The sequence below is a fragment of the Poecilia reticulata genome, chromosome 15 (genome assembly GCF_904066995.2).
Source record: "Poecilia reticulata chromosome 15, P_reticulata-male-v2, whole genome shotgun sequence".
NCBI classification, from domain to species: Eukaryota; Metazoa; Chordata; class Actinopteri; order Cyprinodontiformes; family Poeciliidae; genus Poecilia; species Poecilia reticulata.
The window spans coordinates 12,805,010-12,909,391 of record NC_088844.1 but is presented as its reverse complement, the minus strand read 5'-3'; the positions used below and the strand labels follow the sequence as shown (position 1 = coordinate 12,909,391).

Here is a 104,382-nt window from a genome sequence, read left to right as displayed (position 1 = left end):
GTTCACTCTTGTTGGGATCATAAAGCAACGCCAATGATTCGCAACCCCGATCCTCAAGGTATTTCCTTGCCAGTACGCTGTCAAGTGGTGCAGAAGCCTTTAAATCACCAGTTTATTTAAGCCGGTGTGTGGTAGCAAGGAAACATGATAAACATGCGGTACAGTGGACTCTGAGGACCAGCGTTGAGAAATAATGCTTTATACCATTGCCTCCAACACCTTGATGATGTCAGGCTTGCATGCAGACTGCTAGAAAATAGAAGTCCATTCACAGAAAACCTCAACTCTCAGGCCACCAGCTCATCTGAAGGTTACATGAAGTTAGTAGCCTTAACTCTGCAGGAGGTTGGCGACCTCTGGACACAACGCAGCCCAGCATCCGTCGACTCTGCTCTGAGGTTTCCGGTAACTTTGCTGCCGAGTTGCTGTCATTCTCAATCCCCTTCCACTTTGCTATGCTACCAGCAGTGGGCTGTGGAATCTCGTTGGGACGGTTTCTCTGTGGCGAGCGACGCCCTTACCATCTTCACAAAGTCTTTTGCTCTTGTTCTACAATTGATTTAAATATTTGGCATCAAAACACATTCCTGACGCGAACAACGCTGCACAAGGAAGCAGTGTGTCTGAGACGTAGTCTTAAATTATATCCGTGACCGTTGCTCCGTGTAACTCGTGTTGTGAGTTGCCTGAAGCGTACAAAAGCCATGAGCTCATCTGAACTTTTTCAAATTATTGAGAGGCAATCTTTGTCTATGTGAACTTATAAAGTAACTAAAAAAAACTTTTGAAACAGGAAAAGTGTAGTCCGATTTAATGTCGGAGACAAAAAAAATAATTTTTTTTTTTTTTTTTTTTATTAAAATGATTGAATGCTTGTTACAGAATGAGTTTTATATGAAAACTGGGAAAAGGGAAGAGCTCAGAATACTTTCCGGATATACTCTAAATCCCCCACATGAGAGGAGAGAGCGGTGAAACCAGCGTGCCACTTCTCAAGCCGTAGAATTTCAAACAGAGAGAAATTCAGCCTCGACATTCAAAAAGGTTTTATTTGTTTTTTTTTTTTCTCCATATTTTGCCTTTTCTTTGCATTACACTCCGCTTAGTGAAGTCAGGCCTAAAATCCACAAACCGTCATAGTTACAACTTCAACTATTGTATAAATACAAAGCAACACATAGGTGATGTTCAAAACATGTATGACATGAATGAAACACGAAGGTTACAGTATGCAATGGCAAGAGGGGGGGGGGGGGAAGCAATGCAAACATTCACAGCAAAAAATTAAGGGATTAACAACTTATTTTTTTCTTCCTCTTTTATGTCAGCTTTGGTTGTAGGTGTTGCAATCTCTCACAACAAATGGCGTGGACGGGGTGGGGTCGACAAACAGACTTTACAGAGAAGGTGAACTGACATGTACCATCATGTGTGAGCCGGACAACCAATTGTTGAAGGGAACAAACGGAAACGAGAGAGAGAGAGAGAGTTATAACACTGAACGCGTCTCATCTGTCCAGGAAACGACACAAGCGAAAACAAAAAGCACCAGAATTTAAGCATTCAGATGAGGTACTAAATCCCATGCAACGATGTAAGTAAACTTCCCACTGTCAAGATTGGTTCTCTCCTTTACAGCAACAGTGTTTCTGTGCAAAAGTGTCTTCATCGAGATTGAGAGAATAATTAATAAAATTCACCAAAAAATAAAATAAAAAGAAATAAAAATTGGAGAAAAATATACATAAAGCTCTTATTAGCTCAAAGAAGTTTCCAAACAATAAATATGTAGAATAAATTCAAACACACACACACACAACTTCTCAGTTCAATCAGTCTGTAAAAAGTAAACTAAATATCCAAACATGTTTGTTAATGTGCTAAACCTTAGAGGGCAAATCTCCCTTCATAAAATATCTTATTTCAAGCAATGATAATTAATTAGAAACGTTTCCATAAAGGTGCATTGCTTATAATAAGGATATATAATAAGTCATTTATTACGATATAATCTCTGGTTTTCTGAAGATTATATTTATTGGCTTTGTCCTTGTCAGTTCAAACACACACAGGAAAAAAAAAAATGCTTAACAAGCCAAACTCCTGTACAACACATCGAAAAGATCAGGTTGGAAGTGTGCTTTTGTCAGTGCCCACGCTGAATAGTTATAAAGTGTTACCTTAAATAAATGCTGGTATATTTTCTTTAACTGTTTTTTTTTTTTGAACAACCACATGCATTTACATCTATGGATAAAGATTAGTTTCTTTTCTTCTTTTACATTTGAAACAAAGGGTCTTCTGCATTCCTGAACCTCTAACTCTCCACATCTTTGTCAGTCTGGAGTTGGTTTGATTAAACAATTCCAAGTGTTTCTGTAAGAATTACGTCCGAGTGGCTGTGTGTACAAGAAGAGCAGCCATGTCTTCTGTAGCTTTGGAGGTGTGAAAGGTTGAAATAGGGGAGCAGGGGGAAACAGGAAGAGAAAGGGTTGTAGTTCCCTGTCCTCTGCTGGAGGCTTTCACAGTTTGTCCGTGTCGAAAAAAATGAATAAAAAAAAACAAAGGAAAATCGAAATAAAACCAAACTGAAAAAAAAAAAAAGAAAGGTAAAAGAAAAATAAATAGAGAGGAGGGAGGAGTCCTGCCTCCTCCAGACCCGCTCCCTCCTTCCGCTTCAGTTCAGTCACTCGTCGTCGTCATCCTCCTCCTCCTCGCCGTCGGACAGCGAGGCGCAGGGGCGGATCTGCCTGTAGCCGTCCAGCCACTTTTCCACCATCTGAGTGACGAGCGGGTGGTTGCGGCGGCGGGAGCTTTTCTGCAGCGCCACCAGAATGCCGCCTTCTGTCACGCAGCAGTCCAACCACTCTCGAAGGAGCTTCTCCTGTTGCTCTTCGTTTCCCATCTGAAAGAACGCAGCGAGTCTTAATACTTCTGTGCTTCGCAGAAGTATACATTTAAGACGTGAAATATGTAATGCTATCACACATAGGACAGCGAGTTTAAATCCACACAATGGAATCGTTTAGATGAAAGCATTTTCACACACTGGAACAAACGCACAAAGAGGTAAAACTAGTCTTAGTGGTGGAACTCCTTACTTCTTGTGCCGACAGGAAGTGGATGTGAAGCAGCTTCCTCTCGCTGTCGACCAGGGGCAGGAACGTGACCGTCTCGTCATCGTCTGTGTTGAGGTTGGCGCCTGCGCCGCGATTGTCAAAGCCGTCGTTCTCCATGGCGACCAGTGCTGAGAAATGGCCTCGCGTGTAACCCAGAGCGATGGGGCTCTTCCAGCAGAAACTCTGCTCCCACAGAAGGGGCAAGTACACACCTGGGACGGACAGGGAGGGGCAAACACAAAGGGTGCTATATTTACATCAGCCTTTGTAAAAATATGAACTATTAAAATCAATGACAATTAAGAGGTTTCAACATTTGACGTACAATTTGAATGCAATTAATTGAAAGGAGAAATAAAGCAGTTATAAAAAAAAAAAATAAAACTATACCAACAACTTCTATAATGTGTAGTTAAATCCTGGAGCAGAACAAAGTTCTTTCTTGGTTCTGAGCTGAAACATTGTTTACACACGCTCAATTTTACATCAGAAGCTAACACACACCCACACACACACGCACGCACGCACATCAATAAACAATAAGGTTCTTATTGTGTTTTTGCGTCACATTCAGCTGCGAGTTGTGTTTGGTATTTTGTAATGACGACAGTTAAGATTAATATCATTTTTTAAAAATCCTAAAAATGGGGTGCTGTGGTGGTGCAGGGGAAAAGCACAGCGCCAGTAAGGAGGCCTTAGAGGAGGTCACAGGTTCGAGTCCGCCTGATGACCTTTGCCACATGTCCTCCTCCTCTCTCATTACCTACTTTCCTGTTTAACCGCTAACAAAAAGAATAATACGTTCAGTAGAACGTCAATACAGAAAGGGAAAAACAATAAGTACACCCCTAAGAGCTTTCACAGCTCAGATTTTAACAAAGAAAATCAAGGACAGGAGCCACTAAATGTGCTAAGAAGATTGGATTACTTTTTGCCAGTTAATCTGGAAATGGTTGTAATAGCATTTCCACACTGTATAAATTCCACCATAGTGCAGCAACAAGGATGAACAACAACTAAGAAACACTTAAGTCTCAACACATTCACATCAAGATCAGACTGACTGACACAGTGCTCCATGTTACCCTTCACAGACATCAGTTTGCTTGTCAAACGTGAACTATCCCAAGAATAACTGAACCAGCTCGGGTTGTTAAACATTGTTGCCATGGGGAACATGGCAACAATCATCTAAACATAACAAAATATATAAACACAACATGGAGAAGTTCAAGCAGTATGAATATGTTTTCCGTTCGAACGCAGTCAGTTTTATCCATGACTGTACTTAACTGCACTTTTCTCCGAGTGTATAATGTGCAGAAAACAACAGCGTTATCATCTGTTACTGTCATTCTATGGCCCGTTTATGTGCATTACGCTGTGATATTTTGATGTGATAAACTCCCACGAGTGCACAAACAGAATTATAGTTTTGATGGTCTTTTGTACATATGACAAATGGATTATGGGATGTTTCTAATCACTTGGGTTGTTTCAGCCCATTTAGACTTAGGTCCTAAGGTTTCTGTCTGGAAACTTGAGGATTTATAAGATGCAGTACGCAACTCATAAATCACGACTAAATAGGCTTGGCAAGATTTTGCAACACTATGGCGTTCTGAAAACAGAGATGCAAGTATCCCAGAGTTGATTAGATTTGCTGGAATAAGCCTCTGTAGTTGGGAAAACATCTCTGCTTTTGTAGCTCCTAAACGTCTGATAATGAATCTGAGTTTTGCTCAGCAACTCTCCAAATAAGTACAATGTTTTTGATCAACGTTCCTTTAAGGCATCCACATAGGAGCCGAGTCGCTCTGTGCTTTAGTCTGGCTCCGGGCAACTGTAAATCACTGGTCCATCAGGGAGGCTTTTTACCACAAGTAGTTGGCTCCCATTGAGGATTTTCATCAAGTCCAGCACAGCAACAGTAAGAGCAAATTGAATCCAGACTGTCTTAAGAGTTGGTTGTGGAAGTAGACTTCATGTTCACATGTGGCTCTGACTTCTTATCCTGATAGTTCGCACGTGGGAAATTTACTTGCCTTGTTGTATTTTTGCTCCTCTGACACTTTTTCTAGTTTTGAACCAAACAGACCAAAAAAAACAAACAAATAAATGAATGGCACTAGAGTAGGTTGAGTTTTGTCAAGCATCTGAGCTATGCGGACACATGTAGGCTGCGGATGTTTCAAAATAAAAGTCTACTTCCTCCACACCCATGGAAAAGGCTCGTCTCGTCGTAAAAAAAAAAAAAAACATCCAATTTTAGAGGAAAACAACATCGGCTCAGACAGAACTGATTGCTCACCTTGAAAACGAGTGTAGCCCAGTGTTTCGCCTCGGAAACTTTTGTAATACTTCACTCCGTAGACGATGATTGGCCTACGAAGTATGTGTGCAAGAACAAAAATGTGGGTCTGCTCCAAGCTGGATCCTGGCTGTGGAACAAAAGTAAAAGACACTGTAAAATTTTAAGAAAAGAATCCAGGAGGAAAGTAAGGAAAAACATAAAAGAGGAAACCCTTTTTTTTTATGCTGCCAATTGTAAAAAAACAAAAAACAAAAAAAACAAACAAAGCAAATGATTACCAAGCTCTTACACCCAGATATAAAGCATCCCACCCAAATGCCTGGACGATGAGGTCATTCAGCAGAGTGCTGATGACAGACAGAAGGCACTTTCCCAGGACATTACGGAGAATGTTTACGGTGGCGAAAAGCAAGAAACCTTCTTGCATAATTGATGCATCATTAGCGGACCGTGCTTTAAACACAACAACCTCCTGTCCTCCACAATAAGACGTCGGTGTTTGCTTTCGTGCACGTGTACCTGGCTGGCGAGCGACAGGATGAAGGCCCAGTCCTCCTGCCACTGCTCCTCTCGGAGGGAGAAGTGCAAGCCGAAACTCTGGGAATACCACGACTCCCACTCCTTCCAGCGGCTGTAAAACCTGCAAGACGCACAAACGGCTTAGACTGTTGCACTGTTTCAGACGTGTGCACTGAGACATGGGGATGTGGTTGTTGTTGTTAGTCTTGCTCGGAGTTTTAGGAAAGCTGCAGCTCCTTCCAAGTAGACGTGACTCAAACGAGGCTCATCTTTATTTACGTCTGACGCTCTCCCACAAACAAAGGCTGCTGTCTTTTTATTGTGGGAATGAGTTCTGAGCAGAGTTTGACAGTGCGAGAGAAAACATGGTTTCTATTTTCTTCTACTTACTCGCGCTCCACTATGAGGCTCACATTACTGCAAATATCTGAAGCCTTCACTGCACGTAGAATGCTGCACGGCGAAAATATTTTGGGTTAAACTTTTGAAACAAGGGATTATTTCTTTTCACTTCATTTAGGAATTTAAAAATGGCAAAACAATTTTTTGCAGGAACGAAACTAGAAAAATAGAAACATCCTCCTCAGTTTAAAAAGATTAAATCGTGTGCAATATGAAAAACATTTTTGTGTACATTTGTAACAGAAACTCAACTACCGTCTCATTTCTAGCACTTTATGCTGTTAATCTAAAATGTTAGTTTTTTCCCCCCCAACAATCACATTTTTTACATTTTACAAATCAAGTAGGCAGTAAAGAATAGAGAAAGGCTGTGTTGACTGCTGTGGCTTCCTGTCTGTCTGAACCTTTTCTGTTAGTTTTGTCTGCACATCAGTAAGTTGGACTGTCTGAAATATTTTACTAGCCCAACAATCACTGGGTCATATAAAAACAGAGAGTCACATCATCACCAGGATGAGAGTTTAGCAGACTTGGAACTTCATGACAGGTTTTGACTGGATCGATCTTTGCGTGTTATCAAATTTGGGAGTCCGTGACGACAAATGCCCAAACCGATCGACTCGGGTAGAAATTAGGGACTAAACGTCACAACCCGGACAACGCGCTTCCGACTTTAAACAACCAGGTCTATTTTTATTTGCTGGGAAACGTATGTAGTTAAAATTTGTGTCTTGGAACAATCGTAGTGTTGGACATGACCATAGGAGTGCATCGATCTTTAATTTTAAGTGATCTGCCATGTGAAATCCATCTCATTTATATTTAGACACAAAGCTTCTGTGTTAGGGCTTTAAAATTTTTTTTTTTATTTTGCGCTACGAGAAAAACCAGAACACATGACATTTTATTGGTGGTTTAAGTCGTTTTGTTAGTTTGTCCTCGGCTGACCTCAAAACTTGTGATTTTGTGAAAGCAAAATATTGCTGTGGTCTTTATTTTTGCTCAGAGGCTCAAAACATTCCTGTTGTGCAAGTTTTTTTAAAAAAAGACTAAAGAAACTGACTTTTCTTTAGTTTAGTTAATCCAGCATTTTGGACAGATATGTTCTGAACTTTTTCATTTATATATTGGAGCGGTACCTCAGGTGCAGCTAGAACAAGTTTTTAATTACTTCACGGATATTTTTCAGTGTTTTTCAGTGAAATAAGGTTAGAACATTAACACACGGCTGATTGGTAATCAGCCAAAATATTTCAATCTCTGCACACTTCGCTCTAAATCCTTCAGTCCTCTGGTTAAAATACAACTAACAGTCAGAGCTTAATTCAGCCTCCTGAACGGAGTCGAATCAGTCACGCTGGTCAAAGGCAGTTTTAAGAGGAAGCTACGCATCACTGCTGTTTGTGCTACTGCTGCTGAGTCTGCAGTTCTCACCAATGTGAGCAGTCGTGCAAGCTGTCGTGAAGAGTCTTGCGGAGCACAGAGTCCTTGTCATAGATGCCCCACGTGGCCTGCAGCACCGAGTCGAGGAGGCAGTCCCCCGCCGTGCGGTTCCAGAGTGCATAGAGCCGGCTGTCCAGTCTCGTTCCGAGCTCCAGAGACCAGTTGATGATGGGAGACTCTTCTTCGAGTTCTGACCAAGAAGGAGACGGCATCGGTTATGAGTGCTACTTTCAGCATCTTTACTACAGAACAGAACCCACGTGAAAGATGCGTGTTCACGTGGAAAAGTAAACAGGTTTAAAGCAAAGTCAACTTGGCTAACTCTTTAGTTTACTTTTACTGTTTACTTTCAATCCTCCAGCAAACACACATCCTTTTTTGGGGGGCTGAAAAAAAATTACTACAAGACCTAACATTTCCCATAGTGAAGTGATTTAACAAGCCCCACACAACCGTTTGCATTTAAGTAAATGGTGAAAGCTTTTTTTTTCAGCGTGCTACTATGTCTCCAGGCTGAACTCTTTAACATTCACCCAAACGAGGATCAGAGAAAACCCTGAAACTCAATTGGGCTCATTAGCGCAGAGTGAAAGCAGCACACATGATGGGAAGCAGAGCAACAAGCTGGCCACTAAGAAACAGAGTTGGCGGGAGGGAAAATCCATGTAACGCAACACTGCCGGCGTGGGGGCAGCCTCTTTGTTACTGTGCGCGGGTTGTGAAAGGAGTCCGTGTGTTCGCCTAGCAACCGGACCGTTGTCAGATAGGTGACACTTCAGCAAAACAGGCACAGAGCTGACGGAGTAAATTATTCACCTTTCTGGACGTCTCGGTCCAGCACCTCATCAAAGAGCTTCTCCTGAACCGCAGGAGGCAAGTCCTCAATATCTGAAAGGGAAAACAGAAGTAATACAATAAAATACATTTAGCTGAGACGAACAATATTTAACTTGTGGACTTTTTCCCTCGTTTAATTGCACAGTTTAATTAAACTTGAACTTCAAATGCAACATTTTCTGTACTCCACCCAGGATCAAAGCTATATGTTAACATTACTGGTAACATAATACATGCCCAGTAATATTTGCACTGTATTCTTTAGAGAGGTACAGAGAAAGCAATTCAATGTAATAAACTTCACTAGAACATCTTGTTTGATGACAAAAGAACTGTCAAAACTAAAAATGTAAAAAATCACAAATGGACAAAAATGTCCGACATTTATCTTGACGTCACGTGTGCCCAAATATCTGATCGGCTCACGGTGAAATCCCGGCTTATTTCACCTAAAGCCAACTTATAGTACAGCGGTCAGTGAGCTCTGAGCTGCTCTGAACACAGAAGCTTGTTCTTTAGCTGATATTAATGAATGCATAGCCTGTTTGGTAAAGAACAGAATAAGTTTCTCTGATGGCTGGAAGCCAATATCGGCACTTTCACGCCTGAACACATGGTAAAAAAAAAACACACAAAAAAATCAACAATTCTTAGTTTCGAACAAACAATAGCAGCCACACAATAAATGAATGCAAAAACAATTTTAACAAACATCGGAATCCTAAACGCAGTTTTCTTATGGGTTCAAAAGTAAACAGCTGGCGGGGTGGTATCGTCTTTGTGGAAGAACAATGCTGAAACAGTGAGGCGGAGGTAGCCTCCATGTGCTGGCTGTTAGATGAAGACAACCGGAGCATTATGCCCCCGTCAGCATGGGAACAACACGCCATTTCATACCCAGCGAGTAAACAAAACACGCATTCTGATACACACTTAGAAGGCCAGAGAGAAAAAGGCCAGACAATGCACTGCTGCTGCTGCAGTTGCAGCTGCAGAGTTTCCCCCCTGAGCATTCGCAGAACCCCGTCAGCTTCAGTAATGATATTCATGAATGTTTCTGCTCCGCCGGTTCGTTTGAGCTCGTTTGCTAGCCGACGGGCTGCTGACCTGCAGGCAGGGTAAAGGTGACCAGGTCAGTGAGGAAGTAGCAGGTGAAGTCGCCCTTGCGCTGGTGAAGAGAGGCCGCCACCTCGCGGCGGATCTGCTCCGTCAGTTCGGGACACACCATGGCCGGGATACACTTGGCCGCCTGCTGGGACACCTGACAAGAAGAGGGAAGCTTTATTCAGGGATATGTGAAACCTGAACGTTTCACACTATAGTTGGTGGTCACGTTTCTTTATCTGAGTTTTGACAAATGAATGATTTGATTTACTGAGATCTGAGATGAAAAGTTACAAGCTTCTGCTGGTATGAGATTCTTACAGCATGATACATTGTAGTATCTAAAAAGAAAAAAAAAAGACTAAACATGATACAGTTCCTTTAATTTCAAATAGAAAAGCAACAATTAGTCCTACCGCTTCCAAAATAAAACAATTACTATTATACTACAATGTTATCCTTCTATTTTAATTATTGTTTACTGATAAAAAGGAAATAAAAAAGTAAAAAATTGTTGGTCTGCTACCCAACACACAAACTGGATTCTTGTCCTGTTCCTTTAAGACGTTTCACATCTTCTTCCAAAAGCTTTTTCAGTTCTGAACGTGGGCAACAAATAAGGTTTACAAGTTTTCCATAGAACAATTACAATAAGCAGGTTGTTAAGGCCACTAATGGGGCTGTTAAATCCTTATGTCACTCTGTCTGGGTCTTTTTCACTCAACCTTCCAAATATCCCAACCAAAGGATGTCAACATGTGAGTTGTTTGGAAACAGAGTTAACTTAATAAGCATGATGGGTGTCATTCCTATCTTGTTGATTCACTTTAACACCATAACTATCTGTGTTTTTTTGCACCCAGAAGATTTTACATGTTAATTTTTTTTTTTCTCAAGTTCTTTTAAAATGTCGCAGATGTTTTTCAGCCATCTGACTCGCAAGGCACAGCAGAAGAAAGGCGGCACCGCGCCACTCCATGCTCTACACAGCCAGAGAAAATTTCACTTCTTCTGGCATCTTATTAAAAAGACTTTAAACTATTGGTATGAATGATAAAAACCTGGATATGCCTTTGTACTGATAACCAGCCACTGTTTGGTTAAGATAAAAAGACAATGAAAGGTAATTGTAAGGACTAAACTAATTTAAATACCAACAATAAAAAGCAAAAAGAGACATAGGGATATTATATTTAGGGGCAAAAGTGTGAAATGTGTTGATCCAAAAACACACCGCCAAATAGTTTCATTTGTTCTGGTTTTGAAGTTTGGGGCCAAAGGCTTTGAATGTTCGCAACAACAGCTCAGCAGACACTGCCATTTGAGCTAACTTAGCTTGAACCTGTCAGAGCTGTGCCGCTGCTAGGGCGGGAAAAAGAGCAGACCCGTCTGTGGTGCGCATGTAGGCTGCCATCAGATTTGAAACATTTTAGGAAAGTGATCCGGTGGTTACTCACTGTCCCTCCCCGGAGCAAAGAAACTGGGCCACTGGCTGAGTGGGAGGAGAAATGTGTATACAGATAATCTGGAATCAGTGACAGCAGGCAAACTGCAGCTCAACCGCAGCACATGTCTACGGCCGGCGGGGAAATGCTCACGCAAGATGTTGATGCACAAACTGAAAAGCAGTGCCGTGTGTTAAAAAATCCATTGTAAAACACCAACAACATAAAAGTATAGTGGCAATTGTGGAATGATTATCATAATGAATAATAAAAGTGGGCCTTATTGCTTTTATAGAGAGTGATTGTTTGAGGTTGTAAACAACACTGGATGCAAGTACCGCAATAATCAAAGCATAATTCAAGAGAAGTGGTTTAATCAGAGCTCCTCTGACTCTTATGGAGTCTATTTTTTGTCTTCTAATGTATATTAACACATAAAAAACTGTCTTCCAGTGTAATAAAATCTATGTGATCGCTAAATTATTTGTAGATAAAACAATTGTGTATTTCACTAATTTATTTATTACGTTTTACTGGGTATTTAAGACGTAAATATAAAATTTCCTCTTTAAGCATATGTAGGAAAGATCCATATCAAGCCTTAAAGCTATAGTATGCAACTTTTATGAACAATATGTTTGTTTTTTTTGTTTTTTTTTTTACATATTTTAGGATATGTCACTGGATATGTCACTATCCTAACAATGTAATGAGAATAATAATATGAGAATCTGTGGAGAGAAAAAAGCAAGTTCCTCCCTGTGGTCCTATTACAATCTGCAGAAATGCACCCGGTGACAAACAACCAATCAGGGCAAAGAGGAGTGTCTTAGCATTGTCAATCACCCTCCTGTACACGCTGATCACACCTTTCCCCTTGACCTAAAATGGCTGATTGGTTACAGTAAAATGCAACTCAAAAACCAGCACACGGCAGCTAAAAAGTAAAACCGCCTCACTTCTCGACTGACCTCTGTGAGCAGGACTGCCAGCATGTCCTGCCTCTGGAAGCGGATGGCCAGGTGAACCAGCGTGAAGCCGTCGTCGAAAGCCGAGGGTCTGTTTAAGAGCCGCACTTCGTCTGACGTCAGCTGCCTCGCTATGTCCCCTCCGGATGTCTTGTAAGATTCCACCGCTGCCAGGTCACCTTCCACAACACCTTTTAAAACAAATGAGCGGAGGAAAGGAGACAGCTTTTCAACAGATAATAAAGTGCGACTCAAGACAAATCTACTACAAAAGCAAAATGCAACAGTGAGTTCCCACAAAAGAGCATTTAAAAGCAAGTTTAGATTTTTTTTTTTTATGTAGGTTTTATGAAGCTTTTAACAGTTACTTGGAAACAGAATAAAGCAATTTTATTACCAATACTAAAGGAAAGGACAGCATGTACTCCAGCAAAATGCATAAAAACATAAGATGAGACTGCGTTTCATCCATGTGGTGGTTGTTGACTGTTTCAAAGTCTAGAGGAAGCGCGACAATTCAAGGGGGTAAGCTGTAATGTTAGCTGTTTAGCCCTTTTAGATCTTAGCAGGAAGGTTGAGACGTGTTGGATCAGACAGATGCAGGTGGTTTCTATTGTGCAATTCAAGCAGTCATGGAAAATAGCTATTGTTTTTAGAAAAAAGGACATCCTGAAAAAATACTTAGCGTCAAACTTTCCCTTGCAAAATTGTAAACAAATAATCTCTAAATAATCCCATGGAACGCGATGTGTACAAAAGGTTATGTCGTGAAATCACACGTCTGATGGCTAAGTGACAATTATTCTGTTATTTAAGGGTCTAATGTAAAAAAAAATAAAAAAATAGATTGGAAAAAGGTGTAAGAGTGCCTATAAAGGTCATTAACATCAGTCAGTAATATCAGTCCAATATGACCTTCACCGTTACTGTTAAATCAGAAATTGGACCAACATGGGCCAATTATTCATTCCTGTGCTCTTGGCTTACACAAAACATATTTTATTATGGCTAATTTCACAATGAAGCATTCATATTATTTTTGTCGTTCTTGTTTTCTTGCTTTACTGATCAGAAAGCTCAGCGAGTTCATAAAGATGTACTGCTTTATGGCAGCTGATTTTACAAGGCTGGTGTTCCTCTTTGATAACAAAAAAAAACAAAAAACAAATACTGACCCTCTTCCAGTTCATCAGCTCATAAAATCACCACTCAGGTTTAAATAGTTATATTCAGTATATCAGAATATGCGTTCCGCTGAGGCTCGTTTAGTATCTAATTAAAAATTTAAAAAAAGCAACAACTTTTAAACAGGTATTAAAAATACTTTATATTAAGTCCACATTGGCCTGATGTAATATTCCAATCATAAATAGCGTTTTCAAGTGGAAAAATTTGCAATAAACACAAATAAAGGCTTGGTATGATTAGTATGTTTGTAATTAATCTACATGATGTGCTTCACTGAATAAATACAACTACTGAGATTAATAAACTTTACAATCATATTCTAATTTATGGAATATGACTAAAAGTGAGAAGTGACAAAAAACCTTTAACTGCAACTGCTGGTCTCCTTACTCCTTACTTATATTATTAGGCATTATTTATTGCAATCTAGGCAGAACTTTGTGATATTGGTACCATAAACTGCGATCCTGCGACGTAAATTTGCCATTTATGATTCTGCCAAAATATGCATAAATGGCATTGACCAGATTAACATTAATAAAGTGTTGGACGGTGGTCCAACACTGCCGTCCAACACTTTTAAGAACTCTTCCGTTCTTAAACGGAAAAGTATTGACGCTTATGCATTCCTGACTCGGAATCAAGAGCAATATTCAATCCCACATCCCCACAAAGACAAATATTTGCAGCCAATAGTCCAAATTTCAGTTTTCTCAGCTTGAAGATATAAAAAGTGTTTATTTAAGTTTGAAGTTCACCAAAAAAAAACAAAAAAAGTGAACGCATGCTCGTGTAAACAATCAAACGCAGCTCTGCCCACAAGGTTACATGATGGGAATATTTTCTGTGAAACTTTGAACTCATCAACAGCAGCACCAGGCTCTAATAATACAGGCTGCCATGCAGTGAAATGTGTGATAAGTCTCAACAAGAACCATGTTTCCTTTTTTTTCCATCATTTAACTAGAACAAAACCATTTGTCCGAGTATATTATGATTGTTATTATGACAAAACCTAATCAAACAGGAAAGAGGAAACTGGTTTCAACGCCTCGCAGCTATACAAACAGGGTCTTCCCATTTCCAGTTCATACAGTAAATGCCCGAGCAGCAGCCTCTCGTACATTTTGACAGCATCAAACACTGCTGAGCTTTTGTTCTCACGTCAAAGGACCACACACAAAGCTCAGCTGCGTGAACTGTGTGTGAGTGGGAGCTGGAGAGACACAAAGTGGGAGTGCCATGTGGAGCTGGCTGGCGCAGAGCGAGAGAGAGACACACGAGAAGAGAGAAACTGTACAACGGCAGAATGGGATCGCCACCACTTCCTACAAAATACTCCATTAGTGTGGGTGTGCCTTTAGCCCTGCAGCCACGGCTGTACTTTTAATGGTACGCCTAACTAAAAGAAAAAAAAAAACACACACACACAAAGAAAACCATACACACAAAGAGATGAACTCGTCAAGGCGGATTGATGAGAGAAAATGGACCAATTTAAGTGATTGTGGTGTTCCTCCTACACACGGAACATCCAGTTTTATTAGTTTGCGTAGCGATGGACACAACAGGAACGCAGACAAAAACTATTATACGGTACAAGTTGGCACTTTGAGGTCTGTTCAACCTGCTAAACCACGCACTTTAACAGGGCGATGCACTTCCCAGGCTCACACTTGGAAAGAGCAAAATACCTTGGCTGTCTCAGGTGCTACACAAAGAAACAAGTCAATGCGCTCATGTGCATTAGGTTGTTTAGTTCCAATAAAATCATAGTTGGCAATAAAAAGGATGCCAAAACAAGCCAACTTGCCCAGAACATGTCAGAAATATACTTTTTTTGTAGTAGAAATTATGAAGCTAATGTGACATTCCTTTGTAGAAAAAAAAAGAAAAAGTCCTTATAGAGAAACCTAAAGCAGATTTCCATTAGTTTCTGCATTTTTTTCCCAGCATGGGGACATTTAATGCTTAACTTCGAAAAGCGCACCAGGTCTTAGAGTTTTGCCAAACTTAAAAAAAATCTAATTTCATTTGATAGACACCTATAACACATTCAGACTTGGTGCATAAAAGCTAGTTTATGAAGCATAAAAAAGGAAGGAAACAGCACTGATAGGTCTGAAAGCATAGAGAATAGCACTGCAGCAGACAGAATGTCACTCTCTCTGGCTGTATCGCATTACATTTCCCTCAAAAGAAAAAAAGAAAAACATTGTTTGGAATATTAATACTGTCCCCACTGATGTCTCGATGAAAAGAATTCATCTTATATAGTGCACCCTTCATCTGATCTTGCTACAGGCTGTACGATCAACACATCAACATATTAAAAAGTAAAAAAGAAGCTGAATGACGAACAGAGACGTAGAATTTGACTCATCAATGTTTTTAGAAGGTTTGTCGGATGGTTTGGACAGTCAAGCTCTTAGCCCATGTAAGATCAATGTAGGAATTTATTTTGATAATTGGCTGTTCTGAAAGGTTTTCTTCTCTTTCACCAGTGAAAAGTGCTGGAAGATGCTGTGAAAGCATTATTGCGCCCCCCCCTCTCCCTCCCTCCACCCCCCATCTGAATCTATTTTCCTGATGGCTGGAAAACATGAGCCACCAGAAGCTCCATGTGGATATGATTTCCGGACAATCTGATTGACTTAATCAGCTAATAATCAGCATCATGTCTCCGCAGAGCTGTGAATGATGATCACCGGTGTGGTTTTGATCATGAGGCAAAGCAACAGGGTATTAAAGCAGCAGAGATGATCTTGTTGTTCCACTGATTGGTTTTGAATTTCCCTTATTCATAAGGTTCTTGACACCTTACCATTTTAATTGTTTTCATATTGTGCATACAAGCAGACATTAGCAAAGAATTTCTTTGTCAGTTAGTATTTCTCTAAGTTCTGGTTACTGAGCAGCAGACAGTGTGCTGAGTGTTTGAACATGTCGCCTGTATTCATAGGAGCTTCCTTTGACCATACCTCTGTTTCCTCACACTAAGTAGGAGACTGTAAGTTGCATGTGACTCCTAGATGAGGAACGTTTAAAGGCTCAGAGTCTCTGAGGCTTAAACATAACGTTCGGTACCTGGAGGCTGTGGAATTAGTGAAATATAAGCAAAAATAACAATCAGGAGGTTTAATCTTTCATGTCTCAAAACAGATCTATTCAAAGCAGACCACACCAAACTAATGCAAAAATGGCTGGCAGTAATGACAATGGCCTGACATTATTGACCCCATTATTGACATTATTGACTATACTTCCATTGGTGTCTCTGATAAAGATTCAAACTAAAAGATTCAAACTTACAAGAAGTAAAAAAAACATCTAAGAGTTTAGTAAATGTATTTCTGTCTGTGAAACAAAAAATGATGTATGGAAATTAACAATATTTCAGGTTTACGTCAACTGGTAGCAGAGCATGCAGTTTATAAAATGTCTGACTTTTCAAATGTACTTTCAACCACCTAAGTTGGTGTTCATCAGTTCTGGCTCCAGGTCTTTAACACCTACAGGTTATCGATCTATCAATGCCTTCAAACACAACACAGTATGTCTAACAACAGTTTCTGTCAACAGGTCTTGGCCAGCTACTTGAGTCGCCGTTTTCAAGTCAAACCTTATTAAATACAAACTTTTCTCGTTAGACGAGAGCTGATCATAATTAACTATCAAGAACTCGTCATTTCAATTCTCTAAAGAAACAACAATATGTCACTTTTAGAAGGAACATTTTGGAATGAAGCGCTGAATGTCAGCTGAAAAATAATCATAATAATAAAAATCCTGTTTTATGCACATTTCTCTAAAATGTGATGTGCATGTTGCTCATTTGGTAATAACATTTTTATTGCTGGCATGTCAGCTGTCTAGTCAGCCATCCAGAAAAAAGTCGGCACTGCCATGGCAGGCATTTATCAAAGCATGATGTTTGGGACAACCACTGAAAGTTGGATAATGCTTCATTAATTCTGTCCAGTCTAAATACTCAGTGTGTTTTCCTTTAATCTGTCAATCCCAACATGGCAGCTGGAAGAAGAAAACTACTGACATTTACCATGAGATAAAGCGAAAATTTTGGTAGACTACGCACAATAAAAACCCCCCACTCATATTAAAGACAAGAATAACAACATCTCAATTATTGTAATCAGAAGCAAACAGGCTGCAGTAATGTAGGAATGCAGAAAATAAAAAAGATCTTTAAAACATCTTTGTTTGATTACTGAAACCGTTTGTGGTTTTAAGATTTGTCTTGTTAGTGTTAGGGGATTCCTACGAACAGACAGGGATTGAGACTGAAGGTTAAACTCCACACATCCTTAGAAAACAGAGGAAACAGGCTAAGAATGTGTTTCATTAGAAAGTAATATATGTATCTGGTCTTCTTAAAAGCTAATCTACCCTTCTTCCATGTGTCCATCAGTGTGTATTATGGGTAATCTGTTTGTAACTCTGTAAAGTCTGTTCGAACAGGTCGTCTTACAACTAGTAAAAATATCCTGCTTAGTTGTATTAGGCAAATACGATAAGAATCGTAACCCTTTTACGAGGCTGAAGCCTTTTATTTTATTTTTTTTTTTAAGTGAATATCACTTAAACTTGAAACTTACCAACACATGCGTTCAGGAAGAGCCAATCCGTCCTTCTCATTCTGTTCTTAATTTGCTTCAGTTTTTTGAAATCCACTTCCAGCTCCTCTTTGCTCCCAATCCCCGCTCCTGATGCCAGTTTGATTCTCTGGAAGTCCATGTTCACCTCAGACTCCCGTTTTTCGGACGGAGGAGACCTCCTCTGGCTGCTGCTGCAGCCCACCACTCCCCCCACCATGCACCCAGTTCCCTGCCCGACGACACCCCTCCTGTTGTCCCTGTCCTGCTCGTTGAGCTTAGAGGACGGCTGCTGGCTCTCGGGCTCTGACGCCAGCTCGATGGGTTCGGCAAGCAGGCTGTTGGGCCGGGGATGGTCGCACACGACGCACTTGAGTGCCTTGGCCCAGTTTTCGTAAGTGCATGCAGTGCAGGTCCAGTGCTGCGTGTGGGTGTTGAGCCTGTTGCGGTCGTTGTATTCCTCACAGGGGTCTGTGGCGGTGACGGGGGCAGCGGGGTGGCATCCGGAGCCCGAGGTCTGCGGCGACTCCGTGGGGCTTCGTGGCTGCTGGGTGTGATGTCCTTGACGAGATGCATGGTGACCATGCTGCTGCTGCTGCTGCTGTTGTAGCTGCTGCTGCTGCAGCTGCTGTTGTTGTTGAGCCTGTTGCCTCTGACACAAGCACTGGGTACAACGAATGGCTCGAGGCCAGTTCAGGTAGGTGCACATGTGACACGACCACTTGCTACTTGTCTCAGGAACATCGGCGACGCGGACGCGGGGTCTCGCGCTGGAATCCGGACATATCAGCAGGCTGGAGCCCCCCTGAGACGGACTGTTGCTGAGGTCTGCGGGGTCCCACTGATGCAGACTGGCATCTAGGGCAGGGCTGCTCTTAAAGGGCTCCTCAGTAATGATGGCACCCCCGCTGGGCCTCTGAGCGCGGCACATGGTGCACTTGATGGCTGATGGCCAGTTCTCGTATGTGCAGTATTCACAGGCCCACTTGGCAACCAGCTCTGTCATCGTCGCGCCGCCGCCGGAGGAGGCTTCCAGCCGTTCAGTGGGACTGGCAGCTCGGCTCTCAAGGAGATCACACAGCAAGCAGTCTGCTACGAGGGAAAACGAAAGAAGGGCAGCAAATTTGAGTAATTATTCATTATAATGAAAGAAGTACGCACAAAAGAAAAAATATGGCGTTAAAAAAAGGTTGCAAAAGTTGGGACTTCTATGTTTATTTTTGAATTCCTCTTAAAGCTGCAGCCTAGAGTGCAGCACTGATTCCTGATGGCACCTTTAGGACGTACTGTAAGCAGCATGCGCATGGCAGGCAACTGTGCCCTACAACTGAGCTGGGTAATAAGAGACAAGGACAGATGAAACACGACTCTCGGCGGGGAAGCGCGTGACTGATTAAGACACTGACAGAAGCACGGAAATTATGGATGGATTATGAGAGCGCGGCACCCGGGCAGATGCATGTAAATATCTCCCACCCCTTTATTATAACAGATAATCGGACTGCAAAAGAGGCAAAGTGCCTCTTTGAAGTTGTCCCGTGGCTCAATGAAGCAATATTACAGGGCTTTAAAAAGAAATCATACCCCTCGAACTTATGTTATGTGATAAACCCTCAAAAATTAGTTCAGTAAAAGGACCAGATTAATCTAATGCTTATAAAAATTTTATACAAATAAAATATAAAAATATGACAGCCTAACAGGATATCTTCGTACCAGCTGTTCACATTTAGAAACTGACCTGTCAGTCTGTTCTTGTATGCAACACCGCTCAAACTTAAAGGGGACACATTACATATTTTCCAGACACATAGTGCCATTTAAGTAATTGCGTTAACTTCAGTTGTTATAAAAATGCTATATATATCAAACTTAAAAGATATTTTACTTCCTAATTTAACACGTTGAAATTGGGCCTCTGCCTCTTTAAAAAAAAAAAAAAACTTCAGCTCTTTCTGAAACTCTGCCTTCAGGAAGTCATCACAACATTGCCTCATATATTAACCCTTTAACAGAAGTAGCTTGCATAATGTGCTCTGCAGATTTGTAGTTTCACCAGGTGTTTGGTAATTGCTGCTGGCTAGTCTGAAGGAGCTGAGAGGGGAAGTAAGCGGGGAGGCCTGGTCTGTGAGGCAGAAGCTTGGAAATTGCAGCTCTGGGGAGGAGCTGCGCCTTGAAGGCGGAGCCAGGTCCACCCAGGCATTTTGCACAACTGATTGGTTGCCGTGGGAAATTAAAGGATTTCTCGAAAATGCATGACAGAATCAAGGCTCCAGGTATGTTTTTGACGAGGGAATAACATAATGAGATGTAAAGGTCAACACAGGACTATTTTACGTAATAATTACCCTTCAATCGGATTAGATGTTTTGTTTTTCATCTTAAATGCCAAGTATGCAAATCTTTTGTGCACTTTTGGTTTACCTACTGCTCCGAGTATATTCTTTTATCAAAAGATCTTTTTAGAGTCTGTGCACTCCAGCTAATGGCTAATTGATCGCTAAGTTAGTTGATGATTATTTTAATATAATTACAATGAATCCGATTAATCGTTTCCGCCCTAAAACAATCCATCATAGCTCTGGCTGTACACTATAAGTTGTCCTGCAGGAAGGTGAACCTCTGCCTCAGTATCAAGTAATCTGGAGTGACTAACAGGTTTATTTTTTTCTGGGACTGCTCTGTATTTTGTTCCATCCATCCAACCTGACCACCAGCACGTTTCACTGTGAAGATGGTGTGTTTAGTGTTTTTATTTAATCCTCTGGAGGAAGCGCCTTTTTACATGTAGGCCAAGGAGTTTCAATTTGACCTCATCTGACTGGACAACTTGTTTTTTTGTGCTTGTTTTATTGTTTTTTGCATATCTTCTGTGTCCCTACAAAGCTTAATTTCTGTAAAGCTATGTTGTTTCATTGTGGTCATTTATTGTACTTTTACGGTCTACTTTCTGGAACGCCACAGTGTTTTATTGTTTTGCCATTTTGTTGCTGGTGTGTATTTTCCTGTGGCTTTCAGGAAAAAAAAAAAAACTCAGTGGTCCCCCAGACTTTTTTCTTTTTCTGAGGTATCCTGAGAATAGTCAGTTTTGTTTTAGTAATCCATCCATAACCCCAGATCTGATTTTCTCCCACAGTCAGTTATTACCATCATATGAAACTGGACCCACACCTCACACACGCTTTCCTGCAACGTCCTGCACAGTCCCTCAGACAGGAGAGCTGTTGGAAAGAAGTTGCCTCGCAGCTCAAAGGGGAGTAACATTACTCTGTTTACACCACGCCTCTAAGTTTACCAACACACCGTGAGAAATTCTGCAAATTTCTGCTAGCTCCCAGACACAAGACTCGTCGAAAACACGCTCATTTTCCAGCCAGTGACTTCAGACCTGTTGTTAATACTTTTCTGCTAAATAAACAAAGTAATTTAACTGCCCGCTCAGCTAAAGCCTTCCCCTGAAAGCGATAGTTTAACTACACAGCCTACAGCCACGCTATATCCCGAGTTAGCAGCTGGTGGCTATTTTACATCACAACAACCAACCGTTGGTTCGGTTGTCAGACAGAAATTACAGCCGAGCTAGCCCGCTAACATTACCAGATTATGTTTTGGCCGTAACCGCCTGACAGGCCCGAGTCAGTTGTACAAGAAGACGGCAATGTTAACCCTCACCTCTGCTTTGCTGTGTTCATACTCCTCGGTGTCCTGCTGCTTCCCCTCCCGGACGGAGAACCCCCTCTCCTCCGGTCCGAAGTCGGGATTTTCTCACTTGCACGACACTAACCGCATATTTACTTCTTTCTGTGGGAGGTTGCCGTTCAACTGGCAGTAAGTGTAAGGTCCAATGAACAATATCCCCCCCAAAGTCCCGTCCCTGTTTTGCTGGTTCCGACGCTTCAAATCATTTTAATCCTTTTTTGCCGATCAAATCCCAGGTTGCAGGGCTTTAATGGCGGCGGAACAGGGGGAGGGAAGCAGCCGAAGCAGGGTTGAAAAATACACTACAGGGGAGAGCAGAGAGGGCTCGGAGCCGTGTTACAGTCAGAGGCTGGATCAGGATTTACCACCTGAATCTGCCGACTTCGCTGATTGGTTGTTTTTGTCTGTATCCATTGGTAATGACCAATCAGATTCTACGTCTCCCATTCCAACTGTTAAAAGGCTCGGAGGATGCAGAACAGACACGAATGTGACAGCAATAAAAACAGCAACATGCAGACTTTATTTTATTTTTTTCTTTTTCTAGACTAGTGTGAGGTTAAAAATGAAATATTTAATTTTGTGCATCGTAATACGTTGCATTTGTGGCAAACTGCCACGTGGTATCTTCTCTAAAGGGATGATGTCATCGTAAAAATACTGCAGCAAGCAGTCTGCAGCAATGCATAACAGCTTGTGCAACAGTTCTCTGTCCGAAGTTATAATTGTCAACTGTACGATAATATTTCTGAATTGTGCATCAGAAAATCAGTTGCCAAATGTTTGTAAATACTTATATAAAAAAAAAACAGAAACAAATGAGAAACTGTCATTTTACCGCTTTGAGTAAGACATGTATGGAGGTCTAAAAGTTCTATAATAAACCACCTAATTATTAACTTATGAGTCAATATTTGACCATGTGAATATTTGTCCACATGAAAAAAATAGATATATGGTGGTTGTTTTTTTTAAAACCCATATTTTTACACCATTAAATTAAATGTATGCTGGTCTTAAGTACCACAATAATAATAAAAAATGACTTACATTTCTACATATTTATCTGCATTAAAAGCATATATGTATTTGTAGCTAACTGTTAACCAGTTGTTGTATTCATGTGTCTGTGAAGAATAATGTATGGAAGTACAAATGTGCATTATTCAATAAAAACAAATGATTTCTCAACCAAGTTAAAATTTAGAAAAGGTTGTAGGTTACGATAAATATTTTAGAAGAGTCAGAAGAATTTCATTGCAAATTTCAATATTATTTTACTAGTGCGTAATTATTTTACAGCCACATGCTGCTGTAACTCAACAATTAATTGTATTTTATCAATACCTGCACTTTAAAGGGGCAGTATTGCATAATGCCAATTTATAGCACAAGCAAGTGACTATGTTACCTTCAATTGTTATAGAAATGCCAAATGACTCCTTTACTAAACCTCAATGTTTTTCTTTTTACCTGCAGCTAGTCTTAAGGAGCTGAGTGGGGTAGTTGTGGGTGAAAGGTGCTCTGTGAGGCGGAAGCATGCCTGCTTAGAAACTGCATCTCTGAGGAGGAGCTGCATCTCGAAGGCGGTGCTCGATCCACTCAGATGTTTTGCACAGCTGAATCACAGCAGATTTCTCAAATATGCATGAAAAAAAATCAAGGCAACACTCCAGGTATACTTTTGATGAGGGAATAACATTATGTAAAGCTCAAACAAGTCAATTTTATGCAATACTGCCCCTTTAAAAGAAAGGGGAAAAAAGTATTTTAGCCTTTTTCTGTAGCCCAATAGTATCGTAGTGTCACAATAAAAAAAAATAAAAATACTAGATAAATCATTATTTAATAAAATTGAAACACGCCATCTGCTAAAACATTTTTATATATAATATACATATAATTACTTCACAATGCATTTAATTATTGAATGGCTATTTGTTTCCGCACATCATAAAAATATTTTACCCCCTTATCCATTAAAGTCAGAACGTGGAGCAAACACTTCTTCTTTACCAACTGTAAAACTGTCACAAGCCTGTATTATCTTTAGGATTTTTCTAAGGGGTGTTAGATTTATCACGCTGTACAAATACATTTTTGATTTGCACTACTCCTTTTGAAGTCAATTGTTCATGAATGATCCCCGTTTGTCCATCTGTAACACAGCCTGTCTTTTCACTTTTCAATTACCAAAGTTGAATTGAAATTGTACGGCAGTTCAAAAACACCATGTTTCAACAAAAATAATACATTTATAATTGCTTTATAATTAAAGCAATTCTAAAACTTAGTAAATATCCTATTTACTAAACTAACACAGCTGTACACAAGACAACCGATCTAAACTTTAAGGTTAATCAATGAGGTGCTAAAAAGTTTTAAATGAGCCACAGTGAGTTTCAATTATTTCATGGTGAACTACATGATGCAAAGAAACCATGAAATTATTGAATACAAAATCCAAGTGACTTCAAATTTGAATTAAAATGTACGCTTTTTTATATATATTTTAAAAATGCTTTATTCTTTTTATAATTTAATCTTTATAACTAATCATTTAAATATTTTAACTGCATTTTGCAAATGAGATAAAAATAACTGCGACACCGTCTATTTTATGAGCAAAATATGTTAACTTGTAGCCTACTTGCGTAAGAAAACAAAGGAGCATTCCATCACATATGAATGTCTTATTTATTATCCCTCGGTTTATACCACCTCGTTCTCTGTGCTTAACCAAACAAGTCCTTGGTCAACTTTCATCATATACACAAATCCAGATAAAATTCCAGAAGATCTAAGGCAGGGGTGTCCAAAGTCGGTCCTCGAGGGCCGGCGTCCTGCATGTTTTAGTTCTCTCCCTGGTGGTGATAACCACCTTTTCAGCAGGTCAATGTTCCTCTTAGCCCTTCTAACGAGCCATCATTTGATCCAGGTGTGTTAAACCAGGGAAAGAACTAAAACATGCAGGATGCCGGCCCTCGAGGACCGACTTTGGACACCCCTGATCTAAGGTGTGTGCACTGAACTTTGTGCTTTAAGGTGAGGTGATTATGTTACGGTCCACTCCACGGAGGAAGCAAAAGGTCACCTCGTACAGTGAGAGTACGTGAGTATACATTTGGATTATGCTGTAACTTGAAAACATGTCGATCTAAACAGTGTAGATTCTCACATATGGTCAATCTTCTGCACCAGGGAGCTGCAAAGGTTTCACCCGGGCCAACGCCCACGAAGCTTTTATCAGAGGGTGTGAAGAACAAAGATTATGAGGACAATCTCTGAGAAATGTTGCTCTATACCTTCACATCACTCATCTGAGACAAGCTTATACAGTACAGTAAGTGCTGTTTATATGTTATCCACTACTGTCTAATATACATTCATTATTTATTTCCTTAATTCAGTATTCCAAGGAAATTGCACTCCTGAAAAGCTCATTCAAGTCATTTCATTTTTCTTTGCACGATTGTTACTCTAGGTCATTTTGAGTGCCAGTTCCTAGTCAGTGATGCATTGGCATTACACATCAGGGCAAGGGAAAACTAAATAAAACAAAACACACAAGAAAAAAAAAAAAAGACATACCAACCGAGTGCCTAAATAAAGCCGAGCTTGTTCACAAGACAAAACCTCTCCTCTCCACAAAATATATCCGGTGCAGTGCAAGCATGAGTCCATGCTAAATTTAACAGTGTCTAGAAATCACCGGTTCATGCAAAAAGTGTTCCGCAACCCAGTTATCCACCGCTCCTGTGGGCGCCGTCTGCAAACGCATTGATCTAAATGTCAGTCATCAACTTTTTCTTTAAGGCTTCTCAGTTCGTTGGACTTGGCTGCATTTCCAGTTTCAAGCAATTAGGCAACCAAACCAACATTGCAACTTTAAGATACAAAAGTCATTCCAGACAGCAAGAGAAATAAACTCGGGATGCAGGTAGACAATAGGCATGGGCCATTTACCTATATGTTCATTGTATTCTGAAGTTTTAAAAAGCTACGGTTTTTAAATCTTGTAAAATATGCGAAAGAAAATGGCAGTTTTCAGAGACTTCATGATGGCAAGAATAACATCCAATCTGTAAATATTTCCAGTTTTCATAAAGTCACATTTTGCAAACAGCTCTCAGGGAGTCGTGTTCGTTAAGAAGCAGACAGTTTGCTCTCTATGTATTTTTTTGCTTTAGTTATGTTGCACAATCTAGTTTTTGTAAATACTGAAAAACTGTCTTTACTCAAGGTTATACTTTGAGAATTACTGACCTAATGACCCAAAACTCTTAAGACTGTGCTATGTAGAGCACAGAAGAGCTCAGGGTGGCACTCTCCTCTTTTACTGTGCACTGCCAGCCAGCTTCCTGAAAGAAGCTACAGCACTTTTCCCTTGCTTATACCAAACAAATTAAGCCATTTGTAACCATTTCCCATTACGAAAAGCACACACAGCACTAACACATAAATCATGGCACTGTCACAAAAGGAGTAGCGTAGTAGTCCATGCACCAAATTAAAATAACTGAGGTTTCAGTTATTTTTATGTTATTATACCTGTAACAGTCAACATAGGAAGATTATTTCAGTAGCAGTAAAAACTATTGCCTTTGCTTTGTTAACGAATTGATTTTGATCATTTGTTTTAAATCTTTTTTGAGATAAATTGATACCATAGTATTTTCTTTTTATTGAAATTGAACCGGCCCATGCCTATTACATGGAAAATATTTAGGCAGTGAAGAAATAGATGCAGTACCTTAAAGTAAAAAAAAAAAAAAAAAAAAAAAAAAAAAACCAACCCTCTGGAAGCTGATAATGGAAAAGACAGAAGATGTTTATCTACTTTCACTGCTCTACTAAAATCTTGATTCTGAGCGCAGACACAGACTGCCCAGAGTGGAAGGCACTGTATACTAAAGCAGGGTCATGTTTTATGGGAAGAAAAAAAATTAAATCACATTATCTAGGTCCACACACGCAACGTCGGCCCAAGCAGATGAGAATGCGTTAGCACTGCTGTTAACTAAGCAAACTAAGAAGGCAAAGAGATTAATTCCCACTGTTAAAATTGACACACTCCAGACGCCTTTCTTTACAGCTTTCATAGAGACGCTCCAGTAATAAAGTGTGTTGGAAGTGGCTATATGAGCACGGTCAGTAGTATTGAGACAACCAGCACAGTAAAAATGAAGGTAGCAGCCAGGTGTTTATATGAAAAACGAACAGACAGAAGCAACTTTTACTAGTGGCTCTCTCTCTGTGTTGCAGCAGCAAAGGGAACTTTAAGCATTTTGTTAGTAAAGCTACAGTACACCGTGTTTGCCCCGTGAACCCTGTACAATGAAAATAAAGACAGAGGGGGGGGAGAAAGCCGAGACTGTAAAAACGACACAATATGTCAGCATTGGTAAAGCAAAAATAGAAAGGAATCTTAAGTTTTAAGTGCAGCAAAACACATGAACATAATCCTAGAGACGAGTCACTAATATTCCCAGTCAAAGTAGAGAAACTGTTAATGTGACAATACATATACGTACATATTATGAATATAAAGCACCTATTATGGAAGTGGCAGAGTAAATTTGACTTGAAATCTATTCATCGTTTAAACAGGCAACTTTAATCATCGGACACTGTAGAACAGAGTCAAATAAGTCAGTAATCATTTGCCTTCGTTTAATATTAGTTAAAGGCAGCAGAACATGTCCCTTTACTTTCTTAAAGGGATTGCTCAAAAGGGGGAAAAAAAAAAGGAATTAAAAAATAAATTGTGCAAGAAGTAATGCGAAAAATGACGCTTCAGCTTTTGATGCAAACGCGACACAAAGAATGCAGAAAAACATACGTAAAGAGTGTAGAGCTGTTTTATCACAAGCAAGTTAGCCAACCAGCTGGCAGAAATTGCTTTGTTGAATCCACATCTGACTCGGAAATCAGACAGGTCCACATTTAAGTACCTTGAATGGCCTCAAGAATATATATATATGTAAAAAAACAAACAAAAAAACGACAAGTTTTTTTTTTTTTTTTTTTTTACCCCAGTGAGACATATCTGCAAAGCCTTGCAAGGATTCCCCTAAAATATGACCGACCTACACCGTGGGAAACCATGTGTGAATGCCTTTCACTTTCAGGACTGGCACTTCCTTTTGTCTACATTTGCTCATCTTTGATTGTTTCAGATTCCCACCGCCAACAGGTGTGCCGCTGACGTGTGTCCCTCTCTCATCCCGTAGCGTGTTTCTATGTCATTTGTGAGTCGCGGGCGTCGCCGTCAGGGCCGAGGGCAGCCGGTCGGCCTTGAGCTAAAACGCTGGCTGAGACCAGAGGCAAATGAGACCCTTCGCTCACCAAGTTCTCGTATTCACTACTGTCCTCGTCCGCGTCGTCTTCGTCCTCCTCCTCGTCATCGTCATCCTCTTGCCCAGCAGCTTGTCTGTCTAAAGAATCGGAGCTTGATCCATCGCCGTTGCCGAGGTACGGGGTGCTGGGAGTGCTAACAGGGCTCAAACTGGCACCGAGGCCCATGCCTTGCCTGAGACCGAGTCCCAGGTCCGTCTGGACAGGGGCCGGGGATGGGTGACCCGGTGAGCCCACGGCTTGGGGCCGAGGCAACAGAGCAGCCCTGGTCGGCGGGGTAGAGGAGGAGAGCAGATTGTCGTCTTGGGATAAGAGGTCAGTGTACGACGGGGGGTTTGGTGAGGTGCTGGGTCGCTCCGGGGCCGAGGGTGCGTCAAAAGCTATTCTGGAAAGAATGGAGGACGCCTCGCAGGGTTCCGTGTTCTCCTCAGGCGGGGAGCGGGAGTCCTCACGGAGTCCTTTACAGCAAACGGAGAGGAGATAAAGTTGCTCAAAGTTTTCATTGTGGAGGGAGAAACGCATTAAAACAAATCATCCACTGGTGAAGCATTTAGAGTGGTGTTAGAGAAAATGAAGCTATAACATTTGCTGTCAGATATTGTGCCCTGCAAAAGTTTTCAGACCCTCAAACCAAGAAAAAGAAACGCTTCTTAATGAAGTGAAAGGAAAGTTTTTGCCCATTCTTCTTTGCTCTGTCAGACAGGACGGAGAGCTTCTGTTAGGATTGAGTTTCAAGCAAAATGGATAAGGTCTGAACTTTGACTAGGCTATCAGAACCCATGTACAGGCCTGCACAGATGTTACTAAGGTGAACACCAACATTGCTGCTTTGAGAACATTTTAAGGTAATATAGTGGTAAAGGCAGAATAATGCAAGTAAACCCTCTCAAAAACAACAAACATTTAACACTTCAGTCTTGTACAGCCTCCAGCATGTTTTCCATCAACACTGACATCATCTCATAAACTCACAACTCTGTCCCTGTTGGTGAAGCCCACTCCCACAGAATGACGCTGCCACCATCATGTGTGATTGCGCATTAATGATGATGTAGTGCTTTAAGCGATGCAATGTTTTGCTTACAGGCCAGAAAGTTTGATTTTGGACCAGACCACTTTCTACATGTTCGTAGCATTCTTTCATGGCTTGTGTGAAACAATACTCCTTATGGCTTTCTTTCAACGGGTTCTATTCTTTCTGCAATCCAGCTCATTAGTCAGATTTGTGGAGATATCCCTTTGAATCCGTCAATCTCTTCAGTACTACTAGAGTTACAATGGGCCGCCTGATCCAAACCTAAATTGTGTGACATAAACTTGTTAGTTTAGGTGGACGATACCTAGCAATTTATCTATCCATCTATGGGTATAAGAACTTTTGCAAGGCACTGCATTTAATCTATTGGAACAATAGGAGTATTATTTTTGTCCTTCATCTTGTCTTTAGAGCCCAAAGTGGATACGTACTTCTTTCCTCCTCTGCAGCTAAGCGTTTCCTGAGAGCGATCTGCTGTTTGAGTTTGTTCACCTCGTCTTGAAGTTTTTCTCTGACACGTTCACTTTGCTCCACCTCTCCACAAACAGCCTGAGGATAAGAGAAGAAAGTGAAAAGCATGTTTACTGCCTCAACTGTTTTGCATCGAGTAGTAAGCAAAATTTCACACAGTTACCAAGAAACTCACCTGCACTTTGTCTTGTAGCGCACTGTAGACTTGGAATATTGTTCGGATATCCTTCATTACACCATCTTTGTCAAAGAACTCGGCGCTGAGGAAAAATTTTAAATCAAATCTTTATTTTGTTTTTTGCTGATACAACGATTGCAAAGTACAAATGGAAAAAAAAAAAAAAAAAAAGATCGTCAACCAAAGCCACATCTAAGACATTAAAATGTCAATACTGCAAAAAAATTTCCTTTGCATGCTGAGCGAGGACATTTGGACAGGAAGGCCTGACTAAATCCAAGCGGTCTGGTCGAAGCTGATCTGCAGTAGAAACAGTGGATCTAAGTTTAGACACAAAGACACAAGCCAACGCATGTGCTGGCTGTCGCATACCAGCCTTCCCCTGGGCTCAGCCATCAGTCCTACACCATCTATAGTGTTGAAAGGAAAGCTAGACGAGTGCATTCAAATTATAGTTACCCAAAAAAAAAAAAAAAAGCTAGCAGCCAGATACCAAAGCCAAAATAGTACAGCAATTTAAATAATAATTTACATAAATATTGATGCCAGTCAGCGATTCTGTCCACCCCAGTTACATAACTTTGAATAGCAGTAGGCTGAAACTCGCTCATCTCTCTCTCTCTCTCTCAGCTGAACACATGGAGGATGGCTTTAACAAAGGGATGCAGCTGTTCCCTGGATCAGATCAACTTCATTTTGTTTTATTGTGCCAATATTAACAGCTGCTGCAAGTCATTTTATGTTCATGTTTGGAGCGAAGAGCATGCCAATGCACAAAGGTGGAGCAGTTGCACTCCTACACCCTTATCGGTTGTTGTACAGTTGCCACCAAATTTATTAATACAGCTGGCAAGTTAAGATTTAAAGTTATCTTTTTACACAGACATCTGCCAAGAGATTAATAACGCAATGTTCAAGTCGAATAATTTGAGACAACTATTTTTCCTTTTGTATTGAGATTTAATAAAAAATATGACAAGTTCAAAGTAAATTATCCTCTTCTCAATAATCAATGGAAAACATTTTTTTTAGCATTACAGCCGTCAAACCCTTGTTGGCCATATATTAGAGTGACTGCTAATATTTAACTCTCTACAGACATTTAGTATCAAGTTTTGTGTACTCAAGTAAAAACGAATTCCATTGGTTCTGTTGTTGGATCTCTAGAAAGCTGTCATTTCCTTTGAGAGACATCAATACTAACAATCCAACACAATCTACTACTATTTTGGTGGCTCAAACACACATACAAAAAATTTTACGCAAAACGCAAAAACTCTCATAGTTAATATATTAATGCCGTTAGAAATGTGCTCTCAATTCAGTTTTACTTAATTATTTTTCTTAAAAAAAAAACAAAACAAAAAAACACTGCAACTTCCTGGAGTGACATGTGTTCAAAGCTCTTTCTGATCACAGTTGTACACTTTCTGTCCCCAGAGTGAACATGTGAAATCCCTTCAGGTACAGATGGCTGCAGCACTTTGACATATATCAGGTGATAAGAGTGACCAACTGAACTTCATTAGCAGTGCCTCAGAACTAGCATTAAAATAGGAGCCTGAGACTTACCCGTGCTCTTTGATGACCTTGGCATAGTTGAGTGAGGTGTTGGGTACTGAGGAGAGTTTGTATTCCTGCTGGCTTGTGTTGCCGAGATTTGGGATCGTGAGTATAATCCTCTGGTTGTACCTACTGAGAGGAAATGACCAGTTAGTCCCTGTAAAAAAAAAAAAAAAAATCTACTTTTCAAAACATTTTATTTTTTTTTTTACAACCAAAATTACAACTTTGCAATACATCACACACATTTTACTATTCAGGTGAAGGTTTTGTGTTTATGCTTTTTTTTTTTTTTGTTTAACTCAGAACCTTAAGATCAGTGTCTAAAATTAGAACACGAATGAGTCAAATTGGTGGGACCGTTAATAGAGCTGTGAAGCTGTTTGCAACAAAATTGACACTAAACTTAAAATTTTATCTGCAAACATTCCAGCTTTTATTTTCCCAACACCGTAGCCCCAACTCCTCGACCTAATTGATGATTCCTTTTCCTACGTTTCCAGTGTAAGCGACTAATACAGGTAGTATGATATTATCATACAGACAGCTAAAGCTACTAGTATGGCATAATCGCTTGTAGCATTATACTATTAGTCCACTAAAGGTTGAACAAAGAAAAATGGGCAACACACTTTCTAGGTTTGCTTCAGGTGGAGCAGCTTTGGCCTTGCATACCTCTTATAATCAGTCGGAATGCAGGTAAGAAACAGAAAGTCGTGGATTACCTGGACTTTTTGCCTAATCTTTTCTGTTTAAAATATGCTACTACAATAAAGGTGAAGTCATTTTAAGGCATGTAACATTTATTTTCCACAAGAGCCAATATATTTGTCTCTGTCGCCAAGTACTCCAGAAGTACAGGACGATATCGAAAGAGGTGTAGTTTAAATTCAAACAAAAGACATCTGCAAAAAGACAAAACTAATTCACTAGAAACAAACTGTGGCTAAAGAATCAGATGATCAGACAAACGTTCTGAAGAGATAATGTGATTCTGTGGCACCTTCGGTTCGGCCTGAAGAGCACATACTCCAGTGCGTGCGTGGAGCTGTTGGCTGTAGAGATGAAGCTAAAAAGAAGGAAGACGAGGTCGGGCACACCGAGCAGCTGAGTGAGCTGTTTGTGGATGATCTGCTCCCTGAACGTCATCTGCTGCTGCGTGTTCCTCCGGAATCGATACCAACCGATGACATTCTACACAATCAAAGACACGTTTGTTTGAAAAACAATTGGATTTCAGTCAGATGCTTAAAATACCGTACAGAGAAATGTCAAAATCCCAGTTTGCAGTTAATTTAATATATGTAAAAATATACATAAAATATAAAAACGAGTTTAAAAAAACCCCCCTAAAAAAAACTGAAATTTTTTTTTTGTTTTTCCATCAAGATGAGGACATCTGAATGTAAACAAAGAAATGACTTACTTTTCGCCTATCTTTAAGAATGCTGTTGAGATTTTCTTCGCTGATTTTACCTGCGAAGTCATAAAAGCTAAGAAGAAGGGGGGGAAAAAAGTCAGATCAAATTCATTCATCAGATTCATACTCCTCTTCTGCCAGACCTCCAATGAAATCTAGTCTCGTCACAAGGAGCCATCTACTGTCCACTGTCAATTTAAAATCACAAGGTGACTAAGACACCTTGCATTGAGTTCTTGCAGCAGATACCCACCAACATAGTAGATACAGTTTTACATGCACAAAAACTGGTTTTCTTTAAGTAACAAAGCCAAACATCTTGCAGCCCATTAACAAAAGATAAATCTGCAGATCAGGCAGAAACATTTTAACAAAAGAAGTTTAAGCGTAAAAAAAAAAGCAATTGCTTACCTAAATAAATGTGCACAAGGGTCATGATTATGAATTTCTGCAAGGGAAAGGACGACAATATCTGTTTTAGTTTCAAGTAATCATATCTATACTTTTTAAAGCATTATCCAAATGCAAGGATAAGTGTGGAAAAACACAGCAAACAAACTATACTTTTTTAAGCCATCATTTAACTTTATATGGTTGCAAACAGAAATAATGATAACAAAAAATTGAAGTAACATTGTTTCTGTATAGAATGGCTTGATTGAGCAGATATGTAGAACTCCGGAAACGATGCTGAAATGGGGGTGAAGGGAAGTAATCAATGATTAAATATCTCATTCACCCTGGTACCCTTGCAAATTAAATCCTAGAAAAATATGCTAAACATTGAACTGTGGTATGTTGACTCGCTTAAATCAGTTGACATCCATATTATTAAGCTGCTTACCTACTACCTGCAGCAGCTCCGAACTGCTAATCTGTGCATCACTGATGCTGACAGTCTCTTCCTGCCTTACATCTCCTAATAGGAAGCCCTCCTGCAAAACAAAATACATTTTCACGACCCAAAGTGGAGGCATAATTATTGAATTCACAAAACTGCTTGATAAACATTCGTTTCAACACAGGCATAAATACAAATTGCATTATCATGATTTATGGTGCCTTTAAACTAGACTCTCTTTGGACATCTATACACGTTTACCGTCATTCCTGTGTCTATTGTTTAAGCAGAGGGGGAAAATGCCCGCAGCTGCTCGTCTGGAGGCATTTACCATTAAGATTGTTTTGGGGAAAAAAAAAAAACACAACCACAGCCGTAAGCAGAATTTTGGTTTGACCTAAATACACAGAAGAGCTGAAATGTGTGGCATTGATGACCAAACATCAAAGGTGCAAAAAAAGGCAGTGGTCCACCTCAAGTCAAAAAATACCCTAAAGCTTGCTTAGTACAGCCTTTAATAGTTTACAGAAATACTGATGACATAACATTGCATCTAATCATGATGATTTATGATAATCAGTGTTAACCAAAGCTCTCCATCGAACATGACAAAGTTTGAGCTATTTTACAAAGAAGAGGAAATAATGTATGGCTCTGCAAAACTACCACAGACATACCACAAAACATCTGCAGCTTTAACTACAACACAACATAGATTGTGATTTGTATGTGCTACATACAAACGCATACTTCTTTAAAAAAAAAAAAAAAAAAAAAAACCCATCTCAATTCACAACTATGCACTACTTTGTGCTGACCCACAACATCAAAAGTCAAGCACATCTTGATGAAATTTGTAGGTTCAAGTATAGAGTCCAAGGGGAATGAATACTTCAAGGCACTGTAAGTGAAAAGACGTCAGGATAAAATTTAAGACCAACAATTTCAGCAATTCATTAGGTGGGACATTAATAAATTTGCCTTTAAAAGGAATACATTCAATAACTTTTCACAGCTTGTAAGCCGTACGTTTTACTCTTTTAAATTGCTTTAATGCTACTTGAACTTTAGCTCTGTTCTATACAATTCCTTTATCTGCACAGAGATGACAGCTGACAGATGTTTAGCCAGGAATGCAGTTAAACCTGTACTTTGCCTTGCAGGAGCAAAGCTCCTACCAAGGCCCACTTTTTAGACCTCGAAGATGTAAACACACCAGCTGATATTACCTCAGCTGACACGATCCTTAATGTTAAAAGTTTATTTTACTTCCATTTGTCACACAGTGTAACTCTTGACTTTTGATAGCAACCAACCGAAATCAATAAAACTAGAGAAAACAGAAGGACATTTAAAAACAAGTTGAGCAACAGCTATTAGCAAACTGGCTAACAAGCTAATTTAGCTATGCTAAAAATATACAAGAAAACAAGAGTTATAACTTTAGTTATTCAATCCTCTCGGCTAACATTTAACCGTGTTTCCCCTTTATAAAAACACAAGCAGCATTTTAATGCTCAAAGACCGATGTTAGGAGCAAATATCACCTGTACCGATACACGGAAGTCAGTTGACTTTGGCTACCATGCTAAGTAGCTAACTACTGGATATTTCCTGGAAACCTAACTTTCCATAAAGAAGTATGTATAGCTGTATAACCGGTGGTTATGCACACAGCATCCTACATTTATTTATACAAATGTACATTATTTCCTGCTAATGCAATACATTAGATTTTCAGAAGGTTGACAATCCTGTCTTCGTGTTTCTCTAACCATAGCATACAAGCCGGTAGATAGACGGAACCAGGATGACACAGGAAAACAACACAAACTAAAGCTATCAATAAACCATAATGCACACCAACGAACTACACAGACCTACGTGAGCACTAAACCGTGGCCATTGGAAACCATTTTTCGCCAACTTACATGATCTGAGTTGCTGTTAGCGCTGTGATAACACACAGAACTGAAAGTGTAGCCTGAAATGGATGCCGCCATGTTGGAAACATCCCTATCAATCCCAATGCCCCCTACGTTTAAGGATACGCTCCTTTGACGCAATTCCTTGTGGGAAATGTAGGCTGCCTCTGCTGTGAACCCGCAGCAACATGGCAGAACCCAGACAGGACTCACATGGTTGTGGAAACTGCTCGGATTTAGAAGAAGATAAATATTCCGATGATGATTTTGAAACGTCAAAACTCGGAACCAAAGAATAGTAAGAGTTGATTGTCTTAATGTTTGCACGAAGCTTGAAATTGACGGCTCAACGTGACAGTTAGCTGGGAGCTACATGTTTTTAGCTTGAAGAACTGTCACCTGGAGTATTTCGACAACGCATTGATTCACTGGGGACATTTTTTAAAATATGATGTATAAGTAGCTAGAATGAAGTTGAACTGTTAATGTAGCTTATTAGCCTAAAACACATAGGCTCGCTACGTCGTCACTAAACAACATGCATTTTCTGTTTTATAAGGCTGCAGCATTTTAGTGTTTGCAGTCTTGAGTGTTGTAAGGTTTTCAATGGTTTTCTTATTCTACAGTTGGGAGGAAGCATACCAAAAAGAGCTAGAGACGTTTAAAGACATTGGAGACGTTGGCGAAATATGGTAGGAAGAAGTTTTCTGTATTTTTTTTTGTGCTAATCACTCTTTATTAACAAATTACCGCATGGTTTTTTGAACAGCTTTTCAAATGCTGAACTATTTTGTTCTATAGTAACAGATTTACCAAACTAGGTTGTAATGAACAATTGAAGCCATTACGTTGGGGGAAAAAAAGTCAACCTCTATTTTTCTCATTATTTGACATCAAATCTGTAGAAACGTGTTTCTATTCCAGGAGAGTATTACCAAACAGTAATTTATTTCAGTATTTATTTCAAATTACCTTCTTCAAAGTCAGACATTTCCTTTGATGTGCTTTACCATTTTTTTTATGCATTCAACCTTTATTATACCAAGAAAATCCCATTGAGATTAAAAATCTCTCTTGCAAGAGAATCCTGGCAGTATGCAGAGGTTACAGAACATTCACAGTTTAGCTTTAAGATAATTCACGTTAACAACAGCAATATTAATATTGATATCGACCCAAATATTTATATCAATGCACTTAAATCGTATTATTTAACCAAACATGTTGCAGCAATGGATAAGAATGTTTTTGTATTATTGTAATCTTTTTTTTTTTTCTTCCTTCCAAGTCACGTTGCAATCCAGTTTTAGTACCTGTCTTTTTATTGTGGTAGAATCTGGAAATCACATTTACTGATGTGGTTAACTTCCATGGACCTTTTTTTCCCTTTCTTTTAATTGTTACAATTTTACCTTTACAAAACAGCATTGTAACCAATCATGTCTATTCGCGCGCTCTTTGGATTTTGGTTTTAAAAAGCTACAAAAAAAAAAAAAAAGACCATAACTAGATTCACCAGCAATTTCTTCAACTTGAAATTGTTTTTTCTTCCTTTAAAGGTTTGGTGAGGAAAGCATGAATCGTGTCCTGCGATGGATGCAGAAAGCTAAGATCCCTGAGGATGCTGCCATTCTCGACATTGGCACCGGAAATGGGGCCTTCTTGGTTGAACTGGTGTGAGCAAAGTGAAAAAAAAATCATCTAAATGTCTTTCATGTCTTTGCTAAATATATAATTTTGATAATAAATATTTTAAAAATGTTGGAAGATTTTCTAAAAATAAAAAAAAGTGCTCTGACATGTAAATATGTTGCTGATATATTTTACACATTTTTCATCAAAATGTGACATGCATGAAAAGAAAGGTGTAATATATAGTGTTAAAATGGTATTTAATTGTGCCATATTGTAGTACTGGCAAAATTAAGCTTTTCTGTTAGAATAACTACATCACAGTGAAAGCTTAATATGCGATACAAAAAATGAGAAAACCACACAATTTTTATTTTATTAAAAGCATTTCATTTTACGGTAAAAAATCTTTATTTTCTGTCAATTACATTTTTAATGAGTCTTTAATTGGTTAAAAAGGTTCACTTTACATAAATAGAAATCACAAACTTTTCCACTAACATGCTATGTGTCAGCAAGTCCTATTGGACCTGTTTTCAGTCCGGGAGGACATTGTTTATTCCCTTTGCAAAGCTTATTTTTTGCGCAATACAATTGCCTACCCTTCCGAGAACTCTTCAGGAATTTGAACAATCTGTGTAGTTTGTAAAGAATTTTTACTAAGAGGAGAACAAGTGGTTCAACCTATCCTTTCACAAAAATGTATGTAACCTTTTACTAACATTAATCTTAATTCGATTTTTTTTTTCTTCTCAGGCAAAACATGGATACAGAAACCTTACCGGTATAGATTATTCTCCAGCATCAGTAGAACTGGCCCGAAATGTTCTGCAGGCAGAGGGCTTAACTGACGTCACTGTAAAGGTGGGTTGAAGTTTGTCATGTAATCAATAGCTCTGAGCATGAAATAAATGCAAAGAAACATCTACTGAGATGCTAAAGATATTAGCTGGTGTGCAGCAGATGTGAAATTGGACTGTCATATTCATAATTCTGTATAATTACGGAATGGCTTCCACGTTTATGGTGTAGTAAATGTTCTTAGCGTGAGGAAAAACATGAATGTCGCTGGCATTTTTATAAAGAAAAAAAAATGGACATCAAAATATACCTTTCCCCAGCTGCTCTATAGTTGTTTTCACTCTTAGAAAGTTATACAATCAAAATGGCTTCTTTTTTGTTTATATACACAAATCTTTATCAATGTCAAACACACCCATAATCCACATTAAATGCCAGTTTTGTTTTGTAGATATTTTCAGGTGATCTTAAAGTACCGTTTCTTGTGTCAGCAAACATGAAGTTAGCCAACCAAACCCACAGAATCATCTTGACTCAGCTTATTGAAGTATCTTTGGAGATCACTGATGTTTTGACCTGACCTTTAAAAAAAAAATAATAATAAAAAACTGCAAAGGGTTGTGAACATGTTGTTAGGCATCACCAGCATAAAAAAATTACCAACACATAGAAAATGAAAAAGCATCTGCCAGGAAGTTTCAAATGAACTGTGGTTGGGCCACTCAGCTAGACAAGGTTTAGGGATAGCTTAAAAAAAAAAAAGAGGTAAAACGATTCTGCATCAGCTGAGATTAAAAGCATCTGCCTAGTCACCCCAGAAGAGTGGCAGCCAGAGAATCAAAATGATCTGGAGAAATGATGTTGGATGAAAAAGTCATACATAGATGATTGTAGTACTTACTTTGTTAAATTATTTGAAGTATTTTACCAGAACATTAGCGTGGCTATGTGAAACTTTTGTTTTCGTTTTTTTTTTGTGCAAAATTAAGAATCACCACACCTAAGTTGTCCACTTAAAATCTGTACAGATACCTATTGTAAAAAAAAAAAACTTAAAACCATGTCTCATATTCACATATAAGTTTTAGAATGTGTTTTTAGATCGCATAAAATGATTTTAAACTCATTGAAGCTTTGGCAGTAACAGTTTTAGAAGGTATGAATACTATTTTGATGCCCTTTATATGGATTCATTTATGTAGAACTGCACAGTTTTCAGCATAGAGTGAGTCTGAGCCAGCCAATGTTTGAGAAACCTTTGCTGTGTTTACCGTGTGGGGTAGTTAGATGGGAAGGGAAAAGCCTTGAAGGTAATGGAGGTCTTCCCACCTCAAACCAAAGTGGCACCGCTGTCCACATAAACCAGTATCAAAACAGCTTATAGACGCATGGTGGTCCATAAATTGTGTAATGACTGTTATCTCTCACATAATGTGCATGCGTTTGCAGCTTCGCCATGGGTGTCCGGCTAGTTTTAGATGACTTTCTGCTCCAACACTGCTGATTCAAATGGTCCTAACTGCCTCCTGCTAATGAACCATAATTTGATTCAGGTGTGTTGAGCCAGGGAAAGGACTAAATCACGCAGGACACCTGCCGTTCCCTGCCGTTCCCGACTTTAGACACCACTGTTCTACATGAACACACCCACAAAGGTGTGCTCTCTGCCCGGGCAGGAGGGCTGCCATCAAAAGTCAATATTGACCCCCGCTGGATAGGGGAAGCACAGTGGTGAGAGCATGTGAGAGAGAGGAATGTTGGCATCGCTGTCATTTATGCAGTGTTGGAGGTTGCCAAAAATAATCAGAGCGTGTTTGCCTTTTATAGGTCAGTTATAGTTCTGAAACCATCTCAAGTCCGCCTCAGTTCACATTTGTGCGTCTTTTAGTTCTGCATGCCTATATGTTGGTCATCTGCAAAAAAATATTTCTAGATTTCTAAGCCCGGGTCTAGCCAATGTTGATATTCCTTCATGAGGCTCATAGTTTGTGGGACCCGGCTGTTGAGTATGTGGCTGCTGGATTCACACTGGAGGTCTGGTATTTTGTGCTCTGTCCACAAAAGGCGGTTCACTCTCTCAATAGTGCCACTGTTGATTCTGAGGCTTGTGTAGAAGTAGTAGAAACATGACTATTTCCATTTCCTACTGTGGAGTGGACCAGCAAATTTTCCCCTTTCCACTATTTTTAGGAGACGGATTTCCTGAACTGCGGTGGAGAACTCGCGGGTTTTGATGTCTGCATTGATAAAGGAACTTTTGATGCAATTAGTTTAAACCCAGACGACAACAAGGAGGGCAAGAAACTGTATGTCCACACCCTAAGAGACGCTCTTAAGGACAGCGGCATCTTTGCCATCACCTCCTGTAACTGGACAAAAGAGCAGCTGCTGGAGAGATTCTGTGAAGGTGAGAGGAAATCCATTGTTTCAGATGTTAAGACGTGCTCATGTGTTGTCGAGTTTGTTTGAATATTTTCAACTTTAAAGTTTATATTTCATAGTGTATTCCTGGAAAACAGATCTAAGCAGAGGTAGAGGGCCTCAGTAGGAAATGATGCAATTTTATGTGACAGTAGTGGTGCATGATTGTGATGGGGGAGAAAAACTAAACATTGGTTAAGATTTGATGCAAATAAAAGTCTGAAAAGTGTGGTGTGTCTTTGTGTACAACCATCCTTGAATCAATACTAAATCAGGCAGTTGTGGTGTCATAATTATTTAGGCCAAGAAACAGCAAATTTATAGCCAATTGCCACAACCTGCAAAATGAATGTTCTTGTGAAACTAGAAGTAGAATTAGAAGTGAATTAATACCAGAAAATTCTTCTTTCGTTATTGACTTCCAAATCTTTTAGGAGAACGTGGGTTTGATGGAGTTTGGCTTTAAAACATTGTATTTCAATTGTTAGCTTGCTAGAGCGTGTTTAGGTTAGCAACAGCTGTTGCTTAGCTGACTTTTTAAGGGTGTTAGTTTGGTCACTTAAATGCAAAGCGAATTGACTTGCCTGTCAGATCCACAACCAAGATCCCAAGACGAGTTTAAAGTTGTATAAAAAGTTACGTTTTTAAGCAAGTTGGGTTCAGTTCTTTTTTAAATAAGTAGTCATGAAGGTCTTATATTTAAATGATTATGGTCTTCAATGATTTACATTTAACCAAGTGAAACTTGGAGAAATCGTGCTATACATGTGAAATTCGTAATACTGAGATTGGGGGAAACGCTAACTATTTTAAGAGCTAAAATTGGATTAAATAATACGAAACTACACATTCAGATAAATGCTAGTTGAGCTGAAAAGGAGCTGCCAAACTTTGCTGATCGTCTCTGGCACATCAATATTTTTTTTTCTCCAGTGCTGTCTCTCTGGCATGCAGCAGCTTTATCTCAAACTGTTTTGTTGTCTAACTCTCAGTCCAGAAAAACCACATACAGTTCCTCAAGTCACAATAATTACTTGACAGGTTGTTAAGCTGCAGGGAACAACGGCTTGTACAGTTAAAATTTAGGCAAGCATCCACTGGTTGTCACTCGTCTCCCTGCAGTCACTCTGGAGAGCCTGCAGGGGGCCGAACAGCCTTGAGATCTCCTCTTTCACACTGACAGCTTGCCTTTACTAGACCCCGGGAAGCAGCACAGATGGTGGACGGATGGTTGTCTCACTTTCCTGCCGGCTTAACCTCTTTTTAGTTACTTATAGCCCAAAAGAAATGAGTGACTGCTTGTGTTTTGATGGGTATTTCTTAACTTGGCAGTATTCTGTGTTTTTTTTCTTACAGGATTTGAATTTGTACAGGAGTTGCCTACCCCGAGCTTCCAGTTTGGAGGAAGAATTGGCAACAGTGTGGCAGCACTAATCTTCAAGAGAGTGCGTTGATTGAAGTTTCTCAAGTGAATGTTTGTCTCTTTTTTTAATTTGCTTTTTTTTCCCATTTGAGACCACATATTTTAGTTTGATCTTTTGTACAAATCACGTCTATAGTGTATTGCAATAAAGCAAATCCACAGTAGTCGACTGGGATTTTTTTCTTTATACTAAATTGAGTTTTTATTGTTTCAGTTCACTCAGATTTTTTTTTAATCTTTCAGTTTGATTGTTGTATAGTAGTTAGCATTGTGTTTAAAATCAAACTAACACTTTGTTATTGTGACTTTTTTTAAATTTTTTAAATCAAACAGAAGTCTAGATTTAGTTTGTACCTGCAGGGAGACCTAGCAGTCCATTCATATTTAGCTGAATATTTTTCCTCATTCCATAAATTAAAATGTAATCCCTGACATGTCTTTGTAATGTTTTCTTTGAGAGTCCCAACACACAGGAAGCCAGTGTTCTTTCTCGCTAGGTTGTAAATTAAATTTGCCTTTCCAACCACGCAGAGAATAGGCCCAATCTAATTTGTTAAAATGAAAACCAGCAGCACTGGGGGTCCCGAGGATGAAGATTAAGAACCTCTGACACAATGAATAAACAGGAGGCCGTGACTTCTGTGGGAGAGGTGCTTGTCTGCCCTCTTCCTTTCTCAATGGCGCCATTAATATCTGCCAAGCGCTGGATGCTAATTGCGAGCTGCACAGGCGAGCGGCCCGATGGGAGCCGTCTGCGTTGAGACACTGTTGTTGGGTAAACACATCCGAGATTTACAAGAATTACTGCCTGGAAATTTACAAGACTGTGGATATCCTGCCTGGATAACGCATGTTATGCCCACATTTACAACACTGAGATTTTCCCATGAAGTGAAACGTCCTGTGAGGAGTTTCTGCTCAGTTCCTCATGCACGCTCAATACATTAAAGGTGTCGCATTAGGCAGCAGATTATTTCAGACTCGTGCCAAAGTGACACAAAGTCTTAGTCTTGTTATATTTGACTGCCATGTGACCTGCCAGGTTCACACTCTTTGATACAATTCTAGTTTTCTCTCTAAAGCACTTGAGGCTTTTTTTTTAAATCTTATTTTTTCTTTCTCCATTGAATGTGTACTGTGAAGTAAACAAGTTCCACAGCAGGAGTTTGTGACATCACTGGAGGTTTTGCTAAGCGTTGAGCAACTTGTGGTCATTTTTAACAGATTCTGAAGCACTCGGGTTGCTTGCGAGTAAATTGTTCAAACTGACCCACTTATAATGATGAGCCAAATAATGGATGTTGATTTGGGTGGCAAAGCTGAAACAAACTATGATGATGACAATAATTGACTTCAAAACTTCAACAGCAATAAAATAAAAAAAAAATCAAAAGATCTTGAATAGGTTGCCAGCAAAGTCAATAGAGGAATGGGCTTATCAGCGGAGTGGGGACATTTGATCTAAAGATTTACAACATTACAAAATAAATAGAAAAGCTGACTGACGGGTGTCATGGGTTTGATAGATTTTGTGGGGAAGCCTAATTGGTAGCTTTAATCAGTAGTAGCAGTACAATAACTAATGTAATTTATGTTAAGGTGGACATAACGGTCTTTTAAACTGAAAGAATTCTTGCTAGTGTCAATATGCAATATTTTTTAAATAAATAATTTTTACAGTTTTAGGACTGCTTCTTTTAAAAGTTTATTATTAGGTTAAAAGAGGTAAATCAAACTTTCACAGAAGATTTACCAACCTAAACAAGTTTCGTGTCAACGTTTTAAAGTTTCGCTTTTATTCCACTCATGACCTTAACTTGCAAAAGAAAGTTTTTGGACTTGATGCCACAACCCACTGGAGGACTTGCCAGCAACATTCTGTGCTTTCATTTCAACTTCTCAAGCGTGATCCTGCAAATATTTATATTTTTCACCTCATCTCCCTGGAAACACGTTTGAAGGTCTCCTAAAAGGATTTTTGTGGATTGAAGTGAATTGCTCCAGCATGTAGCGGTGAACTTTTCCATAGCAGGATGTGGAAGTCTGTCTGACAGTGAGAAACATTCACACTCTGCCTTTTCGAGTATTGACTGCCCAGGATTCAGTAGTTCTCAATGTGTGGTGCATACGCCACTGGTTGCACCTAGGCTCCCTTTAATGCTACTCTAAAATGATTTATTACAGTTTTTATTTTTTCTTTTGTGTTTTGCACATTAAATGTGAAGAAATTAATTGTGACATACATCTAAACAGCACCCACAGCCAAGAAACATGAGCTATTAAGCACAACGTCTTAAAAACATTAAGCACAACTTCTTAAAAACAAGAGTTCTGTGAAAAGGATTTTAATAATTCTGCAGCTGGAGATGAATCAGTGGTTATATATGTATAATTTTTTAATGTTTTGAAAAACTGCTTCAAATTGTTACTGTATTGAGGCACAGTAACAATTTGAAGCACTGAAATAAACAAAGGAGGTGAAAGGCACATGCCTGTAAAGCAGGCTGTTGTTCTTTGGCCTGGCGATGTAACATTTTGATTATCTCCATGAAAACCAAACAAAGGAAATCACCTCACAGTCATACTGGTTTACCCATCTTACAACTGGTGGCGTTGCTGTAGGATTGATTGATTGATTGATTGTGTGTTTCCTCTGCTAAGTTACAGCAAAGATATTTGTAAAACAAAAAAAAATGTAGAAAGCTTTTATGCAATTTTGATAAATCTTTGATAATCTGTTTTGATAATCACAAAACAGATTATCAAAGTCCTATTATCATGTCCTATTTTGCATCTGCACCAATTACAGAGCAAATTTTAACTTGTAATTCTAACAAGTACGTGTTGAACAGGCGCATAAAGTGAAACTGGTCCATTCCTGAAAACGAGGATTTAGGTCTCCACTAGTTACCAATAGTAGACGATCCAAGATGAATGTAACTAAAAAGCTTCAATTGGAATTGAAACTGAAAACCCTGTGTATTTACTTATTTTGCTCACAAAGGGAAATCAGTTGGGATTTGCCATATCCTGACCTCCGAACAAACATAGCCAATTAAATGAATTAACAGCCCTGCTGAGATATCTGGTTGGATTTTTGTTTGAATAATGTACTTCCTTTTTTTGATATACATAATATTTAATCAGTGCATGGCATACTATTTCTGACTGCAACCATAACTTTTCAACAGAAAGCTGTGACTTTCAAATAGTCAGCTGTATATAAGGAAGTACATCATCAGATAAAACTATCATCCACCCGCTATTTAAATGATGGGTTGGTGTTTTTATTTTATTTACATGTAAGAACACTGGGCCAAGTCATGTAATTCAAACAAAGTATAATGGGTTATAGGCATAAGGTGGATTAATTGTCTATGTAAACTTCTCAAACTCATTTCAAAACGTACATTAAAATAAAAATAAAAAAGGGCATCCTTTATGGATTTTGAGACTTGGGTTGGTGAAAAACCTCAGAGTTTTCCATCCCAAATTCTAGATTTGAGGAAACAATTTGTTCTATTTTCCTTCACTTAAAAATTGGAAATGTTTGTCTTCAGAGTAAACTGGCGTGCACAAGTAAAACACAAGTCTTACTGTATTTCTGTATTAAAATGTCTGTCAATACGTCAATACTTTGAATATGTTGTGGATTAATAATTGTGACAACTTAGTGTACGAGAATTACCAGCGGCCTTTTATTTACATTTTCCAAACGTTATTTCATCCTGTTTTGTTGCTTTTCTGAAGAACAGCAGCTAAACCTAAACAAAATTTAACCTAGTGAAGTGTAACTATGTCGTTTTACATTAAATATACACTGCGTAGTAAAAATCAGCAGGAGCTGTGGGAGGAGAATCGCAGCAGAACGGAACATACCAACGCGCGGGGGGGGGGGGGGGGGGGGGGGGGGAAGTAGTGGTATACTGGTTTATTAAAACCTGGTTAAAAGTAGGTATTAGTGAAACATTTTGCCGTTAATAGTTAGTGTCAGCCCTTTACGTGTTAGCCGCTGCCTTGTGTGATTTCATATAAGCTTGTTCTCTGCCCTTCGTGCCTCTCGGCTCCCCCTCCGCCGTCCTGCTTGATGTGGACGCGGATATTGTTACGATCAAGTGGAGTCTGAAGCCTGCAGCTCTGTTCCTCGCAGTTCTTCTCACTCCTGAGTGGAGGACGCTGAACTGTCGGCTGCAGCTGCGAGAAAAAAAAATCTCGTTTTCTCTCTTCTTTTTTCTGAAGATGACATAACTTCAAAAGAAGACCTCTGCTGACCAGGTAGTATTCACTCAGACTCGTAGTTGTTCTAACAAGCTGCATCTTGATGTTTCTGCTTGAACTGCTCAGAAGTTTACAGTGGCTCGTGCTGGGTTTCCCCTGAAGTCCAGGCAAGATACTTAGGGGGAACTAGAAAGAAAACTTGTGCGTGTGGTTGTGTGTATTTAAATTTTTATTATTATTTTTAATTCAACTAACATAATCAAAGTAGAGAGATACATACTGGATAATGACGGCTTCAGTGAATGACTTGTTTAAAGTTTGGACTCGACCAGTTTTAAGGCTTAATAAATAGCTTTAAAGGTTTAGGACTGGTGCACACAAGCACTTATAGATAACAAACAGCCTTTCATGTGACAGTCAAAGCAATGAAACTGAATCTGCAGATACCGTACCAGTGTGCAGAGAGGCAGGCTGGCAGTGCGGTTGTTCTGCAGTGTATATTGACAAACAGCTCCTCACCACAGTTGTGAGAAGAGACCGAGAGAGAGAGAGAGAGAGAGAGAGAGAGAGGCATGCTCAAGCTTTGTTCCATATCTCTCACTCAATCTCCACCACATATATTTTTTTTCCTCCCTCTCTACAGATAAAAATCTTCAATCACTAATTATAAAGGTTTTCTAAGGACAGTTCTCCAAAAGATGTTTTGTTTGTTTTTTTTTGTTTGTTTTGTTTTTTTTTTGCAGTGATTTTGCTGCTACACCAGCAGGTAAATGTGGCAGGGCATTGATCATATGCACTGGTGTTCCATGATGATTATGCCTCTATATGGCAGTCGTATACAATAAACTTGCGTTATTACACACGAAACTGAAACCACTATAAAAAGAAACGATAACAATGTTAGTACAGTAAATCATCTGCAGTTATTCTGAATAGGCCGCCTACACCAGCCTCATTTTGAAACCTCTTTGTTGCAGCCTTGGATAATAATCCAAATGGGGGCACTCAGAACGTGGTAGTGAAGTATTCAGCGGCCCGTGTCATTGGGCGATTTATTAATTTTTTGTGGGGGGGTGTTTAGGAAGTCAGCGTGTTGACTTATGTTTTGCCTTGCTTAACATTTTATGACTGTTGGTTGATCTTTTGTGGACACCACAAACACAAGAACACAGAGAACTGGTTTTTGCACCGTAATCGGAAATACCTAGAAAAGGGGCCTTTCGGATGCCTCCGTGGCAGCGCTTGGGCCGTAACGTGCAAGGAAGGGGGACAAATTCGGTCAGCAAAACAGGAAATGTCACAGGCTCTTTCGCAAATCCTGCTCTGCGAATGGCCCTTACGAATAGAAAATGAAGCCAAAAGAAGTTTAAGGTCGTCACAAAGCATAGTTAGGCAAAAAGATTTAATCTCATGTCAGCTCTAGTGTAATTACATTTGAGTTGTTGATAGGGGTGATAAGCAGAAAAAAAAAACAAAAAAAAAACTGGTTTGTCTCGAAGATAGCTTGCGCAGAGTATTTCTTATCTGTGTGAAAGAATTTTGATGGCTGCTCACTCCTTTGATTTCCAAAATATACCATGTCTGCAATGTCACAGCAAGGCATGCCGTGCATTGTATTAAGGCATTCCAAGGTTCAAAAGAAGGGCAAACTTTCTTCTGTCTTAAAGTGCTTTTAATTGTAACGTAACCACTAGAAGCTGGATTTTACAAAATGAGATGCCAAAAAAAGAAGTGACTGAAAGGTTTTTCCTCTGTGCCTCCCTTTCAAGACTTCCTGCTTTGCACTGCCTGTCAGCAGGCTGAAAGAAAACTGCAACACCTTTGTCTCACTTGCAAGAAGCTAAAATCTTTGTTTTTAACACGTCCCATTTTCAAAAACGCATTGACATTTATTGTGTGGTGATGAAATTGTGATGGCAGCATCGTTCTGCAGGGTGCAACCCATCACTCTGACTAATGGGCAGCATGTCTGTTCAGCAGCCAAAAGTGTTTGCTTGTTTTATATTTTTTTTGTAGTATCAGTTCATTTCAGCTTGTTTATGCTGCACACATTTAATTGCCAAATCACAACAGTGGTCGACATTTAACCCCCCCACCCCAAAAAAACCCAAACAGAGTCAATTTGGTCTATAGAACCATAATCTAAACATTATTTCGGCTCAGTATGATCTGTCTGAGAAAACAAAGTAGACACACAAAAGTGTGGTACCAAAAAATCAATACGAGAAACAAAATAATAAGTAGCAACATATACATGGATGACATTATTGGGGACTGTAATACTTATTTTAGTGGTTGTAGAAAAGTTTGGTTGCCTTTATATATCTAATAAAGGCAATTGGATCAATTTTTAATTACCATAATACAGTGAAGCCATGGAATTTTTAATCAAGGTTATCGCACTGTGAGAATCACGTATCTAGCCAACGCCTGTTGGGAACAAGCAGTCCAGATCCATCAGATCCTGTCATGTGAATCTGTAAACCTGTTTTCATGGCCTGTCTGATGATTACCCCCCTCGACCCGGTCCAGCTCTTTGTCTTTTAGCTCTGCGCTCAGGTTTTGGGTCACGTGCACAGGGGGTTGAATTGGCTGGCTTTTAAAGGTCAATTCAGTTTATTGATTTAATAAAACGAGGCATTATTGTTCAAACTCAAGCCAGTTGTCAAAAGGTTTTAAATGGCGTCTCAAGTTTAAAATTAGTTCAATTTTACTCTGCCCTTGAAGTATCCAATTACCGAGTAAAGAAAATGCAATCAACCATTTAACAGAGGTTTCCTTTTTGTTTTATACTGAGTGTGGTGGAGGCTTCGCAGCTGTACTCAAAAGTGGCCAGATACCCTGGCAAATCATTGTTCAGTTGCTGGCAGTCACTTTAATGAAGTGCAGCTTTGGCGTGCAGCACTTGTACTCAACAACAGCTCTGGCACTGTTAGTCAGCGGGCTTGTTTTTGACATGCTGGAAGCATAATTTATGGCAGCAATCTAAGGCTGGTGTCTTTTTTCTTCTTTCTCTCTTTTTTTTTTTTTCAAGGAGATCACTCTGCGCTGCACTGTGTGTGCTTAAGATGCTAACATTTGCAAGGCCTTTGTGTTGCAAGCAAAAGGTCCTATTAGAGCTCCATTCTGCCAGTGGGCAGCTGTGTGCCTGTGGCTGAGCGGGCCTCTGCTCCATTCAGGGTCTGTGTGTGCGGCTCCAACTCGCTCGACATGCTGACGCGCACGCTGCCACTTTTCAACCCTCTTTCGTTTCGCGTCGCCGTTTCTACTTCTGTGATATTCCTGCAAAGATTAACGCGACACGATTATTTACCATGACTGTCTGCGCCTGCCCGTGTTAGATTGACTTTTCTGGGGGACCTGTAGTCCAAGTCCAGCCCTGCTCCCGACGTACTGACACACATATTCGCTCCGAACTCTACTTGTATGAATTCTGCTATTCTTTATTGAACGTGTTCCTTCCTCATTAACATAACAGATTTGAGAGTCTGGCGTCTTGTCACCCACAGAGCCTAAGACCTACATCTGAAAAGAAAAGAATGGCTCGGAAGAGAAAAGAGGCAGACTTGCAACACAAGAACTACCCCAACCCCCTAAAAACCAGACTCCTGAGATGAAAAGCTTTCTGGGATGCAATAGAAATGTTCCCATCAACACATCTCACTCTTGTTCTCATAGATAGTGACAGTGAGGAAGCATCTTGAGTTCAGAGAGAGAGAGAGAGAAAAAGAGAGAGCAGTTTTTTTGACTCTCAAATGAGGATCTGTCCCCTCGGGGGCTTAGTTTTTGTTAGTTCGTTTGCATATCCAATGTCTGATGCTATTGCAAGCTTTGTGTGTGTTTAACCTGTTTCTGCTGGAAAACCCCATAGTCCAGGTGAGCTGGTGGTTTTGCATTTTCTTTCTTTTTGTTATTGTATTCTCTGGTTTATGAACAACAGTGTTTTGCATTCCTGTCTTAACCATTTTGAAAAGGCTTTTTTTCTCAAAACTCCAATCCCATATACCCTCTTTTTCTCATACAGTTTCCTATTTGCCTCTGATTAAGAAAGGAGAACTGAAAGCTTACAGCTTTATTTAGTGTATTTTTACAGCCTTTTTTTTTCATTCTGATGACTACCTAATTGGGAACTATAAGAATTAAAATACTTACGCTAACAATTAAGACTAGTGAGAAGAGACACAGCATTTAGACCTTTTCTTAAAACTATCTCCTGCAGTTGATAGATGAAAACACCTTAAATCAATGCCTCAAGGTTATTCTAAAATATTTGCCTAAGAATCACTGCTCATTACTTAGACTATGGGTTAAATAATCATTTTGTAATCAGAAATTGGTTTGGGACCAGAATTGGTCGACAGATTTTACGATAGAATACAATTTTAGTGTTGTCTTTGCGGTGCTAGTACAAGCTGTACTCAGCAAATCCTGCTAACTGGTCTGACAAGTAACATGGTTCCAGTATGTTTAACAAAAGGAGCAATTCAATTTTACCTTTGTGCCAAATTGCTATCCGTGTTGATTGACGGTGGGGCCAAGAAATATCTGCAACATTTCACATTGTACTAGATTTCTAGATGTTCTAGTGAAGACAGTAGATCTTTGTCGGTGTTGGTGTATTTTTCTAGCTCAGTGTGAAAAGGACTTTAATCTGACATTATAAATTATTTCAAGTTCTTTGAATATAATTATGTGGTTTTCTTGATCACATTTCCTTTTTTTCATCTATTACGATACTCTGTATTTTTGTTTTTAGTTAATCATGATGAGATCACATGATGATGAAGAAGCATGAGTCTGAGCAAATAATCTCCACGGTATTACAAGTTTTATTGCCACAACAGCCTTTTCATACATTTGTGGATGTTAAGTTCCGAGGATTCCCTCCACCCCACAACTTGCTGGAAAGCTCCCAGTCGTTTCTGTGCAACCTTCAACATTAGAAACCAGACCTCAAGTAGGTAACTAAAAGCTTTTCATGTTTCCTGTAAAAAGCTTGTGACACTTTGTGTGACATCCTTTAAAACTGTCACTCTTTGGCTTGATAACAGAGCCACTGTCACCTGATAATCCTGCTCTTACAAGCAAGGCCAGTTTTCATGGAGACTTGTAATGCTTATGTTTGAATCCACTTTACATTTTACAGGTTATTACAAAAAGCTAATATTCAAAGAGATACTTTTTCTCAAAAATATATTTGAATGTAGGTCACACTTAAGAAAATCTAGATTTTTCTGTGGCCACTTTTTGTTGCTGTGAACTTTTTCACGTCAGCTCCACATGGGTCAGAATGACCTGATGTTCTAACTTTGAGTCACAGTACCGCAGTTTCACAGTGTTAACAGGATAATTGAAAACAAATGTTCTGTTGGGTTCAACTTAAGTTAGTTGTCAAAGTTTAAATGATGTCTCAAGTGACACCCCAATTTTAAACTAATATTAGCTGGTTCATTTATTCTGATTCTCTTTGCTCCACACAGCTGGAGTTAGCTTTAGTCACATCATCACTCTCTCTGGCATTTCATTGAAATGACTTCAATTAATATTGTGAAAAATTTACAGTTTTGAAACTTCACTTTTTAAAACCTTTGGTTACCTTCATATGGCTTCAGCCCATAAATCCTTGTAAACCTTTCCAACCAATTCAAGTTTTTTTCAGACCTCATTCTAGTCTGATTCTGGTCCTTTTGTAATTCCTAATACTCTATAACATGGCAGTTGTTGTTATTTTGGCTTAGCTACATGGACTAAAGCAGACATAGAAAAAAAGCAGTAAAATCGATGACTACTTTCAAATCCATAAGCTAGTTGTACAGAATACTACATCTTTTTGTTGCGTATGAATATCAAGCTGATATTTTAAATTAGCTAGGCTATCTGTGTGGGGAGCTAACATGCAGTCATCTACTTTACAACAGTGGTGGAGCAAGTACTCATAAAATTTACTTAAGTAAAAGTACAAATACACAGTCAAAAATGTACTCAAGTAAAAGTAAAACTACCACATTAACAAGTAAAAAAGTACTGGCTTTTAAAAATACTTAAGTATTAAAAGTAAAAGTACTTGCTGAATGCATTACCTAATCCCTAATACAATATCATTAAGTGAACCGATCATATTTAATTTTAATACATTAGAAATGTGCCATTTTAATGAACAATGCCACAGATAAAGCATGTTTTTATTGAGTTTACTCTGTAACATAGTTTAGACTTAGATATGTGATTCTATGCATCATAATTTCAGGGATGGAAACATCTTGTCTTCTGTTCTAACAAAGCATGAACTTCACTCTTTTTGCCACTAGTGACATTTATTTTTGAAGTAATCCAACAGAAAGGGTGAAAGAAGATGGGTGGGGGAGGACATGCAACCGAGGAGCCACGTAGCAGAGTTGTAGTCAAGACCACCTACCCAAGACCAAGTCAAGACCAGCATCCTGCGCTACGTGACACAAAAATAAGTTTTACCTATCAAAATTGCTACTCAAATTGTTCTGAAAGATCCACACTCCCATAAAACACATAGATATTAAATACTTAGAGCTGAAATACATTTTATCAGTAAAGATCCGTCCAGAAGAATCGGATCGTTCCTGAATGTCATATCAATGCAGACTTTGGTAACAGTGTTGTCCCATATTTGCTACACCTCAGTCAACACCTCCACACAATAATTCAGGGCATGAGTGACAACTCTCTTTCATAGCAGATGCAACATGTGTGTCTCAGTCAGTACAGCTAGCTTTGCTAGCATCACGTCCACAGATCTTACCTTTCTTTAAGCTTTCCTTCGAAGTAAAAGTTGGACGAAGTCCCCACTGTCTGTGAAAGCGAAGCGCTGCTGATTTTACATGTCGCCATATCTTATGATTTATGCAGCGCTATTATATTACTGACGATTAGACAGATATCTTCTCCCGCTCGGAGGAAACCACTGCGCATGTCTTGGAGCTCCGTGTGCGAGTAAAGGTGGAGACAATGGGTGACAACAGACACGTAAGTCATTTATTGCTCGGATTTTACGGCGCCACCTTAAGTCCCTGAACTTCACATTTTAACGGACAAAAAGCGCAACGTGACTTGGATGTAACAAGTAACGCGACACTTTTGTAGAAATGTAGTGAAGTAGAAAGTACAGATACTTACTGTAAAATGTAGTGGAGTAAAAGTAGAAAGTACCCATTATTAAATCTACTTAAGTAAAGTACAGATACACGAAAATTGTACTTAAGTATGTCTGTAAAGCAGTAGTGGGAAGTAACGTTACTTCCCACCACTGCTTTACAGACATGCAGCTTGCTACCTCTAGCTTTAACAGTATTAGCTTCATTAAAGTGAGTGGAAGCTTATTTAATCCCTGTTCCTTGACTGTCCATGTTTTCCATGACTAGATGTTTCCAAACAGCCAAGCAAGGAAAGAGTGTGGCTGCCATCTTTAAGCTAGCTGACTGTGTAGCCTACAGGTGGGGAATAGGGAGTGTGGGACTTCATACATGTGGGAAAATGCTGGCCACTTTCTTCTTTATCTCAAGAAAGGGACTTTAAACTTGTTATGCGCATTATGCCTTGTCAATTATTTTGAATTGCTAAAGTCATTTTGCTGACAGTGACTAAACCGAATTTTTTTTTTTTCACAATATGAATTCATCCACTTACGCTGTACTTATGAGAGAGGCGCAAGAGGAAGGAAAATTACTAAAAATGTTTTTGGTAAATTCCAAGCTTGCAGTCGACAATACATTCTAATTCATACTATTTTCAACATCGCGGCAATGGTCCTTCCTGCTTTGCTTCGCACAACGTAGAACACCCTCAAATTGTTTGACATTTTTCCTATTTATAGCTGCATAAACAATGGTGGGCTCGTGAAAGAAAAAAAATATAATTATACCCAAAGACTCACACACCTCCAGCTTGCTCTTAAATCCTGACTGTTTAACACCCCTGTTTCACAGTGTGCTGAGCAGTCAGGGGTCCATGTGGCAAACCCAGCCCCGTCACGAATGAATGAATGGGCCGATGGAATGCTGCATAGTTTTCATTCTGACATACTCCCGTCCGTACACAATCCCTAAAACTCACCCGCAGCTCTACGGTGGGAACAAGGTGTTATGTAACACCAAAAGGATACTTTATTGGCTGATCGGTTGTGACAGTATGTGCAATATAACTTACTTTTACAACACAGGAGTGGTCCCCGTTTTTTTTTGTTTTTTTTCTGAGCTGAACAATTGCAAGGCATTGCCAGGAGCACTGGAGGCTCCCATGTAATGTATCCCTGATGGATTAGGGCCTTGGCTTGTGTGCGAAGAACAGAGCAGAGCCAGGCACTCATGGATAATGGAAGAAAACACCAGAGAATGGCAAGGATTGATTAGGAAGGAGCAGTGTAATTAGTGGGCTACCTGATGTATGAGTAGCCATGGCATTTAGGGGTTACTCCCGGGGGCAAGAGGCCTCATACCTTTCTTTACTTAAACTAAAACACCTGATCCGATGCCTGTCAAGCTTCTAAAGATTTCATTTAACTAATTTCTGCTCCGAGACACCAGGGTCAAACCGGAATACATTTCAGAGTTGTCCAAGTAGGGGGAAAAAAAACAAACAGTTTTTAGTTTTCAGTTTGCACATAGCTTAATAAACGAGCCATTCTCATCGAGGCAATTTCCTATAACAAACACACGTACTGATAAGAAACTGACGAGCTGTCCAGACATCAGTTTTAACAAGATTGGTGACGTCTGCCTTCTCCAAATCAGCAGTTGTCAATGTTGACCTCCGTTTGTGAATGGCTGCTATGGCTACCCATTCAGTTCCTAGAAACAGTGTTTAACTTAGCAACTATTTTATAAAGTGCAACCACGCTCTTAGCAAGTCAAGAGTGTGTATAATGTAAATTAGGCATGAAGACGGATTGGCACATCATTAAGAACTATGTTATTAAATTTGTGAAAATATGCACATTTGTTTTGTTTATGCAATATATGCTCATTGTGAGTTTTATGCATTAGTTTGACTGTGAGTGTATTGCATCCATCCATCCATCCATCCATCCATCCATCCATCCATCCATCCATCCATTTACTTCCGCTTATCCGGGGTCGGGTCGCGGGGCCAGTGGGTTGCAGTAGAAACAAAAAAAGTGATTTGCCCATGGTCTAAATAAGCTAATAGTCAATATATTTTTGGACATCACTTGTGAGTCATGCTGAATACTAAATATTTGAGCGACCTGTTGGGGTGTTAAACACCAAATAAAAATATCAGTATCTTTTTATAGTCTGTGGGCATCATTTACAGTAATATGATAATAGATTAACATCATTAAACAGGACGGTAAGGTAAAGTTATAATGGAAGCCCTGCTGGTCTTTATATCCACTCGCAAGAGTAAATCCTTTAGTCCAAATACTCAAATTCCAAAAAACAATATATCTTTGAGGTTGCTACTGTTGCTGTTTTTAAACTATTGGTATCATGAGAGCATAAATAAAGTCTGTAATAATGTTTAAATATGTGACTGAACATCTTGTAACTGGTGTTAGTCAGACAGGCTGTTTGGTAATAAATAGGCTTTATTTTCAGTATTTTAAGTTCCTCAGGGTTGATTAGTTTTTTTTTAATCATATTTTGTACTGTCAGTAATATTCTCATCACAATAAATTCCAGGTCACAGAAAGTATTATGACAAATTTCCAAAACGTCCACAGCACCCACAAATAGCTAGCAAATTGTTAGAAATTTCTCCATAAAGCAATAAAACAGTTGCAAATAAACTTTTACACAAGATCTTTGGAGAAAAAAACCCCAAAAAGCATCTTAAATCACTCGTCTCACAAAGGGCCACACTTGTAAGCTTTTAAATCGTTTCTTAGGATTTTCTTATACTTTCTGATGGTCCCTCAGTGTTTTTTGTCAGATATATGCTTCTTTTTTTCTCATTTTCTCCTCAAGGTCTGAACAGCTCAAGAGGATTTTTAGTTATATTTTTTGTGATAATACACAAAAACAAGCAGGCTGAAGGCTTTCAAAACCCTAGAGATGAGTCTTTCATGGTGAAGAACCAATTTTAATTGAGATCTTTAGACATTGTTACCAACTTCCTGTAACAACAACACAACTTGTGCCACTTTCTGGAAAGTATGAGAAATATGAAGGACAAAATAGCTAAAGTAATAATAGTTTTAAATGATTTCAGATAAACAGCTTAATGTTCATGCATCTCTTTGGTCTTGTGCCCTGATGTGTGTTTCAGATGCTATTAATCTGCTATAGAAAGTTTCTGATATTTTCTCTTTGGTTCTTTGAGCCATTTCCTGTCAGGCCAATTACAAGAACTAGACAGGACATCAGGACATCGTAGAAAAGACAGAAAAAGAACAACTTAAAAATAGCTTGGACAATTATTAATCTAGTAAAGTGCAAAGAAATTACTTTTGCGTAGAGCTACATGTTAAATATTTATTCTTTCTTTAACCTATAAATCTAACCACATTATTATTTTCCTCTGTGGTAGTGAGGTAAATCCCCCGCATTACTGCCATTTGTAATAAATCCAATGTAATGATCAGAATTTGGGACCTGCTCTCTCTGAGTTCATTGAGTCCTTTTGTTAAAGCAGGAGCGACATATTATGCACTGCATGTCAGGCTCATTTGGGGATTTCTCTTTTTGCGTCTTTGGTAATAAAATCATCGAGCTCCACACCCAGTTTAGCAGCAGCACAGTCTTACCACAGGGGAAGTACAGCTCATACATTGAAAGTATGCTTACATCTGCAACTGATGTCAGTGTATCTCCGTGTCACTTTGTGTCGTGTAGTATGATGAATTCCGGTGTGAACTGCACTTAAAGAATGACTGCTAAGAAATGGCAGATCTGAGAGGTGACTTGAAGTTAAGTTTGCTTTTGCTGTGCAGATCTGGAGCTACTTATGTTTCAGATCCAAAAATTAAAAATGAAAGAGTCAGTTGAACTGAGTGAGGTAGTAGTAATAAAATCTGCAAAAGTGAAACTCTTTAGTTTTATCTATATGTTCACACAATGAGTGAGGTGTAATATAACAGTCGTAGTAGTAATAAAATCTGCAAAAGTGAAGCTCTTTAGTTTTATCTTTATGTTCACACAAATGGAAAAAAAAATGTTTGAACGTATACTTTGAACAGTCTTATAAAACCATCCATATGTATTGCTTTATTGTTGCATTTACTTGGTTTAGATCCAAGTAAATGCAACTTTTGATGTCTAAATGTGGTTGATTACTTGCGCTAACAAAACCTGATTTTTCTTTTCTTTTTTTTTTTTTTTTTTACTCAATCCAAACTTGGACGGGACCAAAGGGCTATAAAAGTCTGATTCAATATTTCTTACTGGACTAAATAAAAACAAGGGCAAACCAACTTTAAATAGCTGTAAAAAGTGATCTCCATGGACATCCAATGTTAGGTTTTTAAACTGATGCCTCCAGTGTGGAGTAGTGTACTAGGCTCTGAGACACCTTCAGAGAAGAAAGAAAAGAACCAGTTTTATTAGATGTTCTTGTTTCTGGAAGCACAAATAGAACTGAAGTAAAGCTGCAAAAAGTCACAAACAAAAGAACTAGCTAAATGTCTGGCCGATGAACTTTTAACAGTGACGATAGAAAAATGTTTAGCTGACGGATCAAGGCTTTGTTTTTCCACTTGTGAAGATGTACCAGTGTTAAAGTGGGCTGATTTTTGGCCTGCTTTCTTTCGCAAGTGGGTACTAGGGTGATGGCTAAAGGAGTCTGTGGTATGTCTCAAACCCACCCAAGCCCTTTAGGACCACTTTTACAACCTAAAGCACATTATCTTGAAGAGGGGTGGCTCTGTATTTTCCTGGAATTAACTGCCTCATTTCAGACAATCACAAAAATGCGGCTAAAGTCAGCACCTACATCAAGAGTCTTAACAAAAAAAATTGAGTAGCATAAACTCTGACGCCCACGCGGGGCCTTGCTTGCTCATCATAATCTAGTTTGGTGGAAAAAGAGTTCTTTAATTTTATTTCGACAGAAAGCCACTGATCACAGTCTTGACACCAGACGTGCTCCGCTCAAGTATGCGGTGGCCAGAGCCAACTGGGTGATGGACAGCAAACGTCCCGTCACATAACTTTATTGGGGGCCCAAATGGGCGTCTATTCATCTGTCTGAGCAAATCACTGTCTGGGCAAAGAGCCATGTCAGCTTAGGTGCCCTTTTCTTGTGCCCTCCTGAGTCACTGACTGTTTGTGAGCTTAGCGCCGCTCTCTGAAGCTATAGGCAAGTAGATGTAACATAATCCTGTCCAGCCTGCAAATACTGAATTTAAATCGTGACTAATTGACTTTTCCCTCATTATTGATTTGTGTAGCTGGTTGTGGAATTGGGAATGTGTGGTATGCTTCCTAACAATCCCACAGCAATTTTTTGAGAAGGTGCAGCAGCATGCATGATTCAAAGTCCTTACAGCCTTTTGTGGTATTTTAAACAGTAATAAAAACATTGATTATGCCTCGCCTAGTTTTCCAGTGAAGGGATGTACGCTTAACGGAGGCTTTGTGATTCATCAAATTCCAGGTTTGCAACAAGACCAAAATGCTATCAAATAGAGGAACAAAAACAGTGAAAATTTTATCCGATCAGTGAAAGTCCAATACAAGTGCTCTTCAGCTAAGCTCTGGTTTCCTCATCATGACAAGTTGGTTCATTAAGTAAGTTTGGCTCCAGGGTTGAATTCACACTCGCTCTTGCCCTCTCCCATGACCCCACTTGCCAGTCCCCTACGCAAGTGCAGGTTAGCATAAACAGGCAGCATGTACAGGCACACAAACACAAGCTGCTGTTTCAGCCCTTATGAACACATCCTCAAATCACCCTGACCTCACACTGTTGCAGCCTTCATGCATGACCACAACGCGCCTTGGTCCTCATTCTGATTACCGCTCATATACACACAAACCCTGCTATGCTGCTCCACCCAAAACTTCGGTGTCGGCCCTAATCAGTAAAGCAGTCTGCGAAAAAAAAAAAAAAAAACTGAGCCAGAAAAACATTTCCTCCTCCTCCAGCTCTCTCCACCAGAACCAGTGCCTCTCGTCTGCAGAGGCCGGTTGTGCTCCACTGACTCTCTGGGGTAAATGGAGATAATGGGAGTCATATGCTAGCAGTTGGTCCGAGGGGCAAACTTACATGAAACATTTATATTCTTTATGTAGTCATGCGACTTGTGGGGGGAAAAAAAAAAAAAGGATTGGACAAAGATGGCATTGTGATGTAATATGACAAGACTACGGCGGCCCAAAAATGTTTTATCCAGTCCCTGTGTAAACAACTCCCTCATATGTTTTCTTTTAAGAAGTTCTCAGCAAGCCTTGCTGTCCCTCAAAGCTAATTCAGCCCTGTGTGCACACCCTCACACCCGAGAATGTTTAGTGCAACTACCCTTACTTAACGCTAAACCACATGTTAGAGGCAGGGTAACATTGCAGGCCTGGAAGAGCCATTAGCTTCATATGTTGTTCCACATTAGAAAGCTGTCGTTACCCAACATTTGACCTGAGCTATGATGGTATTTTCTATTTAGATACTGTCAGTAGGTTTAGTGGCTGGTTGATGAAGGAGTTAGGCCCCCAAGCCACTGCAGCTATTTCTCCTGAGAAAAGCATGAATGAATGAGCATTCTTCCATTTGAGCAAATTATAGCCACATATGCTCCATCTGCCCTCCACGGGCTTTTTAAGAGTCTTGTTTGGTGCAGTTTAGCTTTGCCAAATGCGGGTGCAGGCGACCGCAACTTCATATATGTTCCTCCTTTGCTCGGGTCTCCTCACCACATCTGTAGTCGTTTGACGCGAGTCCTGTTTTTTTTTCTTCTTCTTCTTTTCTGGCATTAGTTAATCTCTGCCTTCTGTTTCAGCGGGTTAGGATTTCCACATGTCCAGAACCAAAGCGTTCCATTATTTACAAGGATGAGGAAGCACTCGGCCGGCTGTTTTATTTACCAGGACAGTAGTTCTATAGGCGTGAAGTTCTTCTGGTACTTGGGTGGTTAAACATTTTGGAAGTGTTAGGGTGTTGAATGCTAAATGGAAATATGTTTGTCTCGTCCTTTTTAAGTCTTTCATCCAGGTTTAGTGAATAAACATTTTCCCTTTTTTAGCCTATTTTATATTGTGGATTAATGGATGCTGTTTCTGCAAATATAGATTTGTATATATTGCATGTATTCATATTTTATTTGTTATTTTCTACTGTTTACATGTAAAACAACCTGCTTCTGGGCCCGTCGGAACTCAGTTCAGCTTTTTGCAACTTAAATGAAAAGTAGCTTGTTTTCCTATTTTGCCTTGATTAAAAATCCTCACCGCTGAAACAAACTCCAATGGGCATGACTGTAAAGTGGAAAGAAAATGGATGGATGGCTCCCAATAGATTTTCTCCTAGGTTTGCCGTGTTTAGCTTGAGTTCAGTTGTCCATGTCTAAGAAAAGTACCCCCATCAGCATGATGCTGCCAGCACCATGTGTGACTGTGGAAATGGCTTCTTCAGAAGATTCTGCAGAGTAGACTTTCTACCATACAGTGTTTTGCTTGCATGCCAAAATTCGACAGGATTTGTTGGAGGTGTTATTTAGATGGAATATTGTGCCGATCATATTTTATTAGTTCATTCCAAGTGCTTACCTTGTACAAACAGCCTGAGAGGCTAAATTTCTCTCACAAGCCTCTATTTGCCTAATACCGCTGAAGGCGATACAACTGTGTATAAGCATACCTCTTTCCAGGATGGTAAAAAAAGAGCAGATTTAAGTGAATTACATAAAAAGCCCATAATTTTTTTGCTTGGTATTAATGTTTTTCTTCTTTTAAATCTCCTGTTTTGGTACAGGTATCAGCTGTACCGTCCTACCTCGACCGGCTTCGTCAGCACTGCTCTCTTCAGATGGGAGGTCACAAACTGCTGGTCCGCTTCACCCAAATGCACTGTCTGCATTCTGCCCTTGTATAAAGATGGCCGCCCGTGGCTTTTTTCTGCACCTGTACACCCCGGAGCAAAGCTGCTTGCTACCATGGTGATCATTTTCTCAAAAACACTGGAAAAGAAGAAGGGTGTCAATGATGTAACGTCCAAGAGCCCCGACAGACAGCCGGTGAGAGAAACTTTACCTTCAGGTTCATTTAGTACAGAAGTCATCGTGGAGGTAATCACATGTTGTACATATTTGCACAATCCGAGTATTAACAGACTGGATGAAGTAATACAGAAGTAAATGTAAAATGTGCATAGCTGTTTTAGTTGAAAGTGTGCCTCCTCACAAGATGACCCATGCCACCAGGTCTTGTCCATGTCAAGAAATTTTCTGCACAATTTATCCCACAATCTTAAATTTGCCAACATACAAAGTATTGGTTTGAAAGAAAGCATGCCTCTGTTTGTTGATGTACAACCACTTCACTTTTGATTTATGGTTCTGAAAGTCAACAAGAGGATACTTTTTATTTTAATGTTTTTAAACGTAACCTGTCTTGTATCTTGTCTTGGCATTTCAGGTATACCATACACAGAAGGCTACATTGACCGGGGTAGTTTTGCTCTGATAAGGGATGTCTTAAGATGGTGTCCTAAATGCATGGTTGACTTTATAGAATCAAGACTGCATTTAGCATCAGTGTAGACAGGCCATAGTGCTGCCATAGAAACCTGTGTTTGTATGACTTTCATCCATTTGGATTATTTGTGTATGGGCGTGTGGATATAAATATGCGGGTGTGTTTTCTTTTTTTTTTTTATTACTTTGCATTTTTCTTAAGGAAAAAGAGACTAGCTTTAATCAATGAAAATAAAATGGTTTACAAGATGTACTCCAATTACTCAAGTAGGTGTTTAACACAAAAATTATTTGAAATTACTTCTGGATTCCTTGGTTATGACATCCATCCCTGAGGGCGTAATAAAAGGGTGTCACTGGGCTGTCCTGCTGCAGATCACTGCTGCAACATAAATATGTAAATCTAAAAATCTAAGAACATAAACCCATTTAGTTTAGGTTGCAAAGTGTTTTGCTGCCATTTTTTTCATTTTTGGCAACACATTTACTTGTTTTAGATTCGTTTGCTTGTATCTTAGAAAACTTTTTTGTTATTATTTTGTTGTGGTTGCCAAGGTGAGTTAAAGCAAAGGACCACATTGTGACATATAGTTTTATCCTTTGTAAAATCCACCAACTTCTGGTCTTCACAGTGAAGAAGTGAAGTGAATTCTTAGGTAATATTCCGTGGGTCCATGTCCAGCTTTGTTTGGAGTTTTTTCACCTTTTCGTTTAGAGCGCTGACTGTAAATATGGACAAGATTAGTGGAATAACAATTTTTTTTTAGGTTCTTCTGTCATTCCCATTTTGTAAATAGCCTATCATGTCAAGTCATTTTTACACCTCAGAAAAATGAAAAGTCATTTATTTATTTATTGATAAGTCCTTGACAGTCTGAGTCTTATTCCTTATTAAAACTTATTGCAAAGTAGTGTTAATTTGCAGCGTTTGCATCATTTCAGCTGTCCTGATGAAATGTCGCCTTTTGTCTTTGGTTCTGGTTTCCCTCTTTCTTTAGTGAAATGTCTGGCTCTTTAAGTTGCTAAATATTCCAGTGGTTCAAAAATAAGTCACCCAAGGATGTGCTACTTCCCCGTCTCATTTCTGCTTGACTCTGAGTAGTTGTTCTGAATGCTTCAAAGTATCTTCGCACTCTGTAAATAAAATCAAATATGAAATATTGAGGGGAACACGACTTGTGCGCTAAAACAATACATTTTTCAGAAAATAAAACAACTTCAGGTGTCTTGATGTTTTCATAAGAAGAATGTGAAATATGTGCAGGGTATATTTTTTATTGCTAGTAAATGAGTGGAGTTTATGTCAGTGTTTTTCTTTGCCAGATGGGCAATTTTGCAGGAATTTTCTTTCCTGCATTGCAGTTTGTTTTGTATTTTACTGACTGTTTGCTTGTTCTCTACAGAGTGATCTCCACATCATGAGCAGAGGGACCACCCTCCTCTCCTGTGGAACCGTGGGTGAGTTGGTCTTACTTTATCCCTCCTTGTGTTTTAAATACAAATATACGCTCAAAACATAATTGTTTAATGACAAACTGTGGCACAATTACCAGTAAGGTTGCTTGGCTTTCTATTTTAATTATTTGCAATTCAAATATAAATGAACTAACTCCTATAATAAGTACCAACAGCCAAGCTGTAAGCGAGGGACATTTGGAAAATTCTCACTACATACTGGAAGTGATCCATTTACTGCCAAAGTTCTAACTTGGAAACGTCAAAGTTGAGAGATTAAATTATATTTAGATCATCAGAAGTGTGAGGAAAAAGTTGTAATAGCTGTCAGCAGGTTTTTATATGCAAGGCCATATAAAATTTTGAGGTTAGGACCAAACTCTTGCTTTTCCACTCGGACGTCTGGCGCTCTCTTAGTTTTTTCTTTCTCTTAGTTGTTTTAACTGCACAACTGGAAATGTCAGCTTTTGAGTAAAAATTAAATGCATAATGAAATTGCATTCTTCTACCCATCAATTAGTGCCAGTGGATTAGAGTATTTTTCCTCCTCTTTTTTATTGAGATAACACCAAAAAACTAAAATATTCCAAGTCATGTTGCAATCCTGCTTTAAGAATTTTGACAATATAGTGGCACTCAGAAGACTTCTTATGTACTAACCTGGCCCCAAAGCATTGGTCTAATTCATTGCCTCTCTAATGCCTTGATTAGTCAAACCATCAAGTTCAGTGACCCTGACTTCAACTGTCTTGTTGTTAAGCTTAGTCTCTCACTTCTCCCTTTCTCCATCTGTCCATCATCCCCTTTTCATGATAAGGGTGCACCTGCCTCCATACAACGTTGCACAGCATTCTCATGGGAGTGAACTGTAATTGAATACACTGTCGCCTATGTCAACAATTTCCCCCAGGCTCTGTTGGAGCTGCAGTAATTACTCCTTCTGTTAAAAGACACCCCACTGTAAATACAAGTTTCCACTTTGACCCCTTTTTCTTCTTAGCAAAAATGCGTTGACGTCACACGCATTAGCGCGGCCTACGATTTCTACTATTAATCCTGCTCTTCTGGAGCAAACACAAATGTATCTTTGTGTTATTTTCCAGCATTACGGCATTGAGGTCGTCTCTGATGCCCGCATACGTTCTTAGTCCGCCCAAAACGGTTGTTTCAACCAGTGATGAAGCTTTCCCGAACCTTGAGACGGCTTTCCGAGATGACAGGATTTAGGCTGCCAGAGGATCTCTTTACCAGAAGCCTCAGTTGATTCATTTGGCTTAGTAGCTTAAGCAACTGTGGCACTTTACTGTCTGCTTATTATCTCATGCAGCTGTGTGGCAGACCTCCATGCTGATGATGAGATACCTGCCAAATCCTGCCGTTTTTCAAAGCATATTTCTGCGTAGCTCTTTCGGTTCATGTCCTTTTACATAACAATTTGCATTTGAGCTGGTAAGAATTTAAAACATGCAGGGATGCTGACTTTCTCAGAATTTCCTAAAAAGCAAAACAAAAACGCTAATCGTCCTGCCTCCTCTGGTTTGAGGAAAACAAAAAAATTGTCTGTAATAACGAAATGAATAGACAAGACTTTCATCTGTGGTTTTTCTGCTTGTGTTCCATCTGCTCTTGTGGAAAATAATCCAACACAAACACACTGTGATCTCTCTTAGTCATACTGTTGGTTACCTAACGTTGTGCTTTAATGAGCACTTCTTTGGCAAATTCCTCTTTAAAACGACCACCTTTTTAAACTTCCTACTAATCTTGAAGCTCTGGTCAATAAATACTAGGTTTTACGGTGTCTTGGAAGAGTTAGTCATAGTCCTTAAATTCTTTTTCAAAGCTAGTCACGTCACAAAACTCTTAACTTGAATGTGTTTTATTAGATATTATGTGATAAATCGGGGGTGTTAAGTTAATCGCAGAAGTAGCCAAAACTTAAAACAAAAACTTCTGTGCTGATGTGAGCTGTAAAGTCTTTAAAACTCTATTTTCAAGAAAAAAGTGTAAGAACACATTAATAGTAGTATTTGTGCCATTGTTGCCTGATTGGTTCCCTTGGCATTGTTCTTCCCAGCTAGTTCATTAATGTGTGATATTAAGTTCTGTTTGGTGGAAAGTAGATGGTAAATGAACTGATTTTATGTGCCGTTTTTCTAGTCATACTGGCCACTCAAAGCGTTGCATCTGTATGTGTGTAGAAGCTCAAAGTCAAGATAGTGTCAGCGAAGCACACTCAGTTTTTTTTATATTGTGTGTGTGTGGGAATCAGTTTCAAAGCACCGTTTTGTGCACCCATGTCTGTACTTTCAAGTAATTGTAGCTGTACATTAATGATTATATATAATGTGTAACCTACTGGCAATAATAGATTTATCAAATTCTCTTTTCAGCCATAACCTTTAACCCAGGACACATCTGTAATAGACCGACACAAAGTTGCACGTATTTGTGAAGTTTCTTTCTCTCTTTCTGGTTTTTACTAAGTAAGTTAAGAAAAATAAATCTAGCTTCAGTATTGATTCCACAAACAAAGTCAATATTTTGAGCCTAAAATCACAATATTGATAAAAGCACTCTTTAAATGTAATAAGTCAGGCAATATTAATTGTTTTTTTTAATTTATTTTGTTTATCATTTTTATCAATTTAGTTTATCAATTTTTAGTTTTTATGGGAACAGATGCTGTCTTAGAAACTTGACTGGTAACTTGACGCTGTATCAGTAATAGAAGTAAATATTAAGTCAGCATTAACTCACGCATTTCTTACAGTCAACATTATCCATTTTTTTTTAGGTTTTATCGACATCACATATGAGCAACATTGGGTTGAAGGGCTGAGTTGTTCGGGTTATTCATTTATGAATCAGCATTTTCAGACAAACGAGTGTTAGCCTGTTGTTTCGTACAAGTCAAAGCTCATAAATTTCTTTTGGATTTTCTTCTTAGCTGTGTGTTTCCTTTCTAGCTTGCAGCAGCTTTTGATAGATAATAATATCTCCTAATATCTCTAGAAAGCTTTCAATACTTTGGTAGTACTTGTGTATGCAAGCTGGAGACCACAATACTCTTATTAATGTAATGCATTTTTCTTAGCTTTTATGATTTCAGATCTCTGTTTATGTCAGACTGAGCGTGTTTTTTATTATTATTATTATTATTATTATTATTATTATTATTATTATTATTATTATTATTATTATTAATTTCAGAGGCAGACAGATGGTTGGACCTGGGACGAAGCTGCGCCATCCAGCAGAAAGCTACAGATTCCAGTTTGGAGAGCCTGTGGGACGTGGTGCCTGAACCCGGAGGCCTGCACTGGGCCAAAGAGCCGGGCAGCACCACAGCTATCACCAGTCTGATAAGAGATCTCACTCTGGGTAACACCGGCACGATCGGCACCCACGCGACGCCCGCCCAGACACATTTCACACCCGCCACCCAAGCTCCTGCGGCTCCCCCGAGCAAGCGGCAATGCCGCTCCCTGTCCTTCTCAGACGAGTTCAGTGGGTTCCGCTCATCTTGGAGACCTCAGGGCTCCCGAGTGTGGACGTCGGTGGAGAAACGTAGGTACCACAGCGGGGGGAGCGTCCGAGGCGGAGCGGGCCACTTCCCCCCCATGCAGCGCAGCTCCAGCTTTAGTTTGCCCTCATGCTTGAGCGCCCCCTCAGACGGCGCCCGGGACCCGCCACTCTTTAACCAGCAACTGCCTCTCCACCTTCAGTTCACCGCCTCTTCGGTTTCCCCCAGCTCTGTCTTCTCACACCACTCCCACAGTCAGGTCTTCCTCCGGCCTCTGTCCCTTTCCCACGAGCAGATCAGTCTGAGAGAGCTCCAGGGGGAGGAGGCATCCGAGACCAGCTCTCCGGACTCGACCCCGGAGCTCGGAAGGAGAGGCGCCGGCAAGGGAAGTCTGTCTCGGAGCAGGTCCCAGCCCTGTGTGCTGAACGACAAAAAGATTGCTATGAAGCGCAGGAGGCCAGAGGATGCCCAGGAGCAGCGTCCCTCCCTGGATTTGGCAAAGATGACTCAGGTTAGTTGGAAATGATGACACTCACTGACAAGCACACACAAGCACACATTCATTTGAAACCATATAAGTGAGAAACTTCTGGTGCTCTCCCTTTTTCATGGGATTGAACTTAAACCACTTTCAGTTTATGTCTATAAGTTATTCTGTAAAATGCACTTTATTAAATTCTGCCAACTCCTGGGTGAAATATTTACACAAATACCTTCTTATACATGTTTTTTTTTTTTTTTTTTTTTTTACCAAAGGCATCTTAAGGTGATCCTCAATCATAATTAGAGAATATTGTCTTAGTGTGATTATGCTGGATTAAATCATCCTGAAAGATGTTTTCTAAATGAAGTTTTCCTTCAGTTCATGGAGTGGAGTTTCCCACGTTCAATCACACAGCTAAACAAATGATATAAACTATGATAATTATATTAATTATGAATTTAGTTCCAAAAGTTTAACTTTTATCATACTTATCTTTATTGTAACTCAATTAAAACGTTACATCAGCATCTGTGTAAAACTTGGATTTCATAAAATACTGCAGGTCAACACCAACAGATTACAATGGCTCCCTAAATCACCATAACAACCCACCGTTTAGCCCTCTACACTCTTTCTGCAGAATCCATTAAATGTATGGCATCCTTTTTGTGCCACCTGGTTGAAAAAGACTCGTCTGTGATTGGCTGGTGGTTCATTTACATACAACTAAAGCGGCGAGCGCAGAGACTGAGCGAACAGACGCAGAGCCGTGTGCAGGCTGAGTGAGAGTTGTCAGAGTTGAGCTCTACTGAGTGAGCATTTGTGAGATTTATTCGTACGAGTCAAATTATTGTTCATTTATAGACATATCCGCTCAGATCACTAAAATAATGCCATGGAAACATAAAGTTAAAGAGAACTTTGGAGCATGAAACAATAATCCAGTCTTTCTCCTCTTTAACCTGGGTTAACATGATCACCATGATGGATCAGGAATGGGTTAACACAAAGGTTGTGACTGTACTAGACCATGTCATCGTCTAATGACTACTGTATGTCACTACTGTGTTACTGTGTTCAGTAGCCATTATATCACTGACTCAGCCATAATCCACACCTTTGTAAGTCTCTCACAAACCCTTGAATGCATTTTCCTTCTCAGTCCTCTAAAGGCTGCAGTTATCTCTGTTGCTGTGCACATTTCTCTACTGTTTTCCTTCCACTTAACTTTCCATTACCCTTCTCTGAAAAGCCAACTTCTTAACCAGTAATCTTTTGTAGCTTTTTTTTTTTTTTTACTCTTGGAGTGGGTCAATAATTGTGTCTGCTGGGCAGTTATCTGCTCTTTATTACTATTTAGCACTTTGACATAAAATTTATATCATGTAAATACATTCTTATTCATCTTATGCAGTGTTGCATCCTTTTGAGAAACTGGAAATAAATAACCTTTTAAATGATATTCAGATTTTATGAGTTGCACCCATGCACATCCGAGTTGTGCACTGTTTTTTTGTTAACACGATCGGAAAATAATCCATCCCACGGAGGAACTTGTTATGGTAAACTAAGTGTATTTTCTCTACTGTCAAAGCAGTGAAAGAAACAATGGGTGATTAATTTTTAGGATATTTGGATGTGCTGATCTCCATCTTGCCTTCCCCATGTCGAGAGTTTGTTTGTTCTTTTCGTAAGGTCAGAGGAAGCGCTGGAACATTATAAACGACCCCTGGACAAACCCAAACCCGAAATAGAACGACACAAGCTGTCTAACAACATGCACTGTTTTAAATCTCGCCCTGATGGTTTTTACAGAGCTTGTCCTTTTTCATTCCGTTTATAGTTTTCAATGAAAAGCCAAAATTCTGGACTCGATCGGCAGCATGAAAGCCAGAACGGCTTTGGGCTATCGGATTTTAAACCATGTCTATTTTAACTTTTTTTGTTTTTTTTCCTGAGCACAACTTTATGATCCTTTGAAATGTACTTCCATAACATTTCTTGTCTGGGGAATTTGTCCTTTTCCTGTTCCCTGATTAGAACCCATCATCATTTTATCCATCTACTCTCCCTTCCTTTATTTTTTCTTTTGTTTTACAAGCTGCCGTGTTCCCAGCCAGTCACCCTTAGGACTCAGCCAGGGCTGGATCAGCTAGGCCTTGGTAATGGAGCCTAGCAGGCATGTTTCCTCCAGCCGTGCCAGCTACTAAAAGGGGGGGAAACAAGAACACTGATGACACATCTATATACACATTAAAAGTGTACGCGCACTCGTGGAGTCAGCTTTATCTCTTTCAATACCTTCGCTGATTCCAGGTGATTGTTAAGGAACTGTGTGTTCTGAAGGTCTGGCAGATTTGCCAGATTACCTTTATCTTACTTGCACAACTGAAACCAGCATTGTTGAAGCAAGAGAGGCTGTGTAGGTTTGATGGGCCGTTTCAAGGCTTCGCTATCCGTGTGCTTCCCTTGCCCACATGCATAGCTGGAGTGAGAAATTTAATCTGCATGTGCATGATGGCAATCTCTCTTTGAAGCTCTTACTCTTCACCAGTGCTATTAAAGCTATGATGTCTTTTTTTTATTAGACTTCTGAATTTATTTGGATTTCTTGATTACTAAATGATAAAACTTCTTCAAGTTGGAAAGCTTGCTACTTTTGTGGCCTCCTTACAAACCGCCTATACACACAATATGAAGGTGAGTCCGTATCTCTCAAGCACATCTCCTGTTCCATGTGGAGCTTGGTGCATGCCGCTCTCTATGTGTAAGACGGCTCAGTTTGGTACTTTATTCATTAGCGTAACGATCTTACATCGGTCCTTGCAGCAGCTTGGTGGCAGCCGATGCACTTTGCAAAAACGCTCCTAAGAGGGCTGCAGTAACTTCAAGCAGTGCCAGAACAGTGAGGGTGTGATGATCTGGCAAGCTCAGATCTGCTACAAATGATGTTATGACCAAGTCGAACTAGTGCGTGCCGACCACACCTACTGGATAATCTAGCACTTGTGCTACCAGGCTCCTGCATGTCAAACTCAGAACTTGAAAATATGCTAATTTTGGTAAAGAATTACCACAACTTCCCTTTCTTTGCAAGCTGCGAGCATGTTGAAAATAATCGTAGTAAGAAATACGGAGTGCTTCTTTATGCTCGTCCTGCGAAGACAAAGTTTGGGTTTGTTTTTCGTACAGTGCTGTGGCCTAGTTGGGTCTTAGTAAGTCAGTGCAGGAGACGATATTTTTTTGTGAGCTAAGCTGCATAAAGCGCTACAAGTCCATGGCTGTAGTGTAAATATAAGAAGCACGTGTTTAACATGATCTAATGCAGGGGTGTCAAACTCCAGTCCTCGAGGGCCGGTGTCCTGCAACTTTTAGAAGTGCCTCTGCTGCACCACACCTGAATAGAATAATTAGGTCATTAGCAAGGCTCTGGAGAACTGAGGAGGTAATTAAGCCATTTGATTCAGGTGTTTTGTACCTGTGGCACATCTAAAAACTGCAGGACAGCGGCCCTTCAGGACTGGAGTTTGACACCCCTGATCTAATGGCTTTTATTCAAAAGTGCTTTCTCATAACTTGCCACTCTTCAACTCAGCCAACCTGCACAACAAGAAGATTTCTGTTGGATCTTAAAAAGTCGTTAAGTTTATCATCTCAATTTTAGGCCCTATATACCTTATACCGATTTTTTTTTTCAATGTATGATATCATATACTTTCCATGTTATCGAAATAAGGTTGTCGTTATGATATTACTGCTGAATGTTTTGTAGATTTTGAATGACAAACATATTTGGACTCTTTTCTTGCTTTCTCTTCCATATAATGTTCCCACTGATCTTTGTTAGACTTAGTAGCTTGGCTATCAAAAAATGCACATCAAATGTGAGTAAGATCTAAAGCGTCATAATGCAGAATTTGCATGTACTGAGCTCGAAATATGAGGTTGTAAAAAAAAAATTTCTTGATTTCAAGATCAAACACATTCACACTCTGACCGCATTTCAATACATTGCGCACCTCTAACATTTTTGAAACCACAATTGTCCGAAACCTCAGCATGTCTTGATGTTGTTAACCAATTCATACCTATCTGTTGCACAATACGTTGCCTACAGCTTCCTGGTCCATTTTAAAATGAAAGTGCAAGACAGATTTTATATATATTTATTCCTGTTCCTCAGGTCTTCATCTTCTCATATTTTCTTAAAAAGTGGGTGTGTGGCTTACAACCAAACTGTCAGGGTGCCCTGCGACTTTGCCTCGGGCTGTCGTTATAAATCTCTACTTCCTCTCACACCTTTTATGTTTGTAGAGTTGTGTGCGTGCGTGCGTGCGTGCGTGCGTGTGCGTGTGTGTGTGTGTGTGTGTGTGTGTGTGTGTGTGTGTGTGTGTGTGTGTGTGTGTGTGTGTGTGCAGATGAGTAACAAAAAGAAAAGGGGGGAAAAAGCAAACGATCATGATTGACAAACAGAAAACTTTATACTGGAAGGGTTAGAAATGAAGCTGTTCCTTTCGAAGGTGTGTTTGTTTTTCACTAGGGAGAAGGATTGCGGCCGGATGAGTCTCCTGTGTGTTTTGTCGGTGGAACATGGTGTAATTTGGCCTTTAGATTCCCCCGGACCACGTCAATGAAGGAGGGTGTGAATTCTAGGGATGCATGTCGTGCTAATTGGCTATAACCCGAACACTGTAGGGATTTGCATGTTGCCACCACCAGGATTCCTTGAATATCCTTCTAGCAAGCAATGTGTGTCAGTTCACCCCTCAGTCAACTGCCTCTTTTATCCCTGGTTGCCCTTTCACCTTGGCGCGCCTCTGTTTTTCCACAGAACGGCGGGCGTCGCCAGCTGTCAGGAGGGAAAATGTTATCTCTTGGTAGTAGGTAACTTGCGGAGCGAAATTGAGGCAGCGTACACTCTGCTTTTTAGGAAATGACTTTTCCAGCGTCTGTCTCATCACTTGATTACTTGAGTTTTGGGCTATTGCAAATCCTGACGAACAATGACAGAGAATCTTTTAGTGCTGCTGCGTCAGCGGTTTAGGTGGCATGTTGGGCAAATTCAATGTTTGTTCATGTGTGCGCAGATTTGTATGAGCTCAGAGGGAAAAAAAACACACAAAAAAACCTGGCAGACTAAGAAAGAAAATATTATTCCAGGAGATAGCGGAACAACTCCTCTTTCCTCTCTATTTATATCTTCCTGCTGGTCCAAGTTCTCTCTTCTGCCCCCTCCTCCCCCTGTATCTTGTTCCATTTCTGGGATTGCAGACATGGTGATCAATGTTGAGTTACAAACCCAGGAGGCTTGTGGGAACTCCTAGTTGGGTGTCTCTGTGCGTCCGTACTTTCAAAAATAGCACGTTTCAACTTGCCATAAATGTATACACATACATTTATGTGTATACATAAATATATGCGCGTCTATATGTAGGGGTGGGCAGATCAATCCATAATATTGATAATGACACCTTATCAGTGTCAGATTGCTACTTTAACTTCAGATTCCTTTTTGAAATTATACTTTATTATTGCGTTGCAGTTTCTTAAATCTATCACAAGAACGATTTGTTTTGATTTCCTTTCAGATTATAATTTTTGTCCCACTTTATTTATTTAGGAAAAAATGCACACAAATTTGCTTTTTAAATTTTTTTTTCATCGTGTTATATTTTGTAGACAAATATAAACTTGTCTTAGTTTTTGGAAGAAAGGAAGAATCACAAAACAGAAATATTTGATGGGGTATCCAACTTAAATCTGAAAAAGAAAGTATTGGTATCAGCGGAACTGACCCTGAATTTATCTGGTGTTTGATCATCTGATAGCCACATTCAGCTGTGATGATAAAATAGTAACCTGAATCGCTTTGAGGCAGTCAGAGCTTGTGAGTCTTATTTAGTGTCACCGCAGAACTAAATGAACGACGGCGTGAATTTTTAAAGAAAGTTCCTTCCAATTTTAATGTTATGTTATTTCGAGTATTTGTGTTTATAATCTGCATGACTCTTCTCAGTTACGGTGCAGGACTTTTCCCCTTTCACTTACGACGCGGTTGTTTGCCCAAATTACCAGGGGGAAATTTGCCTAACGTCTTGGCGGGTGAATCTGCAGCTGCCTTTCCATCCTGTGTTGTAGAATGCATGTTTTCATTTAAAGACTGTGCTCCAATGGCTCCTACTTTGAAAAAAAGAAATGCCTGATTGGTGTTTATCATATATATAAATACATAAAATGCACCGTTTGTGTATCGAGTTTATTGATTTTAGGATTTAGTTTGCTGTGGCAGGAAAATTGCAGACCGGGCCACATATAGCTGCATGCATTTCTCCTCTCAAGAGTAGCGGAGACCGCTGTTGTTGCTAAAATTAACAGAAACGCCAAAGGCCCTCGGAGTAGCAGGTGTCTGAAATTTCTGTTCCTTCCTTCTCTGTAAACACCGTTGTAAAGCAGAAGCATATCAAGTAGAACAAAATGTTGTTTTGTGACTTTATTTAACACTGTTGACAACATCTCTAAGGATATGATGACACTGCATTTTGCTCAAATGTGACAGACTAATAACAAACCCCGTCACCCTCCGTACCAAAGTATGCCATGCAAACAGTGTTTTCCTTTTTCTGTTCTCTGGAGGAATGCCCGAGTTCTGTAGCAGCTATTCAGTTGACGGTGTTGTGCAACTTCAACCTTAACAAAACTTGTTTTACGTTCAGTTCACACAGGTCGGCTGTCTGAAATTGCTCAAATTCAAATCATGCATTTTCAGAATTTAGCGACAAAACACCCAGTGCTACGTTCATAGTCTCCACATGAACTTGAGCACATCATGAATCTTTTTCATGAATTTTAGCCTAAAGTACACCTACAATCTCTTATCTCTGTTTTTCTCCTTGAATTATTAGAAAGAAAATGAGTCTGAACTGTTGACTAAAAAGCACCTGCGGAAGAAAACGGTTTTAACCTCTGCTATGCCTGGCTGTGTGAGTTTTCAGAAAGAAAAGTTGGCAATGGAAGAAACGCATTAAGCCGCTGTGTTAGTCCCCATCCTGTTTCTGATGTACCTGCTAACCCAAAGCTGTTTTCACGCCCCACCTGCAGCAGGCATCTGCACTGTAGCAACAGAACTGGAAAGCAGAAACAACTAAACTTAATGTGTAAGACATGCGCCTTCGGTTTATATGTATAAGTTATAAATGACAGCAGTTGCAGTCTTCGCCAAATCTTCATCCGTGGAATACCCAAAGTCTGCCTTAAAATAATCTCTGTATCTTTCATGCAGTCGTGATACATTTCATCGTTGCTGGAACCATAAATGATGCTCTCTGCCTGAAAATCCTGGACGATAATGTCTTCAGTTTCTGACCTTAACATCAAGTGCACTTGCAAACACGACACGCTTTGAGGAGGCTGTTTTTCTTCTGAATTAAAGCAATTCTGCAAAACTTAGTGGGGCAAAATCCCTCCACGGAGATATAAAAGACTCATAGCACAAACACTTAATGGCAGCCACTCTCACATAAGGCCAGACTGAGTCTGGATAGATTTTTTTTTTCTTTTGTCCTCCTCGACACATAAAACCTTTTGTTTGAAAAATGCATTTTGTATTTAACATTTAACTTTAATTAATAAAGCAAAAAAAAAAAAAAATCTTTAAGGGGGAAGTACCTTTCACTGCACATCTTATTCTACATGTGTAGGATCTGAAAGCTTGGCATACAGAAGAACTTTGCTGCTCCGACCCACCACCACACCCACTCAAAGCACGGTCTGCCTCAGTAGATTTTATAGAAAGCATATTGTGCAGAAGCCGCTCCCCCTCCTTTTCTTTGCCCTCGTCTCTCCCTCTGCTGCGATAATTAGTAGTGGGGTAATACTGGGGGGGGTTAAACGCAGAGTTCCAAAGCTTAGAAATCCCCTTTTCTACTACAGCAGAAATGCCTCCCACTTTAACATGATCACCTCAAGTGTTGTCAGATGAAGCATGCTAAATCCAGCAAAAGGCAGCAGAACTTTAAGCCCAGACAGCAAAACGTCCTGCCTTAGATTTTTATTTTTTTTTCTTTTCAGATCGGGCTACCTCACAAAAACACACAGATTTCCAGCTCGTGGCTTCAAAATCTACTTTTCAGAATGCTTTAGACGACGCTACAGGTGTCTGTCGTGTGAGATTAGGCTTTGTGGAGCAAACCTCATCTCTATTCACCTCCATGCCTTGAACATCTGCTGCCTGAGGGCACTCTGGTGATCATTAACCCCTACGCCGCTCTGCACCTCTGTCTTTGTTCGCTGCAGAGAGGAAGCAGATAACTTTGAGCCTCTTTTAACGCCACGTTTCGGAAGCGGGGATGCAGTGTTTTGCTCGCATACATTCCATCTGAAACTCTCGGCGACTTAAATAAGGAATGACTTTACCGTACTTGGTGTGTCTGTAGCCATGAATCAGCCCAGACCGCACTTGGATGGAATATACTTTCTGTGGTTTGCAGCTCATCCCGTTGATTCTTTTTATTTTATTTTTTTATTTTTTCCACTATCGACCCAGAGTGGTCGGAATCATGTGCATGTTCCCCCAGTGGCTTCTGTGTGCTCTTGTGTTTACATGTACACATGCTGTTGATGAAAGGCAAAGCCAGCTTTTTGGCTACCCAAACAGAAACGCAATCTACTCATATGTTCCTGGGGAAAACAAACTTGGGTTTAAATTGAGAACTGTCAGAACTCTTTAACTTTTATAGTTTCACTGAAGTGGAGTTAAGAATTTCTTTCTTCCATCCGTTCTTTCTTCCATCCAGAAACTTCAGACCTTCCAAAGCCTCAGCTGGCCGGGGTTCTCGTCCTCGGACGGCTTCGAGTCCAGCCCGGGCGGGCGCTCGTTCGATCCCGCCAGCCGGTCGGAGGTGGACTTCGCTGCTGTGTCCGAGCGGGGGCTCGAGTCGCGGACGGACACGGCGGCGGACGACGAGGAAGAGGACTCGTCCTACGGGGAGCTAGACAGCGATTCCGCTTGCAGCGTGGACTCGCGGCCCGGTTCCCCTGCGTGCTGCACTGTGGACGGTAAACGCACCCTCTGGAAGGGTGACTGCGGGAAACAGAGGGACATTTTCCAGCTCGGCGGGGAGCTGGACCTTGAGCAAATTGAGAGAAACTGAACATCCACTGTATAAGGTCACATTTAATGTACCGAGAGGTGACTAATGAAACGCCATGAAAGGGATAAGATAGTTAAAGGACTCAAAAAGTGATCCATAATAAAATATTAAGTATGTTGCCGAAGGTTAGCTTCTGAATTTCACGTATGCCTTGAACATTCTTTTTGCTTTAACCCAAAAAGCAGCACCCTTTAAGGATTTTTTTTTTTTTTTTATTTCTTATGGGTTGGTGATTTGACTTACCTCAGGAGTGGAAAATTGGGGGTTTCTGTCTTAAAAAGCATCTCCTAACCCTCAATCTCTTTCCAACCTGATAATCTTTCCAAAGTCAGCTCACTTTAGTGTTTTTTTTTTAGTACTGTAGTAGTAGCTGAGCTCACATGTATTCAGCTCAGATTTGCTATTTTCAGAGTAATCTGAAAGTTGGGGATGAAACAGAAGACAAAGAGGTCTTCTCTCAGACGTTCAGTCTTGTTTTTCTCCTTTGTCTATTGAGCGCACACATAAATCTTTTAAGTTTGAATGTAGGCTCCATAAGCTTTATGAAGAGTTGAAAAAGAAAATAAAAAGAAAATCAAAAAGTGCCTTCTTTTGAATGCTTGTTCTTGTAGTTCTTTTCAAGGAGAGAAGCCTCCCCCTGAAGCCACTGTCTCTGACGTTTATATGCAAAGTGTATATTTGAATTAAACACTGAATCTCTTTTTGGGTTCAAACAGCAGTGTGTATTTTTCTACTTTTTTTTTCTTTTTTGGAGGGGCGGGGGTATTTTTTTTATATGTTGTTTGCGGAGGAGCAAAGATTTCAAGGCCTTTCTTCTAACTGAATGGAAATAAATTCACAACCTGCACAAATACGTCTGGTTTATTTGCTTCTTTCATTTCTGCACAAGGCCGATTCTAGATCAAAGTTGAAATGAGCAGTTTCCAGGTGCTCTTTAGAAGCTGCACCCTTTCCCCCACAGTCACTTCCTGCATCATGTTTCTGAACTACTTTCTTTTTTTTTCTATTTGTTTTTTTAATACTCTCTTTTCAATCTTCTGCAGTATTTTCTGATTTTTATTTACCGGTAAAGTTTCATTTATAGTTCTTTTCATGCAGTTTTTCCAAAATTTATCATGGTGACCAGAAGTAACTTACTGTGATTATATATTATTGACCACATTACACTCAGATTTTTAAAATAAAAATAGAAAACTCGTAGCCTGCATTTCAGCAGCCTTCACTGTGGTGTCCCTAAATAAAATCAGTTACCTTACATGCAGCTCTTCTGAGAAGATCCCAGAGGTTTGTTAGAGGATGTTTGTGAACCGACAACAGTGTAAAGACCAAGGAAAATACCAGGCAGATCCGAGGAATAATTTTAAGCAAGATTAAAAAAAACAAAGAATTCAGGATCCAAAAATTTAAAAAAAAAAAAGTTTGATCTGAATCTTCTGCTTCCCTATGACACTCCAGGCAAAAACATTTATCAGAGAAGCAGCTGTGGGGTAGCTGGAGAAATCCACAGCTCAGATCTGGCATTGTTGAGAAGAAGATGATAGTCATAAGTTTTATTAAAGACTGCAATAAACCACGTAGAGGAAGATGCTCTGGGCAGATTAAAAATATTAGTTTTTGTTTGAATGCAGGAAACTAATAATCCATCCTGTACACATCATCTCCATAGTGATGCATGGTGGGGGCAGCATATTGCTGTGGGAATACTTCGACAGAGGCAAGAAGGCTGATAAGAGCTAATGGGAAAATGGATAGAGTGGAGCTAAGACGCTTCAAAAAGCTTGAGACCGGCACAGAGATTCTCCTTCTAGCATTACAACAACCCCAAACATACAGCCAAAGATGCTACAGAGACAGTAATATCCAATATATCAGAAAGGCCTAGTCTAAGTAGGTCTAATTGTGAATTTCTGGCAAGGCTTTGCAGCTGTAATTGTAGCGAAAGATGACTACAATAATGCTCTACAAATTTTCAACAAATGAGTATCTTCAGTTAACGGTTTAAATTAGATAAAATGTGCAAAAGTTAAAGGAGGTAAGGCACTGTATGGGTTGGCACACAGCAGATAAACAAATTGAAGAGGAAAAATATACTCCAGATTTATCCAAGAGAGTTTTCAGTACGAGTCCTTTCTCAGGATTTTGGCTCCCGTGCCAAGAGGACTGTTTGTTCCAGTACGGATCATGTTTTGGCTTAATTACAATATTTCACAACTCTCCCTGTGTGTGTGAGTGTGTGTGTACGTCTGAATTTATTTGTTTAATACTGCATCACCGTCCACCTACAGATTATCTTTGATTATCAATCACTTTATTGGATGCATGAGATTAGCAAGGGGAAGGAATGGTTTATAATTATTCGAAAGTGTTTTGTAGTCATATTGAATGACATCCAACTGGTCATGAAGCCATTTATTAGCTCAGTATGTTTGTTGGACTTTTGTTAAGTCAGGAGTGAAAATATTTGCTCAAAGGTACGGTTTTTATTCTCACGACTGGGTGCGATTACGATCTGTACTTTCCCTAAAAGATTGCCCATGACCCCAAAATAAAGAGGCAGGAAGCCCAGACATGGAATATTCCTGGCCTGCAACTCAGCAGTGACCAGAGGAGGTGACATCAGGAGAAAATACCTCAGGACTTCTAAAGCGGGCAGACAGAGGGAAGACACGTCATTGAGGCGAGGTTTTTTTCCCTCCCAGGGATTTCCTATCACGTCTGATGTCAGGCCAGACACACTTACAGCACCTGCCGCCTCAACAACACGTACTCATGTGGACGTCTGCGTCCAGGCTGCAGCGGGGGCTTCTGTCATCGTCGTTATTAGACACCAGGGGATGCATGTCTGAAGCACAGAGAGGGGACTAATTGTTTTTCCAACACAGGGGATAAAAGGCACAGACTCGCTGAACTGTGTTTATGCTCAAAACAGGATGCAACAAGCAGTTGCCGCTTTTCCTCCTGTGCCGGCCTTGGAGGAAGGTGAACTCTGCCGTCTCAGCACTCAGCCGTTGCCTTGCACAACAATGCACCCAAACAGGTACGGCACGGAATCTCATGCTGTACGAAACCCAGGTTCAGAATGTGATCACCCTTTGCGCGCAGAAAGTTTATCACCTACATCCATAAAAATCCCTAACCGCCCCATGCCTGCCTTTTTGTTCCATGTTGGTAGGACATTAGTTGAGTCCTTCTCTCTTCCACTGTGCTGGAAATACAACGTGATGTTGCTACAACATTTGCCCATTGCTTCTCTAGGTTTGTATTCCATGCGCACGCATACACACACTTCCTCTCTCAGGGGAAGTGGCAGGAAAACTGGGGGAGAGAGTTAATATCTGAGCTAAAAACACTATAAATAGGGAGCATTGTAGTTGTAGTTGGCAGATGTGGACGGAGAGAGGGAGACAGGAAAGGCCATGTTAGACAAATTTACGGCTCGACCTCGATTACATGTGGGAAAACACTGGCTGAGCAAAAGGCTGTGCTTACGTCTTTGCAAACTTGTTTTAACTTTGCTGTGGGGACTTGACGGGAGCTGGACTTATGACATTATGATAATTTATGTATGTTCATGCTCAATAAAAAGCTGATTATTTTAACCATATATGTGTGTGTGTTTTAGGCCTACATGGTTTAGCTTTGGGATATATGGTATTAAAATGACCAAAAGTCAGAAAAACAAACAGTGTGTGCAGGTCTATGAAAAAGCTCAGGCTCTTTTCTTTAGACGTTTTTTTTGTATTTTAGCACATAATAACCACAAACTTCGATGTATTTTATTGTGACAGACAAATACGGAGTAGGATAAATGGAAGGAAAACAATACAAGACTTTCAAGGCAAAGCAAACTTTTAATACATTGAGAATAATGGTAAAACAAACAAACAAACAAACAGAAAAAAAAACAGTAGAGACATACTGCTAAATGTGGCAGTGTGCCTTGAGGGCACTGAACGCACCACATAAGTGCCTGAATGTAATTGACTGCGGAGCTGCTTGTCTATATATAAAGGGCCCTCACTCACCTGGTTGACATCACGCTATTTTCCTTCCGGTTCAGACTTCTGCGTTTGATGGCGATGCACATAGACATAATATAAGAGTAGACCCCACATTGGCTGCTCCGGCGCAGGAAATACGGCGGCCATCTTGGAGTGGTATACCCTCCTACTTTTCTCAATCAAAACAGCATACGATGCCTCAGCACTGACGGATATTCTTGTTCGGATCTATGGATTATTGATGTGAGGGCTCCACAGACAACATTTCACAAGTAAGATGGACATATTGTGTATATATTGTTATTGGAATATTACTTTACTGTATTTATGTCCACCGGCGAGATACCAGCTAATATTAGCTACAGTGCTTGGTGTAATACAGGGTTCAGCCCCGCTATAAAGGCTAACTGAGATTTTTCTGTAAATCTAAAGAAAATAATTATTCTCTAACATTGACTTAGATTATCTGACACAAGAGCCTATATTAGAAATGAAACAATATAACACATATTATAAAACTTATATTATGTGTTATAACATTCATTAGCAAAGTTTACAAAGGTGGTAAAGACTATTATTTATATGTAATTCTTTCACTCTGTCAAAAGTAAGATACATCCCATCCCAAATCTTCCGTTTTTGTTTTGAAGGTTTCCTAAAGACACGATGTGAGGAAGAAGAGGGAGATATCTTTAAAGATATATATATATATATATATATATATATATATATACATATATATATATATACATGTATTTACATACATACATATAAACATGTATCCAATATATATTATTCAGTATTAATCATTATTTATTTGTGTTTGTATAGTTATATAAACATGTATTGATATTACTAAATAATTTATTAAATAAATTATGAACGGCTGTGTGCTTTTTAATATGCTCATCATTCATCAATATCAGAATATTCCATTCCTATTCTATTGTTATTGCCACTAAGCATATTTAAATATGCTGAACTATATATTAAAAACATACTTAAATAATACAATTGTTTATAAATGTAGCTTTGATAGATGTTTGAATATGGTTTCCAGTAACAAAAAGCGTGTGATGATCGATTAAATGCGCTGATACGTCATTGTGCCTGCTAAACACAAAACGCTGAGTGGAGTGGTGTACCTCTCCAAGATGGCCGCCCTAAATCTCGTCAGCGACAATTGGCGAGAGAGGCCATGAGGCGTCTATCCTTATATTATGTCTATGGCGCTGCACGCTAGCTAAGGTGGGCTTTACATCTCTTCATCAAACTTGTTACGTGTGGTAATTTATTTTCATTTTCTGTATAACAGCCGCGTATTTGTTGTGGTGCCATTGTCTTCCTATGTTTGGATGACGGGTCAAACATTTGAAATGGTCAAATTTTGCTAAATTGCTTTATAACCTAACTATGCTTTAAATTTCTTAACTTTTTCATTTGATGCGTTGTTTGTGATGCTTGTTCACTAATATTCCGAGGTTTTCACAGAACAGCTGGATTTTATTCAAGAATAAAGTTAATGGAGCTGAGTACATGTATCACTTGTTTTAAAACAAAACCATATATTATCATTTCTTCACATTACTTATTTTGCGCTACTTTACGTTTGTATAAATAAGCTTATGGCTGTAAAATGACAAGCCAAGAAACCGTTTGTACTGTAAATTTGTTAAAATGCTGCCACATACTAGAGTGCATCACAGTCAATAAAGGTGAATGAACCCCTGATCACTGACCCTGTGATCACTGAAACAAGTCATAACACTTTTGATTTCCAAGAAAATAAACAGGAATAAAATGGCCTCGTATCAAACAGAACTAATATTGATTTGAGTATTGATTTAAACCTGAGTTCTGTGGCTGTTCAGAAATTGATTTCTGTTTTGTTTCCATCAGGTATTTTTCATTCACTGGTCTTGGATGTCCCATCGTCTTCAGCTCCGTATTAGTGTGTTATTGGCTGTCCTTAGACACAATAACACTGTGTGAATTGTTTTCTTATGAACATCTGGACTAAAAAGTCTAGTTCTCAACAATCCGCTATTTTCTTGGAGCTGGGACAAATACTTGTCTGCAAGAAGATCTATGATTTTCTCTAGTTCTGAAGAAACACAGTTGTAATAATAGCCAAGAGGCGTAACACATAGATAAAGAGACTAATTCACAAATCATTGTGCAAGTAAAACTCTGAAGACGTATGTTGATCTGGACCTGACTGCTTGAAAAACATACTGCTGAGGTGGACGTGGTTGCATTTAAAGAGTTATACATTTTATTAGGTCTTAAATCAAATTATTTTCTGGCGTAGTTATTGATTGTCCTCTTTTAACTTTTGCTAACAGTTATAGATTTGTAGATAAAGTTACTTGTAAAAAAAGTGTTGCTGGTCAAGACTTTGTTTCAATAAAGTTTTTTTTTTTTTTAATGGGGTAAAGTTTCCTGTATGTTGCCAGATTTGAGGTCAGCTGATTTGCTTAGGAGATTAAATTTTTTTTTTTTTTTATGACAAAACTGAGAAGGATTGCTTTTGAACAATACCAAAATGGCTCCCTCAGGATATTTTTTACTAAACTGTTTAAAAATAAAATTAATCTAAGATGTATATAAAGTGTAATTATACATTTTGTAATATGTATGACATTCTTGTGCAAATTCTCATCAGATATCTGCCAATCGTCTGAGCCATACAGGTGCCCGGAGCATGGCAGAGGTCTGCTGCGGAGATGCAAGTGGTTGTCAAATAGTCTTGGTCATAAGATGACATTTATGTCGTTTGATTTGCCAGCTGATGGAAAGAGTGGTATTTTAGTTATTGATTATTTGTTTTCTTTTGTCTTTTCATGCTAACGTCTGGTAACCACAGCTACCTGACAGTATTTAAACCATGAGGTGTCCATTGCAACTTTCCACAAAAACTCTCTCTCCTAGTACCTTGGTGTAGTATATAGCTTAATGACTGGAGGGTACGTTTATTTTAAAAAAGTATTACTTGCACAAAAGCTACTCTTACATTAGCTTTGCATTTCTCTGTACCTTAAAAATAACGGCTAAGAATACCTTCTTGTATTTGAAAACACCTTGTGCTGATATGTCCTGTGTCGGACAGGTGTGTTTATCTTTGTCTACATGCGGTGCAAGTAAGTGGTTAAACGCATCGGCAGACACCTTGTTCGACAGGTGGCTGGTGGTATCACATGTCACTGATTGACTAGTTCTTCTCACGGGGGTGACAGAGGGCAGCTGAACAGTTGTAGACCTGTAATTACAGGATCTGTTGCATGACAACCATCTGAAGTGTATCTGGAAATCTGTCGCGTGGAAATTTTTCTCATTGTTTTTTTTTTTTTTTTTTTTTTACTTCTGGAATGGACTTCAGGTCTATATATTATGAAATATTCATTTGCAGTCAAAATGAGGTGAAATAGAGATAGCACGCGTTGCAAGATCTGGCCATTAAATGCAGGTTTTTTGACTGAAATAAAGCCTATAACACACAGACATCTCTCTGTAGAAGGTCTAGTCCTGATGAATATTTATTATACCAGCTGCTTCGTGGTACTATTCAATTTGATCTTTTTTTTTTTTTTTTAGATTTTATCACATTACAACCACACAATTTGATGCATTTTCCAGGATTTTTGTGACACACCAACACAAAGTCACGCATAACTATGAAGCGGAAAGTAAGCAATTTGTGGTTTTCAATTTGTCCTTCAAAATAAAAACCTGAAAAAATGTGGTGAACATCTGCGTTGATAGTCTGAGTAACACAGAGGCTGCAGCATCGTGCTGCTAAACATTTATTCCATTTTGGAAATGCGTCAGCCAAACATTTGCCGTTCCCTGCAGCTAAGTGCGCTGGGTGTTTGATAAAATATCAGACAGCGCAAAGGTCTTTCACTCAATGGAGGGACACATGCTGAGAGGGAGGAAACATGTGTTCGTTTTTCTTTTGGAGCAGAAGTGCGGCTCACGCAGGACACCGAGTGTTGACATGCTACATACACAGTGACGACTGAGTGGCAAACAATGGAGGACAGAAATAGATGTGTTTTTGGAGAGGCTAGTCCTCATCCATCCATCTTGCTGGAAACGTTGGGAGTAAACCCCTTACAGAAACCATCAGCCGTGTGCAGATCTCACCTCACTGAACATCTGCAGTAAATAACCTCAGTGGCTGAGAGACGGGAAAGCAAAGCAAGCAATGGCTCTTCTCTCCTAAGGATATGACACAGGTCTACCGATGAAGAATAACTTTATCTTCTCATATTGTTTTTGTAGCAGGTTGCAACTCAATTAAGCCTCTTCCGTAAAAGTCTATACTGAGTTAAATCTCTGCATGACACAAAGCTGGAGTAAACAGACTTCGTCTCACTGCTGTGTCCATTTTTTCATAACATGGCTTCAGCTCTTCAGAGGCCACTGCCCTGTCAGTGTGACTCTCTGGTGTTTGCTTTTCTGGCTGCAGCTCGGTGTGTGAATGACCGGAGCGAGGAGGGTTGGCTCAGGACATCGGAGCCATAATCAGATCTAGATCAGTGATTACTCAGAGGTGACTACTAAAAACAGCCCTGGGGTGAGAAAACACACAGCACATCTGAGGCCTTCCTGCTTGCCTTTGACCTTTGCCATGGCAGTAGACAGGTATGTCTTTGTGTGTGGGCACAGATGTTGTTGTGATGGTTTTCCATTTGAGGCTATGGATGTCTTATGTCTGTTTAATATATGGAGTGTCCTGGAGTTCAAGGTTAGGTATCTCGGTTTAGCCTGTTAGTTGTTATTTGTAAGAATGCAAGAACATTTGCTTGCAGTGTAGCCTTCACCCATTTGAACAAAATAAATCCAGAGTACAAGACTCTGATTATATTTTGGATTCCATGTTGACCACCCACTTCTGGTTAATGCTTTCAGCATTTCCCTTCTCTTTGAGTAATGTGGTTTCTTTTACTAGCAAAAAATGCCTTGAAGGTGCATATGTAACATTTTGCAGTTTCTTACAACAACCATATGGGTTTCCAGTGCTTTCCTTTGTTTACCTTTGTCATTTCCCCTCTACAAAATGGCATTATGGTTACACAAGACTCATCTTGCCAATAAAACTAAATGCTTGTTGCAATCATCTAACTCAGGGGTCCCCAAACATTTTCCTGTGAGGGCCACATAACTTTTCCCTTCTCTGGTTGGGGGCCGGAGTCAGTTTGTAACAGAAAAAGTGTGATGATTGCAGGAGTGCCTAAATGTAAAAATGTTTTGTTTTTCATAAAGTACAATCAAATAACCCTCTGGGTTCTTTGCAGAAAAAATCCAGGAAATAACACTATTTTGAAATAAATAACGTATTTTCAGGAACTGTAAGCCAAAACGCCAAAGTTTAAAAAACAAACAAACCAGTAAACATACACATATAAGCTGCACCGGGCTATAAGCCGCAGATATCTCTGCCGCTCCAGGTTTTCCACAACGATGCAGCAGCAGCAGAGAGGGGCGGACACCCAAAATTTGAGTCATAACAGGTCAATTGAATATCACATTTATTACGGTTGAAAAATAAAAGTTGCCAAGTTTAGATTTAACTGAACTGATTACGGTAGTTTCCGAACGGTAACTGTAACAGTAAAAGTGCTGATCCTTCATGTCTGCTACTAGCATGTGCTAAATGAAAATGGGCGCTTTCTTCTTCTTCTTTTACTTTTTCTTCTTCTGCTTCTTCTTTATGGTTCAACAGCAGCTTGCATCCATTATTGTTGCACTACTGCCATCTATTGGATCCTAATATCTATGCCTCAAATTGTCATAATGATCCCAGTATTATTTAAAGAACGAAAAATGTTCTTTTTCCAGTCAATGCTATTTAACTGATCAACAACATTCTCACATTTCAATTCCCTATTAAAACTTAATTCCGTTTTAATGGGCGCTTTCTTCTTTTATTTCCAATTTTGACTTCCAATAATTCACTTCCTGCTAAAGAGCCCCCTGGTGGTTGAAAAAAATCCACATATAAGCCACATGGTTCAAAGCTTAAGAAAAAAGTAGCGGCTTATAGTCCAGAAAATACGGTATATGAAAAAAAAAAAATCTAAATGCTCTCTGGTATTGTTCAGGGGGCTAGACCAAATGTGGAGGCGGTCCGGATCCGGCCCGCGGACCGTAGTTTGGGGACCACTGCTCTAGATTAAAGATATAGACGTGAATGCTTTTTTAAAGTCTTCTGCTTGCCTCACAGATTTTCCATTTGTGTTAGGTTTAGGAAGTGATGTGGCCTTGAAGAATGTTTGATTTATTGTATTTGGAATCATTTCTGTGTTGATTTGACTGTTTTGGATAATTTTCACATGTAATGTTTAAAACGCTGCGTTTAAGTTGGCAATGCTGTTAGAAAATGCAGTCATTATAGGGCAGTTTTGAGACGATTATATGAAGAGCAGGTATATTTTTATGACTCTTAATTAAAGTTTGCAGAAGTCCTTGATGTATTGGAAATACAGACAACTGCAACAGCATGCATGAAGTAGTGGAAAATTACAGGCTGATGTTCTAACGCTGCTCTGCAGGTTAATTAAACCAAATCGACAGATAAAGTCAGACTGAATTTGTTTTTTCCTTTTTTTGTAGGAAATCCAACGGTTCGGGTCTCCGTAACTATGTCGTGAAGATTACACAGCCATAGTGAGAATAATCAGTGGTGATATCCATCAGACCTGCTATTCCACCCTCTGGCTGGGTGCGTCCAGGAAAGGCGCCTGCCGTGCGCTCACATCTGTAAACAAGGGCAGACGAGTAGGCAGCAGTCCAAGATGTTATCATCCTGGCATTAGCTGCTGGGTAGATAACAAATGAACATGAAAATGCTAATTAGGTTCAAATTAAGTCCCCCGGATAGACTAATTGGTGGGTTTCTGGCTAATCAAGACATGCAAGCTACAAGACAATTGATTGGCTGGGCAGATTAGGCCTCAGCGGGAACATGTTGGAGAAAATTTTACATCCCAAGTAGTTGATTTCTGAAATATTTGTAGTAATTATTTATTCACGTATTATACGAAACCAGGTATTTTGAAAACACAGTGTATGAAGATGCAAGACTTTTTCCTCATCTCTTTTTTTTTCCTTTTTGACTAAAACTAAAACATTTCCTGTTTATTAATTTGGGATTTAAGACATCATTTTTATTTCCTAAATACCAAAAATTAATGATAGAGTTAATTCTTCAGATATTTTAATTTGCTTTTTTTAAAATTTCAAAGGTTCCATTCTGTTCATTAGAGTAACTACTGTACATTGCAATTAAAGAATTGCATGACTGATGTCAAACATAAAAGAAAAATAGTTATCAGTTCTTTTCTTATTATTCTTAATTTAAAATTTTCTTTTTGCCTGTTTTGAAACTGGAAAAAAAAACTGTATGTGTGGAAAACAGTCACTTATTGGCGTCAAAGTAGTATCAAAAGTAATGTCAATACATGAAAATTCATCTTGTGTTGAAGTTGCAAAATGAAGTCCCCGCCTCTGCTGAAAATGTTGAAATACTGATTTTTGCAGGAGTTCTTAACCGAGTTGGAACATATCAAGACTTGGTGCAAACATTATAACATTTATTCCTGACTCCATGCAGAATGATTGAGTTTTTATTTGTTTTTCTATTGCAATAAGGTTGGTCTCTCGTGTGGCGCATGGAGAATGGTGAAAGGTTCACTGTAGAGGAGGAGCTGCATTGCAGGCTATTGAGTGGAGGCCCAGATGGCCAGGCTGTTGGACTGAGGATGCATGGAATGCTGTGTGATCGCAGATGGAGGCTTAGCAGCAGAGCCGTTAGCCAAGCTTAGATCAGGAAACAACACTGCTTTTCCCTGCTAATGGATCATTTACTGTTACAAGTACACTCAAAGCATTCACACCTGCAGTTAAACTGCAGTGTTTTTGTATGTGATGGATTTTTATTTTTTGTTCAGCAGCAGGTTTGAGTACAGTATAGCTAGACATGCTAGCAGTGCTGGGAGCTATCCTTCTGTCCAAACAGTGCTGTGAAACTTTCATTGTGATGCTATTGTAAACATTTGATTTGAAATCTGAACTAGTAATTGAAGTATTCGGCGTTATCACGAGTCAGTACGCCTAAAACAATGAGTTACCATGGAGACCAAACATTGGCTGGTAGAGAAACATTGCTGCCAGAGGTGTCACCCAGAGTTCTTAAGAAACTCTTTCTGCTTCTTGCATAATCTGATAGTGCTACTTTGCTGTTAAGTGCTGTGTGACCTCCTGAATCAGAATTTATTTAAACATATTTTGGACCACTTATTGCTATTGTATTCCTGAGAATTGTAGCTAACCATGTCCGGCCCTTCATGACCATAGGACAAAGAACCATTAAATAATCTCAAAATAGTTTTTTGAAAGTGACAATAAATTCACTAGAGTCTAAAAGACCTCTAGAGTCAACGCTTCTCAGTCACATAGAGCACAATTGGGATGTAGTATTTTTCTCAAACCTTTACAAAATTTTTAAATTAGAAAAATACAGGTATTTGGTAAATTAGGTGTTCCACTGTAAAAATAAAAAATAAAAAATTAAATCACAAACTTGTGAAGCTTGTTTGTCTTCCCTAACAGACTTGTTCAACTCATCAGAAAACCTGCTCCTTCTTCTTCAGGAACCAGTTCATACATTTTAATGACATACCCATATCCCTCTTTGCAAGATACTCATTAGCAGCCCCGTCGGCATGATTGATGAATCCAGTTATTTTGTTTTTGAAACCCTGCGGGGAGGAGGAGCAAACAGGACTCTGGAATGCCGTCAAATCCTGCGGGGTGGAGGATATTCTTTATGCGGTCGGCTTCAGTGCTTCAGGTTCCCACCAAGTACTGACAGATTACTAATCAGCGTGATCCACTGTTGCTTCTTTGGTGTGGGTCCATGTCAAGGATATACGCAGATAGTTCTGTTTGATCTGGCTTGCGGGAGAGAAAATTATTGCCTAGAAAAATCCTTGGTAAAACACTCTGCAGCTTGCTATTATCGTGCAAGTAGCGGTACATCGTGTGTTGCACTGGCTGTGCCTCTTATTTTACAATTTTCATATGAGCACAAACCTCAAGGCTGACGTGATTTAGCTCTGCTCTAAAGAGCGACCGGGTTACACCTGTAACTAATGGAGGAAGTAACAAAAAGAGGCTTACAATTTGAATGCTTTCATCTGTCTGCACCTCTTTTTTTTGCGTCCTATTGTGAGCCTTAACTTTCTTTTCTAAGACCATGTTTTCACTTCCCTTTTACGTCTTCAATCTCAGTGACACACACACACACACACAAACAGAAACTAAGTCAGGCTTTGTGTGGAAGATCAGGGCAACTGACTGCAAACAGTCGGTGCCTTTTAAAATGCGCATGCAGCATCACAGCGACCTAAAAAAATAAAAAAAATAAAATGAGAAAGACAGTGAGAACAATAGAGCTCTATGGGAGAGCACAGACAGAGGCGGTGTGTGTTTTTCCTGCCTCTCTATAGGTTTGCATGTCCATGACAAAAAAAAAAAAGAAAAAAAGAAACGGTCATTCCATGTTTGCACAACGAGTGCTTTCCAAGTGTGCACGCTGTGCCTAGACTGTTTGTGTACAGTCTGCATATGCCTTTGAGTGATTAAAGAATGCAGTGGCCTGTGTAGGAGGCAGTCGCTGTTTGTGTAGCATGCTGAGTGAGTCGGTTGATGCGCTTCACGCCTATCTGAGATCTAGATGTTTCCACTTGTTCTGGTTCTTTTGACTCGCTCCTCCCTTCCTTTGACATAGCCTCATAATCATCGAGATGAAGGGGTGGGGTAAGAAGGAGTAGGATAGGGGTGTGGGGGTGGTTGAGCTCTCCTTCATCTTTTTTTTTTCTTTCTTTTTTTGTCTCCTTCTGTGCACTCACTGATTTGACCTCGTGGGAGGAGCGCGGGGCACATCTTTCCCAAGGCAATAGAGTCCACTCTGAGAGGAGGAAGCAGACCTGTCACTGCTTCTCCAATTTATCAGCTTCCCGTTAAGATTTACAGCTGGTAGCAGCGCTTACCCCTCTGCACGAGAATCCACGAGCTGCTATGAGGAACAAAGCACACATGCATGCACACGAGCTCCTTCACGTACTCAATGCCCAAGTGCACACTTTCTCTGAGAAAAGAGGAAACTCTTTTCGGATAGACTTAGTTGAGAAATGTAGGGGGATGACTGAACCCAGAGAGCAGCTACAGTGCAATCGTGTCTAAAAGCTCTGAGACATATTTCTTGTTTTTGTGAACTTTTTTGAGAAATTGGGGTGTTTTTTTTTTGTTTTTTTTTTCTGACCATGGTTAATTCAAAAGTCCCACTGTTAGTTCCTAGCTGCTGGTTATATTGCATTGGTTCGAGATGCTCATCCTTGTAGACCCCGGGGTGATGTCATCGAACGAGAGGCTGGGCACATCCAGGATAGGTCAGTAGTCCATGCCAGGACAACACAGAAACACAATGGAGAGAACCCATGCAAGTGTTGGGAGAATATAAAAACACTTCATGCAGTCTCAAAGCCTGGTCTTTATGCTGCAAGGCAACTACACCAACTTCTGTCCCGCAGAGCAGATCACATTTGAGTAATCATTTATGAACTTCACGTGGAAACAATCAGTTGTTGTAGACAAAGCTTTAGGGTATGCAAGAAAATCTGTCAATTCCCTGGACCGTCTTCGAAAAGAGAAACTAAGGGGTTAGGCTTCCACCACTGCAGAGCTTGCTCCAAATGGCTGCAGGGAAAGTGTGAATGTTGATGCACACATGGTGAAACCTTTGGACAATGGTCTGGAGCACTTAAAGAACTTCTGTTTCTACTTTCTTAACTCTTTGGTGCAGAAACTGGTTGAAAATTGATCAACATGAGTCATGTTTGTTTGTGTAAGGGGCAGATGGGACTGCATATGAACACAGCCCTTTAACCATTCCAACTGTCAAAATGAAAAAGACACACTGTGAGATCACTATCCCACGAAAATAACTCATAAATAGTCCAAATAGTTTGGATGTATGTTTTTTTCCCTTCTTTCCTTTTCACAGAAAGTTTCTATTTATATCTTAGAAGGAATGGAAAGAGATATGAAGCCGATGATTGACCTGTTTTGCTTTTGCAGTTTGCACAGTTTGTGGTGCATTTTTTTATCCGAAAGAAAAGATATCTCACTAAGTAAATATTAACATGCACTGCAGGTCTCACTGGAGCGGTTCGCGGCCGATTGTGAAGCGGTCGGGATGAGGCTCAGTGCCTCCAAATCCGAGGCCATGGTCTTGAGCCGGAAAAGGGTAGAGTGCCTTCTCCGGGTCAGGGGGGTCATCCTGCCTCAAGTGGAGGAGTTTAAGTATCTGGGGATCTTGTTCACGAATGAGGGAAGAAGGGAGCGGGAGATCGACAGGCGGATTGGGGCAGCGTCTGCCGTGAAGCGGGCGCTGTACAGGTCCGTCGTGTTGAAGAGAGAGCTGAGTCAAAAAGCGAAGCTCTCGATTTACTGGTCGATCTACGTTCCCACCCTCATCTATGGTCATGAGCTTTGGGCCATGACCGAAAGAACGAGATCACGGGTACAAGCGGCCGAAATGGGTTTCCTCCGCAGCATGGCTGGGCTCTCCCTTAGAGATAGGGTGAGAAGCTCGGTCATCCGGGAGGGACTCAGAGTAGAGCCGCTGCTCCTCCACGTCGAGAGGAGCCAGTTGAGGTGGCTCAGGCATCTGGTCAGGATGCCTCCTGGACGCCTCCCTGGTGAGGTGTTCCGGGCACGTCCCACCGGGAAGAGGCCTCGGGGAAGACCCAGGACACGCTGGAGGGATTATGTCTCTTGGCTGGCCTGGGAACGCCTTGGGATTCCCCCGGAGGAGCTGGAAGAAGTGGCTGGGGAGAGGGAAGACTGGGCCTCCCTTCTGAAGCTGCTGCCCCCACGACCCGACCCCGGATAAGCGGAAGAAAATGGATGGATGGATGGATGGATGGATGGATGGATGGATGGATGGATGGATGGATGGATGGATGGATGGATGGATGGATAACCTTAAACAAACCTATTACAGCAGAAAGACTTTCAGTATTCGAGATGCCGCATGAACTGACTTGTGAGAGAACGCAATACCTGTTGCGAGGGAAAGCAAAACGTATTGCATGAGATTGCAAAAAATGTGCAATGTAACCAAAAGTATTGTATCCCAATGCAATACTTTTGCATTGGGATACAATACTTTGCAATACAAAACTTTGTATAAACTATGTATTTCTCAATAAGAGCCTTTTTAAATTTCGGAAATGCTCGTTATAGACCTTCAACATGCCATAGAAACGTCCCACAAAAAGATCTAACAATACTAAACGAGTGAAGTTTGTGAGAAACAACATTTTTGTCAGATTCAAACCATTTGGCTACAACGCCACAAACAGCCAAGTTTAAACAACTTCTCTACAAACTTCCAGTGTTACAACCAACAGACTGACATTTTTTAACCACATATGAGTGCAGACCAGCCACAAAGCATTCATCAACCCTTGTCCCTCATCACATTTTCAGTGTGTATGCTCAGATAAATACAGGAAAAATTCAACACAATGTTGTCTACAAAAGCCTTAAGGAGTTAGGCTTTGGAAAACCCCACAGCACACTATTCATTTTCCCTCTCATGCCTTTGCCAGCCCACTCCACCCGACTATTATGGTGGGGTTGCTCTCCTGGGACCCCCCACCCCCCAACACAGACACTAGTTTGGAAACCCCAAGCATGGCAGCCGGTTGCATTTCAGCGAAGGAAGAAAAAAAAGAGGGGGGAAGGAAAACACAAAGAAAAGGAGAGAACAGCGTCACTCCTGCTGCATCTTCCTGAGTCTGTGACTTCCATCCCTTGTGAATGTAAACAAAACCATGAAAGAGAAAAGCACAGGCAAAGTGAAGAAAAGATTTTTATTTTTTTTTGTTGTTGAAAAAATGAGTGGTGATAAAAGCGGGAGAGATGAAACAGTCCAGAGGAAAAACATGTCTTGGCAAGAGGCGTGAGATACAAGTCACCAGCTCGTTTGCTGCAGCCACTGCCAGACGCTGATGGAGAGAGAGAGAGATAGAGAGTGAGAAAGCGAGAGAGAGAGAACGCAGTCTGGCAATGAGAGCTGCCTTCTAAAAAAGCTGGCACAGACAGATGTTTTTATGTCCCATCAGTGATTTACATTTAAGAAAATGCTTGTTAAAGTTTCAAAAAGAATGAAATTGTGTCTTGCGCCTTTTTTTTTTTTTTTTGCAGTGCTGAGTAATGTCTAGTTTCAGTTCCCACAGATATGTTTGTGGGCAAGATTTATTTTTACTTGAACATTTTCCACGGCACCCAATTCACAATATACCGTAATTTCCGCACCATAAGGTGCACCTTCAATGAATGGCCTATTTTAAAACTTTTTTCATATATAAGGCGCATAGAATAGACGCTAGTTAGGGTTTCCACCTGTTCCGTAATACGGGACGTGATTTGTTCCGTACTCTACAAATGTGGATGTGTAATAATGAAGAAGTGGTCCCCGAGTACTTTATATAGTAGTCTGCCTCAGTCGTTGTTTCACTCACGGTGTTGGTGTTGCGATATTGTGCCCAACTGCTTTCTGGGTAACACAGACCAACCGACACGCTGCCGCCGCAGCCTCTGTCTCTCTTCCCCCGAACCCCCAGGCTTTAAATGTATAGGGGCTGGTCCCTTGGTAACCGTAGTCGAAGCACCCTGGATGAATATCTAAAGCCACTTTGTTGACATAAAGAATGTTAACAAAACAGTCCGACTCGGGTCGGTGAGGAGAGCCTTCCGCGACTGTGTCGGGGCGTAGCCGGACGATGGTGACCCTTCTCCGTTCGCGCACAGCATGTTCATGGAGAACGTGGTGCTAAATGATCTGCAGACGACCTGATTATCAGGTCGGTAGGTAGATAGACATAATATAGAGTATGCCCCGCATTGGCTGCTCCGGCGCAGAAAATACGGCGGCCATCTTGGAGCGGTCATCCCTCCTACTTTGCTCAACCAAAACAGCAGAAGATGCCTCAGCACTGAGGGATATATGGACCTTACCAAGCTCCGCCCAGAAACGCCCCTCAAAAGCCCCACGTGACTTCATGTCTCACAAGCAAAGCCTCGCGGTGCTTAGCTTCTATGTGGAAACATGGCATTTTTCATTTCAACGGACCCTCTGCAGAGTATTTCTGAGTCGATTAGTGTAGCATTTCTGCCGGATTTTCACAAAATATCAGCCACGAGAATGGACAGGGGAACCAACAAGTTCATGTCATCTATTTTGGACGACATCAAGGTGTTTTAGCCACACGATGCCTCCAACATTGTGCACGCCACAGCGAAAAGCTACCGGTCGATGAGGAAACAGCAGATCCTCACACCCTCAGCATAAATATAGCTGTGGAAAAGATCACTGATGCCTATTGTTCTTGCAAGGCAAGGTTTAGAGGGTTTAAATGTGTCTAGGCCAGTGGTTCTTAACCTTTTTTGAGGTACCGAACTCCCCAGTTTCATATGCGCATTCACTGAACCCTTCTTATCCCCCCCCGACACACAAAATACTTGGCGGTATTCTGATTTAGAATAAGGTTAAGAACCACTGGTCTTAACCTGCCTTATACACCACCGAGCCTTATACACGGTACTCGGTGCTAGCGTGGCTAACACGATTATGGTTTAGTAAAAAGCCTTTTCAGGTAAAACAAAATCTTTAATTCATGTCAGATACGGTATACATTGCATATTGATCTGTTCAGCTAACATAAGGCTGTGTAACAGACAGGCTTCAGGATGTACCGCCATTATGCTGTACTTGGCTAAAAGGTTTTTATAATGGATGTGTTTATTATTGACTTTCTTTTTTTCATTCACTAAACACAAAGAAAGCAAAGCAATAATACTTATATCAGCAGACACTCCTTTGTTCTTATTGATCCTACGACGGTTGAGCTGCAAATGCGGTCATGCACAAGCTTTAATCCAAGCAAGGCTTTCAGTTTCAGATTTTGGAAATCTGTGAATTTTAGTTCCACAAACACGATCAGGATACCTGACATCACCTGTACAGATACCCCACTGATGGTGAAGCCATTCTTTTTTGAGTCCTGACGCAAAAACTTTCTGCCGGTCTGCTAGTCCACAATGTACATTAGCATGAATTTACTACAGTAGCTTGCGTTTGTGAGACGGTCAAGCACCTGGTAGCTGCGCTGTGACGTAAAATGGGCATTAGCCAATGAAACGCGGCCCCTGTGGTAAGGTCCATTGTTGTTTGGATCACTGGACTATTGATGTGAGGGCTCCACAGACAACATTTCACAAGTAAGATGGACATATTATTGTGTATATTTTGTGATTAGAATATTACTTTACTGTATTTATGTTCACTGGTGAGATACCAGCTAATATTAGCTACAGTGCTTGATGTAATACGGGGTTCAGCCCCGCTATAAAGGCTAACAGATTCTGTAAATCTAAAAAAATTAATTATTCTCTAACATTGACTTAGGTTATCTGACACAAGAGCCTACGTTAGAAAGGAAACAATGTAACACATATTATAAAACTTATATTTTGTGTTATAACATTCACTAGCAAAGTTTACACAGGTGGTAAAGACTGTTATTTATATGTAATTCTTTCACTAGTGTTGTTTTGAAAGTTTCATAAAGACACAATGTGAGGAAGAAGAGGGAGATATATACAAAGAGAGACGGATTCACTGCAGCACGGATGAATCTCACATCGGATTTTGGACTCAATCTCAGCTGCTGAATCTCTCTGAAGCTAGAACTCGTCGGCTGGAAAACATAGATATATCTATATATATATGTATGGATGTTTATACATACATACAAACATGTATCCAATATATATTATTCAGTATTAATCATTATTTATTTGTGTTTGTATAGTTATATAAACATGTATTGATATTACTAAATAATTTATTAAATAAATTATAAACGGCTGTGTGCTTTTTAATATGCTCATCATTCATCAATATCAGAATATTCCATTCCTATTCTATTGTTACAGCCACTAAGCATATTTAAATATGCTGAACTATGTATTAAAAACATACTTAAATAATACAATTGTTTATAAATGTAGCTTTGATAGATGTTTGAATAAGGTTTCCAGTAACATAAAAAGCGTGTTATGATCGATTAAATGCGCTGATACGTCATTTTGCCTGCTAAACACATAACACTGAGTGGAGTGGTCTGGCGCTCCAAGATGGCCGCCCTAAATCTCGTCAGCGACAGTAGGCGAGAGCGGTCCATGAGGCGTCTATCCTTATATTATGTCTATGGGTCAGGTGGCATGCTTAAAATAGGAGCCACCTGAAGTGCCAACAATTTTAAACCGAACATATTGAAAGTGGTTGTGTGCTTGTGAAAAGTAAAGCTTAAAAAGATGTTTGTAAGACGTTCTGCGAACAATGTTTATTACCAACATTCTGACTGCTCCCACTTTGTCAGCTGGAATTCTGCTACATTGGGTATGACATCAAATGACTTCCGAGCCAACTCGAATGCAGCAACAGCATTTTCATAACAAGCAAGGGTGACATAGTTACTCGATTGTGGAATAAAATGTGCCTGGAAAATACATAAAATGCCCTTTAATGTAGCATAAAAATCATCATTGAGAAACATGGTTATGATTATATTTGCAGCGCTCATGAAGCAGAAAGACACGAACGATGAGTTGCATATCTGTCTATTTATCACGAACACTGCATTGACCAGCATTGTGCTTTACCCCATGTTTTCCCAAAATCAAGCAGCTCTGGCCCATAACAGGTTTTAAGTCAGTGCACTGTATTTAGCTCAGGTCCCCATGACCTTTAATCAGCTGCCATTTCCCTGTGAATGAAAAGCATCTCCCAAGTCATGATGCTGCCACCACGATGCAGGAATGATGTATTTTCATTTTTCAGTTCCTGCCTGAAAAATGTGCAAGAGGGCAAACAAGTCTCATATTAAAATACGCTTTGATATTGACTGTAAGATGACAAAATGTGAAAAATGTTCCATGGATAGAAATGCTTCTGTGAGATGCTGCAAACCCAGACTCAAGTCTGCGGAGTTAACAAGAAACTGACTAAACAAAACAATCCCAGAGAAGCTGCCATAAAATCACAGGGTCATCAGTTCATGTGCTCTACACACTGTTAATACTGGAAGTTCCTGTCAGCCAACGACAAAGGCCTACACCCTGGTCCAGTGTCACAACAAAGTGTTGTGCAACCTGTAAGGAACAAAACAGAACCATATTAAAAGGTGTGTGTGTGTGTGTGTGTGTATGTGTGTGTGTGGGTGGACCTGAGCAGAGAACAGGATGCCAGGGACAGATTGATTGGGTGTCAGGAGAAAAAGAGGAAGGCGTTTTATGGGCAGTGAGTTTGAGGCTGTTTTGGACATTAGTCCCTATTACACTTTATTTATTTTCCACAAAATGTTAATCTATTACTCAGTTTTCAGAGTAAGGCCTCATAATTAAATATGTGGTGATTTAAAGTATGTTCCACATGTTACAAATCTTTAACACATTTTCATCTCTGGGGAAGGATATATTAGCCATACATCGAACAGACATATAAATATGCAGCGAAACAATGTTTTGTAAAAAAAAAGAAAAAAAGAGGATGTTTATTTAAAATAAATCGCTACTTATATCTTGCACGAGGTGTAAAAGTACAAATCATAACGTTTGTACAACTCTGCTAAAAACATCTGAAATATGCCTTTAAATCTGAGTCATAGCTCCCATTCCTGCTTAATATTTCACATGACTTCAACATTTCAAAAACTGTGGCTACTGTGGCTCAAAATAGTTAAACAGACCGGATGCTTAACCAAAAGCATGTACACTTCTTCAGACAGACTCATACACAAACCTTTATTGATCCCTCTTTGTTTTACCATTTTATATCTGGTCATCTATATTTTTGAAAAGTTTCCTCCAATTCTGATAGTTTTATGCTCAAGAGATGAGAAACCTCCCTGCCATACATCATGCTGTGGAGAAAGGCCAGTCAGTGAAATGACTGCTACTTGTTCCTGAATGGATGTGAGTCATATACGACGCCTTATGGCTAACAGTGACCCTTTCCCTTTTTATTTTTTAATTATAATTTTCAACAAATTGTTTGCGTTTAAGTATGGTAATGAAATATATTTTTTGGCAGATTTCAAATTAAGACAACTGACATAAACCATTGACATATGTTTAAATGGAGAAAAAATTAATAGGAATAAAAACGATGGCAACGTAACATCGGTGGCTTCTTTTGTCATTCTCAGTTCCGTACCATTTTCAGAGGAATGCGGTTTAAGCTCATCTATGTTGACCAATGTAATTTACAACCCTAAGAAATGGTAAGGATGAACCATTGCTGTGTCTAAACATAGGAGAAAGCATAAATCTTCAGAAACAAAGGCAACAATTTTCCCCTCCATCTCTTTGTGGAGAAAAAGAAAAACTCCACAGCTTTTCCACGAAGGACTTTCTTTGGAGTTACCAATGCAACGTTTGTTGAGTTTCCAATTCTCAATTTCCGTGAGAGAGGTGACTGGATATAATCCAGGCCGGATTTTAATTATTGCAGGAGAAGCTTAACCAGCTAATATTGGCGAGTGAAAGACGTCCCCAAATGTAGCGGGTTCGTTGGAAAGGGAGAAATGAAAAATGCAGGGCAGACATTTTCTTCCTCCGTCAGTGAATGCTGCGCTGCCCGTTTGCTTTGTTGGTTTAAACGGTCACATATTAGTGAAACGGTCGAATCAAAGTGACAAGTGATTATTTTGATAAGTGCACAAACTCCGATGTGGAGAAATGAACGCAAACAGGCTGAGTGACTGCCTTGCAGACTTGTCCTTCTACTTCTGAACCTTTCGGTTCTGCCCTCCTCAACCACAAACTGGTGTAAGATTTCTGCTTTCCATCTGCTCGCCTACATGTTTCTCTCCCCCTCCCCCCCCCCTTGTCTAAAATTTGTGTTCAATAAAAACCAACAAGCACAGAGAAAGAGAGAGAGAGAGATCTTTGTAGTGAAGACCTTACACACAAACAAACGTGTAACCTTGTTAGAATAACCAAGTTAAACTCTTAATTCTTGATCATGAGAAACACAGTTAAGATGCGAGATTTTCTCTGATGCTTATTCAATTAAGCTGTAAAGCAATATGGCTGTTATAAACATTAGGCCCCCTCACTCTTTCACTTAGCTGTTTTCAGATATTTTCATATACAGTCTCCCCTCCCCACCCCCCCGGATTTTATTGCGATCGAATAATTTGCTTACAGTACTGAGTAAATGTGATTATTTTAAACCCATGTTTGTTATTTTGTGACCTCTGATGAGTCACCATCATCACTCTCTACGGGGTGTTGGGCCATTAAAAAAATAGTGGAAGGAGACAGATTTCTTTCCTGAGGTTTCGGGGTGTTTTTCAGACTGCCGCTGCTTCGTCAGCTATTCTTCAATCGCGTGGACAGATTGTGCACCAAGTGGGGGAAATTCAAGACCATTGTTACCTTTTACTGGAAAGGTCGACCAACAAAAGCAAGCACCGGTCGGCAAGGTAACAAAGGAGGCCAGATAAGCTTCCAAGAACACAGCTGTGTCGTGATCTGTACGTGTTTGGAAAAGTCTTGCGTGTGTTTCCAGTTTTAATGATTTATTCGCTTAGATCTGGCCGATGTGTGTTTACTTCTTGGACTGAATATAACAGTAATAATTTGTAGTATTTTAAAAATTATTATTAGTGCACTGGAGTTGGGTTCCATACATTAGCTTTTCTTTCTGGTTACTGTTTACATTTTCTGTTTATCCCTCAGCCTGCTTCTCTGTGCACTTGTTTCTCCTAACTTTCCTCTACCTGCTCTGTTCCCCAGCTGCTCCTCTTTACCAGCAATTAGCTCCTCTGGTTACTTTGTAACTCCCACCTTTTCCTCAGTATTTAAGTCTACATGTTTTTCAACTGACTCCCTCCGTTGCTCTTCATATTCCCCTTTGTTCCCCTCCTTGATCTCCTGTGTGCGACTCTGCTTTGCACGTTGTAAGTTTCCGTTAAGGTTATCTGTTCTGCAGTTCTCTGCACTTGGGTACTCCTCGCAAACCAAACAGGACGAGCTGCCTGTGCACTTTGCTTTGCATGAGACTGCGGACTGTTGGATCCAATCACAATAAACGCTTTTTTTCCCCCTCCCTCCTTATTTCAATACACTACAAAATCTTCCTAAAGGACCAACAGCTATCCAGTAACCAAAACCTTTTCCAAACTGTAAAGGCTCTGCATGAAACCTAAGGAAAGGCTATAAATATATATTTTTTATTTTATATCCCTGCCACAAACACATATCTGTTTTATGTTTCCCTAATGTGGGGGTTAAAAAAAAAGAATATTTGCAGCATCACCTTTCTATATAGTTCACACAGTGATTTACCCTGTAACATGCACAACACCGGTGTCCCAATAATTCCATTGCTAATCTCAAACAACACTTACAAAACATTATGTTTGTGTTGATGAAGATTCACTCACCTTTGGAAGTTTATCCTTAAATATGGACAGAAAAAGAAACTTCATATGGCAAATGTGACAAAACCCTCACCTTTTTGCTGGACAAAGTCCTTGTCCTACCGGCATGTTTTATTTGTCAACTTACTGTTCCAACATGAAGGGTCAACATGGTTATTTAGGACGTAACACATTTATGTGATCAGAGGTAAAATTACCTAAGATTATAAGATCATTCCCAAAAGGAGGAGTTGTGACTTTTTAAAAAAATAAATCACTGGATCGGCCTTACAAGAGCTGCTAAGCAAACTGAGTTTAGTGAGTTTTTAATCCCAAAGATTAAACTCCTACAAGGCCCAGCTTGAGCATGAAAGAGAGAGAATGTGCTTGTCCATGCAGATGAGAGCACAATACAAAAATAGGGCAATGTTTACTGCATGTCTAAAGGGTTATCTGTGATGAAGGAAGTGCGTGTGTAATGAAGGAAGCCTTACTGAAAGATAAACACACCACACCTCGTACTGTCTTGTCCTGTTGGATCGTGTCTCACTGAATCAGCCCGACTCTCTATATCAACAGGAGCAGCTGCTTTCATTTGCCGGGCTTTTCAAACTGGTTGGTGCTTCAGTAAGAATGAGCCACTTCTATAGCTCCAACCTGACGATATAAAATAAACAGTTTTTCTGTAATTGTTTATTTTTTTACTTTGACTAGTCCACCTCAAATATCCATTTATTTTTGCTGTTGCTATTTTAGCTGTTCACTTCCTGTTGTGCTTCAGATCTTTGTCCTGCTGCACAACCCAAGTGTGCTTGAGCTTAAGGTCAGAGAATAATGAACAAGGATATTTTTTGACAGAGAGCAGAATTCATTGGTACTTAAATTACATTTCTACCTCCATGTTGAGACGAGGGTCTGTTTCTGAAATGCTGTGGTAGTTCTACCAAGGTGGTATAACAGGATACACACCTTTCAACAGGTTCAGATTTTATCTTGTCAGTCCACAGACATGTCAAAGATCTTCAAGTTCTTTTTTTTTTCTAAAGTTAGATGACTCTTTGTGCTTATTTTGGCTGATAGTTTTTGGTGTTGGGGCTCGCCACCGTTTGTCCGTTTATGGAAAATGGCTCTGAAAGTGGTTGGTTTCAGTCCTAAAGCCTATAAAATCTCTTTAAAACACTTCCTAGGTTGAAAGACATCATATGTTTATCATCTGTTCTTGATTTTCTTCAAGAACAGATGATAATACAGGTCTGACAATAACAAGTCTTTTGTGTACTTATTGAAACTGCAAAAACCCCCCAAAACTTTCTAATTAATCATAGGGGATAATTTACCAAGGAGGTATATTATTTTTCCACTTATGGTCAAGTTGATTTGTGTAGCATTTTCCCCACAAGACATGATCATCAGTTTAAGACAGCTTATTAGAATTTTTCCGATGCTTTTTTGATATTGACATTTATTTGATGATCTAAAACATTTAAGAGTGTCTCGTGTGAAGAACATCAAACTAAGTGTCTTCACCAATTACAGAGCTTTCCGAGTTTCATGGGAAGAGCTCCGACCAGCAAGAAAAACGACCCACCAGCTGACATCTGCTCCGCTTGTGTCACAGCGTATCATGTGTTCTTGAATTTAATGCATAAACTAAACAGAAAGACAGTGCATTTGTCTGCACACACTATGGGATGGCCTGGACAAAGGACCCCTCTTTGCCAGACAACGCTCCCCGCAGGTTATTTCTGGTGCTGTGCTGGAGAAGAAGGATGAAAGAGTGGCCACAAAGGAAAGAATGTGGTTCCTGTTGTGGTCTCAGGGAGTCACGGGCAAGTCGATGTAGGCGTGGAGTATCTGCCTTTTCACATTTGGTGGCCCCTGGGGGTGCATGAGTCAAGGTCTGTTGAAGAGGAGCGGCTGACTGGAGGAGAAAAATTGTTTATGGTCCAGAGTCGGAGGGGTCAGAGGTGTGGGCTACGCTCTGACAGCGCAGGGCTACAATAGGTGCCACCTTTGTTTAACCCCACAAAACTGAACGTTTTCAAGAACGGATTCTGATTTCAGATGCTCACAATTCCCTTTAGGGCTATCTCCAAACGTCTCTGCGAGCAAAAACAAATACGGACAGAGGTGTGCATGACAAGTTAAACTCTGAGGTAACATCTTTGGAACTTGAATGCAAAAAAGGCCAGTGTGTGTGTGTGTGGGGGGGGAGATCTGGTTGTGTTTACTGTGGGAACTGTGTGTTGTGACAGCAGAGCTAACACTTCTAAGGCCTTGTTAGTTGTAGTGCACAATATAAATGACTGCGCGACTTGTTTCCCCGCGGTCTGTGTACACATGCTCCTTCGTTGGCAGACTCCCATAACTGCCGTCAAGAAGCATTGCCGCAAAATCAAGTTTTGCCACCTTCTGCCTGTCAGTCTGTCTGCGTTTATAGCCGCAGGGCTGTCACAACACTGCATTCACATCATACAACCAGCAGCCAGGCAGTTCTTCTGCTTTAGAATTCATGGAAAGATTCTCCATAAAAATCTCACAACAATAACAAAAGGGAGACATAATTCAGATCAGAGATAGGCACTGTTTGTGTCTCACCCAAACAAACTGGTTTCATCTGGCAAGACACACAAACAGCCTCTTTAATTTTAAAACCCCCTGGAACGAACCGTCGTCCTTAATTTGAAGTGAATGCTAAATCAGACATGGTTTTAATTTTCCCTTCGCAAATAAGTGAAAAGTGTGACATGCATTTGTGTTGGACTCCACCGAGTCGATACTTTGGCTAACTGCGTTTCTGCTGCAAATCACAGCCGTGAGTACTTTTGGGTGTATCTGTCAGCTTGGTACATCTAGAGACTGAAATGTTTGCCCACTGTGTGAAAATAGAGTCAGATGAATAGGGAGAGTAAATTTAGAGTCCATTTTCAATCGACTGGCCCATTCTGACACATTAACATGGTTTTACTTTTGCCCGTCGTCTAAAAAGTTCAGTTTTCACCAAATCTGGCTGCATCTTTTTTTTTTTTCTGTGCACTTGTGTCACCTACATCAGTGTTTCCCAGCCCTGGTCCTCAAGGTACACTGTCCTACATGTTTTAGAGGTTTCCCTGCTTTATTGTGCCCGATTCAACTGATTGCATTTATAATCAGCCATCGATTGAAATCAGCTGGGCTGTAGGAAGGAAATACCTAAAACATGCAGGACAGTTCGCCTTGAGGACCAGGGTTAGGAAACACTCACCTACATCACTGATTCTTCAGAACCCTTTGCAATTTCAGATTATGGACTGAACAATGCTCTGTGAGAGTTTAAAAGCTTAGTAAAAAGTTTTATAGGAGTTCACAGCTAATAAGTTAAGAATTAAACAGAATTTTCCTCTAATGTTTGGTATTCAAGGAAATATTTGTTCAGCTATAAATCGACATGTATCAGGTCATAAATGAATAAGAACAGTAATGCTTGAAGGCACTAATGAGCACTTATCAAGGCAGAAGGAAGGTTCTTGCAAGTTACATAGAGGCAGAATGTCTACATCCAAAGTCCAAGAAAGATCTTTTAAAAATGAAAAACGTGTCTCATTTTACAGTATGGACACGGCTTAGTTGTTGAAATAACTAATGGAGAAAATACAATCTGAAGTCTACTC

At 39.8% G+C, this 104,382-nt stretch overlaps 4 protein-coding genes across 7 annotated transcripts; 2 read left to right on the top strand and 2 right to left on the bottom strand.

Annotated features, from left to right (window-relative positions):
- Positions 1-1,031: 1,031 nt before the first annotated feature.
- On the bottom strand, positions 1,032-22,024 carry zranb1b (zinc finger, RAN-binding domain containing 1b). 2 transcript variants are annotated; one of them, XM_008429303.3, is made up of 10 exons: positions 21,625-22,024; positions 17,956-19,044; positions 12,155-12,342; positions 9,742-9,895; positions 8,614-8,685; positions 7,789-7,987; positions 5,953-6,073; positions 5,431-5,560; positions 3,102-3,331; positions 1,032-2,905 (listed from the first exon to the last, which is right to left on the bottom strand). In XM_008429303.3, the coding sequence occupies exons 2-10, from the start codon at positions 18,956-18,958 to the stop codon at positions 2,687-2,689; spliced, it is 2,316 nt and encodes a 771-aa protein (XP_008427525.1). In that variant the 5' UTR covers positions 18,959-19,044; positions 21,625-22,024; the 3' UTR covers positions 1,032-2,686. The 2 variants fall into 2 exon arrangements, with proteins under 2 accessions (XP_008427525.1, XP_008427526.1); XM_008429304.3 differs by having other exon boundaries at positions 17,956-19,041.
- Positions 22,025-24,329: 2,305 nt separating this feature from the next.
- On the bottom strand, positions 24,330-35,580 carry abraxas2 (abraxas 2, BRISC complex subunit). 2 transcript variants are annotated; one of them, XM_081616582.1, is made up of 9 exons: positions 35,449-35,580; positions 33,521-33,611; positions 33,088-33,124; positions 32,683-32,749; positions 32,260-32,450; positions 31,266-31,388; positions 29,691-29,775; positions 29,476-29,593; positions 24,330-28,466 (listed from the first exon to the last, which is right to left on the bottom strand). In XM_081616582.1, the coding sequence occupies exons 1-9, from the start codon at positions 35,518-35,520 to the stop codon at positions 27,892-27,894; spliced, it is 1,359 nt and encodes a 452-aa protein (XP_081472708.1). In that variant the 5' UTR covers positions 35,521-35,580; the 3' UTR covers positions 24,330-27,891. The 2 variants fall into 2 exon arrangements, with proteins under 2 accessions (XP_081472708.1, XP_008427524.1); XM_008429302.2 differs by having other exon boundaries at positions 31,266-31,385.
- A 2-nt stretch (positions 35,581-35,582) lies between these two features.
- eef1akmt2 (EEF1A lysine methyltransferase 2) lies at positions 35,583-42,151 on the top strand. Its single transcript, XM_008429300.3, has 6 exons — positions 35,583-35,740; positions 36,069-36,134; positions 37,002-37,116; positions 37,831-37,938; positions 40,066-40,282; positions 41,653-42,151. Exons 1-6 carry the CDS (start codon positions 35,631-35,633, stop codon positions 41,748-41,750), a joined length of 714 nt encoding a protein of 237 aa, XP_008427522.1. The 5' UTR covers positions 35,583-35,630; the 3' UTR covers positions 41,751-42,151.
- A 3,539-nt stretch (positions 42,152-45,690) lies between these two features.
- Positions 45,691-80,071, top strand: LOC103476752 (protein FAM53B-like). Of its 2 annotated transcripts, none has more exons than XM_008429299.3 (5): positions 45,691-45,994; positions 60,830-61,091; positions 62,954-63,008; positions 66,219-67,042; positions 75,808-80,071. In XM_008429299.3, exons 2-5 carry the CDS (start codon positions 61,011-61,013, stop codon positions 76,162-76,164), a joined length of 1,317 nt encoding a protein of 438 aa, XP_008427521.1. In that variant the 5' UTR covers positions 45,691-45,994; positions 60,830-61,010; the 3' UTR covers positions 76,165-80,071. The 2 variants fall into 2 exon arrangements, with proteins under 2 accessions (XP_008427521.1, XP_081472400.1); XM_081616274.1 differs by lacking the exon at positions 45,691-45,994 and adding an exon at positions 52,912-52,936.
- The last annotated feature ends 24,311 nt before the right edge of the window (positions 80,072-104,382 follow it).

Excerpts from the sequence above, each read along its gene's own strand:
- zranb1b (XM_008429303.3), bottom strand. The coding sequence starts at position 18,958 with ATGACAGAGCTGGTTGCCAAGTGGGCCTGTGAATACTGCACATACGAG. Across the intron at positions 9,896-12,154 it reads TGGCAGTCCTGCTCACAGAG|GTGTCCCAGCAGGCGGCCAA; the intron begins GTCAGTCGAGAA and ends TCTTCTTGTCAG. Across the intron at positions 3,332-5,430 it reads GGGCTACACTCGTTTTCAAG|GTGTGTACTTGCCCCTTCTG; the intron begins GTGAGCAATCAG and ends TGTCCGTCCCAG.
- abraxas2 (XM_081616582.1), bottom strand. The coding sequence starts at position 35,520 with ATGGCGGCATCCATTTCAGGCTACACTTTCAGTTCTGTGTGTTATCAC. Across the intron at positions 33,125-33,520 it reads GGAGCTGCTGCAGGTAGTAG|AAATTCATAATCATGACCCT; the intron begins GTAAGCAGCTTA and ends TTTCCCTTGCAG. Across the intron at positions 28,467-29,475 it reads AGCTGCAGAGGAGGAAAGAA|GACTCCGTGAGGACTCCCGC; the intron begins GTACGTATCCAC and ends TTTGCTGTAAAG.
- eef1akmt2 (XM_008429300.3), top strand. The coding sequence starts at position 35,631 with ATGGCAGAACCCAGACAGGACTCACATGGTTGTGGAAACTGCTCGGAT. Across the intron at positions 37,117-37,830 it reads GGGCCTTCTTGGTTGAACTG|GCAAAACATGGATACAGAAA; the intron begins GTGTGAGCAAAG and ends TTTTCTTCTCAG. Across the intron at positions 37,939-40,065 it reads TAACTGACGTCACTGTAAAG|GAGACGGATTTCCTGAACTG; the intron begins GTGGGTTGAAGT and ends CACTATTTTTAG.
- LOC103476752 (XM_008429299.3), top strand. The coding sequence starts at position 61,011 with ATGGTGATCATTTTCTCAAAAACACTGGAAAAGAAGAAGGGTGTCAAT. Across the intron at positions 61,092-62,953 it reads AGAGCCCCGACAGACAGCCG|AGTGATCTCCACATCATGAG; the intron begins GTGAGAGAAACT and ends TGTTCTCTACAG. Across the intron at positions 67,043-75,807 it reads ATTTGGCAAAGATGACTCAG|AAACTTCAGACCTTCCAAAG; the intron begins GTTAGTTGGAAA and ends TCTTCCATCCAG.